The following is a 103,285-nucleotide window of genomic DNA, read 5'->3' as shown; positions in this document are numbered from 1 at the left end:
TGAATTTATTCCGTGTGAGAAATGGGGGTGGAAACGGTTTAGATCAAGACATCCACTTCCCTCTCTTTATTACGTCATGGTGTGACAATGGACTTAATATTAATTAATGTGTGGGTTTTATCATGCTATAGTCCATGTTATTTTATACTTCGAAGTCGTTTCTCAACAGTAGTTCCATTGCTTTATATCTCTGAAAGCTGCTGTGGGCGTCTGACCAATGTATTGACATTAATGTTGAGAGTGATTATCAAACCAAACGATACCCTCCCTTTAAATCTACATTAAGTGAAAGTGTGGAGACAAGTTGTGAGACCAAGCACCTTGCAGTCGATAACGAAGTCTAGTTGGGTAATAATAGACATACAAGACGCGGACAGAGCGGGAAAACTAAGCAATTTTATAGGCCCCTCCTATTCGTGTTTTAAGCCTGCTGGTTCACACATGCTAATTGCTAAAGCGAAGAATTATTATCACAATACGGAAAGCGGCGCATAAATTGTGTCATTAAACCGTTCCGCATGTCTGGACATGGTCTGGGCTAGACTATCAATTATGAACAAACGTGTCTTTTGTTTTTAATGTAACGACCAATCCCTCGTCATAAGGGCCCAAATTCATGGGGCACCAGTTACACTGCAATGTAAACTTAATGTAATTTTTGGTGGTGGTATGACCTGTAAAAGCAATACTTTTCTGTTATTACAATTAACCTTCATCAAATTTAGGCGTGGCTAAGTAGTGCAAAATAATTATGCGAGTACACCCTTTTGACACCCTTATAAAATTGCCCCCCCCCCCCCCGCAGATTTAGTTCTAATATATATTTCTTAAAAAAATGGAAATCTTTACTGCAATCCTGCAAAGGGTAAAGTTGTGTATGAGAAAAGTTCAGAACCTCTTTATCCTTCTAGGTTTAGAAGTGTTTATTAATAGGTCAACCTAGGAAGATGTTTCCGCTCGTTAGCCACTCATCATCTTGATAATAACCTCCGAAAATATCAGCCGACTCCTCTAGCCTTGGTAAATGTTGAATGTGCTCCAATTCCTCATCAGATCCATTAGAACATAATGGTCGACATGACAATTTGAGCGCCCTTTTTACAGTGTATAACCCGTGAAACATTGACGGCACTATGGTGCCGCGGCCGAAGAGCGTAATACTCTACGCCCTTCTTCCAGGCAGACAAAATACTTTTTGTCCCCAGCAGCAATAAGCAATAGAAATGGCTTCTGGCAACAAGTATCTGTTGCATTTGTGTTGCTAGAAGTATCCCCAAAGATATGTTTGCCCATTCCCGTGGTTAACCTTTCCAACTGGCGGCTTTGCGTGCCTTCTACTATTAAGCGGTCAGTTGACTGAAGGTCAAGTTTAGGGTTTTGATTAGCGCCCTCTCTTAGCGAAGTTTTCCCATGATTCGCCGCCATGCTTGAATTGTTGTAAAACACCGTCTTCCAATCTTTTGCAGATTGTTTGGAGACTACTTGTTGCCCCATTTTGGATTTTATGGGTAAGATTTTATTGTTTTTTGATGCTTAATATCTCATGGATATTTTTGCATTTAGTTCGTTTCTGTTTACGCAGAAAATTGGGAATATTTGTAGGGATTTTGTGAGTACATGATCTGTCACGATTATTTACTACTGTGCATCACATTGTTTTACATTGCATAACATTGATTCTACAATTAATTTGTGGTTTCATTTTGTTTAGGCTTTAAATAGAATGAAAGTAGTCATAGGTGACCATGGGCGAATGCTGGAAGTTTTATAGGAATAACAGTACAGCTGGACTAAAGGCGTGAACGGTGAGGCTTATTTTATGTTGTCCATTGGCATTGCTAATCTATCTCCATCTTTGTTTTTACCAAGATGGTATAATTATAAAATTTTTGTTCTGTATTTTTGTATCTTGTTACAGTTTTCACGGAGATTGAAATCAATAAAACATCTTAACATCATTATAAAACTAGCCCCTTAGGGTGCTAATTAGGTGCGCTACTTACAACAGTTAGTTATGAATAATATAACAAACGGATCAAACTTGAAATGAACTAAGTTGCATAAATTCGATTTTCACCGGAACGAAAGTGGACTTTTAAAAGAGGGTCGTTTTTACAACAGCTCCCAGTGCATTTGTACCAAGGATTTTATGGTCATTTACTTGTAGAATAATTACGCAAAGGTACATCATTCGTACCATTAAGCTTAAGACAATTTAAAAATTATTATTAATCTGTCAGCATATGCTGACAACAGTCCTGTCGACTGCGGGTTTTTGTCATTTAATAGCATTTTATATTTCCCTTTTCTATGTCCTTCAGAGCCGGCCTCATATTTTTCTTCCCTTCATGCCAAGAGTGTATTAAATGTATTTTATCACTATTCGGTTCACTTTACTCCATGCACCTAAGTTTCAATAGTGACGTAATTATAACATGGGTTTTTGTCTTTGACGTCTTGTATTTCGGGAGATATACCGTAGAATAGGTCTTCCTTAGAAACAAATTACATATGGTATTGTGTATAATGTAAACCTTTAACATTCCCATTTGGGATGGTGAGTGATAAACGTCGCAATGTCAATGATAGGCTCGTTCAGCTAACTTCATTAACAAAATGATTTATGATTTAATAATGTTCTGGATCAACTATTATAAAGTATAGTGCACCCAATAATGCAATAGAGATAATCCTGTAACCAACTGTTCACTTTTTGTGCGCTTTAAATGCAGATCAACATCATTTTGTAAACCCATCCATGTTATTCAATTAATTTGGTGTTGACCAAAGAAACAGACTATAGCGGGATTTGAATCAACGACCTCCGGATTAACGTGCTGGTGCTCTACCAACTGCCCTATGATGGCGGTCTTCCTGTCAATATATTATTCGTTATATGTTATAGAGCTTGGTTTGTAACAACGCTCTCAAAATTGTGTTGTTTGGTGGTTTGGTATTCAGTGGGATCGCAAGGAAATGTCCGGATTTGCATTTTCTTAATTTTATCATCATTATCTGTTATCTGCGGCCCTACATTAAGATCGTGACACTGCTCACCTTTTTGCAATTACAGTTGGACATAAACGTGAGAAGCAAGTTGTTTTGTATATTATTATTGAACATGTTGTATTTCAAGCAATAAGCTACGTGCCTGCTTTCCTGCTGATATGTTTTTGGCAACCCGGAGGCCACTTTCTTATAAATGAATAAAAATACCCGTAGCCTATAATCAAAAAGTAGTATTTCATTTTTAAAAGTAAATTGATATTCTTCGTCGTCGTAACTCATGCATAAGTGATGATATTGGCTTTGGTATGATCACGTCTCCCATACATTAATGTTTAGGGCCCAAACTATTTAATGAAAGAAGATTTATACCCGGCTTTAAGAGGAATTACATGTGGCATTTTGAAAATGTCACAATAATTTTAATCGTTTGGTCAGATCAATACTTCAGTTCGATATTTAATGGTACAATGTGTATAAACAAAATAAAACGAACATTTTGTTTCTACGTCAAACAAAATATATAAAAATACGTAGAGTAGGTATTTGTTTTTAAAGTTGCAGCGTGTTTGCATGTGAAAGCAGTTTTCACATTGTTCATAATGGTGGCAGATTTAGCTTTTGTGACGTCATTCGAAAACTGTGCTATTATAAGAGACGTGCATTTTGATCGGAATGTATGTAGAATAGAATACCCGAATTGCCGTTGCCTTAGTGATGAGGGGGTCACGTGCCTCCTAAAAGCCTATAATGAACAATGATTACCGGAACCGGGTGATTTGAATTGTTACAACCAGAAGTATAAGAACAATGTGTTGCTGAAGTGCAATATTTGTCACTAATTTCTCCTGACTCACATACAACGGATTAAGCAAAAATTATTGTTTCCACATGTTTGTTGTTTCATTATACGGTTGACCACACAAAACATGATTATTGTTTGTGACTATAGTTTTTCATCTTAACCAATCCTGAGTAATATACCAAATCAATCACTGAATTTGATGAAATCCATTCCCTGCGGGTTATTTGTAGGCGTCACCACGTCATCCGTAATCGACAGTTCTCCTTGTTTTGAAGGTGTTTCTTGAAACCAATTCATCTGAATGAATAATAGTACATTATTCTCTAGAGTCCAATGCACTCTCTAGAGTGGGCATCGAGCCTCCGAAGTGACGATCCAATAACGCAAGCACCAACGCACACACACACTGACGGGGAGTCCGTAAAGTCAATAATAATAATAATTAGCCCATGTATAATCAGGTCTGAACTATAAATCATATTTATGTCAGCAGTCGTTCTGACGTCTATTCGCGCACTAATGATCAATCTTTATAAATTCTGCTATAATGCAAACGCAGGATGTATCTCTATAAATGGTGCGAAGCCCATAAAGGGACACAAATAAATTGAAGTAGGCAGCAATAAATAATTAAAACAATTGTTTTGATTTTCCGATTTGACCTGGCAATTAATTAGATCTGCTTTTTCAGATTCGAGAAATTTATTGCAATAATTTTAGGTATTGTACGAAACAATCCGCCGGCTTAAGTGGTAATTAAATTAATGAGTGGTAAATGTCGGATGATCTCGACATTATCTCACGCACATGGATTGCAGTGTCTTCGACCGCCATCCTTGAAGACAATGGACACTATTGGTAAACGTCAAAGACCAGTCTTCTCACTCGGTGTATCTCAACATATGCATAAACAAAAATTGAGCTTGATTGGTCGTCGGAGTAACGAGATTGTGCATTTAGTTGTTCGTGCCATAACGCTCACAATTTGTTCACGCTTTTCGTTTTGAATATCATCATCTTTTAAAATTCATTCAGAGTCAATTAAATACATAAACAAACAACTTTCTGCAGAAGTCGGGCCATGCAAGAGAGAACAAGAAAAACATTGATTGTGTGCATGACATCTCCAATTATAAAATAAATTTACTCCGTGGTGCGCCGATATGCTTATTTTGAGATATTATTCCAAACTGATCAAATCAAACTGAACACGAAAGTATTTGGTAAAAAAATATTTGTTACACTTTTATTGACAATAATTTGAGCTTCAACAAATATTTTTAGTCATGCTATGTACATTAATTATTTCATGACATAAATATGGCTCCACCATTCTCATTGATGCATAAATGTAAATTTTACTGGTCATTTTTAGGCAATATACCTCGAGTTATTCTATTTCACGCCGAATTGAAAGATCTTCAAAATTGCCCCTTAAATTTCACCTTTTAACCTGCACACCTAAGAAATTATTCTTTGGCGTCATGTGATTTAAAAAAAGATAACTATTTAATTTATCAATCCACCCTCACAAAATTGAATGCCTAAGTTTATACTGAAAAGAACATCTTTTAAAGTTTAAAATATTTTGCTGTAAATTCGTATGCCTCAAAAATTGAAACTGAATGACGGTTTCAACTGAAGGAGTCAAAATCGCTTTTAATACAAACGAACGAAATTGTAAATGGCTTTTTTTGCCGAAGGTGACCGGAAAATACTCCATGTTCTGCTCTTCAAACAGGTACCTAAAAATAAAGGCACCGGACACACTAATCACTAGTATTCTCACTATCTCAATATGCATAAAATAACAAAGCTTTGAAATTTGGAATCACTTGGTCATCCAAGTTGCAAGAGAATAATGAAAGAAAGAAAGTTGTGTGCTTTCAGATGCCAAATAAAAGGCTTCAGGCCTGAAGTCGTTTAAATTTGATGAGAAATTACCTCTTTCTCAATTAAACTACGTTTTATACTTTCTCACAAAGTTTTATACTATCAAAAGCTCACCATTGCTTGTTACAAATTATTATTTTATGAGTAATTATCAATAGTGTCCAGTGCATTTTAAGTTTTAAGTAATTTAAACTTTAATCAGTTTTGTGATCAGATGAACCGGTCACATTTCAATTCAAATGAACACAAGGATAATCTTTTCAAGAATTATTCTAAAACCATCAATTATATTATGAATACATGTACATTTTTGTAAAAAAAAAGTGGTTTCATAGAATCGTCTTTGGTTGCGACAACGAAAACACAAGAGAGGCTAACAAATATTCGATTGATTCAATTTTGATTGTTTGCGACAGTCTCCATGGTAACCCAGTCGCCAAATGGTACCAGTTGATTTCGACGTCAGCCTCGTTTATGGCACTTTGATGTGCCACAGTTTCAAGTTGACTTATTATTCGAAAGCTCATTTCGCGAAGTCAACACATTGTTCCGAATTTGTCTCCAAGCAATGTTCAGCCAAGGATTTCTTCACTCTTTAAAAAAAGGCACACTCAGACCAAGGTGGCAGTGTATACAAACATAGTCCAGACAGAATATGTTTCTCATCACGCTTGGGTCAGTATGAAACAGAAAATGCAAAAAAATGACCCAAACTCGCGAAATCTGGTTGAGAACTTCACATTCTTATCATCATGCAGAACATATTATAAATCTATTCTGTCTTTCTTCCAATAATGTCTCTCGTGCAGATAATATAATAGGCGATAAAAATCTAATAACTTAGACTTCATAAATCTATTTTCTTTCTTTCTTATGTCTCTCCTGTATACAGTAGGCGAGATTCCTTAAGACATTTTGCCACACAATATCATCTTTGCAGAAGTCTGGATACTAAGCATTATGCCTCTTCTTTCTTGGGTCTCTTGTAATCTTTTGAGCACATAGTCCATGAGGGATTCCAATCCACGTCAGTGATGTTAACGGAGATCATTGTGTAGAGGGGCTCTAATAGTACTTTGACCGGTGGATAAACTAAATTGGAAAGCCCATCGGTTGTAAGTCTCTGATGGGCGTAATCAAGCAGACAGACCCTGTAGAAGTTTTGAAAGAAAATTGAATTATTGTTATATTTTAAATGAACCCTGGATGCCCCACCCATCGCGAGTTAACTTAATCACAGCAAGCCTGATGAGGAAACCTGTTAGCAAGGGTCCTTAGATTGTTAATACGTACATGTGAACGAGAAAAGTTTATTCTATACTTTCAAGCCAAATCGTGACATGATGAGTAGCTTTTTAAAGACACTGTGGGGGGGGGAGGGGAGGGGGACACTTGGTGTATCCCAACATATGCATGAAATATCAAACCTGTGAAAAGTTTGACTCAATTGGTTATCGAAGTTGTGTGAGAATAATGAAAGAAAACACAAACACTATTGCTGCTTTCAGACCTTATAAAAGGCTTCACGTCCGAAGTCTTTTATTATTTAGATTATAGTAAGATAACCTCTTTCAGGGGGCCACTTCTCAAAAAGTTGTATACTAACAACAGCTCTCCATTGCTCATTACCAAGTAAGTTGTATGCTAACAACTGAGTAATTAATTACCCATAGCGTCCATAATTACTTTAAAGTTATTGTCCAACTACTTTACCTTTTCGTGTTCCTAGGAGCACTCTTGTGGTGTTCAGAGATGACATTGTAGAAGCCCGTCACTCCCCAAGGTCGTGTCTTGAAGAATCCTTGGGACTTAATACGAATCAGGATATCGTCATCCTCGCCTCCCCAACCAAAGTACACGTTGGGAAAACCGTTAAACTTGATAATCTGGTGTCGAGTAAACCCAGTTATTGCACCGAAGAACATGCTGTACTGCAACCTGTAAACGATTAGTGATGTAATCATTGGTTATTGCACCGAAGAACGTGCTGTACTGCAACCTGTAAACGATTAGTGATGTAATCATTGGTTATTGCACCGAAGAACATGCTGTACTGCAACCTGTAAACGATTAGTGATGTAATCATTGGTTATTGCACCGAAGAACATGCTGTACTGCAACCTGTAAACGATTAGTGATGTAATCATTGGTTATTGCACCGAAGAACATGCTGTACTGCAACCTGTAAACGATTAGTGATGTAATCATTGGTTATTGCACCGAAGAACATGATGTACTGCAACCTGTAAACGATTAGTGATGTAATCATTGGTTATTGCACAGAAGGATATTGCACTGCAAAGTAATAAACGGTTAGTGAAGTTATCATTGGTTATTGCACCGAAGAACATGTTGCATGTCGCATGCCTGAACTGCAAACTATGATAATCGATTGGTGATGTAACCATTGGTTATTGCACCGAAGAACATGTTATACTGCAACTTATAAACGATTAACATTGCGCTGCAACCTATAAACAATTAGAGGTGATGTAAACATTGAGCAGATGTGAGAGCCAACTCGTTTTTAGAAAGTGTGTCTACTAAAGAGTAAAACTTGAACCTGCAACCTCAAGGTGCTGGCATTCCACCAACTGATAACCCATGAATATTCACAGCCCTGTATTGGGTTGTAAATTATGAAGCTTGATTTCATCAGGAAGAGTGATTTCAAATGATTGCAGCGTACACACAACGGCCGCACACTTCCCATGTTATTCATGACATGTAATTAGCTTGTAAAAAAAAATGGCGAACGTGTTCCGTCGACCAAGGGCGTTTAATTTACTGCAAGGACGGTTTTGCACGGGGCGGACACAACTGCATATGCAAATGTGTCCGGGCGGACACAACTGCATTATGCAGCAGCGTCCGGGCGGACACGATTGCATGTGCAATAATGTCCTCCGGATAGTATTGCATACAGGACATAATTGCATGCGACACCGGCGCTCAACACTGAGCACGAGCACACAACTGCATTATGCAGCAGCGACCTGGCGGACACGATTGCATGTGCAATAATGTCCTCTGGATAGTATTGCATAGAGGACATAATTGCATGCGACACCGGCGCTCAACACTGAGCCCGCACAACTGCGTTATGCAGCAGCGTCCGGGCGGACACGATTGCATGTGCAATAATGTCCTCCGGATAGTATTGCATAGAGGACATAATTGCATGCGACATCGGCGCTCAACACTGAGCACGAGCACATAAATGCAGTTGGTGGAGAGCCAAGCACGTCTGGAGGTCGCAGGTTCAAGTCACACTCTAAGTCAATTTTTCTCTGTTCAACCCAAAATTATTTAAAAGTTGACCCAGTCAGTTCCCCTTGTGGTTTATTATTTATATCAGTTTACAAAGCGACCAACAATGTACAATATAGCATCAGTTACTCACAAAGTGGAGGTTTTACAGTTTCATTGTTGCTTGATGATATGTTGTCTATCGGTTTTGTCCCGTTTCTTTTGTAGTTTCGTGAGTGGATTAATATTGTATGACACTTAAAGGCAGTGGCCACTATTGGTAATTACTCAACATAATTATTTGCATAAAACCTTACTTGGTAACGAGTAATGGGGAGAGGTTGATAGTATAAAAAATTGTTAGAAACGGCCACTCTGAAGTAATGTAGTTTTCGAGAAAGAAGTAAGTTTCCAGGAATTTGATTTCGAGACCTCAGATTTAGAACTTGAGGTCTCGAAATCAAGCATCTGAAAGCCCACTACTTAGTGTGACAAGGGTGTTTTTTTCTTTCATTATTATCTCGCAACTTCGATGACCGATTGAGCTCAAATTTTTACAGGTTTGTTATTTTATGCATATGTTGAGATACACCAAGTGAGAAGACTAGTCTTTGACAATTACCAATAGTGTCCAGAGTCTTTAAAAAGCAAAAACAATGTGCAATAGTCGGCCATTTTACAGCAGGCAAGTAGTGTTCGGTAGTTGCAACACCTTTTATACTACTGATAATAAATCGTTGAGCAGAAAATTGAAAGTAACCAAAAGATCATTGGGAAGTTTGCATCTTGTTTCAATGCATGGCGTCTATGGAAACATCCGGACACATTGACAGACTTTATGTGTAATTTATTGCAGCAGGTGCTGGTAAAGTCAGACAGAATTCCAATTATTTATTTATGTCAGTTTTCAATTTAATCTCCGCAAAGTACAGTATCATTATGGTATACAAAAAGGCAACCGACAAGTACAGTATATGCTCCAAATAAGCCAAACCTTTCAAAACATGTTGTTATACCTCGGTAACAAATTCTGAATTTTGATTTCGAGAACCAATCACGTGCCGTGCAACAAATACGCGTATTGTAGAATGTAATTTGTGGTATTTGTTTTATCAGTTGCCAGCTTTCAAATCGTTGTCTAATTATTCTGTTATGCGCTAAGCTTGTTTTTTTGAAAGGGTGCAATATAAATCAATAAATTATTATTTGATGCTCACCTATAATCCCATCTGTCAGCACCAGAGATGAAATGCCTCGGCATGTGACTACAACCATAGTAGTTAGCATCATTGAGTGGAAGATGATCCACATCGTGGAAGATGAAACAATCCCACTTGGTGAAATTAAGAGCTTGCTGAAAACCAACATTCATCAACATTGCTCGGTTGAATTGTAGATCGTTTGCCTGCGGGGAAATAATGGGTTTTTTGGTGTTTTTTCAGATAATAAATAGTTCTTGCATTGTTATACCTGTATAATAGGCCAACATGTAATCACAGCGAACGATTTCGTCCAAACTTTTTGCAAAGCAAATCAAACTTTTGCAAATCAAATTGAAAAGTTTTAATCATTCCATCCACATTACTTTATTTCAAGTATTGCAGATAAATAAACTAGTGAAACGCATAAACTGTTTCTGGGCAACGTTTCAGAAAATGCTTTTGAGAGTCGACCCTGTGGCAATTTGAATGTTTTCATTGCGAACTAAAAAATACAAAAGTCAAATCTCCAGGCACATATCTGGATATTATAAAACATAAATGTGCATCAATAATCAGCCTATTGGCGTTTGGGTTGTGGGCTCGTCAGTGATTGGCAGCGTAAAATATAACCTGAAACCACAAAATTGTCAGGAACTGTACATTTTACATTGTTCAGTTCAAATACAGCATAGCCCACAACGATTGTTCGTGAACTTTTGCTGATCTGGAAACTGAATCCACTTCGGAGAAATGGGAGCCCATAGCAGGCAGGAAGCCTTGTTGCGGTTGTGTGGCATTCCACATAGCACGTCCGGCCATAGTTGGGGAAAATCTTAATTTCAAGAGATGGGGCATGTTTGTGTTTCTTAATTGAGGTTAAAATAATGGGTCATTTAGTACAACAACAAACAAGAAAACCTCGTTGAGGTTAAAATAATGGTTCATTTATAGTACAACAACAGACATGAAACCTCCTTACAATCTTGACGGCTTACATTTACATTGTTTATTTATTGTGCGGTTGTTTGTACAAGACAAAACATGATTGAACGTTTTAACATAAGGACATACTTTGTTTCGTATTGAAAAAAAATTGTTTGCATGATGTGCATTTAAATTCCGTGAAAACTTAGAGAGTTTCTATCAAGAAGGTTTTCCTTTCCTGTTGACATTTTAAAGGCAGTGGACACTATTGGTAATTATTCAAAATAAATATTAGCATAGAACCTAATGGGGACAGGATGAAAGTATAAAACATTGTGAGAAACGGCTCCCTCTGAAGTAACGTAGCTTTCGAGAAAGAATTCATTTTCCACAAATTTGGTTTTCGAGACCTCAGATTTAGAACTTGAGGTCTCGAAATCAAGCATCTGAAAGCACACAACTTTGTGTGACAAGGGCGTTTTTCCCTCATAGTTATCTCGCAACTTTGACGATCAATTGGGCTGAATTTTTACAGGTTTGTTATTTTATGCATATGTTAAAATACACCAAAGTGAGAAGACTGGTCTTTGACAATTACCAATAGAGTCCAGTGTCTTTAAATTAAACTAAGTTTGCACCCATGCGTTGCCGATCGTCGTTTTATGAAGTGCTGCCCCTCGTTTTAATCCTAACGTAAAATTAAATATGTGTGCAACGCACTGTGTGGCTATTTTTTATGAAACGTAATGTTTTTTTATTATTAAATTATTATTATTATTTTTTAATCTTCGGACATATTTCTTTATTGGCAGGGGCCGTCCAGGGTAAGGCAAAAGCGATGTGCCCTCCCAGACCCCTCCCAAAAAAAAAACATACATCAATGTTTCCACTGTTATGTGGGTGTGTTGTGGGTGTGTTGTGTGATCATGTTTTTTTCCCGTAACAAATTTGCAGGTAGAGGGCGCTATTCAAAATAAAAGGTAATTGCAGTGGTTGTCGTCTTACATGAATACAATCGATATCCGAAATATTTTATGCAAACAAATAGTTAATGCGTTTCGTCACTGTATGTAGCAGAGCCTTTCTCGAGTTGGTTTTATGTGTATTGAGTTTGCGTTAACACCATGTGTATACATCTACTTAGCTGTATACTGTAGATTTTTTTTATATTGATTTTTTAGAAGTTATCCACTACTACTGCCGCGGGGAGATCTCTAAATATGGAGACTACTAAGCCCTGAAAGGAGCTGTCATGGCCTGCTTTACAAGAAGAGTTTAAGGTAATAATACTCAGACAAATTATCAAAAAAATAAATCTACATAGCAAAGTAGATATACATGTACAAGCACACAACTGAATACAATGATACCTCCTCACCATGCTATACCCATAATATTGATAGACCTCGCAATGTCAAAGCCCGAGTTTTTCCCAGGTTGGGAAACTATGGAAAAAAACATAAATGCAAATCATAAAAAAACAGATAGCCAAACATTCAGAAAGGTTTCACAAATATTAAAAAGTAATTATGTTGAATCAAAAACTCAGCGCATTGATCTTTTTACAGACAAGAAATGTTGTTTTTTATCACAATTTCTTTAAGCACGATTAATTTTTTTTGCTAACATTCGGCCGGCCCTTGTAGGGAGGTTTTTTAAAATTAAATTTGGTGGAAATACTTTTTTATCAATAAAAGCTCTTACCTGTTCAATAACGTAGATACCGAACTCGAGGTTTTGCCTCTTGAGAAACGGCACAATATTTCTGAGGAAAATCGGGAGCTGGAACCATCTGTCTCGAAATGGAACAATAAGTGCCACCTAAAGTAAAACATAAAACCAACAAACCCAATACCGATCAGTTAATAATTATTCATGTAGAATAAAAGCAGAGAATTTTGTTTTTCTTTCTTCTGATGACACATTTAAACTACAGGCTTACTTGGTATTGTTGTTAACAGAAGCAGTGATTGTATGCCCGAATTTTGTCTACATTGTTATTATTTTCGAGAAAAATTTTGCAACCGCGATCTTATTCTAAAATGCCTCAGGATTGATAGATAATTAACATTATGGATGCCCAAAACTAGACCATGTCAACATATTGTACCAACTGAAACAATCAGACTATGAGATTCAAAGTAAAGATGGCTACACATCGTAAGCATCTGTATTCGCTTTTCGGCAAATTGTAACAGTTGGCAGTGAACCCACTATACAACTATTGACATAACATGAAAATGAATTTAGCAGAAAAGACATTATGCATTGAAGTCACCAAGACGCCATCTTGGATTTAATAAGATCAAACGCAAATGTGTGTGCACGCGGCAAACTTTTTCTTTACCCTGCAGCGAGGGTCCTGTCCTGAGAGATGAGACTACGTTATTAATATCCCCATTGGATGATACTTCAAAAAGCGTTGCAACGTAATCTCTATCTCAAGACAGAAATTGGTACAGTGCAAAACCCCGCTGCAGTGTAAACAAAAATATACGCGCGCGGCAAACAGGAATGGCCGATGAACTAGGCGAGGGCGTCCTACTCGAATGACAATCATGTGCACGAAGTTGATATTATTGGATTTTTTATATATAAAATTAAGCCGACAGACTTGCGGAAACTGTACCTTCCATCGTGGATGGCAATTGGCTGGTATCCAGTGCCCTCCTGATAAATAATAATAATCATCGTCAACCACTGTCGCTTGGGAGAGAACCACGTCGACGGGTGTCCTAATTGACTTTTTGCGTTGCGAATCTTTATGACTTGCAGAAAAGTACAGATTTTTCACCATTGCGTTGTCTGCGTGTAGAAACTTTCTTATTGACTGTGTTGATCTTGTTAAGATCTGCTCCTCGACGTGATAAAGCTCTGTCCAGTTCATATAAAGTGTTACATTACCCTCTGGAATGGAAGAAAGGAACAATTAGGGTGGGGGTTTACATTGAATGCATTGAGAAATATTGTTCTTCTCATTTACATATCTCTTATCTTATGTAATGTCTTAGGCTTTAGATAATTTTTTTAATGGTAATGACTTTTATTATCTCTATATACCTGTGCCGGCGAAATCGTTTTCTTCGCAAAGTTCGTCTGCCTTTCCATATCTCAGATCTGTAAAAAAAATGGGAGCTGAGAAAGATTAAAGGGATGTTATTGGCCCAATGACCAGGGCACTAATGTAAAGCGCATTGATACGGTTTATTGTGAAATGCGCTATATAAGAATTTGTTATTATTATTATTATTATTAATGATAGCATACTTTGTCTCTTAAGCCTTAAAGCTCAGGTAGTTCATGGAGAAGGTAGCTTCAACACGGGGGTAGTTCACGGGCCTTATTCTTGAAATGGCCGGAAGTGCCGATTTTAGCCCCAAAATTTGCCACCATGACAAACTGACTGTGGCTGTCGTTTTCTCTTGGCTTGTGTGGCATGACAACGTATAGAAATGAAGTCTTCAAATAATAAGACCCGAGTGTGTAATAGGAGACTTTCCAACGCTAGGTGGCAGCAGACATACCGGGTAAATTTCCATTGTTTACGTAGTTCTGAACATGCGCATAATTCTGAGAACAATGGATTTACCCGGTAAGTCTGCTGCCCTCTATCGTCCCAGAAAGTCTCCCATTGCCATAAAATTACCAGATCAGAACTAACAGAGAATCCGGGTCACAGGCGGGGGCCTGACCCTTTTTTAATCAGGCTGATTTAACAATGAGATTAAAACTGGTTTAAAATCGGATGTTAACTCGGATTCCGCGTCAGTTTGACCCATTTCTGAATCCCTTTTACCCCAATCTGGGTCAGGCCAAATATGATCCGGAATCTGGATCAATTTTAACCGGGAATGTTTTCAGAGTGCATGTTTATAATACACATCGTACCTGGATCGAGAATGGACACTCTCCTTGAAGGATCAGATGCTGTATCAATGCTTGTACGTATCCTGGCCAACAACTGACTAACCACGGACTCGCCTCCATCGTGCTCTGTACCTGTAATTAATGTCATAATATAACATTTAGTTAATTTTTTACATTATTATATAAAAACTACTGACGGTCAGGCCTGATGCAGCACGGACGCAACGAAGGCGATTGCCTCCGTCCCCCTGGTCATTACTTTGTCCGGTAGAAATGCATTACAGCTTCCTCATAGGGTGTCCTTCCAAGGAGAAAACGCATTGGTGCACGGGGCTGGTTGTACACTATGTACACAGAAATTACATGTATACCGTTTATCTTGGTTGGGGCCCAAGAGTTGAAAATGGAAGTCCGCTACAGCATTCGTCCCCGTATATGTCAGCCATTGTGTGGGAACGAGTCGGGGGATATTGTAGAGAGGAGTTTCAAGTTGAAAAAGGAGTCACACATCCAGGTTGGTGTTAATTATTGTTTTTGAAATAATCCTCAGCACATACATTATTCGGCCAGATTCAGATGTTCAGTGCGTTAACTGCTCATGTTGAAACTGGAAGATACGTCGGTTTCGAATTTAATCAATGTGTTGCCCTCATCGTATCGAAGACTTGGAAACAGAAATGCATTTTGTACATTATGTTTGTCCAAAATGTGTTGAGAAAAAAATGTATGATACTGTGTGTAAAAGTAATGCGATTTTAGTGAATGTTATCGGAAGGAGACAAACTTTTGTATGACCCCTCAGGAAAAAGTTATTGTACATTGCTTAGCCAAGAGTAAAAGAACTGTGTTAAAAAATAAATTGTTTTGGGTTTAACATTGAGGCTTTTGCTAAACAAAACTTCTCCGCCATGATGTAAACAGCAATTAATTTGTATATTTTAATTATTGTTGTAACTTTTCCCCATTGTGGGTTATGTTCCTTTATGGAATAAAACAAGAAATCAAATCAAATCTATAAGATACATCACACGGTCGTATCCACCAAGAAGGTGCCCAAGGCGCTTGTTAACAACACGAGAGACAGCTTGAAGAGGATTTTAAGTGTTAATGAATTATGAGAACGATTCATCAGGGTTTGTAAAGTGTTGCAAATTAGAGCCCAGTATACCGTCACCATCAACCATGGCTTACCATACTTACTCTCCAAAGAACTCCACAGAACTGTGGTGCTGAGAAGTGCGAATCCAACCAGCACCCACATGAAGATGGGTAAAACTTTACCCAGTGCTTGGTGGGTAAACCACGGCGGTGAAGTCGACGAGCAGTACTGCCTCGCCAACGAGGGTATAGCTACGCATCTGCTGAGTAGCCTCATGGTTGCGATCGGTCCACGATCAAGTATTGTAATTGCATCAATTAATTAAGAATGTACTCAAGAATCTTAACAAATCATCTCCAAGAAGAAGGAATCAGATGAGATCATGATTGTAGAAAACTCAAGTTTTTTAGTTCAAGATTTCATTCTGGACTTTCATACCAAACCACTTCTGCGAAATCAAAGATGGCACCGACCTATGGCGTATAGTTGTCCTGGGTGACCACGGTTGTGCATTTATTTCTCCAATTCTGACGCTACTGTGATCACAAGTCTTGTAGATTCATGATACCTTCTTGATTTCTCGTGACGATTGGTAGATTCTTCAAAGACATCTTAGTTTTCAGGTGTCCATGTACGGTTGGCCCCAGTGGTGTAATCTTGTTGAGAAGCCGGACATTGCGATGCGGGCACGACTGTATACTGACCACGTCGAAGGTACACCGACTCTTAATCCATAAGCAAAGAATGGTTACATAACCGAATGAATAGATCATAAAAGGCCACCTTCGGACAGTCTACCTCCATGGTTCAACCCTTGTTGACCCAAAAGAGTCTTAATAAAAGACGGGTACTTGACGGCTTTTCTTTCACGCGCGCGGATGTCGTGCGGATGTCGTAGAGATGTTTCCGTCCTGACGGAATGTTGGACGCACTTGAAAATATCTTCAAAGCATTATATGTTTTTGCTTACATAAACAGTTGCAGGCAGTGTAAGCATTTTATGTAATCCACCATTACATAAACTGACAAACCTGTAGAGGTTTGTGATCGATCGACCATTTTGGGTCACGAGAAATAGTGAAAACCCGATCATACACATTATTGGCACGACATCGATTTAAAAACGCTCACTAAGCGATAAATTTAAAACGGGAAACGAGATTTATTTACTTCTCATCAAATTAACATTTCAGACAGAAATATTTCAATGGACGTTTTCTACTCGTCATCATAAGACCGGGTATGTTAATCTTAGATCTTATTTCTTCTTTACCAGTTCTGTAATTTTCCTTTATAGCTATGCGGACTTCATTTCAAATGTTCTCGATCTTCAAGGAACAGCGGCCAATCAGTCAAAATAAAGTTACCATACAATTAAATTAATGTTGTTTAATTTTTTTATTTTTTTTTTTTTTTTTTTTTTTTACAAATCAACAACCTCAATCAAGTCATCTAACGGTACCATGCTTGGTCGAGCCGCAAGCGTCTTTCATCTTTCATCGAGTTCCGGTTGGAGTTGTTTTGTTTTACTTTTTGTTGAACTATAGCGAGAGAAGTCGCTCAAAAATGTAGACGTTCAGAACTATGGAGTACATGTACCTTTGCAACTTCAAACAAGTTTCAAACTATTCCAATATACCCCCCCCCCCCTTGCATCACGCCCACACCACCACACTGCCGATTTTGGTCTGGGGATGACCGAATCCTGGTCGGCTCCCAACCGGGCACCATCGACGGGGCTCCGGGCATGTTGTTCCAACTCTTTATTGATAATTTATAACATTTTGAGAACGTCTTTCGGGGGACCTGTATCTCCCGGCTGATCCATCTCCTATGAAACAAACTACAGTAACATCGCAACAGGTTTTTTGCAAAGCTTCTATGAAGTTTATAAGCATGTATGCCGTTTAAAGGCTCTGGAAACCTTTAGTCATTGCCAAACAGTATCCTCATCACTTGGAGTATCCCAACTGTGCATAAAATAACAAATCCTTGAAACTTTGGGCCCATTTGGTCATTGAAGTTGCAAGAGAATAATGGAAGAAAAACACCCCTGTTGCACGCTTTCAGACGCCCGAAAAGGCTTCTAAGAATAATTTCAGGCGTTTAAACAGGAAAAGGGCAATGTATCTAAGCTTCCAGTGGTGGATTTTACTAAGATTTAAGACTAGTCTTATCTCGAGTTAGGACGAGTTACTCGTCCTATTACTTAGGACCGGGCCTTAAGTTTATAATATAATATCTACCAGGACTATTCCTAAGTCTGGACTAGCCATTAGTCCTATTTTTGTTTGTGAAATCGTCTCCAGATCCCATGGGGTCTGACAAATTTCCGGGCAAAATGGACACGAAAGTGGTTTTGAAATAATTGTGAATCCTACCTCCATGTGTTGTGTTAACTAAGATTTTGGGTCATTATTGCCATTTTCTTTGGAAGACATTGACGCGACCTCACGGGATCCTGAGTCAATTCTGACATATCAAACCTTAAAGCAAACTTACCATCATAGAGAGTGCTCACAGATAACCATAACGACACAGTTGACAACATTGCCAGCAGCATAAGAAACGAGAATATTGCCGGAAGTTCTAGTGTTCTCTCGGGGCCGGCGGCGGGCTGGTGGCTCACGGTACCGGACTCTTGCCGATCGTGTCCCCATGTTTGGCTGGCTTTTCTAGTTAGCTCACTGGATAGTTTATTTGTCAATATATTGAAATAGTGGTAGGTGGATCTGATAACTGTCCGCAGTGAACGGTATACAAGTCGGCTGAGCTTCATGCCGAAGAGGAACCGATCCTGCACACGTCACCTAAACATGTCCGACACTTGTATTGCATGATGGAAAAAATAAAGCAATTATAAATACTTATCGAAGCGTTGTAATGTCAATAATTCAGTTTTTCATGATCGCATAGACCAAAAACAGACTCTATAAACGTGTATGGCTATAGAGGCCTATTCATCCATGCAGACAAAAGACCCAATATTGATGATTTTGTTCGGGTGTGGTGAACTATGCTCAAGGTTAATAGATAACTCAACAAGGTGGGTTTCTATGCACGATGTGAAGTGTTTGGTTGAATAGGGTAGACCACAGTACAGCATTGAAATCGTCACCACTTACAGCTTTATGTAGGTTAGGCCATACACCCACATAAAAATTGTCACAAGAAATTGAGAGTTTCTATCCGAGATTTTACTAAAATTGTAATCATTCACCAAGTGCCGAGATACATCAGATCAAATCAATACCTTTATTTTAATTAAATACACGGGGGGCCGGGAGGGCATACAACGGTTTGATGAACTTATCACCACTTTAAACTATTTGTTATGCAGGTCGCCAAAGATCAAAACAAATTATTTATCCATTCAAAGTACTAAAACCTCCCACGCCACAATGTGTTCTTATTCACCTGCTCCCCACGCCGAAGGTAATATTTTAAGGTGCACAGGGGAGCTCACTATTTTATTTTTATTGATGCATAGCATTGAACAAATTGGGGTAAATTTGGGACACTATTATTGGCAGATGCTCAAAGTTAGCACAAACTGAGTAAAAGCTGCAAGATATAGTTACATCACTGTTTGTTTGAAATCCAAAGCGGGAGTCATTGTTGTCAATTTATGAGGAAACCTTGTTTTTGTTTTATGGCATTCTTTTTGTTTCTGTTTGGTTCTTCTCTTGTTACATCCTTTTACAACCCGGAACAACGTGGCTGATCCTAATCGAGTACCAGTGATTATTAGAAGTGACGTCATGTTCCATAAAGCCATCTTGGAAACGACCTGGGCCCAATTTCATAGAGCTGCTAAGCACAAAAATTTGCTTAGCATGAAATTTCTTTCTTGATAAAAACAGGATTACCAACAAAATTTCTGTTTGTTGCATATTGCTTGTTACTAGTAATCAGCTGTTGTTTGCTTATCCTGAAAATCACATGGAAATTTGGTTGGTAATCCTGTTGTTATCAAGGAAGAAATTTCATGCTAAGCAAATTTTTCGCGGTAGGCTCTAAGGATCCACAAGTGGAAGAAATCCATGCTTATATATGTGTGGACCCATGTGGAGCAATAAACTAGACATAACTGGGAAATCATTCATGCACCAAGCTGGTTATCAGAATTATAATGTGTGGGCCCAACAAAATAATTGAATATTTGAACGTTCTGTGGGGTCATGCAATTGATTGTGTAAAATATAAAAATCTACCTGGGTGTAGGCTTACGTGTTCTTTTGGTTGTGACTTTTTTTAGGAGATTTGAAAGTTGTTCCTATGTACTTGGGAATTATAGGAGTGAAAACTGGCAGCAAGGAAAAAAAACATTAATTTCCGGGGATGTTTTGTTCTGGGGTTAGGCCTAATTAGCAGAAAATCCGAACGGCTGACCTTTCAAAATTTTAAAAGAATTTAGAAGTTTAGTGGCCTGAAAAAAAAATATCTGATTGGTTTTCAAGACGCTGGGAGACTTTTGAATAGCAAATAGCATTGGTTACTATGGGTGCGTTCGTTTAGCTTCCCTGGGTCGACCCCGGTGTGTGGTTTTTTTTTCAGGACGAACGTGGGTAATTATCTGCACACGTTAGTCCTGGAAAAAAAAACGGTCACACACCGGGGTCACTCAGGGAAGCTAAACGAACGCACCCTATGTGAGTTTATTTAGTGTACATTCAACATTTTACAGTTTGCGTAAAGCGCCCCCTGTTGTCCAGTTTGAGTCAGTGGCAGCTATGTTTGGGGGAAATCCCGTGGGGTTATCAGTTCAAAGAACTGCCACTCCGGAGTGACCAAGCTTGTTGCTTGTTTGGCCAGCGACTTTGATCATATAAACGGATCAACACGACTGCATGGATGATATGGCTTTAAGGTGTAGCAGTAAGTATTATATTATGGGGGTAGAATTAGACCTAATTCTACCTTCAAGAGTCCATTATTATCTACCCCCATGATGACTATATTAGTATTTGATTTGTCTTTTCAGCTTTTAAAGTTTTAGTCTTTACCATTTAAATTTTAGCCTTTTGTTTGGTATGTCATGGTTTTCCAGTTCAGTATTTACTCAGTGTGCAGTTTTAATACACCATACGTTGTGACCATACAGTGTACAGTTGAGTAACTATCAATGTAAAGTCTAGACTTATTTTATTAAATTGGTCGAATGGAATTTATGTTTTAGAAATATTTTCCAAATTAATATTTAGATTTAATATTAAAAAAAGGTAATTGCTCAAAATAATTATGAGTATAAAACCTTACTTGGTAACGAGTAATGGGGAGCTGTTTGTATAGTATAAAATAAAAAAAAGTGAGAAACGCTCCCTCTGAACATGCTCTGTCTGAAGGAACATAGTTTTCTTGAAAGAAGTAATTTTCCACGAATTTGATTTCGAGACCTCATCAGATTTAGAATTTGAGGTCTCGAACTCACAAAGGTGTTTTTTTCTTTCATTATTATCTCACGACTTCAACGACCAATTTAGCTGAAATTTTCACAGGTTTGACTTTGTTATTTTAAGCATATATGTTGAGATTCACTAAGTGAGAAGACTGGTCTTTGACAATTACCAAAGGTGTCTAGTGTCTTTAAATGAATCTTTTAGGCAAATTTGCCGCGCCATGCACCAATTTATCTGCCCTAAATTAGCTAAAATTACACTGAAATTGTCCTTTAATCTTACCTAACATTTATCAGGAAGGGTTAATGATATTAAACATCCAGAAAACAAGCAAAGGAAAAAACCTTACTAACAGTTGAATAAAAATGTTCTTATAAATTTAACAACATTAACAAGTTCACTAACACTCTGTATCACATCACTATTTATAACACCCCTTCCTTACAAAAATTCTGTGTTTTCATTGTTTAGAGCACGTCACATGATGTGTCTTCGTTTTACTAGAAACCTGACAGCCGTATGATAGCCGTTTGGCATGTGATAGTCCAAAGACTATCACATGGCATGCGCAGAACCTATACTATAGGCTATAGACACTATAGACGTCTTTTTTACCCACCTCAAACCCAATCAGCTGTGCATCTGTGTACTGTATCTGAAATGCGTGAACGAACGTTATTTGTATGATGATGATTTAGTCTGTTGGGGTGTTATAAAACAAGTGTTGACTGCTTTACTCACGCTGTGGTTAAAACTCCTGCTCCTCGGGAAAATGGAACGCTCCAGGGATCACCTTGCAGATCACCGTTCCATTTTCCCTCAGCTGTGCCTCGGGGAAAGTAGAACACTCCGGGGATCACCTTGGGAGTCATAGTTTTAACCATAGCACTCGAAGCAGTCAATATGTTATAATAATAATAATAATAATAATAATACTATTTGTATACTCTCAGTAGTATCATCAGTTTCAACTCGATACTAAACACAGTGATTTGTCTAGTACATCCTTCAAACATCCTTGAAGAAACTATATAAGGCTCCTAATTTTTTTGGTCAAACTCAGAATGATCTGACAATAAGATGTCCACCATCATCCATCTCTGAGGTCACAATGAACGCAATCGCAGTGAGGACCCATCAAGGAGAATACTATGCTGGGGAGACAGTCTATGGGTATGTAATGTTTGTATTAGTAGGATTTGAAACTTTGCATGGTGAAAATGCGATATGGAAAGGTTTGCTGTAACAATGTAATGACTATCTCTAATGAGTTGGGGGTGGTTCTGAGAAGAACCGTTGGTTAAACTTATTTTTGTATTGTCATCACACCATTCAGGTAAAACGCAAGGAGACTGACTAATAAGCGCAGGCGACTTGTGCAACCAATGAGGTAGAAATGGTGCAACCATAATAAGTGTCTGGAACAACTTGTCACACAATATCAGAACAACTCCAAACGAGAGCATTTTCGAGAGCAAATATCTGCTGAAAACTTACCTGTTTACTCATTAATTTTTGTGAAGCACTTTGGGACTGTTGTATGAAGCGCTGTATAATTGCCGTTCATTAGTATTATTATTAAAGTCACAACTCTATTGAATGCTTAGTCAAGTTGCGACTACCGTTATTCAACTACTTGATTAATCGTGCTGCCACAACTACTACAAAAATAGTCGCGACCTGCTTGATGAACCAATCATGTCGCTCACAACTATTCACAACAACATAATTTACTTACAAAACGCAATCAGACATGTGACACACAATCCTTCAATCCTTTCAGTACAAATTTTACCATTTCGTTACACTGTAGCATGTCATGGCCCAGTAGGTATCATAGGAGAAGGTGGCAACGGCCTCTGGAAAAAAATTTCTGTAGTCCACACCTTGAAGTGTTCTTCAGGCCTTGTGTGTCTGGCAACTTGCATAAAAAATACAGTTTTTTGTTTGTTAAAGCCTCAATTTGCTTCTGATACAATAAGATGTTCCCACAATGCTTTTTACCATGTTGTTATTGTTTCAGGATGATCTACCTCAAAGTTGCAACCCCAGACTTCCAGGCCAAGGTTCAGTTGCTGATATCTGGAATTGAGCACTGTAAGTCTTGTAGTACTGGATAACTGCATGCAAAAAATATTATGTTATTTTCATAACGTCACACTATTGAGTAAAGTATAGATCATTTTTATGAATAAGGGAACAAAAGAGAAGGCGATGAGTTCTTAAATGGCCGTTTAAAACAGGGTCTTGGCCGACGGCGAGGTCCTTTATCGCACAGCACTGACCCTGCAAGGTTTTAATTGGCTCTTAAAGAACAAGTCACGGGTCTTTTATTCCCATTTATAAATGCCTTTTTTGTTTTAAAAAAGTGCAAAAATGCTAGGAACTCTTTGCAAAATTTGCTGTAAATACCTTCGATCAAAAACTTTGTTACTTCAGAGGGAGCGGTTTCTAAATTTGTTATACTATCAACAGCGCTCGAGTAATAACCAATAGTGTCCCATGCCTTTAAAGAGTGTGTTTGTTGATACAGGTGAATATACGCCAGTGGAAGGTGATGATTGGTCAATTAATCATCCAGAAGACTGTCTGCGTAATCCTTATGAAGACAGAGTCATGTCAAATCCTGTGGAGATTTTTACTCAAAAAGGTATGTCTGAAGTGAAAATTGTTGAGAAATAATTATTTCATTTAAGAAACATAACATTAGATTTGTAAGAGGTGTGGATTGGAGGCTGAACTCGTGCCTGAAAATCGATTTTAAAAGTTATTGTGGGATTATGATCAATGGGAGACTTTCTGGGACGATAGAGGGCAGCAGACTTACCGGGTAAATCCATTGTTCTCAGAATTATGCGCATGTTCAGAACTACGTAAACAATGGAAATTTACCCGGTATGTCTGCTGCCGCCTAGCGTTGGAAAGTCTCCTATTGCATGGCTCTGCTTACCACCGAATTCTGCGCTTACGATCACCTTTCTTCGATTATGAGCAAGCGTCAAAGTTCTGCGCTAGCTATGTAAGCAAAGAATGCCAAGTAACATGGAGTGTGCACAAGCCAAAATTCCCTGCTACACGTAACCTGTGAAATACGCTTGAGGTAAACACGGAATTCTCTGCTTCTGTTAAAGCGCTGATTCTTTGCTTATGGTATTAAAGTCACCTGGAATAGAGTTTTTATTTTTTCAAACTTAAGGGTATATGAATAAGTAACAATAAAACAATTTGTTTAAGTAATTGTTTGTAACGATTTGAATATTAAAAAAATATATAAAGTTGTTTAGGGGGTTGACTCCGCCTACCCCTTTTGTGACGTCTATCGAGGCAGAATTTGCCTTGATGCATAGAGTAAACACACATGCAAAGTACATGTACATGCAAGTCCGAGTCGCGAGTTTGTACGTTTCAAAAAAGGTTTTTTCTTGCATTTTTCCGGCAATGCCGACCAAGTGTATTGCTGCTGGATGCAGCAAAACAACTAAAGATGGGGTCAGTCTGCATGGCTGGTCAGACTCACACTCGTCGACTAACACGGTCGGCCATTGTTTTTGACTCCCATAAATAGCTGACTGTGTTAGTTTGCACAGTAAAAGGAAAACCACGCAATTTCGAGGCAAATGTGTGTGGACCATTGTATTCTACTTTTAAAACATCTTTCCAACCATATGCATTATATAAAAAACGGTTACAAACACTTTTTATAGACCAACTCGACCAATCCAAGGCAATGTGTTCCTTTAAGGGATACAGTGATTTTTGTATTTTGTTTCCCATTTCTGAGGTTTCAATGTAAATGGAAAGAAAAGCATTGTTTGTGTACTTTCATATTATCAGAACCCGTGTGGATGAATACATGTAGAACTTCCGCAAAATTATGCATGTCATGGGATTTGTCAACAAGGATATTGTTTTGGAACAGGATGTGTCCAAAGTCAAGAACAAAATGCTTTCCTGAATGGGGTTTACATAAAATTGCAACATAAACATCAGTTGAATTGTTTGCATTTTGTCCATAAGTTTTTGTGGCTCAGTGTAGTCACAAGCATGGCATACAAACACAAGTAGAGAGTGCTGAAGACTCTTTAGCAGAGTATACTGTTCTAAGCGTTGAGACCAAACCAGCCTTTTTCAGAGCCAACAATCCCTCTTGCATTAATGTATTTTTGGGGATTTAGGAGACATACGCCTTTTGGCGATAGTTATTTTTTTAACTTTTATGCTCTCCTGGGCACCCCACTGTTGTTTTACTTTGTTTTCTTAAATATGTTTAATGTATGTACATGTGCTTGTAAATGTGATTGCCCGAATAAATATTATTATTATTATTAAAGTTAACCGTACTGTTTTTCTGTACCCAAGTTAAAGGCACTGTACACGTTTGGTAACTGTCAAAGAGCAATGTTCTCACTTGGTGTATCCCATCATAACCATAAAATAACTAGCCTGTGAAAATTTGGGCTCAATTGGTCATCAAAATGATGAAAGAAAAAACACCCTTGTTGGACCGATTTGTGTGCTTTCAGATATGAATAAAAGACTTCTAGCTAGAAGTTTTAAAATATTTTAGTGAGAAATTACCACCTTCTCAAAAACTAGGTTACTTCAGAGGGAGTCGTTTCCCACAATGTTTTATACTATCGACAGCTCTCCAATGCTCGTTACCAATCAGTTTTTACGTTAATATTTGTTTAGAGTAACTACCAAACGTGTACCTTCCCTTTAACTATTACTTAAAGTTTATTTTTTATTATAACACCAAACCAAAAGCTACACACATAAGTTACTATAAAATTTCCCTGGAAATTTTGAGGGATGAAAGTAGTGACACGTACTGCAACTGTAAATGGACTGGTCTATGCAGTTGGTTATCAGTTGGTCCATTTAGTTTGGTCAATGCAGTTGGCTATCAATTAGTCCATTGAGAAAACTGATAAATTTGTTATTACTTCCTGTTCATTCACAGAACCGCTTCCCATTGGCAACTATAAATTTCCCTTCTACTACAAACTCAAACCAGGACTTCCAAGTAAGTGACTATTAATTGTTTTATTTATTGTCAGGGTTTTTTTCTGAGGATGGTCATCTTTTTTTTTTTTTTTTTTTTTTTTTTATTATATTAAGTAAATTCACCAGCAACTATTTCTTTAGTTTTCTCTAGGCCCTATTAAAATGGTATTTTGAGTAACAAAGTTGCATACCAAAAAGGTGATCCCTGGCTGCGCGGATAAAGAATATTTTCACAGGACTCGGGTGAAAGTACTGAGTGTACAGTGCTTGATACTTATAGCAGTAAAAGGGCAAAGGTCAAACAAATGGTAATTTATAACTAATCTCAAAATTTATGTAAAAAAAAAGAATTTACAGGAAGGTAGATCTTGGAACATTTTTCAGGTAGTTCCAGATATGCAGCCATTGGAAAAACATGACAGATGCAAAGTTGTTTCCCTTCTGTGTGTTTCTTGCCAGTGCTATTCTATTTGATATTCTTACCATTATCAAGGCTCAACGTTCATCTCGTCACCCAGAGACAACTGGCAAGGTAGTGTCATCTATAAAGTCATTGCCAGTGCCTCGTCTGAGCTGATTGACACCCAGTCATTTGTCTGTCTGGGTAAACGGAGAGAGGACATTGTCATCATTGGATACAGTCATGACACGATGATCAAGGCATGCTTCTGTTATGAAAGAGGACGAATCACACTCAGTGCAGAGTAAGTTCCATTTAAATCTGTCCATATGGTATGTAGGATTTAAAAAAATTCAAGCATGATTTCCTGTGACTAGCAAATTTGAGTGCCTAGCTGCTTTAAGAAATTGAGGGCGCCCTACTGAAATGACGTCATGTGAATGAGGTCTATGCTATGGATACTGATGTTTCAAAAAATTCTGAAAAATCGAAACTCCATAGAAATACCAATAGATGCCAGCATTTCAACATTATTCCTATTTGAATCCCAGTTTCATATTTTTTTTGTCAGCAATGACTCTCACCTTTGAATATTTTTGGACATAATACAGAGTATGAAAGTTGTCAATTCATTCATTCATTCATTCATTTTTTATTAAAAAACCAACTGGCAGCACGAAGCTGAATAATGTGGTAGTACAAGATAACAATATTGGAGATAAAATACACAAAAATTGCACCGCCACGGTGTACATAGGAACATTATAGTAGAAGACGACAATAAGTAAAAAAAATATTAGATAAACCACCTGAAGACACTAAAAAAATGCACAGGGTGTTGGGGAACCCTCTTATACATTGAAACCCCACTATGGAATAAACCAGCTAAAAAAGAGTAACCCTAGCAGTTAAAAACTGAACAGATGACAAAAACAATGATGGCAAAAATAGGAAAACAAATTTGATAAAACAGATAGGATTTACAAACAAATACAGGATGTGGGAGACCCTCATTTATGAGGGCATACTATAGCATTGAAAAAACAAAATTACAGCCCACACGCACACCAATGGCCCCTCCCATCTAAACAAGTTATGAAGTTTTTTTGTGTTTTCCACCCAGGTTCTGAAAACAGGAGAGCAGTTGTGGAACTCCTTTACTTTACTATTTTGTTTCCTTTGTTTGTGTATGTTTCATTCCACAGGTTAGACAAGACAGTGTACAGAACGGGGGAAACGATGAAACTCACAGTCAATGTCAACAACAAATCCTCAGAACTCACAAAAGCAGTCAAATGCTCGGTAATAGACAACACTGTTTTCCATAAAAATAAAAAAACAAATTGCCCAAACAGGCAACTTTTTTAAATTTATTAATGCAATTAGGTAATGCATGCTGCTCTACTAGCCAAACAAGCCCTAGCCACTCAAACAGCTGCATCATACCTTCTGTATTTGTGGTGCAACTTTATTTAATATCTGCAAAGGAAACCTAAGCAGGGGAGCCACTTACAACCAGAATGGCATGGCATTTTGGATTCGCTTTTTTTTTGTAGTAAGCAACATTTGTTTATGCTTAGCCAATGTTTGGGCTTTTGTGCAGCTTTATGTAATTTGGGTTTTAGAATGCATATACTAAGCGCCTTGAATACCTTGTTGGAACGTGCGCTATATAAGACATCATAATGTGAAATAAGCATGTAAATAAACACACTTAACCATTGCTTCGTCCTTCGGATGGGACGTTAAGCCGTTGGTCCCATGTGTTATGTAACGCATGTAAAAGAACCCAGTGCACTTATCGAAAAGAGGAGGGGTTCACCCCGGTGTTCCTGGTCCGATCGGCAGCAAACTGCGCCACAGCATCTTGTATTAGGTCTCATAATTCAAACGTAGTCCCACATCTTGCAGGAAATACTGTATGTTACAGCGCCAGGAGCGTCACTGGGTGACGGACATGTGCGCTTTATAAGTAGCCACAATTATTAATTATTATTAAGAAGAAATCAACGTTTTTATGTTTGGCCTCCATAGCTGAGACGCACAGTGAAGCTACATGGCTGTTGGGTCCCGCAAAACCATCCTCCAAAAGCTGCCGAGTCTTCCCTAATCTATGAATCCTTCCGGAGCGTGGGGAGGATGAGAACTCAGGAAGAAGTGGAGATTAACGCTGAGGAGGTCAAGTTAAACATTCTGGGGAAAGCATCACCCAAGGAGAATCGAACCTGGTAATTATTATTAAAATAATAATAATAATAATAAAATTAATAATCAGATTACTGATACTATGAGACCAGTGACTTTGTAAAAGAATGATCTGTTAAAGGAACACGTTGCCTTGGATCGGACGAGTTGGTCTATAAAAAAGCGTTTGAAACCGTTTGTTATGAAATGTATATGTTTGGAAAGATGTTTTAAAGCCATTGGACCCTTTTGGTTAACAGTATTGTCCAAGGCCCACACTTTGTGTACCACAACTTCTATATCATATAACACACCTGTGAAAATTTAGGCTCAATCGGTCATCGGAGTCGGGAGAAAACAACGGAAAAACCCACCCTTGTTTCCGCGCGTTTCGCCGTGTCATGAAATGTGTTTAAAATAAATCCGTAATTCTCATTAACGAGAATTTATATTGTTTTGCTGTTTTCTCAAAAAATTAAGCATTTCATGGAATAATATTTCAAGAGAAGTCTTTCACCATTGCCTTCTGTAAACCCTGCAAGTTATTTGTAAATCTGTGAACTTTTTTTTTTTCCTTAACCGAAAGGGTCCAATGGCTTTAAAAGTAGAATATAATGATCCACACAAGTATCTCTCAAAATTGCACGGTTTTCATTTTACGTCGCGAATTAACACGGTCGGCCATTTATGGAAAAGGCTGACCGTGTTAGTCGACGAGGTAAAACGAAAACCACGCAATTTTGAGGCATATATGTGTAGATCATTGTATTCTACTTTTACAACATCTTTCTACCCATATGCATTTTATAAAAAACGGTTACAAACGCTTTTCAAAGACCAACTTGACCGATCCAAGGCAACGTGTTCCTTTAAGGCGCCCTCACTGAGGTCAAAGGAGGCAAGTGATTGAACAATAGCTGTGCTTTGTGCGTAAAAACAAGCGCGTGAGCTCAGCATCCATGTAGCATGTCGCGCTATGCAAGGGTTGTTTTGAAACATTTTCAGCGCGAAGTGCAAATGAAATTAAGAGTAATAAGCATACAATATATAGCACAAAGCGCAAACTAGTTGTACACAATGTATGCTGGTTTAGGGGCCATTTATTTGCTCGTTTCCAGAGCAGGTCCTTTATCACCCGTTAATCAGCCCCTTGATCGGGTTTTGACCAATTTGTCTGTAAACTGTCCAAGGTATTTACTAATGTTGATTAACAGCTGGTGTAAATGCAAAAGGCAGGATCAGACCCGGTTCCAGAAGATCCATATTTTAATCGACTTTTTGAGGAGGGTTGAACCCTGCGATTGGTGGATCGGATCCGGCTGAGTGGATTCCAAAATCAAGTGTAAACGCAAAGGATTTTTCTCTGTATTGTTGTACAAAACATCTCGCTCCTGCGACCAAGCCACTGGCAGCAAACAGTACTTGTGCGTGTGGCTAAAATGGAATGGTCTATACATGTAGATGTTTTTATTATTGATTTGTTATCTATTAAATGATTTAATACTCCTTTTGTAGGGTTATTGATATGCCTCTAGCTACTGATGACGGGGCACTCTTGCCTCCAACTACCATGGGAACATATCTAAAAGTAAGCAATTTTACAGTTTATTTAATAGATCATTTTATTTCATGCCTTATTGCACCTTGGTTTTTAACCAGTATTTGTCGATTAGTTTTCATTATCATGAATTCACCAAGATGGTCTTAAATGAAATGCATGAATCGTGATAATATATTACGATTCTTGCACAAATCCTTTCTCAGATTTCTGGGGGTGGGTGCCCATTTGCAAATGCTGCAGCCAGAGGTTTGGGTTGGTTCCCACTCTGATTTTTCTTGTTTTTTGCTCTTATCTCATGAAGTAGATTTACACATGAAACTTAGCTGAAACTTTCACATATAATTTAGTCTTTAAATCAGCATTATGTTGAGAAAAAACAATTTATGACCCTACCTTTAAGGATACCTTTAGAATTCAGAAGATCTATTGTGCAATTCCAACCCCAAGTTACCTGTGATTTCTTCTAGTATGAACTTCTTAATCATAAACTTTCAGACTAAAACTAAACAATGAAGTTTTCTCATCTTTACCAACCGTTAATAATTCCTTTTATAGAATTGTTCAAACACAAACTCTAAATCCTTTCCTTGAAACCCAAAATATGTCATGCTAAATCAAATGATGTTCTATATTTTCAAGGTTGTCTACAGCATACTAATTCAAGTCGCAGTTCCAAGGGCGACAGATCTTCTCATTACTGTTCCCATTTTCCAGGTTTTATCCTCCGCAAGCTCAGAGGTTAGTAAACATTATTGGCATGTGGATTGCACATGATGTTGCATGTACCACAATCCTGTCTGAATGAATGGCAAACGTCTGCAATCTTTAAAGGCAGTGGACACTATTGGTAATTACTCAAAATATCTATTAGCATAAAACCTTAGTTGGTAACAAGTAATGGGGAGCTGTTGATAGTGTAAAACATTGTGAGAAGCGGCTCCCTCTAAAGCAACGCAGGTTGAGAAAGAAGTAACTTTCCACGAATTTGATTTCAAGCATCTGAAAGCACACAATTTCGTGTGACAATGGCATTTTTTCTTTCATTATTATCTCACAACTTCGACGATCAATTGAGCTAAAATTTTCACAGGTTTGTTATTTTATGCACATGCACCTAGAACAATGGCGATAAATACATGCATTGTTTGATCTATCTATTTTTGTTTCCCTTGAAGTGGCTGGAATGGAGACCAGAAGCTTGGATGCAAGAATGCGAGATGCCACCTCGCCAAGACAAACTGGCAGTCAAGAAATCCATCTTAGGTGAGTTAGAAAGGGTTGTCAAGAGTCAACCAGGAGACTCTTTTCATTGCATTCCTCGGGGCTCAAAAAATTAATACTGGACCACAGGCACGAGACCAGTTTTGTTAGCGATGGGCCAGTAAACTCAGGACTGGACAAGTACAGTGGTCTATGTCAATGTGTAATTTTTGTGGGAAAAAAAATAGTTTTTTATGTGTCTGATAAAAATCTGTCAAATCTGTTGACTATCAAAGTACAAATGAGATAGACTTTTTCTTGCTCAACTTATTTTGAGTCTGGTATTGCAAAATAAATTAATGTATTGACACAATTCAATCTTGGGTGCGCCATTTTGGTGGTCTCTGTTACTGTGCATTATTCAGTGAAGTGTGCATTTTAGGCAATGGAGCGTTTACCTGAAAAAACCTATTGACCACAAAAATGGTGAGCGGTGCACAGTGATGTGTGTGCAAGGGGTCAATTGACCCATTTCACCTGACGCCATCTTCAGAAAAATCTTGAATGCGCCATACTGGTGGGCAATTTCACTGTGCGTTTTAATATATAACTCTATGCTGTGCAATGCAGTGAAGTGTGCATTTTAGGCGACGCTGCGTCAATACACGTAAACCTACATGTAACTGCCCACCAACATGGTGAGCGTGGCATCAGTCACCGCGTGTGACGCGCGTGCAAGGGGTCAATAGTAACAAATTTGAGCTGCAAGCCCTGCAGTCTTGTGGATATTGCCCCAAGGAGCTGGGATGGTTTAAGGAATTAAAATAAATGGCCCAGTAACCAGAGGAAATAGCATTGGTAGCGCAAATGATCTATCTCAGGAATTGTGCTATAAGAACTCAGCTTTATTTCTATAAGTGTGGGATAATGGCCCTCCATACCCTTCCCAAATGCCCCCCCCCCCCCCCTGCACCCCCTTTTCAAAATTTTGTGTAACTCTGTTATTAATTTTTTTTGCAGCAACAACATTTATTTTTATATTTTGTATCTGTACACAATTTCGCTGCTGGCAGCAATAAAGCAGCAGAGTTTTTTATCATAATAAACAGGGTTTTTTTTTACCTACCATTGTTTGCATTTCTTCGTCAGAATCACCTGTATATGAGGGACTTCTTTGATTGCAAAACTTCTTGGAACGGTCGCCAAAGAGCTCCAAGACATCAAGCTGACAGAGCTTTCCTTTTCTCAAGAAGTTTGATCTTGACTCTTGAGGAATTAAAATTCTCGACAAATACCAAAGGTGCAAATTAAGATAAGTTGAGCCCATTTAAAACAACATGCTTCTGCCATGTATAACTTAAATCATGTAAATAAGGAAACATTTGTGACCCGCTCTGTGAAAATGAGTCAGATGTAGGCAATTTCAGGAATTGAGTTATATGCATGGCTGGAAAGAACACATCAGCAGCAGTAATTTGGTATGTCTAAGCTTTGGGGTGTATCGCGTTGCTGAGTTACTCCCGTTTGAAATTAGCCACTACACCATTTTTTTTGAAAAACGAAATACAAGTAAAACGATATTTTAAACTACCATTGTGTGCAAAAGGATACAAATTAGACATAAGTATGATCACAAAATTGAATTGTTGTATTCATAGCTTTATTTTTATTTTTTTATTTTTTTTATTACATTTTCCACATTAAACTGTCCATAACTTAATATTGCATTGGGCGACATGTGACTTATTTTCACAGAGTGGGTCACATTTTGTTCTGGGGCAATGACTCTGACTCTCGGCCCCCTCTACAAATCCAATCTCTCTCTCTCCATGATCTCTGCCAATTTTCTCTGCTGTTAGTTGGCTTTCAAAATGCGTGTAATGCCATCTTGCAAAAATATTGTGTGATTTAACTAAATAGCTTCCATATATTCAAACTGCCACTTCATGAGGTTATTGTGAAGATTATATCGGGATGAAATCAATATTTTTTATGATGTAGTAATTTCATTCCTGGGTTAAAGAATATTATTGAGGATTTTAAAGAAGATACTGGTTGAGTTTTGTTTGTCTGTTAGCAAACTTAACAGTATATACCAGGTCTGGAATTACATCCACCCACAGCCTCAGGTCTTGCCCTCTATGTCCTGTCAACATTTCTCCCTTCGTCATTAAGGTTTTCCATTTGAAGTGCCTTTCGCAAAATGAAAATAGCCTGAAAGATGAAACTCTAGTCCTGGTACATGTATGTTGTATGTATGATACAGTAGCTTGTGGTTCAATTTGGATTGTTTTGTTAAGTGAAGGTTTTGTTTTGTTATATCGAGGTACTTAAAGGCCCTGGACACTATTGGTAATTGTCAAAGACTAGTATTCTCACTTAGTGTATCTCACGATATGCATAAAACAACAAACATGTGAAAATTTGGACTCAATTTTGCACAAGTTGTGTGATTTCAGATGCTTGAATTCGAGACCTCAGCTGAGGTCTAGAATTCATCTCAAATATTTTACTGAGAAATTACTTCTTTTTCAAAAACTATGTCAGTCAGAGCATTCCTCCATGGTCAGAGGAAGTCGTGTCTCACAATGTTTTATACTATCTCCTTGCGTGTTACCAAGTACGTTTTTATGCTAAAAATTTTTTTGAATAATTACCAAGTAGTATCTAGTACCTTTAAAAAAGCATGGCCCTATTTTTCGCCAAAAGAATTTCTTTAAAGATTTTCTCTCTGAAGGGATTTTGACAGATGATGCTGTTTCAAAAAACAGAAACCAGAAGAATATACAATATTTTGTAAAGGATGTGAGATAATTTTATTGACAACTTTTGTGAAGTGTATTTGTTTATATTTTATATCTTTCAGACCCTTGTTAGTCAGATTATATTAACTTTTGTTTTGTTTTCGGCACACACAAGAGTACGCTTTAAAAAAAACTATAAATTGTCTATACAGATTGAATAATATTTAGTATTACTACAAATCATTTAAGTAAAGAAGGTTTAGAAGCTGCAGTGCCTGCATCTATTTTTAATATATTTTTTATACAAGGTATAAATTTCATATGAATTATAAAATGCTGATTTTGTAAGGAAAATGTACATTACAGATTACTAGAAGATAGTAAAAAATATTGAATCATTCCATTTTATGTCTTCATTGAAATGTAAGAGTAAGTTAATAATAAACACTTTGCCATTGTAAGAATGATCAAATGCATCTTTATACTGTATCTTACACAAAATTTTTCAGAGCAAAGTTTTAAACATGGCATAATCAAACAAAAGCTAATGGGTCTCCTAGTTCATTCCAATAACGTCAGAATTTACATGTACAGTACGAATGATTCTGAAATTTCTCTGTGCTGAAGTATACAGACCATCAAAATGTGACGCCATCTAAACAGTTGGTGGGGGTAAGGTTGACAAAAAATACACTTGAAATGAAGGGTATCAAACACAGTGGCAGTTACACCGTATTAACGTGAGGAACAGAGGCTTGAGGTAATGTTTGCTCATTTTGTTAAGGGCTCTAGGTACAAGAACAAAATGAGCGGATCACAAATCTTAATTTAACCTTGGAACCCTTCTGTATATGAGCTGAATTGTCTTTGAAAGTTTGTTGCCAGTACTAGTATAGTTACGTCAAATGTAGACTTTTCAGATTGGACAAATAGAATTGACCTCAACTCATTTAAATATGCAGCTTGTACTGATATGTTTGACTTCAACTCATTTAAATTAAATATGAATATGCAGCTTGCAGATAGGAGTGACCTCAAATCATTTAAATTAAATATGAATATGCAGCTTGCAGATAGGAGTGACCTCAAATCATTTAAATTAAATATGAATACGCAGCTTGCAGATAGGAGTGACCTCAACTCATTTAAATTAAATATGAATATGCAGCTTGCAGATAGGAGTAACCTCAACTCATTTAAATTAAATATGAATATGCAGCTTGCAGATAGGAGTGACCTCAACTCATTTAAATTAAATATGAATACGCAGCTTGCAGATAGGAGTGACCTCAACTCATTTAAATTAAATATGAATATGCAGCTTGCAGATAGGAGTGACCTCAAATCATTTAAATTAAATATGAATATGCAGCTTGCAGATAGGAGTGACCTCAACTCATTTAAATTAAATATGAATACGCAGCTTGCAGATAGGAGTGACCTCAACTCATTTAAATTAAATATGAATACGCAGCTTGCAGATAGGAGTGACCTCAAATCATTTAAATTAAATATGAATACGCAGCTTGCAGATAGGAGTGACCTCAACTCATTTAAATTAAATATGAATACGCAGTTAGTGTTTTATGACCTAAATACATTAATACACTGAGTCTTTTTTAGTTTTCAAATTGATTTATACACACAAGTTTAATTGAAAGGTGCTCATTAATGTTGTGTACCTAAATAAAAGTAGATTGATGATTGTAATATAATATTTCCCTTAAAACAACTGAATTATATGAATTAAATCTGCCATATAAAGGTAACCTAGAAAGTCTGAAATTCCATTCAAAGTTAAATTCATTCCATCTTAAATATTTTGGAAGGGGCGTGGCGTGGGACACCAACCACGATGCTCAGTATTCCCAGACAACTCTTCCAAATTAGAGAGTTCAAAATCATAAACATAAAGAGGCTCATATTTTATGATTAACAGGAGACTTTGTACTGAGCAATTGAGAGCTGTTGAAAGTATTAAATAACTCTCTGTCTGAAGTAACAGTTTTTTTGTAAGAGGTAATTTTTCACTCACATTTGAATCTGATAAAAACTTCAAGCCTGTGAAGCCTTTCTCAGACATCTGAAATTACACAAATTTGTGCAACAAGTGAGTTTTTTCTGCAATTAACTTTGATGATTATTTTAGCCCAAATTTAATATTTGTATGCATGTTGGGAATTGTGGGATAAGTGAGAATGCTGGTCTGTGACAATAATTATTACCCGACATGATCGGTGCCTTTCAAGTGAAAAATATGACCTAAGAAAACATTCTGGTCAAAAGAGCAGAAGTTCTGAGATAAAAGGTTTTTTTCTAAAGACAATTCTCTTTGTAATTTGCATCTGCACCTGTTGAATGCTTGACCCAGAAAGGTAGAAAGCTTATTGTCAAAATAAAAGTTGAAAAACCTTGAGTAAACTCAGTGGCATACTTTTTTTCTTGGCGGGGGGGGGGGGCGACTAATAATGTCTTTGCTTACTTTTGTTGTTGGCGAACGATTTGTTCGTTTGTTTGTTTGTTTGTACCAATTTCGGTTTCACCTTGGGTTGGCAAATAGTGTGGGAAATATTCTAATCCCCCTTCCCCCATCCCCATCGCAGATGGCGATAAGAGTCTACCAAACTTGAAACAAATATTGAGACGTCAGGCTAAAAATAATTAATTACCCTAAATCCATTTCGATCCTTGACCAAAAGAGGGCGCTCTTCATTTTGTCAATTTTCCGGGGTCGTGCGTTTTTATTGTGTGTTAATTTCTTGGATGGCTCGGCGAACAGTCATCAGTTTCAATGCATATTTTCTTCAAATTCAGCCCGAAACTGGACGCAAAGGATTATTATAGGAGATGATAGGACAATTGTGAACTTAAGGACCTTGGGAGATGTCGGGGAACAGCAACGGGGTGGTGCGGTCTGGATCGCTAGGCGGTGATTTTTACGACTTTGCATGCAAGGTGAGCCGCCATGTCATGTCCAACATTTTGACACTCTGCTTACAAAATGTATCATATCATACAATACGAGTACATTACATTACAACGTGTGGTGTACGTGATGTATTTACTAATTGCCAGTGTGTGATTAATTTAGAGTCAGACCAGTGCATTAATGTTATATAACCGTGCACGTGGATGACATTCAGTGACTTTACATTAATGTTGTGGTCAGTTAGTCGAGGTTACAGGACCCTAGCCTCACTTGTGAGTTGTGTGGCCAAGGAAAAGGATAGCTGAATCCTTACCTTAGCCACACGTCCACCCCATCTCCTCATGCAGCTAAGGAATACAAAAATTCTGGCGCACTATCTACGAGCCACCCGGCATTATAAACCGGCTGAATATGTTCACATAACTCTTAGCTTGCTTTGTGTGTATTGAAAAGTGAACCAAATAACATTGTAAAAAGAAATTTTTCACGATAACTTTGCCGACTCTAATTTCATCGCATCATGCACGGCGCAGCCATCTTGGAATATGCGAATCAGCATGACGTCATCTGCCTGCCGAGCTGTTGGCCCGTGAGGGGGCGAATACAAATCAACGGCTGTTTTATATGAATCAAGCTTGTTTACTTTTTTGCTACGTAGATCACAAAAAAGTACACAAGCTTAATTCACATAAAACAGCCGTTGATTTGTATTCCACAGCTCGGCAGGCCGATGACGTCATGTTGATTCGCATATTCCAAGATGGCTGCGCCGTGCACGAAACGATGAAATTAGAGTCGGCGAAATGTAGCAAAGTTATCGTTAAAAATTTCTTTTTAAAATTTTATTTGTTTCACTTTTCAATACACACAAAGCAAGCTAAGAGTTATGTGAACACATTCAGCCGGTTTATAATTTTTTTTATTCCTTAGCTGCATGAGGAGATGGGGTGGACGTGTGGCTCAGGATTCAGCTATCCTTGGCCACACAAGTGGGGCTAACAGGACCCAACCTGCCAACAATCAAGACAACACTTTTTTCTTCTTCTTTTTTTCCCCTTCTTTCTACACTACCATGACTACTCTAGTTCTAAACTAAAGAATAACTTTCCGTATGGCGCCACCACTTTTTCACTCCTTTTTACAAAAAGGGATATCTCATTGAGGTAAATTAGAATCTAATTCTCTAATGCCATTTGATCAGACTGTGCATGGAGAAACATGTAATTCACTGGACCCAAGACCTTTGTTGTTGTCAGCTGCAGAGTGTGGGTTCGGTTCCCCCGGTCATAGTATTTAGTTGCTTTGTAAAAAGTTGGGAAGGTATCGCTCAACCAACCACCTCCTGTACAGTGGATGATAACAATGCTACGTTATCCCTCTGGACTGTGGCCTTGTGAGTTGGGCAATATTTCACGAAACAATTTTGTTCAATAAAAATTAATGAGTAATTTACACTACAGTTACCTGCAAACAAAGTCTGTGTGCAGTGAAAACTCAAAGCACATACATTGTGTACATGCACAGTTCTTGGCACAGTCAGACAGTCACAATGTACACTGCAGTGTACTTCAATGTGAAAAATCAAAATAATGCACTGGCTGTCAGTGTTAAACCAAAAACTGTAAATTAAAACTATCCTAGTGCTACAATGTAATTTGTGTATGTTCGTAAAACTAAAAACTGTAAATTAAAATTATCCTATCTTTAGTGCTACATTGTAATTTGTGTAATGACAAAACTTTATTGTTTTATATTTTTCTAAAGGAAAATGTTGATGTCAATGATAACGTCAAAAATGTGTTAAAACATTGATTTGCCATTTATAGATTTCGTAAAGAATTGCCTCTTCTTGAAAACAGTGATAATATACATGTTATACTGTATGCAGGGAATTATTTCAACTCATCCCGCAATTTTGCATAGCGCAATGTTTAGATTCGAAACAAGTTTGTACGTATGTTGTAGAGATGCTGGGTTTTCTCATTTTCCCAGTGTACTCTATGTTTTTGTATCCATAGGCTCTCTCGCCAAACTGTATGTGTACCGATAGAACTCAAGGTTCTGGTGGCTGAGTCATCAGATTGTGGGTTCAAAATTCTATTGTCAAAGCACTTAGCGTCCAGACACTTTTACTTATCATTAATTGCTTCTCTTTATCATCACCCAGTGCCAGTAATGCCCTAGAGCGTGCTAGGGTTTTACACTAAACATTTGTACAAAGTACGCATAATGTAAACATTTGATGGCTGTTGTAATGCATGTATTCCTCAAGACTGAGTAATTACCTGTGACCCAGTGAACAGGGGAAATTCATAATAATGTCCGAGTACTCTCAGGCCTTCAGTGTACATGAAGGCAAATGATACCTAATTTAAAAGCGCTACATGAATAGGTGTAGTATACGAACTTCAATTTCTTGTTTGATATAGTACAGAGTAGGCCCAATGTATTTGATTGTGTAACTGTCAGGCATGATACATGTACTTCACAGAGGCAACAAAGCCAATGCCTCCATACGTACCCCTAGTCATTGCCTTGGTGCCCTTGAAATGCTACAGCTTTTGTAATTACAATTTCCTGATATTGTAGGGTATCCTTTGCCAAGAAGAAAATGCCTTGGTGCTCTTGCCCTTTCAAAAATGAAGGAGAAAGGCCTGAATTGTCTTCATGTTCATGATTGTATGTAGTCTACATTTTATGTAATTTGTTGTCTTCAGAACTCTAGCCTTAAACTTTTGTTTTAAAAGTCTCCCACAAACACAAAGTTAGATTAAATCTGTTTCTTTGTATGCCACCAATGTCTACAAGTCTGTGTCTCATTTACTTACACACATGTAATTGGAATATAAAGACGCAGTACTTCAGACACTTTGTAAATAGACATTGTCTTAGATCATTTAATTTTCATGACCAATTTAGTTTTTCTGTCTCCAAAGGAATTGTACAGAGACATACAGGGAGAACTGTCAAGACAATATTTTTTCTTTGTATCAAAATGATTGAAAATCATGGGCTTTTAAAACTAATTCAATTCACTTGTATTAAATTTTGATTTGTACATTAAGTTAAAATTGTTATATGCTCCAATACATACATTGTCCAGTAACCATTTAAAAGGCCTTCAAGCCAACAATTACAAATGGCTATTATGCACACATGAGACTACACAGTATGTAAGTTTGAATCAAGCACTTACCAGTATATTTTCCAAACGTTTGTGTTTGGATAGCTCTGTTTTAGCTTTCTGTGCAAAATTATTCAAGTACAGCATGTATGCTTAACCAGTGTGCAGTTTTAAATGTCATTAGCAGAATTCCTTTACTACGCACCAGGAGTCAGGAAAATAATTTGTGTGTCGGTTTTAGCATGTAAAACGTATTTATAACCAGTTATGGTAATTCTGGCCATACAATTTTACACGCTATAATAAAAAAAATTGTCTCACTAAAACGAAAATGATTTTCGTGACTTGTTAGACAAATTTCTCAAAAACTACACAGACCTCATTTAATATTGTAAGGAAAGCTTTTTGCCATCACTATCTTCAAACTGTAATGTAACTTTGTGGACATTGTGTTTTTTGTCCTACAAAAAAGTACACAGTTGAAAGCACAAAAGTGTAATTTGAGTTTTTCACCTCAACTTGCACAGTAAAATTTACATTTTACACTGTACACAAGGTGTTGACACTTTGAAAGATGGACATAATTGAACTGCATTGTGCATACACAGTAATGTTGTCAACTTGTTAAAGCCACAGCAGATGTACCCACAATGTACACACTCAGTGACAGCCTGCCTTGCTCTGCTCTGATGGTGCTGTGTACAGTGTATTGATTAAATACTTTATTAATAGTTGTACACTGTATGTCACATACAAACAAAACAGATGTTACAATCCAACATAGTCAGTGTACATGTACACTGACTTTGACATATTTAAGAACAAAATTGTCCGGTGTTTCACATTTCTACATTGTACATTGTTGGCCTAGACAAGTACATTTAACATGTATGCTGTATGTAAGCTTTAATTATTCCATGCTGAATCAATAAAAAGTAAACATTTATGCACACATTAAATATGTATGTATCCAACAACAAAGTTATATTGTTTTTGAATGCACACATTATCATGTACAGTAGGCCTACAACAACAAATGCTTTCATGTTTTTGTGTGTTTCTTTGTGAGCAAGTCGCCACCAAAGACTAAAAGCTTCGTACAATGTATGCGTACGTATAGTTTAAAAGGGCTACATGTATACTGTTACTACGTACGTCAAGAAAACATTGAAGATGAACATTATTACTCAGGGGAGCTGTTAAATAATACAGATTTTGTTGGAATTTGTTGGCATTGGATTTGGTTGGTGAATAATTTTCATCAGACTGAGCATTTATGTAGAATACTCAAGGGATATCACATACACCTGTACAATGTACTTTAAATATGTGTCAAGTGTCAAACTTCGTAATATCAATTGGAATGATACATAAATTAATCCAATGCATGCACAGGTCATCAATTTCATACGCATCATGTAAATGAACATCGTGTCATACATGTAGGCCTAAAAAAATTGATTGTTTTTGCACAATGTCTGATCCGTGATTAAAACCAGCCCAGAATAGACACCCACACTAAACATTGTTATGAATCTCTAGTAGCATCAATCTGAGTATATTGCAGGTGTTGTTGTTGTTGATGATACAGAGAAGGTGATGGAGTGTGGGGGTGGGGGCGGCTGCTCCGGAGGGCACTCTTGAAGTTAAAGCCAGGCAGTGATTCGTGGGTGACACCTCCACCTGTCATACAGGGTGGCCGCTTGATAAGACCAAAATACTATCTATTGTTTAGCGACCCCGCCTGATTTCTTTTGAGAGCCTCGTCATCTCTTCCTGTTATCCCCTTTTCTTTTCTTTTTAAAAAGGAGCTACAAAGTATGTGTTTTTACAATTTCACCCGAACAAAATAATTAAAAAAAATAACCTCTAGAGCCATTTTTGTTTAAATGATGGGGCGACAAAAAAAAGAAGAACCTGAATCCCTTTTTTATTTGCCTAATGGCATCCCTTTTCATTTGAAAGCTTAAATTGTTGATTGTAAGATGAACCAGGAAGATGAGAATCAATCATTTAACGAGGCAGATGGCAGCTGTTTTTGGATAAGGTTCATATCAAACCCAGAATTTCATAAATTAGAGGGCAAGGCCATTCATTTTGCACAAGGGCACTTCCTCTGTAGGGGCACCAAGGCTAATACCAGGGGGCAACATACATGTATGCAATGGCATCCATGGCCTCCTTGTAACTTGTGTCTTATGTTTGTGTGTTATCATCATACAATTTTAATTTTTATATCTGACCACGCCAGAGCCCAATTTCATAGAGCTGCTTAAGCACAAAATTTTGCTTAAGCAAAAAAATTGTTGCTTAGTAAAATCAGATTACCGGCCAAGACTCCACTCAATTGTTATGCTAAGTGAACAACAGCCTCAGTTACAATCAATGTATATGGCATAACATTTTGGCCAGTAACATGTAAAATAAGCGAGCTGTTTTCATGCTTAAGCAAAATGTTTGCTTTTAAGCAGCTCTAAGAAATTGGCCCCATGGCTCAAGATGGGACAATCCACAAGATGACAGGGCTTGTACATTACTAAATATACTTGAGTTTTACTGTCGGCCAGATAGTTTTTACGAGACCAGTGTAAAAGCGAGAAATATGTGTGAACAGTCTATGAAGAGTGTAAAAGTGAGAGGGACAAAATAATTGAGAGCCGAATTGGGAGCATTTATTTTTATTTTTAAGGCATGCTGAGTGCATGATTTTTAAATTCAATTAAACAACTTTTTTCAATTTCATGCAAATGTGTACACCTTTCAATGGGTTTTTAACTACCCTCCATGTATACATGTACACACATGTACATGTAGGCCTACAGGCTACACAGTACAATACCCATGCCACACACTACAGCATGTGTGTCACTGAGAATTTTGTTGTCGCACTCAAAATAAGGGAATTTCCGGCAACTTCCAATTAAATGCACCCCTCTCCTTAAACTAAACAGAGCTTTGTGTTGTGTTTTTGTTGCCTGCAGGTGATGTTGATAGGTGACTCTGGAGTCGGCAAGACGTGTTTACTGGTGCGGTTCAAAGATGGTGCCTTCCTGTCAGGGAGCTTCATATCAACAGTGGGAATTGATTTTAGGGTGAGGATTGTCATCTCTAGTCGCTGATATCGGCCACTTGTTTTTGGAATGAATTGAAGTGTCCAATATTATGTTGAATTTATAACTTGATGAAGTTTGATAAATCCGGAATTGCATGGTACACAGGACCTGATAATTCATGTAGGAAACTGTCAAAGCAAAACACCTTTCCCATGAAATATGGAACCTTTCAAAGGACACCAAGAGCATCTGTAGCCTACCCATAAAATATGCTAATTTACATTCACTCATCAAACAGGCATGGAGTTAAATTAGCCTAACATTCACGCATGCGTACAGGCTGAATAGTATACAAATATTGACTGCTTCGAGTGCCATGGTTAAAACTATGACTCCCGAGGTGATCCCCGGAGCGTTCTATTTTCCCGAGGCGAACGGGAAAATAGAACGCTCCGGGGATCACCTCGGGAGTCATAGTTTTAACCATTGCACGAGTAAAAGCAGTCAATATTTGTTTTATAACACCCAAAACATTTCTAAATACTGTACTATTATTATTAAGTTACAGACCTGAATGCTACAATCCACGGACGACGCGAATACAGATTGCAAAAACTTTTACTGTGCTGCATGTAGTGTCGTGCAATCCAAAATGGTTACAGACTATTAATGTATCATCCTCGTACACGCAACGGACGTCTGGGTACTGCACGCAGTGTGCTAGTCTTCGGACTAGCGCACGGCAAACCGACGCACTATCACATGGCCGTCGTCTAGCAAACCTAAGACATGTCATGTGACGCGCTCTAAACCAATGAGCAGGCAGAATACTTGTAAGGGGTGTTATAAAGGCAATTAGCCTTTCCCTTGCCTACATCCGTGTATATATGGTCTGCATACAGACACTATAATGGTTGGTAAAACGCGATCAGCCTCAAAATTAACATGGTATAGAGCCCGGTTCATCCTTCCTGGAAATGCGCATTTCGCAATTCTCAAATTCGCAACAAATTATTTGGAAGAGCAAGTACTTTAAAGTGCAACTCTTGCGAAACATCCGCAGCGAAAACAGAGTTATGACGCCAAATTTACTTTGAAGCCTTCGCAGGAAGTATGAAGTGGGATTACAAAGCCCAATGCACGTACATGAACGTGTATACATGTATATTGTACAGTACGTATCCATGTGAAGCAACTTAACACTATTGGCATATTGGTTTTTTGAATGCACTTTCTTATATTGGAATCAGAATTGTTTTTCCATTGTGCTATTCTTAGTGCAGCGTGTTTGTGTTTTTGTTAGATAACATGTTAACACTCTGTTCTCCCTCTCTAAAATAAACCCACACAAATCAAAACCGAGCACGTACATGTAATTGGCAAATTAATTTTTCAGAGGCGTAATTCCCTGAGCAAACACTAGTCTGACGCATTAGTGCCACTGTGCTCCACACACTCCTATGGGTGAATGCTCCTCAGGATGTTATGTGGTTTGTTGATTTAACGATGTGCACCATCGCAAAAACAGGAAGGCGTCTAAGATGCCTCTAGAGTTTCATTGATATTTCCGTTGCATCTGAGGAAAATCAGCCGTCAAAAATATCTCGCTGGTATAAAACGGTAGATTTGTTGAAGTGTATTTGAACATTTTTTTTAAGGGGAACCTGACAATGGACTTTGGTTCATTGTACGGTTGGGATGCCCAGTGCAAGAATCAAGCACTTTATGGAAATTGTAAATTTTAACCGGTAAAAGTGAAGACAATCAAAGCATCAGTCTTGATATTTCATTTTGTGATGTGAGTGGATTTCATAAGCATGTTATGCTGAAAGAAACTAGCTTGAATTACCTTAGGAACCAAATGTAGTGGTATTTTTAAGACAAAACCGTTTTTTTTCCTTCAGGATTTGAAAGATGTTATTATACAAAATGTTTAGTAGTTTAGTCGGAAAGCCTTTAAGTGATTATGAAATTCTTACAAGATAAATGTTTTTCTGTGAACTATTTCTCTGGAATTTAGTGATAAATATGAAAATCTAAAAAAAACAGCTGATTTCTGTTTTTTTCCTGACAAAAATCGAGGACAATGTGTACTAATACACAGTATGTGCACATGCTGAACACGTGTGCATTTTGTCCTGACTCACACAACGGGTTAAAGCCCAAATTTTCACAGGTTTGTTATTTCATGTATTGGCTGAACACACAAAGCATGAACACAGTTGGGCGAATATCTTTTCAGCTACTACCAATCTTGTATATTTACATTCGTACAGTTACATTTCTTTTCGTAGCTGACATAATTAGTTTATGATGTGCAAATAATCCAGTTTTGATTTTTGAAGGAACTGTCTGGTATTAGCATGGAGTATGTTACATATTTTGAGCCAAAAAAATTGCTTAAAAAAGCAAAGCAATGTTTTAGATTTTAGTAATTCATTTGTTCAATACATTTCACAATTTTACTGGTGAATTTCATCATTAAATATTTGTTTTCTTCCTTCTTCTTTCTTCATTACAGAATAAGGTTGTGGACATTGATGGATCTAAAGTGAAGTTACAGGTATGGTTGACTTAGTGTACTCCCAATTTTGTTTTTTTTGTAATACAACCAATAGGCCTACCTCACAGATACTGTGAATTCATAATTAGTTTGTAATCAACTGTTTATACAGTTGGTGTGTTTTTATCATACTGTAAGCTTCAATTCGTTATCATTAAGGTTTTGTGCTACAGTGAGATAAATACAATGATTAATTTAAAGCCTGGGTTTTTAATGTACTTCACGTGAAAGTGAATTCAAAGCTAAATTATGCGACTCAAGCAATCATGTGTGTGCTGTTTTCTAAAATGTGGCGCAGAGAAATTCGCTTCCAAGTTGGTGTGAAGATATGAACTGGGCTTTGGGATTGAGTTTGACCTTGGAGATTTTGTGGATGGTTTGATAGATTATGACATAATGACCGACCTAGAATCAAGACAAAATTTCTTTTTGAAATCCTAAAAGGGCACCAGTGTTATAGAAAGCAGAAGAGCAGAGGATTTATTGTGAAAATGTAATTATTTTGCCATCTAAAAACTTACCTTTTTCAGACAGATTTTAATGTTTTTAAAACTGGGTCAATGTTTGATTACTAGCTGGTCCCGTTGTAATATAATTTAGTGTTTTACTTCTTGATTTTGGTGGATTTTAAAAATGATGTTGAATCTATTGCCTTTTTTTTCTTCTTTCAAATTTGTTATTAATGGGCTGTTTACTTTTCTCTTTTTTTTTAGTTCATCGTAATAATTTTTATTGTAACACGCTTTTGATAATTTTTTAGTATAGAAAATGCTCTGTAAAAATATCATTATTATTAAATTAAAATGTAGACAAGACCAGGGACCAATTTCGCATTACATTGCGTCAGTGTATTTCTAGCAGGGAATCCACAATACTAGACATTCTACAGCCTTCATGGCCTTGACAGCTCAGTGCAGAAATTCGGCGCTTGCCCTCTAAGCAAAGAATAGTGATGGCAAGCAGAGCCTTGACATTGGCCCTGCACATATTCAGGACATAATTTTCTCCACTAGGAACAACGCTCTCAAATCGTCCACCCACGCTGTGTGTTCATGACTCTACATTCCCATCACATCTATGTTGCACATTGAGCAGATCATTTGTGCATGAGGAGATGTGGGACCAATTTCATAGAGCTGCTTAGTGGCCGATTTTGTGCTTACTGTGCGATTTCTATATCATAGCGCTGCTAACCGTAAGCATATGAAAAGGCAAGCTGACCTTCCAGTGCAGTAAGCACGAAAATTGGCTTACAGTTAAGCAGCCCTATGAAATCGGGGCCTAGACAAAGAAAGAGCGTTCATGACTAGATTTCATTCTTAATCGCCACCGGGCTTCCATTTTTATGGAAACTGGGTCATCCCTGAAAATCAATATCTCTTTTTGCTGTGACAAGCATCATTTATGGTGGGACTAATATCCGGGAAGACATTATATACGACGCCCGGATAGAAATGTCAATGGTTAGTAATAAATCTGAGAGATATATCTGCCAGGGCTGGTTTTCAATTTAAGGAATTTTATGAGTGGTTTTGGAGGTTGCAGTGTACTGTACATTTTATGAGGGGGAGGGGAGGTAAAATGTAAACCTTACAATTACAACACAACCTTACAATTTCAGTTCCTGAACGGAGATCAGAATGATCTGCACTGATTTTTTTTTGCGCACCTCCAGAGTTTCTTTGCAACCATTCTTGAATGCACATTATATATTTAAATGTACATCAAACAAATTCAAGTAAAATGCACAGTTTCACATTTTGTTTAGATCCAGGTCCCAATTTCCGATGGTGCTGCTAAATTTGTAATAAAAAAAAGAAAGTGCTTTAGCCAACAATAATTTTATTAACTCTTCCTTGCTCTATGGTTTTACATGTAGGTTTTCAGGGAGCTTGTGCTTCATGTATTGCACAAGTGCAAGCATTTCTCACTTTGTAAGTAAGTGCAGATATTTTGAATTACGACATAATGTAAGCCTATTAAAAGCGAAAAGATATCATAAGCACAAAATGCCACGGTTTGTAAACATCTGCACACATATTGGGTGTTGAAAATAATGTAATCCGACAACATTATGAGGAATTAAAAACATGTGAATGTAGCTTGGATCATATGCTTGGATACTGTGCACTTTACTGTACAGTGCGCAATCGTACGTATGTGCTGTACGTACTTCACACTTTGATGTACATGGTATGTGTCAGAAGATGAGCTACTCAATACATTGTTTTTTTTTACACATTACAATATTCCACGGTACTCCAGTTGTGCAAACAGGCATGTCTGAAGTGCGTAAAGCATTCATCAATACTCCTTACTACCTACATGTAAGCACCACTGATAATCACATGCATGGTTTTACGCCTAATAGGCCCTTAAGCCTATCACGTTTTCCAAAATAAATTTCATCAACGAGCCAAGATTGAATTAAGGAAACCTGTACTGTTTTAGAGCCACTGTACACTGCATAATGAGGTTACAGATCGGATTGAAAGTAGAAACCATTTGGACTCAAACTACATAATTGGGTTGCTCATTAAATACAGTACTACTAGAGTATTAGTTATCACACCATGCTCGTAGAATATGGAGAAATATCTAGCACTTCTGCGTCCCTTAACCAACTAGGCCGATATGGGATGCAGATGTGCTATATTTGTCCATATTCCATTTAGCGTGCATGTGATGATAAATTTGTCCATAACCAAGCAAATTTGACGCCCACAATATTCCATGAGCGCTCATGTGATAATGAACTTGTATTAAAGGAACATAACAGAATTGGTTTTTGCTAAAAAAACAGTCGCTGGCAGTGTTAGCACTTTATGTAATCCACCATATGGGCAATTCCACGGTCAGTCGCATTACACTTTTCAGTGTCATTTCTCGATCGTGGTGCTAGAAGAACTTCTGTGTGAGATATTCTTTCCACTAAGTTTATAGACTGATTTGTACTTGACATGTAAGGCTTTGAATTGATAATATTAGAAATGTTGTGGGCTTTGTGCTCTGGATGTTATAACGTTGTAAAAAGCAGTCAGTCGCATTACACAAAAAGGACACGGTAAAAAAAAACACTTGTCACAATTCAAAAATCTCCTCTATCAAAAAGATTGTGAAAGTGTTACTATATTATACACAACTCTTATACATGAGTATCCAACAGGATACTTATAAAAGGTCAGCAACTTGAACTTTTAGGTTTATACATGGCAAAACCATGGTCAGTCACATTACGGTCAGTCGCATTACAGTTTTCCAGAAAATGTAGCCATGCCTACATGTACATGGAGCCCAAGCTGAGTTGCAAAATTGGGTTTATTCCTTGTCAACAACTACAAATAAATTGGTTTCATATGTTAGCTATAACTTCTAAGTGGAAAGAAAGTTGTGACAAAAACTTGATTTTTTGGTGTCATGTTCATGTTTGCTTGGAATTGCCCATATACATAAACTGACAAACCTGTAGAAGTTTGAGATCGATCGGCCATCTGGGTCACAAGAGAATAGTGAAAAACCTATTGCACATTTTGCATTGCATCGATGCCAAAATAAAAATGAATAAAACGCTCACTGAGTGATAAATTCCAAACGAATATGACATTTCAGACAGAAATATTTCAAGGGATGTTTTCAACTATCATCCTTAGACCGTGTAAGTTTTATGTAAATCTGTGATCTTCACGATTTTTGTTTCTTACCAATTCTGTAACGTTCCTTAAAACAGCCCAATTTGTGGAGTAAGAGTGCTCAGCGTAATAAGCAGGGTGTGAAATATCACAGTGTCACTGCCATGCATCAATCGATCCCAATCAAGGATTCAAGGTCAAACTATTGGTATGGTATTTATAAAGCCTTTTTTATAAAAGATTACGACATCACAGGTATACAAAATTGGAGGGAATTGTCGTTTTCTCAACTTTTTAGTTTGAATCATTCCTTTGTTAAACACTTTGTATTTCCTTTTGATAAAAGATTACATTACTTTAAAAACAAATACAGGGCATAAATATTGCCTTGATTGCTGTACAAAATAATCCACAATCGCAAGATGTATGTTTGCAGCTCTGCATACAAATTACATAAACTGTCCACGATTCACACATTTTTGACAAATGTATGTAATTTTACAATTACTCAATGGTACAATGTATGACTTTCCCTTTAAGTGGAAGGAACATTTAATTAGCTGTGGGTGTCTGTTGAATGGAGCCTACAGTATGCATTGCATGTTTTGCTATGCAGTGATCGTGCTGAGTGGCATAATACATGATTGATCAGGTAACAGGGCTGGATCTCATGAGCTAACTCATAATTTACAAGGAACCAAAATGAATAATTTCATCAGCGGAGAACTGATCATAGTCAAGGCATAGCCAGGCCTGGAATTTATCTTTGAGAGGGCAACACCATTTCCCCTTTTTAAAGGGTAATTCCTTAAGGAAATCTTCAAGTTTATGTACAAGAAACTTTTGAAGGGGCACCATGGCCAAGACCAGGGCAGCAGAGGTTACGGCCTTGATGTAATTCCTAGGACAAGAAATTGGACATTATGAATATGAATATTATATTATTCAAATTAATATGGACTTAGTAATAGGGCATTTGATAATAACCTGGTATCAATGCGCTGTACAATTAGTGCCCTGGGCATTGGGCCAATAACATTCCAGTAACTTGAGGAACAATTTTGTGGAGTATGCAGACCCGGGCTGCCGTGGTGCCCAAAAGGCTTTTGCAAACACAATATCAACCTCTTACTCTACCCTCGCAGGAACCCATTTGTACCCCTTGGTAAAGAGAAGTAAATGAAACCATCTCGCTCAAGGACACAAGCGTCATGGCCAAGATTCTAACCCAAACTCTGATGACATACATAGTGTATGTAACTAATGTACAATGTACAGTCTGAACTTTAGTTTGATACTCTGATTACCTCTTAACCATTATCCGCACCCTCTGGTACAATGGTCAATAATTCACACCCCACTTCAGTGGTGGTTCTCTGTTTTGTAAAAATACATCACTAATATTACGTTTCAGAATAAAGACCCCCTCAAAAATTAGATTCAGATTTAATGTTCTTAATCTTAGCCTCATGTACTAAGCATCATTCTCCCCTTAACACTAACAGTGGTCCCCTGGCCAAATGCCAGTTGAAAACACATGAGAGGACGTCAGCCACAATTCACTGCAAGTGGTCCGGCTGGCTAGTTCAGTGTTGAAAAGCATCCCTATATAATACATGTATGAAACCAAACAAGTGACACAGCTGGCAGACTGTCGAAATGATAAAAGCTAACTGGGTCCTGCTGACTAGTCACAGGAATGGTTAAGGGCAAACCTAGCCTGTACATCTGCATCACACTTGGAGGATCCTGAATAACTCAAGAGACCTGCCTCGATACCGGCGTGTATATTCACCTTTTTTCACATTCTTAGTATACACAGTCAACTTCGTTTGCGAACGTTACAGCAGTGTACTGTTTGGGCATCTATGGAAAGCTCAGGTCACTGCGCGTTTCCAATGATATATCATTGTATCCAATGGAATCACTGATCTGAGTAGCAGGGACCTGTCTTTATTCTTTCAGGGGCCCAGTCTAGGGCAAAACCTAGATATTCCGCATCAAAACACACACCACTGTACTAATTGCACTAAAGAAGGCTGCATGAAACACACATAACTTTTAGCGCTATCAGTGTCATACTCTGAAAAGGTCCAAATGTTTTGTTATTTTATATAAAACCAAACCGCCTTCAAATTTAAATTTAAGATACACCGTAACCAAATGTGCAAAATATGTTTTTCTTAGGTCTTTGACTTGTCGTAAAGTTTCCAAGACACTGGCAGCCCAAGAATGTCATTACTCTCATTAGACTTACCTTAATCCTCTTGCCATTTTCAACATGTGTTGTACGTATTCACAACGTGATACTCTAGATACACCAAAAATTGCATATGTGCATTTCCTTATTGGTTGCAAGCACTTTGTTGGCTGGAAAATCCTCACCAAATATTGTACACTGCAGCTAACAGAAATTTACTTGGCATAAATTGCTGTGATTTGATTTAAAATAATATTTTTGTTCATGGGTAAAACATGTCAAAAGGGTTTCTAAAATAAATTAAAGGTGTCAAACCATTTGACGTGAGCCAGCTGTTTTATGCAGCTGGCCAGCCTTGCCATAAAATCTCAATTAAACAATTTTTATTGAAAAAAACCCTCCAAAATGCAAGATCTGCTGATAGTGTCTTGTCATATCATTTTCTATGCCCAAACTGTTTACCTGTGTCGGTGTACTAGACTGTGTTTGAAATGTTATTAAAATGGGCCATAATTTTGGCCGCGTGAGGGCGCTCTCAATCATTTCCGGGGGTATAGTCATTCATACCCACAACAGTTACTAAAGACTGGAACACATTAACAATACAGACAGACATTCAAAGGAGCCGATACAACCCACCTCTAAAGCAACTTAAAACTACGGTGCAATAAATGTTACAAAATGCCTGTTGAAACTGTGCACGACAAATAATACCACGGAAGTGATAAACATACGCGACCAAAAATACAGTGCATTCAACCTTTCCAGGTTTTATTGTTTATTTGGTTTTAAATGGTCCGATGTTCAGGGCCTAGATCCCTATCATCTTTTTCTTGTTTTTCCTCGAATGATGGTTTATTATGTACCCATGCATTGCAGGTGTGTACATTTCTGCATTAATTGTCTTATTTTTAGAATTCTCAAAAAAAAAAACACCCAAGTTTTTCCTTTCCATTTACCATCTGCATAATCAATGAGCGTACAGGAGGTTTGGTCCATGTACTGCCTGTAATCGCCCCCATTGAGTCGGGTTGTTGTTGGTGTGCTTATCGAAGCGTATTGATTAAGGTTGTTTGAAGGGTCTGGCGTTGCATTTCACAGATTGGAACGAGATGGATCAGAACCTAATTGAGGGTTGTGGCGTCACGGCTCATCCTGGTCATTGACTTTCAGCCGGGTTTTTGTTTGTGTGGATGATGCAGAGCCCGGTTTGTCTCAATGACACGATGTGTTCAACTCTTTGCACATTTATATCAAGGAATGATGCTACATGTATGTACATGTACTCAACTCTTATAATAGAATAAAGGCATGTGAACTTTCCTCTTTCAACCTGATTTCCTCTTTTTGGGTTTAGATTCCTCTTTTTGTCTTCACTTTCTGTCTTCGCTTTCTGTGTACAAAAGTAGAGGAATATTATCTTTTGCTCTTTTTTTCTTGCCCGGTTTTCTCTTAAAGCCATTGGACACTTTCTGAACATGTACTGCCTGTAATCACCTCCATTGAGTCGGGTTGTTGTTGGTGTGCTTATTGAAGTGTATTGATTCAGGATTCTTGAAGGGTCTGGCGTTGCATTTCCCAGGTTGGAACGAGATGGATCAGAACCTCATTGAGAGTTGTGGCGTCACGGCTCATCCTGGTCATTGACTTTCAGCCAGGTTTTTGTTTGTGTGGATACTGGAGAGCTCGGTTTGTCTCAATGACACAATGTGTTCAACTCTTTGCGCATTTATATCAAGGAATGATGCTACATGTACATGTACATAGTACTCAATTCTTTTATTGGAAGAATAAAGGCATGTGAACTTTCCTCTTTCAACCTGATTTCCTCTTTTGGGGTTTTGATTCCTCTTTTTATCTTCACTTTCTGTCTTCACTTTCTGTGTACAAAAGTAGAGGAATATTATCTTTTGCTCTTTTTTTCTTGCCCGGTTTTCTCTTAATTACTTTTCTTTCAGGGATACATATTATATTGTATAATAAAAATAAATAAATAAATAAATAAGTAACTCACATGCCTGAGAATAGCAAATGCTACCCCAAATCAGGTGCTACTCAAAAATCATGCCACTTAAAGGCCGAATATACTAATATTCAGTATGCACAATGCAAAAATTGCTTGATGAGTTTGTTCCCGGCTTGACTCTCTGTCCATGCATCATTGTTTAACATGTAGCTTGGAACTCACCTCTGTAGTACATGTATTGTAGTCAAGTGCTTGGTAATAAGCAATGGCAGGTGCTGAATGATCCCTTTATAATACTGAGTTTCCAATGTTAATGGAACCACTTTGTGGTGATGTGTATGGTCATTGTGACCAGGGCAGCGGTAACACCAGAGCAATGGTGATAAGTAATGGTAAAACGTAACCCAACCATCTATGTACAAAACCGCACCTCAGTAAAGATGTAATTAAACAAGTATGAATGCGGCTATTAAATGCGGCAGTGATTTGCTGAGAACTATGCTTCTTTTCACTAAGATGAATTATGTAAATTTTTGTTTAGATTTTTGATTTTTTGATGTTTTTTTTTTTTTTTTTGGGGGGGGGGGCCTTGTTTTTGAAAATGTGCCTTCAATGAATGTTAAGCCCGGTTCCTTTTTTTCCTGCGAATGCATTGCAAGCTTGGTGTCTAAAGTGAGTGTTTCATAGGAGTTCAGCACAAGTCAACTGATGCAAATTATTCATTGCAAGTTTGTGACGTGAACATTTGTATCGCATTCACAATCGCAGGAAGTACGGAACAGGCTTTAATATGTCGTGACGGCCCAATAAGTGAGGGATTCCTTTAGCAGAACTGCCACCTCTATCTGATAGTGCAGAAAGTTCCCTGAAAGTAAACGTATCTTTCCAGGTGTTTATGTGCATGCTTCGTTTTTGAAAGGGCAAGGGCACTGAGGCATTTCCCCCTTGGTAAACATGGTGGTGTAGTGGTCAAGGGCACCCTATGAGGAAATTTTCAATTTCTACTCTACTACTAGCACATTAAGGGCATCAAGGCAATGACCAGGGAGCAGGAAAGCAATCGCCTTCATTGCCTCCGTGAAGTATCATGCCTGTCTTTCCATCATTCTATTGAATAACAATTTAGGAATTCTCCCTGATTATGTTGAGCGTTAGGGGCCTATTCTATCTCCCTGATTGTTGTACAAAATGATACTGATTTTCAGATGCAGCTCTGATTTAGCATGGACCAAAAAAAACACTTGGAGAAAATTCTTTTTTATACCTCACCTTTCTATGCCTTTCTTAGAAATTAAATCAGTTGTGTGCATTAGAGTGGCGTTGCCCTTTCAAGAAGACTACCTGCCATAAGAATCTGATAATTTACCCACTAGTGTTTTCACCACGTTGCAATTTTAGTGCAGTTAATGGAATCCTATTGTAAATAATACAGTATACTCTTCTATACGGGAATATAACCATTAATGCAAACAGTGCACACAAAATGAACGGTATTGTGTTCACCATTGGATATTACACACAATCCACGATCGTTTGGGAGTGCAATGGTGAGACAGGCCTGGCATTTCATCTTACACTGTTAAAAATGGTTTTCTTAAAATAAGAAAAACATCTAATTGTGTCACTCCCTAGAAAAAGTTTCTAGGGAGTGGTGACACAAAAAATATTTTCTCAAAATAAGATGTTTTTTTCTTGTTTCAAGAATACCATTTTTAGCAGTGGCAGTGGTATGAGAGGGCAAGGCCCTTTTTTCTTTGCAAAGGGCACTCCCATTATTAGACCATCTTTTGGGAAGAACAAAACCAGGGCAACAGAGGCTGTGGGAGTATTATTCCAGGCATGTTAGGAATATTTCCATGAGTTGAAATGTGGAATTTACCCTTCAACGGGGCCATGGGACATTTGTATCTTTCATTTTTTGAAAATAATAATCAGGATTGCAAATCATTCATTATTTGTTGTAAACATCAAAGTATATAATTTTCATTTGATTGGAGAATAAAATTACTAAATAAACAAACTGTACACAATTTATGGTTACTAGAATGAGGTTACCGGCCAAAGTACAAATTCATACAATCTACGACTGGTATCCAGCTCATTTCTTCTTGAAATTGGGCCTTTGGATACTAGCACGTTTCTTCACACAACCTGGGCCCAACTTAAGCGGAAAAAGTACAATAAAAAGGTTACCGAGTTCTGTGACAAAAATCACAGGCATACATGTATTATACTCGATTGGGATTCGACTAGAAAATTGTTAAGCAATAGTTTCTGCTTAAATAGCTCTATGAAATTGGGCCCAACCCTTCGTCACTAGTATATAAATCCTTCCCAGTACATGTATTATGTGTAAATTTTAAGTCATCGTAAGTCAACATAGAGTTATCAAATCGCTTAACAAATAGTCATCACGATTTTTTAACCAAGCGAAGTGAGACATCACAATCATAAGAGAGTGCAGTAATTAAATTTGTCTGTTCTTTTTTTCCCCCTCCTTGTCTTCCCTGATTGTCTCCTAGATCTGGGACACAGCTGGCCAGGAGAGGTTCCGCAGTGTCACGCATGCATACTACAGAGACGCACATGCGCTACTCCTACTATTTGACGTGACGAACAGGCAATCCTTTGATAATATTAGAGTGAGTATATAATAGTAGGACTACCATTAGGAATGGTTTAATACCCTGCCAGGTTCATCGTTTGCATTTTCCATTTCCCAAAATTCTCTTGGATTCCTTGTTTCTAGATGCACACTTGGGATTTCTCATCGGAAGATATTCAAATTCTTGATTGAGGGAATCTAACCAATGGACATACAATAGTATATTTGTCCAAGTACAGTGTATGTCTTTAAATTTTAAATGTAGTATTTTGCCAACAATGTGAAAAGGGGATTGACTCTCTGAGATACATTTGTGTCAAGAGGGGCCAATTTCATAGAGCTGCTAAGCACGAAATTTCTTCCTTGAAAATAAAACAGGTCTACCAACCAAATTTCCATTTCTTGCATATCGCTTATTACTGGTGTTCAGCTATTGCTTGCTTATCCTGAAAATCACGTGGAAATTTGATTGGTAATCCTGTCTTTATCCAGGCAACAATTTAATGCTGAGCAAATTTTTGTGCTTAGCAGCTCTATGAAATTGGGCCCAGGATTGTGTCATGGGACAGCTTAACAGACAGAGGAATAATGAAAGTTTAACAACAAATTTTGTATTCCCAATTCACCTGACGTCATCATCACAATAATTGAATCTCGGTTGGGCCATTTTGTAGTTTTAAATACCCCGTGTGGTTCACAGTGTAATGCACATTTTGGGTGACACAGCAGTTGAACAGGCTTTTGACTCCCAATTTAAAAGATGAGTGTGGCACATTCACCATGCAAGGTGGTCAATACAAACATGAACTACAGGAAGAGGACATTAAAATAGGAGAAATAGTACATGTACATCTATGTAACATCCCCTTACCTTCTAACCTCTTGTCATTGATTTTTACCTTTAAGAAAACATGCGGGAAGCTGTTTGTATATCAAGAAGAAAATTGTGATTCAGTAACAAAAATTCAGGCCTTGAATTTTGTTCTTGAAGGGACACAGAAATTTTCCTCTGGTACAGGGCACTTCTGTGAGAAAAATTCAACATTCTTTTTGTAATTTGTGTTGGAACTTTGCAACGGTCACCACAACAATTTCTGTGGGTTCCGTACATTTGTAGGTTATTTTGAGGCCTGAAAATGATACACTCCTATTTGCACTGTAGCGTACCATACAGTTGTTAAGTTCCTTGAGGTTTTAGAATGGGATCATATGTTTTGTAATGTTTTGTAATGTTTTGCATAGAAAATGGTACAGGTATGTTTTTATAATAAACTAGAGGAGTTTAAAAGAGTTGAAAAGACCCAAATGCTACCCAAAGCATCTCCTTCATTTGTGTAAGAGCGGGATCGAAACACTATCTCCATGCAGCTCTTTCCTGCATTGTACGACCAACCAATGCAGGTCACAATGCAAGCGTGCAGCAATTGGTCAATTCAATTAAGTTAAGTAAAATACCACCTCCACTGTTCAAACTTGTACAGTCTGCATTAAGCCAAGTCCTTCTACTGAATAGACATACACCGTGGGAAGTACACATTGTCTAGGCTTGAACCGCAACCTTTCCCAGTGTATAAATACGTCTCCTTTGCAAATGCTGGGACAGGTCGGTCGAGTGTGTACGTCAACTTAATTTGTAGCCAGCGACGTGCTCGTGGCATTCACAGTATAATTTAGAGATAGTAAAACGTTCTTCCTCCATTGAATTCAGCGTGCATTATTCACAGCTGCAGGGCATCAGGTTTTCCCGTGAGCAAATACTTCATGATAGGGATGCGGCGTCGACACACAAGACCCTGAAAAGTCACCCTAAGTCAAGAAATCTATACAAGCATGTCTTCTCTTTCGCAGTTGATCCTTCGTCAAAAACTTGTGTTTTTGTTGAAAGGGCAGGTGTGGGAAGTGCGGTATCTTATTTTTCGGTCAGCCGGTCATTTGACTTTCAATCTTGATCTACATTTTTCCTGGAATGCATGTTTATCGCCATCTTAATTGACACAAGTTCTGAGGGACAATAATTCTCTTGCATGGCAGTCTGGACGCACCACGCATACAACATTCATTTAACTCACATGTAGGATTTATACATTATTGTGAAACAACAATGAAACTTACCTACAGTAGAAATTTTCTTTAAAAAAACATTTGGCAAAAGAATCATACAGATTAAAGACATAAATAATTTTCTTTCCCCTTTTGTTATTCACCATCTTTGTCTTTTGATTTGATTTGATTTGATTTAAATTATTTTGAAGAGGGAAAAAAGCAACAAAACATGGCATATTACAAATAAAGTTCAGAATTTACATCCCCCAAAATGCGCATTTTTATTAAAGGATTAGACCAACAAAGCTAATAACTTGGGTTTTTTCCCATGGGTTCTTACAAAAACAGCAAAAGCAAGCTATAGGAACAATTTACATAATAAACTGTGAGAGTTACATACATATAGGCGTAGGGTTTCATCTTTGTGAGGGCAAGGCCATTTTAATTTTGTAAAGAGCATTTCTGTCAAAAAAGCTTGAAATAGCACCAACATGACCAGGGCCAAGACCAGGGCAACAGCGGCCATTACCTAATTTGTAGTTCCAGAAATTATTCCTAGGTCCTTTATCTTTTGACCATGACCCTTCAAGGTTTTGACTGGTTGTTTAAGAAGACTGAGTAAATGTTTTGCTTTCGTAAATTTAACCTTTTTATTATCAGGCATAAAAATTACTGAAAAAATACTGTGTACTATAAACCTTTTTGTAAAATTTAGCAATTCTTGTGCTCAAGGTATTTATGAGTGCACTTTTATGACCACTCATGTGTGTATTAAAGGCTCTGTAAACCATGCTTCACTGCCCAAATCAAAATTGGCAAACTGTCATTATCAGAGCCAGGAGAAAAGCAAACTTCTACAGTAAAGCAAAAATGTTTTATTAGTGTTTAGTTCCCGAGCTTATTGCTCTAAAGGAAGCTACAGTAGTACATTTATATTCAGTATAACCATAGACAGAGATGCCAAGTCAAGAGGCCAGCTATGCGTGAGATTTTTCAAAGAATATTGGTTGGCTTGGGTGGGTTGTGTGTGAAAGCATTCACCCATCATCACTGAGGCCCTGCAGCCGATTTCACGAAATGCTCCAGTTAGGACGAGTCAGCTCTTCCTGACTCAGGATTGGTTTAATGCGTCTTAACGTCTATGTATACTGAACTTAACTCGCCCCAACTCCTAAGATTAATCCTAAGTTAGGAGGAGTTTTGTGAAATAGAAGGCTGGTTCAATTGGAGGCAAATGTGAGCACACAGTTGTCCATGAGTTCTCTCCCTGGGCCTTTGTCACCAGGTTTTCTTCTCCAGGCCCTCTGATTTTCCTCCTTCTGGAAAAAATCAAAGACTTTGGAGGTCTACATTTAACTGTGCTTCAGTTAATATGGGTCGATATGGCTGGCTGCCGAAGGTGCCCTTGCATGCCTGTGGCTCGAACATTTTGTAGGCCGCGTCCTTCGCAACTCAGCTTCTCAGCTGCGGCTAAGGTTGATTAGCTTCCCAATTATAAATGAATATCATGTTATATTTCGTTAAAACATTAATTGAATGTTTTCTCTGCTATGAAACCTGGTGGTTTCTACTGTAAATATGCTCACATTATAAACATGGACATGAACATGTACATGTAGTAACAGTTTTATATTTTTTGTTGTGTAAATCCTTTGTCAGTAAAACATAGTTGATGATCACCAAAAAAATCTGCAAAAGTGCAGTTCTAAATCACTGTACTGTTCACCATACATCTAATCAACCAGTACAACAGTTTACTGGTGTTTCAGAATGTAGACATTATTTATAACCTCTTTCTCCTTGCCCCCAGCCCGCCCTTTTCCTTCCACTCTCAAGAAATAGAAAGATGAACATTTGGAAGAAGCAAATTTGCATTCTGAAATGAAGCAGTTGCTGTGATATGAGATATGTGGTTAATAAACTTGTGACAAATGGGGCCAAACAGAGCTCAATTTCCCTGTGGAATTGCAGAGGTCTCTGAGACCCAATTAAGTACTTGTCAAATCTCACACTCTCTCCTGGACTTTGGTCAAGAGTGCTTCATGGATCAGGTCAGTTTCTAGTCTTGGTGCAAGACAATGTTATATTCACTATCACTCAACTATCGCGTTCCCTGCTCCACTTTTCCTCGCTCACCGCGCTCATTACTTTTGAACGATACTCGGCGCTGTTGGAAAACTTCCAGATCACAACACCACACACTGGATCGCAGCTTACAGAAACGCCCTCTATCGGTGGAATAGTTGCAACGTGTGTAGCCCGGGTGGCTAGCAGACAACTGTTAAGCAATATTTTTTACGGCTAAGCGACTCTAGAAAATTGGGCTCAGAAGATGATCCCAGCAGCTATGACCTTATAACCACCGCAATCTTTGTCTGGATCTCTGAATACCAAAATGGCAAAAATGGTTCTAACATTCATTTCATCAAAGGGTACCAGACTATTTTTTTCCTTCGGGCCTCGGTTTGGTTACACTGATTTGTATGGAAGAGAAAACCAAGATTTATGAGTGCGGAGGAATTCTACCTCCATGGTTTGACAAGCAGGGTTGCAAGATCTGCACAACAGTTCACTACACACTGCTAAATATGCCCACATTGTATTTGTTTTCTACGTGTGCACCAATGCACTGAATAATGTACCGACATGCTGTGTTCCTAGGAGGCCAAAAATGGTCAATAATATTCCAAAATAACAGCACGGGGCAATTTGACTTTGCTTGCCTAAGCGTTGTGGCGTGTTTGTTTGGTCGATCCTGCAGATCGTTCAAGCTCACCAGTGCGAGTTCCTGGCGAGACTTTTGCAAATGTGAGATTGTGTACAGTAATTGCTCGGGAGATGTCCCAGTGCCTTGGCCGGCTGGCCGTGTTGCTTAATAATAAAAGCCACTGAACTCCTCCCTTGGGTCAATGTTAAAGTGCACCACTGATAACGCAGTCAAAACACACAGTTATCAAGTTGACATAGTACATTTACATACACATTGGCTTTGCCAATGAATAAATTAATCAGAATTTTCTTTTTCTACTATTTGGATTTTTGATTTGACGTCGTATTCATCATGGATGTAAAAACACAAGAAATTGCTTGAGAACAAGTTAATTGGCAATTGAGATGAGTTTTACTGATTGAAGTTGACAAGTAAAGGGTTATATGACAAACAGTCTAGTTTCAATATGGCATTTAGCCCTGTCAGTCTCAGTAGACTTTAAACCATGGCATCCATCTTTGGCCAGCGCCTTGTACTTTGTAACCACAATGCAGTAAGTACTTGGTCTAATTCATTCAGTCGATGGGAAGCATCGAATGACGGCCCTCCAAACACTTTGGTCTATGGTCTTCCATTGCTGTATGCAGCTCCTCCCGTAAGCCTTTTTTAGGTATGGCGGACACGATGCTACAACGGTACCAGGCATGTGATTTCTCAGGATTTTTGAACTGCTTAATTTTGAAGAGGAACTAAAATAAGATTACATCTTTAGTATGGTAAAGCATTCTTTAATACTCAACAGAATTGAACGATATTTTATCAGACTCACGCTCGACATTTGAACAAAAACACAAGACTGCCGGACTTGTCTGGTCATGATGAGTTTACTTGCGCTGTAGATCCTACTAAAATCACTGGCCTCCTGTGTCTGCAGTCCAGTGTTAATTTCAAGCCCTGACATATGTACCTGACCAATTCAGGTGAACATGGACAATTTACCATGTGTACATACATGTGGTAACATTTATCAAACACACCTTTACGATTTTGTTATGTTGGGTCCTGCTATTCTATTACATTCTCTTTTCTGAAGAAATTCTCTGTGGGGTACCACTATATTTATAACAAAGAAAACCTTGTGGGGTAGCATTGTTGCAATGTCTTTAAAGTACTGGTCAAGTTGGCATGTGCAAGGGAAATCTTAACTGCACAGTCATCATAAATGTGTGGACAGTCGGCTATCAACCCCTAAGACACTCCAAGCAAAACAACACTCAGTCCGGCAACTCAGGTTACCATGGGATCCAAAAATCACACTGTCCGTCATCATGTACTAAGTCACCATGCATTGTATTTACAGGTGTACCGGGGAGAACGGGCGCCAACTTATTTTGATCACGGTCTGTGTGTTTTTATATGGATGGTGGTTCCCCGGAGGGTCACAGAAAAAAACACTGTATTGCCTCTCAGTATAACCAGCGCCTCTTGCTCAGAATTTATTTCAGGACTGTTTTTCATCGGAAGTGAAGGTTCTCTGTCGTAATGTTGGATAGGTTTTTTATTACAAGTACGATACGAGTGCAGGTACTTGTTAAATGTGAACATAGGAAACGGACCATCCTGCACTGAACATCAGATCAGTGTCATCCCTGTTTTTACAAACTTGACTTACAGATTTTTGAGTGAAAAACATTAGTATTATGTGTAGGCGTTTTATTTCTCAGGATTTTTCTTGATTTGACGATTTCTCAATATTTCCCTGGAGGAGTCAGTTGTGCTTGTACAATGTATGAATCTTATATTCAGTGTGAAGCAATCAATTTGTTACATTTTGTTCTAAAAAACACGCATCATGTTTCTAACCCTACACGAAATAAACCATACACTTGTTTGATGAGCACGATGCATTCAAAGCTTATTCATTAGAATGGTTTATACAGAAATAACTAGTTCTGAATTGAATTGTATGGAGTAATTGAATATTGTCCACCACAGGGTCGTACTGATGAAGCTTCCATCTCCAGCCAATCTACACCATTCCCCCCTTTAAAGAGTATTTAAAGCACACTGGGTGCACGGCTTGGTCTGTTAACAGCGCCAGCCACTGTCCCTGTACATTTCCTCCCATGCAAGTATAAAACGCACTGTGGTAATTGCTCAAAACAATTGCTAACATAAAAATTTGACTTGGTAGTGAGCAAAGGAGAGCTGTTGATAGTATTTAACACTTTGTGAGAAGCGGCTCCCTCTGAAGTAACATAGTTTTCGAGAAAGAGGTAATTTCTCACTCAAATAATCAAAGGCTTTTGGCCTGAAGCCTTTTATAGGCATCTGAAAGCACAAATTTGTGCAAACAAGGGTGTTTTTTCTTTCCATTCTTTTGCACCTTCGATAACTAATCGAGACAAAATTTTCACAGATTTGTTATTTTATGCATACTCACAGATTTGTTATTTTATGCATAAGAAACACCAAGTGAGCATACAGGTCTTGAACAATTGTCTAGTCTGAGTTTCGCTGAGCGAGGGCGCTGACGGCGGTTGATTACCGGTAACGTTTTACAAAGGAAACACGGAATACAAATGGGGTGGGATTTTCAACAGGACTTTGTCATCACACAGGCATGTTTTGCAGGTTTTTGTTCTCGTTTCTTAAAAAAAATAATATTTAGAATGTTTTACATACGATCTTTTTTTTTTAAATGCCGTTTTTTCTCTTAAATATTTATACGTCGGCCTACAAGCCGCCCGGAGAATAAACCGCAGGGGTGAAAAAAATGTCAAAATCAACATATAAACCGCGGTTTATAATCCGAAAATTACGGAACTACCAAAGGTGTCCAGTGCCTAGGGGTGCAGTGCCCTATGCACAATACACGATACACATCATCTACAGGCTGAACATGTCAGGGACACATCTTGTTGTAAAAACAAAAACTCCAGGCTCAAGTATGTCCCCCTTCTTTTTTCTCCATTGGTTGATGGCATGGTGCGGGGGCTGTTGCGTGGGCGAGGAGGAGACAGGATTGAGCAGACTGGGGATGGAGATTGACTTAAATTATCCGCCGGGCTGTTTGCTTGCTGCGTGGTTATGTTCTTTCCTCATCAATGCACTTTGAATCTAAAGATAGAATGATGACAGTTTTTTTCTTCTCCAATTAGACTTCAGACTTCAGATTGCCATTGGCAGCACAAGTTGAGTTGGATTCAATTAGACATTAAACTATTACAGTTTGTATGCACATGAACAAGTCAGAAAGATTGTCAGTTCAATTGTCGGTAAATTAATTTTTAGGATCTAGGTGGTATTGAATTTTAAAAACATAATTTGCTGTATGTACTAACCAGTATTTGAGCACCAGATTTTATTTTATTTGTTTGTCTTTAATGGGTTTATCTTCTATGAAATCTGTGGATGTTCTCAATGGGAACAATAACTGTTTTTGTGCAGTAAAATTGAACCACAATTTTTCGTTAACTTTGGTAAAGACTGTGTGCAAGTCTGGTGGGTATTTGAACATTAAAGTGCGCAATTTGTTTCTAATATATGCAGACTTGAGGGACTTTTATCTGCTGCCACCTACATGAAGAGTCTTACATTGGTCATTGACATCATCACCAATGTGACAGGCTTTGAACTAACCAACGGTATCCACAGCAATTGCAGTGGTGCCATGTGCTTTTGCTGTAGTGCCCTTTGCAAAGCTCCAACACAAAGTTGTATTTTCCTCCTGGAGATGTGCCACTTATATTATAGACCTAGGCTTTATCACGCTGTCACCATCTTGGTCATGTACCCTGTTTCCGTAATAGTAATGAGTGCTAACATTCATTGCGCAAACATGGCACCAGACTATTATTTCGTCCAGCCTCAAGTTTGGTTACAATGAGTTAGATTCGAGTAAAATCAAGATGGCCACACCCTGATAAAGGTCTATACCAGAGGAAAATTGCTGTGCCTCGCTTCAAAAATGAAATTGAAGGTCTGTTGAGATATGGGCAATTGTACACACTAATGGGCACAAAAGTGTGACTTGGGAGGGGAACATGGGATAGTAATGGCAAAATGAAGTGTTGTCTCTGTGTCTGCGTACATGTTCATTCAAAGGCAAATAACAATTGTGGTTAAAAAACAAATAGGTAAATGAACGCGTATTCAAGAAACTGGAGGAGATAATTCTTTCAGATTCATGCGTTTGTTTTCGTCCCATACTATGAGACGAAAACAGACATTTTTGTTTTCATTTTGCAGAAGTTATGTTTAAAAAAAATGAATTGCCCAATTTGTTGAAATACCAATTCTACACGCGTTAGGAATAGTTACCAGTCAAAATAAGCAAAGCTTCTTCCCAGGCTATTAAAAAGTGATAAGCTAAAATTTTATACATACAAACAAGGACAGAATTTTGTCTGTCCAATGTTCGTACGCGACTTATTTCCAGTTATTGCCTTGATACCTGCAGGAATATCTCAGTTTTAGTGCTTACAATCTTTAAGGGCTAGAAGAGTGAGTGGTGCAATATCTTGTTTAGTTTCTTAGTTCTTTCCTTTCAAGGCCATGGTTTGCCTGTCTTTGTTACATACCTAACACGTTGCAAATATGACCTTGTAATTTCTAAAAGTACGGATATGTGTTTTGTGCTCATTGGCTCAAGGAGTCCGATAAACGAGATTCAAACAGTTTTTTAAAAATGAAACACACACAATTGGTTGTGAGGTAAAAGAATAAATCAACTTGCAAACTGCGTACCAATAATGTAAATGGTCTACCTTGATGATACCACAGGGCTAAAATTTTGGGGAAAAATCAACAAGACAGCGAGGCTTGTCGCTCAAAACTTTTACTGGACTTTGTTACAAGACTGGACTCAAAATGACGTACTACAAAGTTTTCCCATTTAAGCTGTTTTGGAACAATCACTAAGAGGAGAATTATTTCGTTTTGCTTATGGGTAGTCAATACGAAATCAAAAGATATTTCTATAAATCAGTTTAAATTAATAATGCAGTGTTGGAGGCGTTGTTATTGAAAAACACAAGGCCGCCGGACTTGTGCGGCCATAAGTTTACTGGCCCAATGCTAAAATCACTGGTCTAGGGCCTGTGGTTCAGTGTTAATTTCGAGCCCTGTACGCACAGATGTACAGAAAAGTCAAACACAATGTACAGTGTGTATGTATTAGTAACTACTGTACTCGTATTTGGCATTTCTAAACAAGAATACAGCCTTGGGTTTATTTCCTGTGTGAATGTCTGGCAGAGCATTTGCCTGTCCATGCTAGGGTTACCCATCGCACTGTCTCCATGACGTGATGGACTTAAAGAATAGTACACGGCCAAGCCGATGGAAATATTGCCTGGCAGTAAAGCTTGGTGTGGAGTTACGGCCAGACGTTAATGTCGACGTGGTCATAAGGACGAGATAGGATGAAGCGTCATCTGGTATTGATGTTGAGTATGGTATTGATGTTGAGTATGGAGAATGTCGACTACAGTGACACAATCTTTTTTGCACTAACTAGAGTTGACACTAGTGGTTATTGTGTACAAATTTCCAGACCGATTAATATTATTCTTTTAAGTATATACTGTACTATGTACGTATGCACATGTCCAGTATGTTTGCACTCGGTGTGTGTCTATGTATTTAAATAATCATACATTACATCAATTGTAAAATGTAACACAAAAGTTACTGATATTGCTAATTGTAAACCAATATTGTGTATAAAGGGAAGGCGAAATGTACAATATGGTAAACGTCTACTAACACGTCTACATCACGTCTGAGATTCCATCCACATACTTCTTTTGCAAGTTTATCATAAGAAGAAAAAGAGCACGCAAAAATGTCATACATGTGTATAGTGTAAAATAAGTCCAATGTATATTGCGCCTATTGCGCACATTTCAAGGAATACAAGTAGAGCTCACACGGGTGAAAAAACTATAACATCAAAAATGTAGTTCGTAATAATAATAATCAGTTTTGATATAGAGCTTTACACACCAGAAGGGCGTCTCATAAGCACTTTGACATTGTTACCCCTTGATCACTGGGCCATTTCTTAATTCATTCCTTAAACCATCTCAGCTCCCTGGGGAGTATACTGAGCCATGCAACAAATATGCGCTACTCGGCTAAATCAATTACAAGAACTATCTCTGTCCTCGTAGGTCCCATTTACCCCCGGCTGGAGAGAAGCATTTATGGTTAAGTGTCTTGCTCAAGGACACAATTGTCATGACCGGGACTCGAACCCACACTCTGCTTAACAGAATCAGCAGAGCTTGAGTTCGGTGCTCTTATCCGCTCAGCCACGACACCCCGAATTAGTATTGGTGGTTCTAAGCAGAACCGATGGAGTCTCTTCTCAAAACCACCAATCACTCAAAAATAAGATCTACATGTAACTACATAGTGTCACCACAAATTTCATAGGATATTCCCTCTTCTCTCTACAACTATGTTTCGTCAGCGAGTGGGAAAGATATTCAGGTTGTCTCCTGGGCATTAACCCAGAGATAAAATTTAAAAAGTCCAGACGCCATTTGTGATTGCTATTTCATGTTCATTATGATGTTCTGCACATTACAATGTAATTCTAGACAGCAACTTCTACAGAGGGTAGTATCTAAAATCCAATAGTGGCTTACTTCTAATGCTTCAAATCTGCATCCAATCATGGATGGAGGTCCCAGGTACTTTGAATCCTTTTTAAAGGCAGTGGACACTATTGGTAATTACTCAAAATAATTATTACCATAAAATCTTACTTGGTAATGAGTAATAGGGAGATGTTGATAGTATAAAACATTGTGAGAAATGGCTCCCTCTGAAGTGACATGGTTTTTGAGAAAGAAGTAATTTTACACGGATTCAATTTCGAGACCTCAAGTTTAGAATTTGAGGTCTCGAAATCAAGCATCTGAAAGCACACAACTTCGTGTGACAAGGGTGTTTTTTTTTCTTCATAGTTATTTCGCAACTCAGACGACCAATCAAGCTCAAATTTTCACAGGTTTGTTATTTAATGCATATGTTGAGAAACACCAAGTGAGAAGACTGGTGTTTGACAATTACCAATACTAAATAGTGTCCAGTGTCTTTAAAGGAAGGTTGTAAACGTACGAAGGGTACTTGTACCCTACACGTTAAAATAATTATTATTAGGTTTTACCCTTTCACCGATGTGTGCAAGCACTTAGTACAAGTTCTGTGAAAAGAATTACAGGCATATTACTCGGGTGGGATCCAAACCCACGTCCTTTGCAATTCTCGAGGCAGATGTCTTACCAACTGGACCACCTGAGATAGCCCGATGGCTAGAGGCAGTTCAAATCCTGTATTTGTTAGCAGCGGGTTACCGGAATTTACTTATTATTAGATGCTTAAATTTGCATCGGGAATAAACAATATAAATCGTTGCGGTACCCACTGCTTAAAAAAATTAGGAATGGAACTGCCTGGATTGATTGTGGAGACACCATGTACATGTACATGAGTAGGGTTTGAAACAATCCAGCGTGGTTTGCGGAAAAACCACCTGCAGTGTACATAAATGTCTCATCTAAATATGATGTACATAATTATGATCCACAAAAATAACTCATGGAAAATTCCCCTTTAAACATAAAAGTCATAACTTTTATTAAACCGTATGAGAAATATTTGTGTAAATTTTTATGACGTTGACGTACATTAAAGTCACCTGGAAGTGGTATTTTTTCAAAATAAAGCTTTTGTCACTGATATATGTGTTTTGATGAGTGGAATGTGAATAAACAGTTAACTAAGGTTTTAAAAAATCAGTTCTTATGTTATTTACAAATTTAAGAGTAGACCCCGACCCGAGAGGGCGCTGTTCGTGACGTCAATCGAGGCAGACTTCGCCTGTAATGCGTAGAGTAAACACAATTGCAAAGTACATGTACGGACCAAGTCGTGAGTTTGTACGTTTCAAAAATTTGTTTTTTTGTTTTTTCCGGCAATGCCGACCAGGTGTATTGCTGCTGAATGCAGAAAAACACTTTTTGAAATGTACCAACTCACGACTTGGACGTACATGTACTTTCCACGTGTGTTTACTATATGCATTGCAGGCAAAGTCTGCCTCGATTGATGTCACAAAAGGGGTAGGCGGAGTCAGCCCCCAAACACTTTTATATATTTTTTAAACATATAAATCGTGACAAAAAATTTCTAAAAAAATTGTTTTATTGTTCGTAAGCATATACTCTTATGTTTGAAAGAAAAAGAAATTCTGTTTCCAGGTGACTTTAAAATATTAAGCTCCTGTAGCCGGGTAGCTCTTATGTAATTAGAGGGTTATTCACACACACGAAAGACATTTCATATACAGACATGAATACCACATGTTAGGTGGTAAATGTTATCATGCCCATCATGTTATCGGCTTGTCATCATCACTGGTACAACACTTGTGAGAGTGCACGTAGTAGATGCATGTCCGTTTAATTAAAAAGGGATAAAAAAGATGTGTATTAGGGTAAAGCTTAGATGTGTGCTACGATGCTATTATGCATTCAGTGTATAACATGTAGGTATTAAAGGGAAGGTACACGTTTGGTAATTGTCAAAGACCAGTGACCTCACTTGGTGTATCCCAACATAAGCATTAAAATAACAAGCCTGTGAATATCTGAGCTCAATTCGTCATCGGATTTGCGAGAAAATGGTGAAAGAAAAACACCCTTTTTGGACGAATTTGTGTGCTTTCAGATAGGAATAAAAGACTTCTAGCTAGAAGTCTTTTAGTCTGTTTTCCACGCATAGCGTGCCTTGACAAACATTAAACAAAATTATCCTAATTATAATAATTTTCACAATTTTACACCAAAATTGAGTTGAGCCTGCCGAACTTGTTTTGAGTAATTACCAAACGCGTACATGTACCTTCCCTTTAAACCTTTATCATGCTGTTTTTATATGGCTTTATTGTCGGATGAATATCCTTAGATTGCCATGAAGGGACGGAAGACAAAATGGCTTTTGTTAAAAGCCTCCAGTTTTTCTTGTATTGTGAGTTACATCAGAGAATCTGTATAAATTTGTAGGATTCTGGAAAGTCAGGGCCGGGCATCACTTTTAGGCCAATCAGAGACTGATACAAAGAGATAAATTTTCAGGATTTTTCATTTCTGTGCATGTTACATGTAGGCCTACATCACTATATCATACACCAGATCAAAAGCAGTTTATCTTGACTTGTATTGTGATTCAAACATGTCAAAGGCAAAGTATACCTTCGTTTTTAGCTGACCGTTTTAATCCTATAAAAATATAAACTTACTGTACCAGTGAAATTTTCATTCCAATAGGTGGTAGCATTTTTGAGATGCCCCGAAAATCTGTAACGATTACATGTATGTCTACACAGGGAATACACAACCCGAGAAATGTTTCTGAGATTGGTGTTGTTTTTAATCCCTTTCTCTAAAACCAAATTGCTTAGAAGGGATTCCTTTCTTAAAATGTTGGGTACGCCCTTAAGTACAACTTGGACACTTATCCTTTGAATGTGTAGAAGGGAATACTTTCTTAACATGTTACACATTATCGACAGCTGCTGTGTGTCGTACAATTGTAAGAGTTGTTCATTTTTTGAGTTAGGAAAGGGACACCCTCCCTTTAACATGTTTCAGGACAACTTGAACACTTTGGCATATCCTGTGAATTGTAAATTTGTATGCCTAGGAGCACAAGGCCCTTGCGTTAAGCTGTAGGCAACACCTTCCTTGTTTCTCTCAATGTGGAGCAATTGACATGTTGACAGATTCAAGTTCTATAAACCTTCATCCTTCTATCTTTATACGCGTATTTACATTGATGATTGATGCTTTTGAAGAGCATAACACATAAGTGTTATAATCACGCCGCTTTCAAAGCTTGTCCGTCCTAATTCTTTTAACATATTATCATCAATAATTAGTCCGTAGGAGAGTGCATTTTGGCTAACCCAATCAGAAACAGGGTTGAGCTTTAGTCATTTTGATGTAAATGTAGCTGTTCAGATCAAACCGAAACAAACTTTTTGGCTCAGTTGGGCTTGCTTTCAAGATGGCCACTGTTGCAGTTTATCATGGGGAAAAAGTCAATGAGATTTACTCCTCGCATCGTACTCCACATATGACAGCAGTTGTGGTTAACCTAAACAAGGGAATAAAAACGTTTAAAAAAAACTGAAGAAAATGGTAAAACAAGTGTTTCATATTATAGAAAATGACACTCTTCATCATCGTGATACAAGAGAGTTGTGTTATTGAAAATAAAACACTGAAAAATGTTGTGCCTCTGTCAGACATGATCTAAAATTTAATCCATGCAAGACACATACATGAACTGTAAATTATGCATACGCATGATTCATGTTTAGGAAGTGTCTGGTGAAAACTCAACCTTTTAGGTGTGCTAAGGTTTTGGTGAACTTTCTTCTAAGATGTCTGCACCTGTAAAATACATGTGAACGATTTATTTCATTTTTTGGTAAAAAAAGGAGGGGGGGGGGCAACTTGATCCTTGATAAAGATTATTTGACAACAAGATGGTTTTGATGACACTCAAATCAGTGGAATCACTGACCGGACGCTTCTGGGAAACATTGATCATGAATGTCAGGCCTGGTGGAACTTCTTCTTTGAGAGGGCAAGGCCATTTTAATTTTGGACGCCTTTGCAGACTTGTAAAAAGGGCTCTGATAAAAACAGCTCTGATACTGAAACGGAGGGTAATGTATTTTTGTATTCGTTCGGTACTGCACACAAACTCCACTATCGGGATATCAATGATTCAGGCGCGTTGTGACTATAGTAGTGGATTAATAGTGTGGGCGTCTAGGTAACAATACGATAATTGAAATAAAACCTTGGTTTTACAAGTATTTCTTAAAGCATCTTGGATAATACATTGGTCTCATGTCTAGTGGTTTGATTGTCTTCGCGGTTTTATCTTGTTTGTTTTAGCCGTTGAACTGTTGATATTGTTCAGGCAGTCAGGTTGGCTCAGTGGTGTCTGTCCATACTTTTCACCTCTGTGGACCCCGGTTCGAGCTCGGACCAGAGCCTTGCATGTGGATACGGTTTTTCAGTCCCTACCTGACTGCGTGGGTTTTCCCCTTTAGCGGTTTTCTTTCCACGTCTCAAATTTAAATTTCCTCATTGTCTTCTCTACAAAAAGTTGGTGCGATGTTTTCAATAGGATGCTTTGTCGACTGTTCAAATTTAGATTCCGATTGTAAAACATTGTTAGAAACGACATATCCTTTGAAGTAATGTAGTTTTAGAGAAATATGTAAATTTTAAACCCAAATATTTGAATCTTAGAGGAGATGGAGGCATGAAGCCTCTCTCGGGGATCTGAAAGCACACAATTCTATGCAGCAGGGGTGTTGTTTTTTTCCCACATTACTTTCTTGCAACTTTGATTACCAAATGTACTAAGTTTGTATAACCCCTGATTTGGTGTTGTATACATGTTGGGATACACCAAGAGAGAATAATGATCTTTGACAATTTACCAAAGTATAACATGCCTTTAAAACGAAAAATGAGCCCCTGGGCTTTTTTAATGCTAAAAGATGCCCTTTGCACAAGTCCTTGAAATAGGCTTGAATGTCAATGAGAGGAGAGTGTAGGCCTAATGTTCCGTGGCATGAACAAATTCATCTATGATGTCTGGGTCTCGCAGAGAAAGGCTTCATAAGTTAATTTAATTTCTATTCAAGGTGGATAAAAGTACAAATTTATTGTAAAAACTCGAGTCCCACTACTGTAATTATCACACCTGCCATTTCTAAACATTGACCTTTGAGTGGAACGATGTGAAATTCTTCTTTTTAAAGATCAATCCTAACCTTCGATAATAATATCAAATGATTGCTGACATTTTGTTATGTACACGTACGCGGGTATGTAGGTCACCTGAAACCCAATGTAGAGAAAAGGGTGGTGTAATTGAAAACCTTGAACATGTGCAGAAGTGCACAATATCTTGACAGATACAAATTTGTATCGATTGTATATTTTGTTCTTTTTACATATTTGGATCTTGATATTAAATAAAATCTGCTTCTTTATTGAACGGATCGCTCCTTGTGAGACCCTCGAAAAAGGAGGCACGACGTGTAAGCGTGTCTGCTCGATTTAAATTAAGTAGAGAAACAACCAAGGAGCTTAGAAACCAATTTGTAAGAGGGATAACCAAGGCTCTTTCTTTTTACAAGGATTCATGCTCACTCACTTAGTCTGTCGGCATTCTAAGGGTGACTGACTGGTACATGTACAGCGGTTGGTTGTTACTTAGGGAATCTTTGAACACTTTCATTTTTTGAACAGCCTTGCCTGCCAGAAAGTACCCTGAAATGTTCTAATATAGACTAGTTTTGTGTGAACATGGTGGCATGATGTGTAGGTCTCTATGGTCTTATGCTCACTGTATAGATGGATTGCACATATGACGTAATTGGCCACCATCTTTTACGTGGAACCATAACAGCATGTACGCTTCGCACGACCTCAGCCAATGATGTTGACGAGTGCACGTGCAAGGAGTCTTTTGTGGACTATTGAGATATACAAATCTTGGTATGGAAAGATACTGTGCACTTTATCAATCTGAAATTGAGATAATTAGGTTTCAAGATGGAGACATACCTGTTGGCCCAATTTCATAGAGCTGTTAAGCACAAAAGCTAGCTTAGCACGTAAACATTATGCTTACCAGAATAAAGTTTACCAGCCAGAATATGTACAATGTCACATGTACCGGTACAACCTGTGACTGGTATTCTGCTTATTTTTTTGCAGAAAGATGTTAATGTATAAATCTCTGCGTTAAGCATCTCCCTGCAATTAGGCCTTGTACAATGCTGAGTCCCAATGCAACCTGTCTTCACTGCCAGTTTAATTGTGTTGGCCTTTATCACCATGGCGGATGCGTATGCATATATATGTACATGTAGCTTTATATGCTGCAAGGCCGATGAGCCGTGAAGCTGTGAATATGCATTGCTCATAGCCAATTCCAGTTAATCATGCCCCATGGTTGATAATCAAACCAAAATTACTGCTTGTATTTATTCTCGTAAATGTTCACAGGATCCTCGAGGTGCCCAATGGGACATTGCTAGTCCCCCACTGTACCCTTACAGGGTTTACTAATTTTATAGGCCATGTTCGATCAGTGACTTCGGCTATAAACAGCTACAGCTACTGCTTGATCAGCGCGTCTGCCAGTGTTGAAGAATAGGCAGATGAGCGCGATCTAGCCGTAGCTGTAGCCGAGGTCGCCGTTTCAGACATGGCCATAAGCCTCCCCTTTAATCACAATGCCCATGAACCCCTGGAAGAATTAAGCAATCCATCACTGGATTTCTTATTCACTTGCATTTCAATTCATGATGGACAGGGTCTTTTCAGCAGATAAAGTCATGGTAAATGTGACACCAGTGTGTCCGACCTAGTTCCTTCTGTTAGGTTTTATGAGTGTGAAACTATATAGGCTTTCTACTTCTTCTCACCCATACACTCCTGCTTTTCTGACATGCGTAAAATAAAGAGCCATTCAAACACCCTATTCTACATACTGCATCTCTTTGCAAGTCATTGCCTGGTGCACAATTCCATCCTACCCATAGAGCAAGCTAGAATGATTTAAGAGGAATATTAGATCCTACATTGTACCTTAAGATCCCCTGAGTTATTTCATCTAAATATTTTCTTCATGTAGCTTTTAACCAAGAGTGGCTTTTTAGCCTTGTTTGGGAAGAAATTGCATACAAATAAAGGTTTAAAAAAAGATGCCCAGCATGCAACCTTAAATCTGTATTAGACAGAGTGGAACAATATTAAGGAGTAGTTGCTCGATCACGTTGCTTGAGGCAAGAAGCTGTGTATTATGGGATGGTGTATGCTGCATCGCTTATAACCAACAATGCTCGGTTCAAAGACATCACTCCTTTCAAATGTTCAACGATTCCACTGGATTTGTTTTGAGTATACTGGGGCAGGTAATAGGACAGGCATGATCTTCTTCCTACTTTAGTCGGTTTTCCGATTTACAAGTATTTCGCCCTTTGAAAATTTTGAAAAAATGTGATTAAATAGCATAAAATTTCTGTTAAAACATATACACCATGTACACTAGGTCAGCACTTGCACTTGATAAATGATCCTACATTTTTCCAAGAACCAAATATCATGCTTTTAAGACGAAAATGTAAATTTGTAGTTTTGTACTCTGCAAAGGGCACCACAGCAAAAACACAGGCAACCATGCACGACAATTACTGTGGGTTATTTCGAGGCATGCATGAGTGCCGTTGGGTTTCTAACTCTGTAAAGAATGTCCAAATAAAAACAGTGCTTAGTTTAGGTTTGTCACTCTCCAATCCAAAGTGTTTGGAATTATGCGGTGAATCTGACATCCTCATGCTATCTCTAGGATGTGTCTGAGAATCGCCATCATTCTTGGTTTACCCATTAGATTAACCCACATCATGTTGTACTATCTCTGTGGGAAGAAAGGAAAGAACATGGTATAGTGGAGAGGTAAGATGAGATCATAGAGGGAGGAAGAGTCGACCCTCTGGGTGTTTGTCTGCTGAGACTCGGTATCTCTACTCCTTGGAGGACACGCTGTCTGCTGTTTGCATGCGCTACATGTACATGTAGTTTTCAGCCCAGTTTGTATGCTGCATGGCCATAAATATGATAATTTTAGTTGCCAGTCTGCATTGCATTTTACCGCTACTGAATTATGTGAGACATAAAGTTGTTGAGAAAGTAGAATTCAGCTTTATGTTTGAAGCTTTACAATCACTTGTACATGTACTTAGAATGATTGTTTCTCCAAGATAAATGTATTTATTATAAAGATTATGAAATTTTTTAAACAAACAAACAACACAATATCCCTTCCAACATTCAAATTTATTAGTACATTCACATTTTAGTACATGCTGTACAGGTTATGAAAAAGAAATAAATAAATCATAAAAATAAGCTCAGGAATGCGAAAGTTGTGAAATGTTCCACAGTGACCTACTTTACATTGTACATGCATACCGGTACTTACCACACATGTACCATGTCATGATATAGTAAGGATGTGATTGAACATTTGGGTATCTGGGTTAAACCTCTCTCGTGACCAGGTTATTGCCACAGGCACATTTTGTGTGCAGTCAATCCAACACTGTCATTTTAACAAGTTTTCAGGAGGGGCTGCTAATGTGTTATGTATTCATGGTGGCTTCATGGTATATCACTGGAGAAGTAGAAGCAGCGTGATGAGTCACGGGAAAGCATCACTGTAATACATGCATCGTTTCAGCTGATCAGCTGATTTCCTCGCTCTTAGTTTCTCAGCTGTGCCATTGACAATTGAAAAACACAGCACAGAGTATTGCTGTGTCTGGCACTTTCCTCTTTGCTTTGACAAATTGCAGCTGCGTTCCTGAACATTGATTCCATGACTAAAATAGTTTTTAGAGAAATGACAAAAACAAAGTTTGTGTTCAATGTTTGGACACATTGTTGTCCTGAAGGTCTCATGGGGGAAAAAAACCGAGGCTTGATGGTGAGTTCTAACAGACTCTGGCTTTAAGTTGTGGGAATGAGATTTTTCGGTCTTTTGTGTGATTTTAGAATTTTTTAAAGTCTACCTGGTAATAAAAAATACTGTACTTTTCTCCAAATTAAACAAGACACTGTCTTTGATCTACTTCTCTAGCAATGAGGATACTGTTCCCAAAAGCTCCTTGAAATCTCCAAAGGGTGATCAAAGTCCTTAAATGCCATCATTGCAATGTTTCCCCGAAGATTTGAATAACTGTTTCCAGAAGTTGGCATGGTAGTGCATTATGCTCTAGCAGTTGATTGGTAACCATCCTTACAGACTATGAAGGGTGTAACACTGTTTCAGCCCAAGGAATAGGTGGCAACGTACAATTAGTGACAGTTGGTCTTAATGGCTGACATGAATGTGAAAAATCTTTCAAAGAACCTCACACCCCCAACAGCTATACCTTAAACATAAAAACCATACATGTACAACTTTGGTGCTTTGCAAACCACGATCAAACTTAAACAACCGAGTCTATAAAGCAAACACAGCAACATTAGTCAAAACTTGAGGGTGTTTTGCGGTCATTACCAATCTGTTTTGGTGGAATTGACCGTTGTTTGATCACTGGCCAATGACCAAAACAGTTAGGCTTATATGTATGTATTGGTTACAGCCACGAAAACGCAGGTCAACCGTTTCCTACAAATCACTGCGAAAATGGTGTCCGGTGGGCAATTGGTAGAGTCGTAAAAGTCAGTCAAAGACATTATTACTGATGCCGGCCCTAATTGTAACATGCAATGCTTCTGTTTGAGGAGGCCTATTAAATATCCTCAACCTCCTCCTAATGAGTAGGGAGTCGTTACGATGGTAAACAACGGGCAATTACAAACGTCAACATGTCAGTTACAAAAATACTCAGGAAGTCTCACAACTAATTAGCTGCTTCCTGGTTTTATTTATAGTGCCATTACACATTTGAAAACACCAAAGTCTTGCTGAGCCTGGCATTGCCCCTGAATTTCTGATACATGTTACTGTGATTTTGAGTAATCGTTGAATTAGACTTTGTTTCAGATATTAGTCTCACTGATTGATACTCGTATAAAAAAAAATGTACCAAATGTAAGCTTTGAGATTGAGCAAAAAGTAATTTGTAGTTTTCCTGATAACCAACAAGGTATTATTCCAATTTCTTTTAACATGTTTTTGTTTTGTTACCCTTTTCTCAAATTCTGCTATTCTACAGGCGTGGGTGTCTGAGATTCACGAGTATGCTAATGATGATGTTGTGGTGATGTTGCTTGGCAACAAGTCGGACATGACATCAGAGAGACTCATCAAAAGGGAAGAGGCAGAGAAATTAGCAAAGGTGGGAACTTTATATTTGGCCTCACAGTTTACAATGTACAAGGATTGAATACAAAGCTGGGCTTGCATGTGTACATCTATGATTTCATCACAGAGTTATTTAAAGGCACTGGATGGACACCTTTGGTAATTGTCAAAGACCAGTATTCTCACTTGGTGTATTCCAACATTGCATGTGAAAATTTGGACTAAAACTAGTCAAGGAAGTTGCAAGAGAACAATGACAGAAAAGACACTCTTGTTGCACAAATTTGTGTGCTTTCAGATAGCCAAGAATTTTTTTTAAAAAGACTTTCTCAAAAACTACGTTACTTCAGAGGGAGCCGTTTCTCACAATGTTTTATACTATCAACAGCTCTCCATTGCTCGTCACCAAGTGAGTTTTTATGCTAACATTTATATTGAATAATTGTCGGTACCAATAGTGTCCAGTGCCTTTAATAGACATTCATAGAGGGCATACAAAACCACAACAGAACAAGGCCTAACAATAAGCGATCTTGGTCGTTAAGAAAATGGCGCTCAACCATTATAAAACACGCTCAAGTTTATACAAAAAACATTTTGTAAATGGACATCTGTATGTACATTGTAATGTACCCGTGGGGATTCGTGCTCAGCATGGTCTACAAGTGGGACAGCGCAGTTATTTGTGTGTAATTATGAGTGCTCCGTCTAGCTTTATGCCCATACCTGCTCACAAAGCTTCCGTCCTTCACCTTTCAACGAGCAAACACAGGTTGGGGGGGGGGGGGCAAACACAGTTGGAGGGATCGCACCTGTTCTATCACCGCACCTAGGATGGGGAATATTTATCCTGAAAGCATCCAACAATCTCCCTCAGTAGCCATCTTAAAGACACTGGACACTATTGGTGATTGTCAAAGACTAGTCTTTACACTTGGTGTATCTCAAAATGTACATAAAATAACAAACCTGTGAAAATTTGAGCTCAATCGGTCATCGAAGTTGCGAGATAATAATGAAAGAAAAAACACCCTTGTCACACGAAGTTGTGTGCTTTTCAGATGCTTGATTTGAAAACTACCTTACTTCAGAGGAAGCCGTTTCTCACAGTGTGTACAACAGCTCCCCATTAATCGTTACCAAGTAAGGTTTTATGCTAATAATTATTTTGAGTAATTATCATTAGTGTCCACTGCCTTTAAAAACTTCATAGATATTCATAGAGTGCGTAGAAAACCATTCGACAAGGGCTGACAAGAAGCTTTTGTGACATCCTCCTTCATCAGAGCAAACAACAAAATGTAATCAATTTGTTTAAATAAATGTGGTGCGGCTGGTGTAGTGGTATCTTTCTTCAACTTCCACCTCTACCCGAAATCAAATTCATGGAAGATTACTTCTTTCTCGAAAACTACGTTACTTCAGAGGGAGCCGTTTCTCACAATGTTTTATACTATCAACCTCTCCCCATTACTCATTAATACAATTATTTTGGGTAATTACCAATAGTGTCCACTGCTTTTAATTGAAATGAGAGAAATAATTCTTTGTGTTGTCTTATGTTTCTACAGGACAATGGTATTCCTTACATGGAGACGAGTGCAAAGACAGGGCTTAACGTGGACCTTGCATTTATGGCTGTTGCTAAGTAAGTTTCCATCATTTTTACTGCCCCTCCATAACCGGGCGCTCAGACAAAATCTGGCAGGGCTTGATTAAGACACTAGCCCGGCGTGCAGACACTAGTCAAGATTGGTTGGGGCTAAGTAAAATGTGCTTCTAGGTAGCCCAATGGGCTTATCAGAAGTTAGTAATTTTCACAGCGTACCTGTATTAACTTACTGTAACAGGCTAGTCAAAATTTGATTGGGCTAGTCAAACGTACAGCTGACTAGTCTGCTAAATGGAAGAAAGGACATCCATGTTTGCTTGTTTGCAACTCATTTTTACATGTTATCAAGAGATAATACAGGGTTGCAGAAAGCTACACCAGAAAGGTACTCAGCAGACTCTGATATAACAAGATATATTAGTTATATTTGTTTGCATAATGTCTGTGGGTATAATGATGTGCTTAGTCACAAATTACCACTTAAATTATACATCTTCAGACAGAAGTCTTACAACTAGATCACTGAGCTTGCCGGAAGGTCAAATTCTGCAGTTGGCACCGCAATGATTTTATGTTAATTTGCATCAGGGGCAGAGAATATTATTTGTTTAACAGATATTTAATTTGCATTGGGGATAAAGAATTTGTTTAACCCAAACATGTACACCGATGTGTGTACGCAGTACTTAATGTTCACAGGCATGTTACTTGGGTGGGATTCAAACCTATGACCTTTGCCATTCTTGAGCAGTGTCTTACTACTAGACTACCGAGATTGCGTGATAGCAGAGGCACTTTGAATATTTTGAGAGGGGAAGGCCGTTTTCATTTTGCAAAGGGTGCTCAATTTTGAAAATCTTAAGTCTTTAGGAAACACTTCAAGAGGCACCAAGCCTAGAGCCAAATTTCATGTCTTTGCTTACCTGCGCTTATGATCACCATGATCACCTTCCGCTACAAAGCTGCCCTCTAACCATAAAGTGTTTTTTGTTGTTTTGTAATTTTAGAGATTTGAAGATGAAGAAGACGAGACGTCCCAACGAGCCCCGATTCAACGTTAGAGACTTTGTGGATCAGCAGAAGCAGACGCCATCTGGTTGTTGCTTCTAATAAAGCATCATGCCGCCCGCTCATGACTCCACCCCCTCTTTCCGTACTGCCTCCAAGCTGACTTGGAGTGAACTCATGTGCAGTAATTTAATAATGGCTGAGCCACTCCAGAGAAAGCATCAAAGATTGATGGTCGGTTTGAGGACGTCTTCTAGAGTGGGGATGCAGGAGGAGCATTGAGAAGGGAAAAATCCCTAAGAAAGAAAAATAGCGACACCTGTTGACAAAACATTGATTGATTACTCGGGAGAAGAACTGACTAGCTTGGTAGCTTGAAGCCACCTCTCCATATTATGTGAATAAAGCTCTCCGAAGGCGTGCCAGTATAAAGCTTCTAGTAGAATTGTTGGATCAACGATATCGTTGTTATTGGATTGACCAGAGTATCTTAGGAGTTGGAATTTTTAAAGTCAACAGCTCCATACACAAAGTTACATACAGTAGGAATACATCAGTCCATTTGATAAACTCATCTTTGTACATTTCATTTTGTACATAGCCAGATTGTATTATTCAAATTTGTTTCAGAAGTCTGTCAACTCTTTGACTCCCCTTTTTGTTGGTGTCAGGTCTAGATTGAATCACAGCGTCTGTGGCTCAAGTAATATATCAGTGAAACCATTTGCCTATAATGAAGAGTTGTAAAACAAAATCGGCTCCAACTTCATATTTAAGGCCAGGTCCAAATTGGCGGCTACAGATGTGGCTGGATTTCCTTGATGTGCATTTAAGTAAAGGACACCCTTAGCAACAGTATGGGTAGCTGTAGTCGCCACATGATCTGGCCTCATTCAGCAAGTAAGGGCCACTTAATAAGTGATTATTTAGATCAGGTGTTTTGGGGTCAAAATCGCAGGGGATATGTTGGTTCTGTGGTAAGAATTTTGATGATGAGTATTCAGTATAGTGTTAAGCAAAATGCTACACAAAGCATATCAGTTGCTACACCAAAATCAGCAGTTGCTACTTAATGTTAGCATTCATTGTACACCAAACATGCTCAGTCTAAATATTTTGTGCTGCAGAATTGAAGGATGCATCCTGTGTCGGTCAAAAGTAACTTTGAGAGTTACTTGTCATTACACTGCACAGGAGTAAGGATGTGTCATGAGCTTAGATGAGTTTTGAGATATCAATTGCTGATTTGTCACATCCTGAACATTAAATAATAATAATAGTGGCCTCTTATAGAGCGCTCAGGTCCGTCATGCAAAACGCTCATGGCGCTATACAAGCAAAATTTATACAAATACAAAAGAAAGTACAAACACGTCTTCTTTTGAAAAACAAAACAACTTCACTAGCACATGTTACTGAAGATGGAACCCTTAAGATCCTTTACACTGTTTGGGAAACATGTAGAGCTTGACGGTCAAAATTTCAACATCTGGAAATCGACGGCGTGTCTCCTTTGCACACAAGAGCGATCTTTAAATGAAAACAAAATGGAAGTCTGGCATAGTTGTATATGAGCTTTGTAAAGTAGACTTCCTTGGGATGTAGCTGGCTTTTTTTAAAGGCATTATACAGGATTGGTAGAGCTGACAAAATCACAATGATAGAGATAGCATTGTTAATAGTCTGCTAGATAAAACAAGGAAGGTAGTGGTAGCACTTAAAGACTAACTTATTACATAAAAAAAACTGTGTGAGCTTTCGTTGCAACAGCTAGTTCATCAGATGCAATAAGGGGTGACAAGCCAAGTACAAGCAGAAATAGTCGCAAACAGTGTTTATGTTTTATGTGATCGACAATGTACTTAAAATGACAAACCTGTGAAAAATTTGTTGTGAGTCGGGAGAAAACAGTGAACCAAGCGCAGATTTTAGCATGTACACACATGTCAGATTTTTGGCCCCAATCATTAAAAAATAGATTTTTTTTGAGTGAATGGTATTTCAAAGAGTATCACCCGCTCTAACGAAATAAAATTTAACTTTTATTTTTAACCATGACAAAAAGTTAAATCGTTTCTTATAAAACACATAAGAATTGGTCACGTGGTCAAAATCGGTCAAAAATCTGACATAGCATCTATAACACTTTGGTTATAAGAACTGAGATCAGCAGTTGCAATCTTTGAGGATTGCAGGTACAGTTTTTTCAAATATGAGTGAATTTTAGAAAAAAAATGGTTCTATCATGAACTTCATGATTAGTAAAGTTTCAGACTAAAACAATGATGTTTTTGACCCTTTCAATCCTGTATAATAACTTTAAGCAGTGCTTGAAACCAACAAAAGATTTAAAATGGTTTAATTTGAATGAAGGACTTCTTTATCACTTTCACAAAGATGAGTTTTTTTCAAATTGTGAAGAGTTGGTACTCTTGGTTATGGTTCAGAGATTATACAAGTAGGTTTGTATAATCATGTATTATTGTGTATGGTACATGTATATAAGCAGCAGTTCATGTATTCAGAATTTGTAAAACAATACATGTAACTTCTTATTGTTCATAGGGATTTAATGGTGAATATATTGAAAGAGAGGTTCCCACCTCTCATTAACTGTGACTTAAACTTGAGAACAGAATATGTTGCATGTTAGAAAAACAACTACAGCTGTGGTTCTTGTTAAAAGTGCATGATATTGGAAGATGTTGGAATGCTAAATGAACATTGGTGGCAGCAGACGATCTATCCGGTAAATTTTCATTGAATATTTCAGAGCATGAGTATAATAACTTCTGAGGATGGATTTACTTGGTAAGTGTGCTGCCACCTTGTCCCCTTCAAAACAATTATTCATAGCCGAGAATGTTTTCATCTATTCTGATAAAATCTTTCATCCGCATTTTCATTATTTTGCGGAAAATACAGAAACATTTGATCCGCGAAAATAACAAAGTGCACAAGCCATTGATTGAGTGAAAGAAAGTCCTTAGTTTTGTTGGTGAAGGTTTTTTAACTAAAGATAACTAAAGCCATATTCATATTATTAACGGCTACAGCTTCATCGTCACATGAACATAGGATCGTAGGAAACCCATAACAACACACTTATTAGCAACAGCCAAAGCTGTTGCCACAGTCGCCAATTTGAAAATGGCCTTACTACCCAGCCATGGCTCAACTTCCTTTCTTCTTCAAAAGAGTAAAGTATTTAGATCCCATCTGTTTTACTAGCGCTATACCCTATCTTCATGAAGAGAGCTTTGAAAAGTTACACTTGATCTGCCCTTTGGTGGAGAGATAAGAAAAGGTCTTTGAAGCCCAATTCATGTTTATCAAAATTTATAGTTTCTTTGGGTTTTTGTTTTCAGATTTTGGTGTGGACATAGGGCCTTTATTTGGTAGAACCTGGGCAATTCATTTTTGAGAATTAATAAGTTTTTTGACAACACTGACAACACTTACCGTAATTTTTACGTGCAACTTGACTCCCCTCTGACAAAGCCAACACAAATAAAACAATATTTAGTTTTAGAAAATTTGGAGTGAAGTAAGACAAATTAACTAGAATGGGATTTGAATGTGTGGTTCAAAATGCCAGTGCTCCTCTAACTGATCTATCTAATGGTAACGTTGGAGGTCAGCCTATTTTGTCAGCATTTTTGTTCAGGGATACCTGTCAATTCATTCAACCTTAAAGGCAGTGGACACTATTGGTAATTACTCAAAATAATTATTGCCATAAAACCTTTCTTGGTAACAGGTAATGGGGAGAGGTTGATGGTATACAACATTGTGAGAAACGGCTCCCTCTGAAGTGTCATATTTTTCGAGAAAGAAGTAATTTTCCATGAATTCGATTTCGAGACCTCAGATTTAGAACTTGAGGTCTCGAAATCAACCATCTAAAGGGTTATTTTTCTTTCATTATTATCTTATATTATGGAGGTCAAATTTTCACTGGTTTGTTCTTTTATGCATATATGTTGAGATACACCAACTGTGAAGGCTAGTCTTTGACAATTACCAATAGTGTCCACTGCCTTTAAACTGCTGGTTAGGGAGGGACCACGCCCTTAGGAGGGATCATACCTTATTTTGAATTAAAATTTACCAAGTCAGTTTCACTCATGGTTTGTTACTTGATCTTTTATATATACAAATCTATTAATTTTGAAACCAAATTGATCGGTGCGAGAATGCCATTACCTTTCCAGATAACTCAGTTTTATATTCCAACTCTCACTTTCAACATCTCAATAAGAAATTTGCCCATTCAATAACAGTACTGTATATTTACATGAATATCTAATTTAAAAAAGAAATTAAGAAATACTTTTTGAAATGTATATGATTAATATATGAGTGTTAAGATCATCCAATACAATGTAATTGTCAACCTATATTTTTAATGGTTTTAGAGATTGTTTCAAAACAACACACTGTTGTGATTTGAGGTACTAAACCTAATGGACGTAGTTTATGAACACAGTACGGTGAATTTATGGAATAAATTAATATATTTATTTTGGACAAGGCTGTTCAGAAGCTCATATAAGTACTAAAAGTTCATCGCATAAATGTAATCATTTAGTTGGAATTGTAAGGTTGCTAAATATGTTGGTTTGTGGAAGCAAACAGCTTACTATTTTTGGGGTATATGTTAATGTTTGAAGAGGAATTTACCACTTTAATTTGTTGAAGTACTCATTTTCCACTAGATTGAGTCTAGCATTTGTGTTCCTTACTTTCTGGTGAGTTTTATTGTTTGGTAGATATTGGTATACATATTTAATTACCAGGTCAAATTTTATGTCCGATATTAAGGTATTTTTGTCTGTTTAGAAAAATACTTTTTAGTTTATCCCTTCACCGGGCAAATTTTATGTATACTTAAAAAAAATGTTGAAAAAAAAAACCCTGACTGTTAGAAATTAATTTTATGAAGCTACAGTCATTCCCTATGATCCATTGACCAAATAAAGCTGTGCCCAAAATGTTATAAAGCTGACCAACAGAAAATACTGTTTAGCAAATATTTTTGCTAAGCAAAAAGATTAATGGGAACCAGTCACAACAATGTTTATCCTTTATTGAGGTTCAGCTGTTGGCTTGTTTCTGTTAAGCAATACTTGTCAGTGCTTAGCAATTGTTTGTGTTTAGAGGATATATTACAATGGACTCTTAGAGATGTAGTTATCAATAATTATTTGTATAGTATGAGGTGGACAGGGTACATGGGGGAAGCTGTCATTGCGGAAGATTAAGTCTTGTATTTCACATAACTAGGGCTAAAAATGTGAACTCAATCCACATTGTATGCATCATTCATACGCATTTTGCGTGGCTCTGCTACAGAATACGTGCCGTTTGTGTATATTTCAACTGCCCTTAGAAATTTGCATAACTTTGGTTAAGGAGTGAGTTCAAAGGTCACATATTTCAAAGGCAATGTGGCGGATAATGGGCAAGCAAAGAAATGTTCCTGATCTTGTGGAAAAACTATGAAACAATGTCATTTTTATGAGCCATTCCAACAACCCAGACCAGTCTTGAAAATAATGTATAACTAATAATTTCAAGTTATGTTTTGCACGTTTGGTAAAAGTTACTTACATTTTTTTTTGTAGTCAATTTGGTGGTCACTTCATTTATAGTGTTGTTTGGTAGGGATAACGGTAAAGTTTACATGGTTAGTGATAGTCAATTGTGCAATAATACAGAGGTACAGAAACAAACTGCTTTATTGATATTAAGCAATGCAATATATGCTGTTATTCTTAAACACTATTGCATGAATACACAAATGATCTATTCTAAGTTAAAAGAACAGTAATTTCTTTATCCCCAATGCAAATTTAACATCTCTTTTATCGTTGCGGTACCTGCTGCTTAAACATAGGATTTGAACTGCTTCTAGCTACCGGGCAACCTCAGTAGTCTAGTTGGTAAGACACTGCTCTAGAATTGCAAGGGTCGTGGGTTCGAATCCCAGCCGAGTAGCATGCCTGTGATATTTGTTCACAGGACTCGGGAAAGTACTGAGTATACAGTGCTAACACACACCGGTGTATGGGTCAAAAACCAAAAACTTAATATTCTTTATCCCCGATGCAAATTGAACATCTCTTATAAAACAGTAATTTTGTTTCAACTTTGTTTTGTTTTCAGGGGTAATAATTGGTAACTAAAATTTATGTATTTTACTCTCTGTATATCATCACCATTTTCACAAAGAGCCACAATAATGTCGTGTTAGTGACTAATACAGGAAGAGGCGTTTATCTCAATAAATGCATTGTGAATTTTCATGACCGGCCACACATCCCAAAAGATGCATGTTATATACATTGCATCTGAAGAGCGTATGTTAGTCAAGTTCTTTTGCCAGGTTTCATGAAGAGTCACTAATGCAAAGTATAGTTACTGACCTGACATTTCGACCTTAGATTTGTGCTTGAAGGCTAAAATGACAGCACAACACATAAACAATACTGGTATAACAGAAGCATACTTGATGGAAACTGTTTGAAAATTATGAAAACAAATGTTTTTGTTTTACCTATTTTTCTATGACTCTGCTGATCGGTTGAGCTCAAACTTGTTAAGTTGGTTCACCTTTTTTGTGGATACTGATCTTTGTAATTTAAACCATCATTGTCCACATGCCTGCCCTTGCTAATTGTTTATGCCACTCTCACTAGACATTTCAGAGAAAACAATATTTCAAAGTAAAGCAGAATGTATCCTTGCTTATTACTAAAACAATTACAAGAAAAAGACTTTATTTCACAATCATCCAAGAATGTTAATGTGCTGTGTTTCAGTTAAGTTTCTTGGAAGTCTTCTCAAGTCGGTATGACAGATTTATGAATTCACCTTGTTATTCTAGTGTGCAATTTCTTTAGCAAGCCTTTTGCTGTATCTACATGTAGTTGGTATTGTAAAACTGTATTCAAGTACGTCCTGTATATTTTTGCCGAGAAATATTTTTCTGTTTCCTCTCATAAATTGTAAATAATATTTCTATGACTGTCTGCAACCAGGATACTAGTCAACCATTAAAACAAATGTTACCTGTGACTATGTAAATATGAGGGGTGTATAATGGAACAACAATCTACATTAGTTTCCTGTAAAGTATGATTTGAAGAAGTTCTTGTCTAAAGTTACACCAGGCTTGCCATATAAGAAGATTTATTGTGCATGAATTGCTAAAAGTCTTTATGCCATACAAATAACTGCAAAACTTATTCTTACAGATTTGTTATTCTGTGATGAACATTCATACACCTTACTTTTATGCCCCAAATCTTCCATTCACCTGTCCACAGTGAGACATTAAATCAATTTAATGCAGAACTGCTGGAAAGAAAATTATTAAACTCATAGACAAATGTAGAATAGACAGGGTTTTTCTGGGGATCATACAAATAAACCAAGCCAAGAAAGCTTTTAGTAAGCTTGTTAAAATGCTCCTTTTCAATTCTCGCAAGAAAATGGTTATCATGTCATTGGAAATACTATTGAATCGAGATAAAAAACAAGATTTTTGTTGGGTTCACCTTTTTGTGAGGCCGATTCTCAGATTACTAATTGATGAAGTTTTTTCCGATTTGTAAAATTTCGAAATATAAAGTTGTAAACGCTATTTTGATTTTGTTTGTCTATATGTTACAAAATAAAGTTAGCCATGCCTGGTGATAGTACTTGTAACTTGTACTGGTTGCAGTAAATGAGTCTTTGTTACCATTGTGTTTGAGGCAGGAAACCATGTAAAACTCCATTAACTAGTAAAAGGCAGTGGACACTATTGGTAATTACTCAAAATAATTATTAGCATAAAACCTTACTTGGTAATGAGTAATGGGGAGAGGTTGGTAGTATAAAACATTGTCTTTGTGAGAAACAGCTCCCTCTGAAGTGGAGTACTTTTCGCGAAAGAAGAACTTGAGGTCTTGAAATCAAGCATCTGAAAGCACACAACTTCGTGTGACAAGAGTGTTTTTTCTTTCATTATTATCTTGCAACTTTGATGACATGACCGATTGAGCTCAAATTGTCACAGGTTTGTTATTTAATGCATATGTTGAGATACACCAAGTGAGAAGACTGGATTTTGACAATTACCAATAGTGTCCAGTGTCTTTAAAGTATAAGTTCTGTTATTTTATCGTTTGAATTGGAAAGACACACTTTATTAACTTTATAAATAAGGGGGAACACTTGTTTTTTTGCATAAGTCTGCTAATCCCAACTTAAATTTAGCTTTTTGTTTATGAATTACGAGTTTATTTATCAATGAGCAACTCGCGCACCAGAATCGAGGCATGAAAACTTGAATCGGAGTCAATACCTTGTCCCTTATGTCTTTATAGGCACAACAAATACAATTAAGAGACTGCCCTTTTCAATAGGCCAATTTTAATCACAAAAACAATGTACTAAATTGCTGTCAGGGTCCTGTCATTAAAAATCAAGATGATTGGGGTAGGCCTAACTTCCAAAAACGCCCCAAAACAAACCAAACTGCAGATTGACCAATGAAAACGACTGTTTCAGAAGCCTATGGATTATCACGTGCGACTCCTTGCAATGCAACAAAAGCATGAGTTTCAAAGAAAAAATGGACGGCGTCAACTCGACCTGAACTGTGCTTTATTGCCCAACAAAAATGAAGTTTTTACGGATTTCAGAAGGATTACGGAAGACACAACTACCACAAAAGCGTGATGGTGAGTTACAGATTTGATTGTGATAATGGTGTTTTTAATTTGTAGGATTTTCACATGATTATTTTGAGTTGAATTAGGGCCTAGCCGCCCACCTTGTTGAGCTGAAAATGAAATGGCTCTTTCTTTTTTTTCACACATCGGTCTCGCCACCACAGAGGCATGGCAGTGGACACTATTGGTAATTACTGAAAACAATTGTCATTACTCTAAATAATTATTAGCGTAAAACCTTGATTGGTAACGAGTAATGGGGAGAGGTTGATATTAGTATAAAACATTTCGAGAAACAGCTCCCTCTGAAGAAATGTAGTTTTCGAGAAAGAAGTATTTTTCCACAGATTTGATTTCGAGACCTCAGAATTAGATTTTGAGGTCTCGAAATCAAGCATTTGAAAGCACACAACTTCGCATGACAAGGGTGTTTTTTCTTTCATTATGTTGAGGGGGATGCGGAGTTTAATGAGTCGCAACTTCGACGGCCAATTGAGTCAAATTTTCATAGGTTTGTTATTTTATGCAAATGTTGAGATACACCAAGTGAGAAGACTGGTCTTTGGCAATTACCAAACGTGTCCAGTGTCTTTAAGACACAAATCTAGGACCCTACCTACATGTACCTTCTGGTCCTTGCTTTATGCGTTAACCTTTGCAAATAAACTTTTGCATGTTAGTGTTGTTAAGGCCCTCTGGCTTTTCCTTCTATAGTATTTGAAAATGAAGTACGATTAAGTTTTAAGTGTCTTGTCAAGAGTTTGACTCCTCCATGGCAGTGGTCCTAAGCAGGGCTAAGTGTCTTGCTTATATCAAAGATTATAGAGCGCCGCAAGGCGCAAGATGCGGAACTCGGGCTGAAATGTGAAATCCCACTGGATGCCATTTCGGCAAGTAACTCTTTTGATACAACATAGATCAGTGCAGTTCAGTGCAGACAATGACCATTCCTATCAATGGGAAACAAAACATTCACTTGCTGAAATGGTGCCCATGCGTATTTCACGTTCCAACAATAGATAAAGCTTCAGTTCCGCAGCTTGCGCCTTGCGGCGCTCTATAATCTTTGCTTATATGTAGGTATGTGACAAAAAAATGAAAAGTTAATGGATTTCAATGAAACTGAAACTGCTGGAAAGCTCTTGAAGAGAAGTTATTAAATTTGTTGTGTCGCCAAATTAGCCTAATTAGCGTCCAATGGACTTCCATTGAAAACAACACAAAAGTGAATCGGACTTTGTGATCGAAATGATGCGAATAAAAGATCTACCAAAAATGTTGTTGTTTCCTTATTTCTTGTTCAATTTTTATGAATTTGGTATCAATGGAAAGCTTAGAATAGGCTTAATAACATTAAAACAGTAATAATTAAATCATCAGTTGACCACCCACCCACCCAACTGCCTGTCAGCCTACAAACATATCCACCCACCCATCGCCAGAAAGACACACCCACTCACCGCCCACCTCATTACCCACCATTGCATCAGGATCAAACTTTACTTTAGTTCTGAAAGCCTTGCACTGCAATTTGGTATTTTTGTTCCATGTAATTTTTCTTCATTTTCTTTTAAACATTATCTTATTCTGACTATGTATTAAAAAAAAAATAATAATAATAATTAATAATAATAATAATATTAATAATTAAATTATTTATTTATTTATTTACATTTATTTGTTTACTAATTTTATTTAAATTGATTAATTATTATTAATATTATTATTATTATTGACGGGGGAGGAGGGGGGACTTCCTAGTTAAAATTAAAACGAGTAAAAACATTTTTAAAAACCAGCTGACTTTGTTTACAGTCAGATATTGACTTTCATCCAATCAGGAAGAGGCGTTACCGTCATGTGACCACAAAATGGCCGCCCACTACATTTTCCATGTGTATTGTCAGTTTCAAAGTCAATTTAATATATACAACCATCGTACTTTTGAACAGGGATTCCGAAAAAATATTAACAGTTTTCAAACAAAGACATATTCAAGAAACCATGGATCAAGTAAGATGGCGTGAAAACATCAATATAATTGTTAAAAATAGTACCATTCTCGGCTGATGTTTTATTTTTGTGACATGAATTTAACGTTGCGATTGATTTTTTATTTTATTTTTTCCGCATAAAAAAAAAATACGATCGCAACCATAAATTGCTTTCAAACTTCACATTTCAACTCAAAATTAATCACTTAACATTAATTCCTAGGTGGAAAGAGTTAGATTTTGCTTCTTCAATGAAAAAAAACACGACTTTGTTGACTACTTGACTGCCGCTTTGTACAAAATATTTCAGTCCAACTGAAAGTGCAATGACCCAAGATTCACGTACTTTCTGAGCAAATTGATTTGTTTTGCATAATCATTGAGGTGTGCTCTACGTCATAATAACTTGTGTACTTTTCTAAAAATAACTTGAAGGCACCTGGAAATAGAATTTTTTTTCTTTTAAACATAAGAGTATATGTTTATTAACAATAAAACAATTTTTTGAATTTGTTTGTCACGATTTATATGTTAAAAAAAAATTAAGTGCTTGGGGGGTTGACTCCGCCTACCCCTTTTGTGACGTAGGAAAAGGAAGACTTTGCCTCGATGCGTAGATAAACACACGTGCAAAAGTACATGTAATTCTAAGACGTGAGTTTGTACGCTGCAAAAAAGGTTTTTTTTTTCTGGCATTTTTCCTGCAATCCAACCAGGTGTATTGCTGCTGGATGCAGCAAAACAACTAAAGATTGAGTCTGCGGTTGTGGGCTGCGAAAGTCAGATTAACTAGAGCAAAGTGGTCCGGTCCGACGTCTTTTTCAGCGCTATGCAGCGAACACTTCGAGCCGTCGTGCTTCGAATCCGGGATACACCACTCATTTGACATGACGAGAAGAGCCATTCTTAAACACGACGCTGTCCCAACAATTTTTCCAGCTAGTGGGAAATCGAAGAAGGTATCTGAAAGACGTAATGTACGGGGGCCTGATAATAAATTTTCTCTTCAAATATCGCGCCTTGAATTACGTCACGAGCAGCGCCCTCTCGGGTCGGGGCCTACTCGTAAATTTGTAAATACAATCAAAACTAATATTTTTAAACCTTAGTTAACTTTTTATTCACATTCCTCTCGTAAAAACACATATTTTAGTGACAAAAGCTTTATTTAAAAAAATACCACTTCCAGGTGACTTTAAACGTCATTATAAAGGTGATTGTTAGGGCACCTTTTTGCCGATGTGTTCCGCGCAAGCCCGAATATGTGCACAGACGTAAAAAATGAAAATGAGGTTATATGTACACTTTCACGATTGCTGTGCGTGTGTTTTGTCACATACCTTTTTATATGGCAAGACCTGTCATCATGCCATGTGTTTTTTGCAAAAATGTGTCTACTGAGGGTGCACCTTGGACGCAGCAAACTTTTTCAATTTATATTATTTACGCTTTACAATTCTTTACAAATAAACTATTTGATGTGGTAGATCTATGCTCAATCATATATCCAAGAATGCCAAAGAGCAGACATATGTACTGTTTGGCAAAATTTCTGAAATTTGTGTACACTGCGATTAACATGTATGGTGTATGGCAATGATTTTTGCAGACATCGTCTTTTTAAAAGTATCCTGTTTCAAGCTGGAATGGCACTGATGAAAATGCGCATTGTTAAGTACCGGTAGACTTTGGGGAGTTTTAGTTTAAAACTACTAGATATGGAGCAAGTGTTTTGAGAATTACCTCATGCCACCCTCATATAAGAAACTAACAGACCTTTTCACCAAACATTTTATATTTTGTTTGTATTTAGGTTATAGCTACAGATGTCATCGGACAGATAAAGTCTACGCCCCAAAGTAGATGCTTGATGATGCACATGAAGTCCTGCATAAAGATTCAAAGATGTCTTCTCAGTCAAAAGGTAAATTTATTAAGAGAAACCATTTGTTTTAAATGCCTGAAGATGGATATTGTACAGTTTGATCACATTAAGCTTTAAGAAAATTTTTTAAATTTTTTAGAACATGTTTCCAAAGTTAAAAATAATTAAAAAGGTAAGGGTGGAAAATGTTTGTGAGACATGGTACAGAAATCTGCAGTGATTAGTGATTTGCTGGTCACACGAAGCTGTGTGCTTTCAGATGCTAGATTTCGAGACTTCTAAATCTTGTTCTGAGGTCGAAATCAAGGAAAATGGTGGGGACATCAGCTTTTTGCTTTTGTTTGCTCTTTTGGGAGATTTGTCTGTGCTTCTTCTTGAAATCCTTGTATTTTCAGTCTACATAACATTTTTGTTTTTCAGCCCTAGGCAGTGGTATGTCCTAAGCTTGGGCGATATCGATTTATTTTATTCACGATATATCGCCGACAATATATCGCGATATTCCATATAATTGCGATTAATTAAATTTGACATCATCAGTCTTCAAACTCCCAGTGAAAGTTGTAGAAGAGACAGTCACAGCATAAGAGAGGTGTTCTAATGACCTATTCTTCTGGTTTTACTCCAAACCTATGGGGTGCAAGATGTCTCAGCTAGGAATACATCCCGATATTGCGATATTTCGATTAAAACCAAATCGATCCGATATCGGAATCGTTTCCAAGTTATTATCGCGATATTCGATAATATCGTGAAATCGCCTAAGCTTAGTATGTCCACAATTTGTGGAGAGTAAACAATTTCAGGCCTGTATGCTTCGTTTTTGAAAGGGTAAGGGCACCAAGGCATTTTCTCTTTGGCAAAGGGCACCCTATGAGGGAATTGTAAATTTCTACTGGAGCATTTCAAGGGCACCAAGGCAATGACAAGGGGCAACGGAGGCAACCGCCTCCGTTGCCTCCGTGAAGTATCAGGCCTGCAATTTCAATGCCATTACTTCACTTGTCTACTCCAAATTCTCAGAAATGTTGCTTTTCTTTATTTTATTTCGTATGATAACATTTAAACTCTGTACAATTGATGAAACTAGAAGTTACAATATGTACAACACGTCGTCAGCGGTTTCACGAAGTAGCACTCACTGCTATACCAGCAAAGAACAACAATCAAAGAAAACGGCCGCTGAAGTTGAACACTTTTTAGAAACCCGCCTCCCTTCAAAACTTCAAAGTATTTCCATTTAAATTTTTCAATGTAGATACTTGATGACTTGAACTTATCAATTAATCTTATTTTGACTCATTTGCATAATTAATTATGAAACTAGACACAAGAGAAGATGCGTGCTACTTCGTGAAACCCAAAAAGTGCAAAATATGTCTTTTTGCGTTTTCACGAAGTAGCACTCGCCTATGCTACAACACAGCATTTTGTATTGATTTTTGAAACTAGGTCAGCGCGCGTGCGCTCACACAACTTGCGTGCTACTTCGTGAAAACGTTTTTACCACACTTTGACGCGAGTGCCTGCTGCATACAACGGTAAACAGAGGTTCGGGTGCTACTTCGTGAAAACAAAAAATGCCACGTTTGTGCCAAAATTGAAAACCCTAATTAGCTTAATTAAAAAAGTAAAGCTGTCTGAGCTTCGAAACATTATGGAATTGTAGGTCTTCGTGCATTATCAACAGAAATGTAAAAAAAATAAAAATGTGTAAAAAAAATCCTTAAGCACGTAGAGTGCTACTTCGTGAAACCGCTGACGATGTCTTATAGTTTTGAGCATACTATTAGAAACATGCATTGTGGGGGCATGAGTGGCATCTGCAGAGCCTCAGTTCTCTTAATTCTTGTATTGTCCTCTAGTTAGTCATAACTATATCCAGCTTTGCTGACCACTTAGCATCCTCCTCTTAAAAAAAAAGAGTTGGTCATTACATTGCATGGTCAGTCGCATTACTGGTTAGTCACATTACACTTTTTGATGACTCGTTAAAATATACCAGCTAGAGTGTTGATTTTTTTTACTCATTTCAAACTTTGTAATAAGGGTAGCTTCAACAAGAACACCCAAACGTTGCTTTAATGGGAAACATTAACTAAAATTAATTCTGGATATTAATAAGTTGTACCTGCTGCTAATTACATAACAGGTATATCAAAGCTTTGAATAACACACCTCAATGCTCACTTTTAATAGTCCGTTCATAGCTTGTGCAAAAATGAGCCGTATTTAGGCCTGGGAGAATTATCTGAATATCCGGTTAATGGCGAATAGGTTTTCCTATTCGTAACCGTGGATGCCTTTTTTTTTGCGGATATCCGCAATGGGCGCGAATACCTATAAACCGGATAGTTCTGTAATTACAACCAAGTAACCGGATATTCTTTATCCGAATATCCGTGGACGTTGGGCGACAACTGATAGGAATGTTTTGTCTAAATCCTTATGAAACTTCTATCAAGACAGCATAAAACAGCATAAATTAAGTATTTAACTATGCTCACCTCTGTGAAGAGTTAAAACAGTGACATTTCTGACGCAATTTGTTCAAAGATTACGAAAGTTTTCCTTCACGTAGAGTCAATCACGATCAAAAGAAAAAGCAAATCGTCATCTTTAAATTAGATCCGGTTATTTTTATGAATGAACCGAGTGACACTGTCTAAAACTAATATCAATCCGCCCATAAGATCTCATTCACAAACGAACAGCGCCCTTATTTAAATAGCGCCCTCTAGCGGCGAAAAAAAATATTCGAATATCCAGTTAATTTCGGATAGTTGCCAGCGGTATCCGAATACCAAAATTTCACTATTCGCCCAGCACTAGCTGTATTTGTACAAAATGGTACAGAATGTGTAAAACAAAAGTTAATCTGTTTTCTTTCATATGTTAGCTATGACTTCTAAGTGGAAAGAAAATTGTGACACACATTTTATTTGTTGGTGTCATGTCCATGTTTGCTTGGAATTACCCTCATGCATAGTCAACTGGGAGACTTGGACCACTCCATTTCATGAATTAGAGGGAGACCAAAGACTCTAGATGTCTACTGGCAAGCTTATAGAAAATGGTGACAAGTTTATATTTCATAACTCTTTGGTTTCATGAAATTATTTTCTACAAGTCATATCTAGTGTCCCATTCCAGCAATCTTGCGCTATTTACCAGTTGATCATCCATTGTTTATAAGTACGCATTCTTTCCTATACCGAGTGGAACTGTCCCATGTAGGTAATGTTGCAGGCATGTATCACATGACCAATTGAATTAACCATTTGGGTTTGTTTTTTTGCAAGAAAGGTGCTTATTGGAAGGAAACTTTGCAGAAAAAATTATCATAGAGCTTTGGACCAATCACACTTATTTTTACATGATGACGGAAAAATGATCTCTGGTGTAATTGATAAGATTTACAAAAAATACATGTACCAAAAGACCTGGAATGTACCCTTTCATAATCCGTTCACCCCAACTTTACACAATGTTTCTTTCAGAAGTTAGAGGCTTCAAAATAAATTAAAGTGCCTCAATTTGGACATGCTTTGAAAGCTTCGGTGCAGGACCATGGGGAGCAGATTCATGCTAGTTTTCGTTAAGTGTTATTGTATAGGAAGTCTATTAGAGTGCACATAATGGCCAGCCCTTTTACTTGAAAAAGTTGTCCCACTTCCAAAGACCAAGTATCATGCATGTAGCCTTCAGTGTGTAAATAACATGTTAAGTCCAGATAGTTGGCTGTGCAAAATTTCTGGATGAAATCAGTCCTCGATTTAATGATAGAAACTGTTATATAAATGTTAAATTTCTTTCTCATTACTTTTTGTCATCCTCTACAGATCAAGTAATTCAGACTTAGAGTGTCAGATCTTTGTTCAGTGGCTGACCATCAAACAGTCAGTGGAGGTGTAAGCTTGATCTGTGAAGGATGAAGCATTTGGACAACTTTACCAACTTCAAAGGGTAAAACACCAAAGTTAATATTCTTTATCCCTGATGCAAATGTAAACATCTATTTTATCGTTGTTGTACCTGCTGCCAAACATAGGATTCGAACTACATTACATCTTGATACAGAGCAATCTCGGTAGTCTAATTGGTACTCTAGAATTGCAAGGGTCGTGGGTTTGAATCCCACCCGAGTAACATGCCTGTGATATGTTTTCACAGGACTCGGGGAAAGTACCAAGTATACAGTGCTAACACACATCTGTGTATGGGTATAAAACAAAATTAACAAATTTAAATGATTTAGGAGAAGGAACACCTTCATGTTCATTAGAAGTTTCACACAAACATTATTTATTATCTTTTAAAAACTGGTTTGGTGTGCACTTTGATTTTGTTTCAATCACAAATTATATTGCATTTTATGTTGAAACCCAAAGTTCATAAAAATGCTTTGATGTTTGAGATTTGCATTGATGTTTGAAACAACTTGTTTAACCTTTTTCTTCACTTATTCTTTTATTTACACGGTTCCTCATTCGATGTTGGCAACAACCTACCGTGGCTAGTCAATCAACTTTGAAGGTAGGATACATTTTTCCGTAACAAAAAGGCTTAAAGGCACTGGACACTATTAGTTGGCACTGTTAGCATAAAAACGTACTTCTATCAATGGAGAGCTGTTGATAGTATAAAATAATTAATTGTGAGAAACAGCTCCCTCGGAAGTAATGTCGTTTTCGAGAAAGAAGTAATTTTCAACTAAAATATTTGAATTTGATTTTCGAGGTCTCGAAATCAAGCATCTGAAAGCACACAACTTTGTGTGACAAGGGTGTTTTTTCTTCAATAATTACCTTGCAATTTGGACAAGTTCAAATTTTCACAGGTTTGTTATTTTGTGCATATGTTGAGATACACCAAGTGAGAAGACTGGTCTTTGACAATTAACAAAGGTGCCGAATGTCTTGAATCTTATAAACAATTCCAGGAATGTGTCAGGCATGCAGATCTTTAGTTGATCAGCTGATTTCCTTCTTTTTGGTTGCTCAGATGTGCCATTGAAAATTGAAAAACCAAAACTCATTATCTCCCAGCTTAAATGCATTTTCTTGCCTTTATGTACCTCGATGAGTTGTTTTACAAAAACTCTGAAGGCATAACTTTAAATTGAAACTAACTTTGGGTAGACATTCTACCTCAGACCAGTAGCCAGACCATGACCAGAAATATGTTTGAGCAATAGTTGGTGGTTAAAGGGACACGCTGCCTTGGATCGGGCGAGTTGGTCTATGAAAAGCCTTTGAAAGTGTTTGTTATGAAATGCATGGGCTTTGTGCTCGCAAGCTTTTCTGCTTTGCGCCAATAGTTTTTTTTTCTTCAACATTCTTTCACATCCCTGAAATTTAGCAGCTCGTTACCTGTTGAAAGTTTCACATGCACCTTCTGGAAATTCTTTATTGAAAACTATTGGAATAGAATTCATATGCTTTTCTTAATTCAATGATGTACAATACTGTTGTGAAAATATGTTCAGATGTTTGTTGTATTGACCTATTTAAAGGTTCTCTTAACTGTTTAATAATATTTCTCTTTCGTTTCTTTCATCCTCTACAGATCAACTAATCGAGACTGAAAGTGGCAGATCTCCATTCAAGTTCAGGTTCATCACCAGTGGAGATGCAGTGTTGGTCAATAGTAATTTATAGTGTTTGTAGCTTTGAATTTGTAACTACTTTATCTGGGATGGATCTGAAGGTTTAATATAATATCACCAAGATAATGAAGGCTTTTCTTAAAAGAGCATCATTGTCTGCAAGATTGAAATGTGCACATCCTGAGTGGTGAATCATTCATACTCTCCTTGTGGGGTGATGGTGAATCATTCATACTTACCTAGTGTGGTGATCTACTCTTATGGTGAATCATTCATACTTTCCTTGTGTGGTGATCTACCTATATTTACGCATGGTGAATCATTCATACTTTCCTTGTGTGGTGATCTACCAATATTTACCCATGGTGAATCATTCATACTTACCTAGTGTGGTGATCTACTCTTATGGTGAATCATTCATACTTTCCTTGTGTGGTGATCTACCTATATTTACCCATGGTGAATCATTCATACTTTCCTTGTGTGGTGATCTACCTATATTTACCCATGGTGAATCATTCATGCTTTCCTAGTGTGGTGATCTACTCTTATTTTCCTTGTATGGTGAATCATTCATACTTTCCTATAGTGTGGAGAGCTACCTATATTTACCCATGGTGAATCATTCATACGTTCCTTTGTGTGGTGATCTACATTCAAATCAAAATTCCAAATTGATATGTCAAAGGCTTAGTTGTATGTAGTTATGTTTCACTCACTATTCATTAAGGCCATTCAATTTAGGTGTGCTGATGTCATGGAGTTGACAAACTTGGTTGCCATATAGTGGAGCCGGCATGGGAATTTTCCCCCCCTTTTTTCCCCTTATGGGTTTTAGGGGGGTTTTCGCCCATCTCATACATCAGCAATTAGCAGCCATGCAACCTTTTAGCTGGTCAGCTGTTTTTATGGTTTTGGTTTTCTCAGCCATTGAAAATTAAAAAACACAGTCAAAATCTTGCTGTGCTTGTTTCTGGAAACTTCAAATCTTTTGCGAAAATTCAAAGTTGCATGTCTGAAGTAGGTGACACTTTAGTGTCAAAGAAAGAAAAAAACAGTACAAAACCTTGCTGTGCCTGTTTCTGGAAATAAAATTTTATTTTTTACATATTTTTTAATTCAAAATACAGGGTCGTAGAAGACACTTTAGTGTCTAAATAGGTTCATTAGGTGTCAAAGAAAATTTGACCCAACATTTAAGGTGTGTATTTAATTAAAACTGTTGTAGATGAGTAAACATTTCATTACTGAATTACCCATACTTACCCTTGCGTATTCTCTACACTTTCACATGTGTTTTGAATTACCCATACTTCACCTGGTGTTGCGTATTCTCTACACTTTCAACTGTGTTTTGAATCACCAATACTTCCCCTAGTGTTGCGTATTTTCTACACTTTTACCTGTGTTTTGAATTACCCATCCCTTACTGGTTTTGCGTATTCTCTACACTTTTACATGTGTTTTGGATTACCCATATTTCCCCTGGTGTTGCATATTCTCTATACTTTCACATGCATTTTGAATACCCATACTTCCCCCGGTGTGGTGTGTTTACTCCCCTTCACCTATGTTGTGATTTTTGCTTACTTCCCCAGTGTGGTGATCTACTCATACTATTTTGTGTGTGCTGATCTACCCATTATGAAATAGTTACCCCTTTCAAGTCTATAAAGGGCATAAATTGGGTGTCTAAGTTAATGACTTCATATATGATACATTGTAGGTATTTAATTTAGTTAGTTTTGTACATTAGTCTATGTCCCAGGGGTGTGCCAGTAATCTTGTCTGGTGATCTACCCATTCTTTACTCTGTGATTAATGTCCCTTCCCCTTGAGTGGTGAATTGCTTACACTTTTCCTTGTGTGGTGAGCAGCCTATTCTTTTAAGTGGTAAATGACACTTCTCCTTGTGTTGTGAACTACTCACACGTAGTCCCTTGTGTGGTGAAATATACATACAACCATTTGTATGGTGAAATAACCACTTTGACTTCAGCTTAGATTTATCCACACTTCTCCCTGTGTGTTGTATTACTCAAAAATTCCCCTTTTGTCCCAAGATCCATCCCTTACCTGCACTAAGGATGTATGATTCAGATTTCATTTAATTCATAAATGAAAAACTAACAAAAATTCCTCATAAAACCAAAGAAAATCTTCCCCTGCAGATAATCAGGGCACTTTGATTGCCTTCTTAGGAAACAGTTTAACCAGTCAGAGAGCACTCTGATTGAAACTGTTCGGAGAAATGTCAAACAAATTTTTCTTCTGATTTTGTGGATGAATATAATTTATACCTTCCCTTGCGGATAATCAGGGCACTCTGATTGTCTTCTTGGTAAACAGTTTTACCAGTCAGAGAGCACTCTGATTAAAACAAGCTTTTGCAGAAATGGTTGATTCTAAGAACTGGAAGAGGAAACCCCAACCACCCTGTCTGAATCATATGTCTATTTTAAAGTAAATTGGTTTAAAAGTAGTTAGTTTAAATGTAAGAGTTGTTCCTACCAAAGAATGAGACCATGTAAAAAAAAAATTTAAATTAAAATAATGATTTTTTTTCGCAAGCAAAGTCATTATTTCAGAAATTGGGCAAACATAAAAACAACAATTATGGAAATCTCAGTATCTTGCAGAGATATGGACTTTTCTATCCAAAAAAGGACTGATAAAACTCAATTGTTTTTTGTTTTGGTAAATCTCAGTAAGTGTTTTCAAAAAGTGTTGTTTTTTTCTCTTATGGGTATAGTTATTAATATTTGTCAGTTATTGAGCAAATTATGGAAATTTCAGTATCTTGCAGAGATATGGAAATTTCTATCAAATAAAATGATAAAATTCCCTTACTTGTACTTTTTCATTGGGGGTTTTAGCTCTAAAAGATATTGAGAATATTTTTCAGAGCTCAAGGTAAAACCACAGAAACATCTTATTGACTCATTGTGTAGGAGCAGCTCAATCTGATGAGGGTTTTCATGTATGTTAGGGCCTCATCCAAACCCTCTGAAAAACTCGCAGAGTTGTGCAAACACCTGTGCCTGTTGGTGGACCCCCTCGGCTGCCTGGAACAAGTGTTGGTCCTGCTGGTCTGGGTGCGATGGAAGGTATGTTTTCTGTTCAGTGAAGTTTAATTAGATGCACCACTAGTGTTTTGTTTCACTGGTGTATTGTCTTACAAATTTGATGAGCTAGAGCGAAGCAATTTTTGGATGCATACATACTAGCGCATTCCGAGCTGGAAAGTAGTGGTTGGTCCCTAAAATGTTTGGTTCGGCAAGATCTCTCAAGACGTCGGGATGAGGGCCCCTTATAATTTAGCCTTTTGTTGGTCACGTCACTCTTTTGTTCTTTAGTAAACAGGTTTGAACTGGGGATCTTTCAAGATCATCAAAGGTGCCTTGAGATGTCTTTGCTTGAGCCAATGGAGTCTGGACTTGGTGGATGATGAGGACTTCTATCCAGTTGATGAAATGAGGGCTGGAGAAACATGTTCTGCTTGGTCACACCACCTAAAATAATAAATATCTAGTAAGAACACCCTTTTTATTGCTTTTTGATACCAAAGATGACATTGGATTTGTATCATTCGAATTGGTTGGTTTTTAGAAGAGGTCTTTGGTTGCATACACTTTCATTGTGATTTGAATTACCATACTTACCCTGGTATTGCGTATTCTCTACACTTTCACATGTGTTTTGAATTACTCATACTCCCACTGGTGTCGCGTATTCTCTACACTTTCAACTGTGTGGTGAATTACCCGTACTTCCCCTGGTGTTGCGTATTCTCTACACTTTTGACTGTGTGGTAAATTACTCATACTTACCCTGGTGTTGAATATTCTGTACACTTTCACATGTGTTTTGAATGACCAATACTCCACTTGTGTTGCGTATTCTCTTCACTTTCAACTGTGTGGTGAATTACCCATACTCCCACTGGTGTTGCGTATTCTCTACATTTTCAGCTGTGTGGTGAATTACCCATACTTCCCCTGGTGTTGAATATTCTGTACACTTTCACATGTGTTTTGAATGACCAATACTCCCCTTGTGTTGCGTATTCTCTTCACTTTCAACTGTGTGGTGAATTACCCATACTCCCACTGGTGTTGCGTATTCTCTACATTTTCAACTGTGTGGTGAATTACCCATACTTCCCCTGGT

At 37.6% G+C, this 103,285-nt stretch overlaps 3 protein-coding genes and 1 long non-coding RNA gene across 4 annotated transcripts; 3 read left to right on the top strand and 1 right to left on the bottom strand.

The window, feature by feature from the left end:
- Window positions 1–6,019: 6,019 nt before the first annotated feature.
- Window positions 6,020–18,871, bottom strand: LOC117292926 (beta-1,4-galactosyltransferase 5-like). The gene is made up of 8 exons (XM_033775101.1): window positions 18,548–18,871; window positions 14,968–15,078; window positions 14,140–14,196; window positions 13,709–13,986; window positions 12,784–12,900; window positions 10,171–10,358; window positions 7,418–7,642; window positions 6,020–6,855 (listed from the first exon to the last, which is right to left on the bottom strand). Exons 1-8 carry the CDS (start codon window positions 18,822–18,824, stop codon window positions 6,663–6,665), a joined length of 1,446 nt encoding a protein of 481 aa, XP_033630992.1. The 5' UTR covers window positions 18,825–18,871; the 3' UTR covers window positions 6,020–6,662.
- Window positions 18,872–20,804: 1,933 nt separating this feature from the next.
- On the top strand, window positions 20,805–33,251 carry LOC117292740. The gene is made up of 12 exons (XM_033774890.1): window positions 20,805–20,923; window positions 22,508–22,617; window positions 23,468–23,541; window positions 23,978–24,094; window positions 26,408–26,470; window positions 26,945–27,155; window positions 28,057–28,153; window positions 28,886–29,079; window positions 30,551–30,623; window positions 31,236–31,334; window positions 31,772–31,859; window positions 32,946–33,251. The coding sequence occupies exons 2-12, from the start codon at window positions 22,556–22,558 to the stop codon at window positions 32,972–32,974; spliced, it is 1,107 nt and encodes a 368-aa protein (XP_033630781.1). The 5' UTR covers window positions 20,805–20,923; window positions 22,508–22,555; the 3' UTR covers window positions 32,975–33,251.
- A 4,020-nt stretch (window positions 33,252–37,271) lies between these two features.
- Window positions 37,272–82,810, top strand: LOC117293049 (ras-related protein Rab-26-like). The gene is made up of 7 exons (XM_033775262.1): window positions 37,272–37,495; window positions 43,575–43,685; window positions 46,168–46,209; window positions 56,527–56,646; window positions 78,197–78,319; window positions 79,857–79,933; window positions 80,905–82,810. The coding sequence occupies exons 1-7, from the start codon at window positions 37,424–37,426 to the stop codon at window positions 81,005–81,007; spliced, it is 648 nt and encodes a 215-aa protein (XP_033631153.1). The 5' UTR covers window positions 37,272–37,423; the 3' UTR covers window positions 81,008–82,810.
- A 6,733-nt stretch (window positions 82,811–89,543) lies between these two features.
- Window positions 89,544–97,606, top strand: LOC117293077. Its single transcript, XR_004519354.1, has 3 exons — window positions 89,544–89,637; window positions 93,436–93,546; window positions 97,350–97,606. It is a non-coding gene; the product is annotated as an uncharacterized LOC117293077 (long non-coding RNA).
- Window positions 97,607–103,285: the final 5,679 nt, after the last annotated feature.

Source organism: Asterias rubens, chromosome 7 (genome assembly GCF_902459465.1).
Source record: "Asterias rubens chromosome 7, eAstRub1.3, whole genome shotgun sequence".
Taxonomy (NCBI): Eukaryota; Metazoa; Echinodermata; class Asteroidea; order Forcipulatida; family Asteriidae; genus Asterias; species Asterias rubens.
The sequence above is the reverse complement of the archived record's forward strand: the minus strand, read 5'-3'. Positions and strand labels throughout refer to the sequence as shown.

Coding starts and splice junctions, on each gene's coding strand:
- LOC117292926 (XM_033775101.1), bottom strand. CDS start 18,824: ATGAAGCTCAGCCGACTTGTATACCGTTCACTGCGGACAGTTATCAGA. Junction 15,079..18,547: donor TGTGAGCACTCTCTATGATG/GTAAGTTTGCTT, acceptor CATTAATTACAG/GTACAGAGCACGATGGAGGC. Junction 7,643..10,170: donor GCTGACAGATGGGATTATAG/GTGAGCATCAAA, acceptor AATCGTTTACAG/GTTGCAGTACAGCATGTTCT.
- LOC117292740 (XM_033774890.1), top strand. CDS start 22,556: ATGAACGCAATCGCAGTGAGGACCCATCAAGGAGAATACTATGCTGGG. Junction 26,471..26,944: donor ACTCAAACCAGGACTTCCAA/GTAAGTGACTAT, acceptor ACCATTATCAAG/GCTCAACGTTCATCTCGTCA. Junction 29,080..30,550: donor CCCAAGGAGAATCGAACCTG/GTAATTATTATT, acceptor CTCCTTTTGTAG/GGTTATTGATATGCCTCTAG.
- LOC117293049 (XM_033775262.1), top strand. CDS start 37,424: ATGTCGGGGAACAGCAACGGGGTGGTGCGGTCTGGATCGCTAGGCGGT. Junction 37,496..43,574: donor TTTACGACTTTGCATGCAAG/GTGAGCCGCCAT, acceptor TGTTGCCTGCAG/GTGATGTTGATAGGTGACTC. Junction 56,647..78,196: donor AATCCTTTGATAATATTAGA/GTGAGTATATAA, acceptor GCTATTCTACAG/GCGTGGGTGTCTGAGATTCA.